We start from the raw sequence: 142,176 nt of genomic DNA, 5'->3' as shown, positions 1-142,176 counted from the left end.
GGGCGTGGGCTCACCTGTCTTGCCACCGTTGTGTCCCCGGAACCTGCTATGTGATGGGGACGCACACAATGAATGAATGAATGAAGGTTCTTATTTAGTTCAAATGCCACACTTTTAGCAGAGAATGTTTTAGTTCTGGTTCAAGAAGATGCTACCACTGGTTTTAAATAAAATTTAAAAAACAAAAAACACTTCGTTTTCGGCTCATAGTTCAACATAGTTTCGAATTTCTGGAATCCTGGTTGGGTCTAGTTTCTGTAAAGAATAAAAACTTCTCAGTCAAATCGATTATTTGTTCATGAAAAAAATAAATCCACACCCAGTGGCTTGGTTACATTGTCTCCCCACCGCATCCCCCACCCCTGCCCTGGCCCCGGATCTGGGGACCCCCAGCGTGATATTCCCGCGGAGCCCAACAGCAGCCAGCCGGGGAGCGCACCGGGAAGCTGCCCGGGCCCCTACACTTTCCGTTCCCATTTTCAGAAGATTTAATGCTCTGGGGAAAATGCTTTGAAAAGAGCCCCTCTCCCCCCAGCCCTTCAGCAGGTTAGTTTAGCTTAGTAATTAGCAATCACAAGATGAGCTGGGATAATTATCCCCAAAAGTCAAAAGAAAAACACAGATGATTTTAAAGCTGCACAGTGGGGATTTTGCCTTTCGACTGTAATAATTTAGCGTACGAAAGGAATTAGATGCTGGCCTTTCCTGGGCCTTAATTTCCAAGGTAGGTTAAGGATAGCCCTGCTGTTTGTGAAAAGAACAGTCTTCGAAGGGGGGCGGCAGGGGGCGGGGGGACCCATACATGCATGACGGTTTTCAAAATCCAGCAAGAAGCAAGAGAGGCCAGATTGAATACATGAATGAGCTTTCCCTTCCTGGGATTTGAGTTAAAGCTTTTGCATAATTGGAAACTTGTGGGATGCTCCTCTGTGCCGGAATACGAAACTACAAGTGTCTGCCGGCGGCTTGGCGTGGCTGTGACGTGCGCACAGAGGTCAAGAGTGAGGTGGGTCTGGACAGGGGCGTCAACACCCCCAGTCAGCTCTGAAAAGGCTTGGGGCTGCTTCCTCTGGGTTCTAGACCTTTCCCAGAGTTGCCTCTCCCATTTACTCGCCGTGATTTCTCCCTAACTATGGGAAGGTATTTATCAGAAAGGCCCTCAGCAAAACCAAAAGCCAATCTTGTTTCTGGAAATGAATGGAAAGATCAGGTCACTGGGGAAGTAGAGATGGCGTGGTTGAATGGGGCCCTGGCCGGGTTGGGTCCCCCCATTTTGCACTGGGTCCTTCCTGCAGGCTCCATCCTAGGCTGCCTTGCCGGCCCTCAGGAAGTTCACTTCTCTGAAGAGACAGAATGACGTCCCAGCCTTGGGTCAGGCCCCTGGGTTTGAGTCTCAGACTTGCTACTGATTCTCTCAGTTTTGTGGGTAGACCCCTTTCAGGGCCTTAGTTCTGATGGTGCTCAGGGAAAGCCACCCCAGGAAGCACCACTCTGGTACTAACCCTCTCCTTTTCAACAAGTCGGGCACAGACCAAACACCCCCTTATGCCAGTTTACCAAGCCCTAGCCACGCTAACTAATCAGTCTGACTGTTGGTTATGTCAACAGCTAGATAGTGCAAAAGAACCTGAACTAGTCTTTGTTCCTGCTGATATGAACATCTGGTGGACTAAGTACGGAAAACAGATGAATAACAGAGTATGGTATCCACAACAAGGGAAACTTCACTCTGCTTCTTCTCCTGTCACCAGCTCAGCTTTTAATATGTGAAACTTCTAGGGAAGTTTCAGAGGAGGGAACTGATGGTGCTCAGGGCAAGCTACCCCAGGAAGCACCACTCTGGTATGTGGATTATTTCGAGCTGAAGACAATAAGGACTCAGAGAACTCAGGAAGGATATTTGAGTCTCCCCTCCCAAACTGCCTAAAGAATTTAAAACAAAAGATCTGTTTCAGGAAGGACTTATTATCATGACTGCTATAAAGATAATGTAGGATAGAGGTTTCAATAGAAAAGGCACCAACAAGCCCATCTTATTGGAAGTTCTGTCTCTCTGGCCACATGCTCTGGATGGCCCTGCGAGGAGTTACCAGACAATCATTTACAAGGGAAGTCTCCATTTGTAAAGGTATCTTCCTCTCTGTATTGGGAAGAGCGGGGATGACCTCATTTCTAGAGACTTATCAATGTGGAAGGTGAGGCCTTAAAACTGCATAATAAACCTTACTCTTGTTTACAGTGCTTTAGTGATAATCTCCTGTAACTGACACCCCCACCCCCAACATCCTCCTTGCCTTTAGTTGGACATGGTATTTAAGATGAGAATTTCTGCTATTGCGTGGAGAAACGCAGTGTCCCTGCTTTCTCCCATGTATACATGTTATTAAACTTGGTATTATTTTCTCCTGCTAACCTGTCTTGTTAATTATTTGGCCAGCCATAAGAACCTTAAGGAAAAGAGCAGAGGGGGATTCTCCTTCTTCCCCCGACAGTTCCCTCAACTATAAAACGGAAGTTGATTTTGACAGATGTTTTCCAGACTGTTCTGGAGAATTCTGGTTCCAAGAGACTTCAAAAAACAAAACAAAAGGACCTAGTGGACACTTTCCCCGGGGCACTGTTTCTCAATCTGGCTGATTTTGCCCCCCAGGGGACATCTGGCAACGTCTGGAGACATTTTTTGGTTGCCATAATTGGGGGCGTGTAGCTACTGGAATCTAGCAGGTCGTGGCCAGGGATGCTGCTAACATCCTGCAAGCCCAGGACAGCCCCATGACAAAGATTTATCTAGCCCCAAATGTGCATAGTGCTGAGGTTGAGAAATGCTGCCTAGGGTCCCAGAGCCTATTTGAATATTAAAGGCTAGGAGCAATAAAGAGATCCTGTTAAGTTTTAAGACAGAATTCCTTAAATTTACATGCAGGGAGAATTCCTTTTGTTTTCCCACCCAGTGATGGGATTGATACTCCTTAGAACACACCCTGGGAGATACTGGACTAGGTGTTGACTGACCACCTCAGACAACATACTCCGAGAACAGAAGTTCCAGGAACGGTGGCGGGACTCCTGACTACCTGTATGTGGTGCTGGGCATCGTTGAGAGGAAGTGTTCAGGAATTGCCGGGGAACTTGGGGGAGTTAAATCAAAGCCGGTCTTAGTATATGTTTTCTGAAGCAGAGCCTGAAATAGAGATGCTTGTTCGAGTGGTTTATTGGAAAAGAGCTCTCGGGAGCAGAGTGAGGGAAGCGGATGGGGCAGGGGCAGGAGCTCAGCAAGGATTTGGTCTCTGCTGGAGACTTGCTTCCGTCTGATCCCGCAGCCCCGGGCCATGAATTGTATCACAGTGTCAGTATCTGGAGTGACCTTGAAGCAGGAGGCCAGTCTATTGTTCCCTTCGTGAAGCCTGTCCAACATTGGCCTTGGTCCTGGGGAGGGCATTGCCTCCCAGGCCAAGGTCAGTTCTCTGGAGAAGAGGGGGCTGTGAGTTATCAGCCATCCGTCACAGCTTCCGGGGTCTGACTGCATGGGCGGGGAGAGGGGATCTAGGGGGGGCGGGCACCAACAGCATCTACTACTATGTAGCCTAGCGTGCAAGTGCTCAGGACTCTCAAGGCGGGGAGCCCCACAGGCTGGAGGGAAAGCGTGGTCTGTGCTTGAATGGCCTGCCTCTGCTGCTCTGCTAGAACTGCGGAGGGATCTGGGGCTTAGCCACACTGTCGCGGCCCAGGGGCAGCCGTAGGAAGGAAGAGGGGTGTCTGGGGCAGACTTGAGAGGCCTGCTCCGCTGGTGGGAGGACACCGGACTTGGGGGCAAAGATTCTGCTGTCGGGTAATTTCTAATAGGGGCATTACGTCCCTTCATATGGATTTACTCTAATTTTCATGAGCAGTAATTTATTGTTGGACATTTGGGGTATTTTTTCCAGATTTTTTAATATTAAAAGTAACAACACAATGAATATCTTTGTATATTCAGCTCTGCCTACATCTTGAATAATTCCCTTGGGATAAAGTCTTAAAATAATTACCTGGTCAAATTCACCCACATCTTAAAAGGCCTCTTCTACACGCTGCCAGATTGCCCTTCAGAAAGACGGCGCCCATGGAAGCGCCCAGCGCCGGTGTAGGGTGGACCCAGTTCTCTGCTTCTGCAACTAGGTATTACCGTTGCCAATCGATTAGGAGACAAAGAGCATCCTAGTGTTTTAATTTGCTTTGAGTGCTTAGTGGTGAGACAACATTTTTCCCCTACGCTTTTGGCCACTTTTATCTCTTCTCTTGTGACTTGCCAACTCACAACGCTGTTCACTGTGCTCTGTGTATTAAGCACTTTTATGTATGAGAATATTAACTCTGTGTGGTGAATGTCCTACCCACTCTTCCCATTCTTTGTTTGCCTTGTTTTCATTTTGTTGGAATCCAGCTTTGAGACTTCAACAATCCAGGGAGAGACGGTTTCCCAGAAAACGTCAACTGATGGAACTTTCCCGTTAAGGAATTATCTCCCACCCCACCCCAAAAAAAGAAAGCTCAGCTAGAACCAGCGAGCTGAGTGGGGAGGAAGTTCAAGGGTCAAAGCACATCCTGCTCCCCGTTTCACAAACCAGGCTGCTAATTGCCCAACATAGAGGGATTTGGTGGCAGCTCTTGGCGGCAGGCTGTGCATTGCCTCACGCACAAGGACAGCTGAGGGTGTTTTCGTTTTGTTGAGTGGTGTGTCTGGAAGTCCGGTGGTGACCTCTGGGGCCCGGGGACGAGAGCCTCCGTCTTGGAGTCAGACAGACCTAACTGAGCTCCAGGTGACCATGAGGAGTCATTCAACCCCCCTCTGGGCTTCCTGTGTCACAGGCTCTGACATGTAGCCTGCAGCATGGCTGGGGCAATCCAGTGGCTGGCCAATGTGAACCCTGCCTGTGAGTGGTGATCTGAGACATTTGAAAAGACTCGCTTTTGACCCCTCCGAGTTAGGAAATGCAGAGTGAGAGAGCTTGATTGATGCCCTCACTCTGTGCAGGGTGATTCAATGTCCTCTCCCAGTCTATAAAATATAATTATTTTTCCCAGTGTTGAATGGACTCTGGCCACCACGTCCCGGGGCTGTCTGGGTTCACTGTGAACGGAACTCCTGGTCGCACACTTCACAGGAATCCCTGCTGGCTGCACAGCGTCAGGAAAGGGCTGGCTTCGTCCATCCAGGCTGCTCTAACAAAATACCACCCACTTGGGGGCTTATAAACAACAGAAATTTATTGTTCACAGTCCTGGAGGCTGGAAGTCTGAGATTGGGGGCCAGCGTGGTCTGGCGAGGGCTCTCTTCCTGATTAACAGCCTCGTCTTTTCACTGCGTCCTTAGCTGGTGGAAGGGGCCTAGGACCTCTGTGGGGTCTCTTTTACAAGAGCACTGACCCCATCACGGGGGCTCCACCCCCATGACCTAATCACCTCCTGAAGGTCCTAGTAGGAATATCACCTTTGGGGGTTAGAATTTCTACCTATGAATTTGGGGGGACACAAACATTCAGCCCAGAGAAGGGACCCTCCAAGGCCCCATTTTGCAATCTCACTCCCTATAGGAAATGGGTAATCCAATAGGGGGACCTTTGTCACCCCAAATCTCAAGTTGGCCCATGATAACAGTAATGGCTGAGTAATGCTGAGCACTTCCTGGGCGCCAGGCCCTGTGCTCAGTGCTTCTGAGGCAAAGTCTCTACACACGTGAGACTGTCACTGTGGAGGCCACACCCAGCTCTCCCTCTGAGAAGTCTGGGAGAGGACTTGGAGACCCACACACAGACACGTGTGTTCACACAATGCACACACACACTCACACAGACACACAAATATACACACAGACACTCATACTCTCTCACACACTCACAGAGACACACGCCACACAGACACTCTCCCTCACACAGACACACTCACACACAGACACTGTCACACTCACACAGACACTCACAACACTTACACACAGATGCTTTCACAGACACACTCAGACACACCCGCACAAAAGCATCAGAGCCCATTCTGTGCCCATGGACACGCCCAAAGTGCTGGGCTGGTTCCTGAGCATCGCACGTGAAGAAGGACAAACACAGACGGAGGCCTGTTCAGAAGAGGGCGGGCAGGTGGGCTCCTTGTGCCTGTGAGGGAACCAAGAAGAAACGAGAGGTGTCCAGCTGAGAGAAGAGAAAACTCAGGGGCTAGCGAGCGCTCTTCCAATAGTTCATGAACCTCCCCGGGGAAGACAGTTGTTCTGCGACCATTGCCTTGGCCAAAAAAAAAGGAACGATATCCTTCAGCAGATGATCTTTTCATGTGGGGAAGGCCAAGGGGGCAGAACAGCAAAGGAGAAAGAGCAAAGAGCATGGAACGGGAGGCAGGAAGCCTGGGTTCAATCCTCTGCTCTGCAATTTACTTACTGTGTGCCCACTTGCCCTCTCTGGACCTCTCCTCTAATTTGAGGGAGTTGAACTGGTTGATTTTACGGTCACTCCAGCCCTGAAGGGCTGCAAATAATCCTGTACTTACTGAGCCCACGACAGGCACCCACAAAGGGTGGGATGTGGGTGGGCTGGCCCATCCTGCAGCCGCTGCCAGGCTGAGATCCAACATCAGCAGAGCGAGTTTTGGAGTGATGCTATTTACGCCTTTCTGGGTTTCAGAACAAAACCCCAGAAGCAGAAACCACTTACCTCTCAGCCCCCAGAGGTTTCTTTCCAAGGATGGTACGTGTTCACCAAAGACAGCTGCATCAAAACCGAGGGTTTTTCTTAAACTCCCCCTGGAAACCTCCATGCTGGACACGCCGTTTGTCTGCTGCAACACTTGGACTGTAGCTTTAAATAGACATCCTCAGGGCTCAGATTTCAGCTGAGGCAAAATCCACACACAGCCACAGGCAGATGGGAAAATTTAAAGTTTCAGAATCTTACATTTTAAAACTTACAGTGAGCGTGCAGCAAGTTTATGAAAAGACTCAGCGGTCTGACTGGTCTCTCGCCCTCCTGATCCTTGGACTAAATCGGTGCCAATAGTACGCCCGCCTATTGGCACGACCTTTGAAGGACTTCTCCAAAGGTTGTGATGTGGGTTGATGTCCACTCCCTCAAGCTGCCTCCGCCCCAGGTGACCCAGCAGGCCTGGCTTCAGGGGTGGGTACAAGGCCTGTGCTCAGAAGGGCCCAAGGCTTGGTTTAATGTTCGACTGTCACCGTCTTAAAAGTATTAATAATTTTTGAACAAGGGGCTCTGCATTTTCATTTTGCACTGGGCCCTGCAAATTATGCAGCCTGTCTGAACCCAAGAACCCATTTCCCAGGCAGTCAGTGACCCGATGGCAGTGTGCTAATTTCTAGTCTAAAGCCATTTAGCTTTCAGAAGAACTAAATGTTCAATTTTGGTCTTATGAGCACACAACTTGGCCTACTGACCTGTCCAGAACAGGTGTTCAGCACCAAGGAAAGATGGGTCTTTTGGCTCAAAAAGAGAAATAAAATCAGGTCTTTCTCATGTATAATTGTTCTCATATAAAAGTCCAAATACAATTGCCCAAACTTGTACAAACTTGGTGGGGCACCTACAAAGACCATAAGGAATTCCCAACTTTCCAACACCTGAATTAGATGAGCTAGATCAGGGGTGAGCACACTATGGCCCATGGGCCAAATCTGGCTTGCCACCTGTTTTTGTGAATAAAGTTTTATGGAAACACAGCCACCCCATTCATTTACCAATTGTCTATGGCTGCTTTCAGGCTACAATGCAGAGCTGAGAAGTTGCAAGAGACTGTAGGACCAGCAAAGCCTAAAATGTTTACCATCTGACCCTTTACAGAAAAAGTTTGCCAATCCTAGTCTAACTATTAGAATTGCTAAATTTCCATAATACAGTAATGAACTTCTGAAAGCATAGCTTTTAAGAATAATGTTGTACCATTGGGATAGAGAATGATTACTTAGATATAAAAATTTATAAACATAATTAAGTTAAAATAAAAATTTTGCATGGCAAAAGCCACCATGAACAAGGTTAAAACAAGCGGCTGTCTGGGAGAAAATGTTTTCAAAACACCAAATAGAAGGCAATTCAGATTATATGAAGAAATCCTGCAAATCCAAGAAGAGTAGAAAAAATTGGGCAAAGGCTATGTGCAGAAAATTCACAGAAGAACTACAAATGGCCAAAAGCATATTAAAAGATGCTTCCCCCATTTAATAATTGCGAATATGCAAATTAAAATGAGATGCTGTTTTTCACCCATCAGATGGGCAAAAAATGTGAAAATCTGATAGTTTCACATAAACAAGGATGTAGGAAAATAGTGGGCATACACACTGCTAGTGGAAGAATAAATTGTTACAACTGCTTTGGAAAGCCATCTGGCATTGTCTAGAAATCTCTGCTTCCAACCTGTGGGCCCAGCAATCCTCTTCTGGATACATAAACCCTTGAGAAACTTTCAAAGATGTGCCAAGAAAGCATATATGTGGATGTTCACTGCAGCACTGTTTATAGTGGAGGAAAATGAACCAAAGGGAGCACATATGGAGAACGGACAATTTTGGCTACTTCATTTCCTCTCTTTGACATTTCTTAGCCCATTGCTTAGCCAAAGAGGCAATATTTGGCAGAATGTAATGCCTTCCCCTGGGCATCCTTGCCTCTCTGTGGCTTCTTCACCAGAGCTGATTCACAGGTCACAGCAGACCTGGGCCTATGCACTTTGCTCACATGGATGAGTGCAGAGATTCACATATGGATGAGCACAGAGGACCCTTCCACTAAGTGGTCGGCATGGTCTATTACTGTGCCTGTCTGAATGGTAGAGACCCAGAGTGCTCTCACCGGGCTCCACGGTGAATTTGGCCCTACACAGTCAGAGCAAAGTAGTTGATCAGAAGTGCACAGATTTTGTTACCCAGCCTTGAGTTTGAATTTCTACCCCATCATTTACTGCCTGCGTGGCCCTGAGCCCCAGAGCTTACCCATTGTAAGCTGTATTTAGAAGCTCCGGTGTAAATTATAAGAGTTCCAGAAGAATAGAACAGAGAATAAATATTTGAATAGATAATAGCAGATAATTTTCCAAAAATGCACAAAGCTACAAATCCTCAGATCAAAGTGAACCGTGAGAACTAGGTGAAATAAAAGTAAATCTCCATCTAAACACATTATAGAAAATAACAGAATGTTAATGCTCAACAGAAAATTGAAAAATCTCCCCCAAAAGATAGGGCAGGTTAACTAAAAGGACCATCATTGGACTGACAGAAGAATTTTCATCAGTAACCATAACTGTTAGAGGACAGTGGAATAATACATTAAGACTACTGAGAGAAAATAATCACAAACTTAGAATTCTATACCTAGCTAAGTGATCATTTAAGAGGGAGGGGAAAATAAAGACATTCAAAGACATAAAGACTAAAACAAACACCACCGACCCTTACAAGACAATTTCAAATGGTGTAATTAGGCAAGAAGAGAGTAAATATAAGGGGGAAGATACAGGAGACAACATATAAGAAAAAAAGTCAGTGGAAACAGAAATAGATTAAAATGTTTGTAAATTTGGTTAACTATTTAACTGTAAAGAAAACAAAAACCTACTTTTGTGTTTAAAAAATAAGGTAAAACTAAAGCTTTAATAAATGAAAACAGAGTAGAGTGGTTTTCAGTAATAGTTAAAGCAGCCTAATATTTGCAATGTGCTCTGAGTCGGTGGAGGGTGGCAGAAATATACATATATTTTTAATTTTTTAGAAAAATTTATAGTTGAATATGTTTGTTTAAGATTTAATGATAGGCACTAAAAAATGAAAATAATTTGTTATCAAATAATCACAGCAAAAAGGAAGAACTATAGACTACTTTAACAGAAGGCAGAGAAGAGGAGGAAAAAAGAGAAAGAAAGGTGAACATACAAAAATAGTAGAAATTAGTCTAACCACATTAGTAATCAGTATAAATTAAATGGATTAAACTCACTTATTAAAAGAAATATTGTCACGTTAGATAAAAATACAAAATCTAGTTAATATATTGTTCACTAGGGGAAAAAAGCAAAATAATTGCAAACTTAGAAAGGTCAAAAGTAAAAAAATGGAAAAATGCATACCCTAAAAACGTCAACCCCAGGAAAGCTGATCAGCCATAATGATGTCTGATCAAAGAGAACTGAAGGTGAAAAACTTATTAGGAATAATGTGAAAGTCTACATAATAAAAAAGGAATAATGCATCAGGCAGATGCTACAATACGATGCATATTAAACTTTAAAACCAAAATAGTCTTGAAATAAATAAGATAAAAGCTAAAAACAGAGAGAACTTGAGAAATCCACATTCACAATCTATTAATCAAGCAGATTAGTAAAAGTACAAAAAAATTAGTACAGATATTGAGTTTGATTTTATGAAAGAATATATAAATAACCCTGCAACCAATATATATTTATAACTTATTTTAAGTATGTACGAATGGTTATAAAAGTTTGTCATGTGGTAAATCTTGAATAAAATCTCAACAAATACCAGAGAATTAACATCATACTGATTCTGTCTCTGAGCACAAGCTACTAAGTTAAAAATCAACAGAATAAAGATAAAAGTATGTTCAGAAGGTTTAAAATATTCTGCCAAGTAACTCATGTGTTAAGGAGGAAATCACCATGGAACTACAAAATATTTAGAACTGACCAAGAATAAAAGAATGATGTATCACAACTGGTGGGGTGTAGCAAAAGCAGCACTCAGAGGAAAATTTATAGCCTTAGCTATAAATGAGTTCAGTGTTCAACTCAAGTATCTAGAAAAAACTTTGAAATAAACCTAAAAATATAAAGGAAAAAGAAAATGGTAAATATAAGAGCAGAAATTCACAAAATAGAAAACCAAAAGAATCAATTGTTATACTTGAGAAATACACATGCAGGATTCTAGACTTTATTATGCTTTTTTTGGCATAAATAATTTCTTCAGTAAATGTATCATAAACACAAGTATTTAGTAATTGTGTGGTTATTTGTTTAATATCTGTCTCCCTATCACATTATGTATTTTATGCTTGTTTTGTTCACTATTTTATCCCCACAATCTGGCACTTAATAGATGTTCCTTAAATCTTTGCAAATTGAATGAGTGAAAGGGATCCCAGCCCAGCCATGGACTATGTGACTTTGACCAAGTTAGCTAACTAATCTGAGCCTCTCCTTTCTCATCTGTCAAATGTGGGAACAAAGGCCCCCTCGCAGGGCTGTTGTAAGAAACAAATGATGTAATGTACTTGGGGTTCTTGCACAGTTCCTGGTACAGGGTGAATAGCCCATAAGTGTAGGGAGGTACAATTGTGAGTCAAGGGCTTGGCTCAGCCACTGGAGTGTAACCTGCCCGCCCAGCAGCCCCCATCTGTCATGTTCCCCCAGCTTTCTGAAGGGCAGCGCCACACTCTGCTGGAAGGCACCAAAGGGCCCAGCTTGAGTGGAAAGGGGAAATCTGGCAAATGAGAATCATGAGGAGGGTCAACCAGATGAACGAGCCTGGACTGCAACGAGGAGGCCAGTGCACCGGTCCCTGCCTTGCCTGCTTTGTATGCCTTTTGCTGGAATTCTCTTCCCCCAGGTCTTTGCATGACTCCCTCCTTTCAACATACGGGTCTTGACTCAATGTTACCTCCTGTTCTGACCATTTGCATGTTTGCTCTAGGATCCACATCCCTCCTCCTCATTTCCCTGCCCTGCTATATATCATGGGGCTCTGGGGGGAAAATGCATTTTCCAGGCTTGCCTGCCCATTGGCTCTTGGTTAGGTTCAGCCATTGGGAGGTACTGGCAGCAGATTAGAGGGCAGGAGGAAGGGAGAGCCAGGGTATTTCTAGTCCCCACTCCCCCTCTGCTCAGGGACCATCTCCAGCAGCTGCTCCATCTCTCTGTAGTCCAGATTCTACTGAATAGCCCTCCCCTCTATGGTGCCACCTCCTGGGCTCTGGGACTCCTTCCTTTGGTCTCTCCGCTAGGGTTGGTAGCAGCTGCCCGTTACTGCTCATCTCTGGGAGACTCGCCATCCCGTTTGTCATTTCTGCCCTTCTCTATATTCGTAACTAGTTCTCTATATAAAATCCTTCTATTGAACTACTTGGTGTGAGGTCTGCTTTCTCGATGGGCTCGATGTTAAATATCCAGTGTTAAATATTTGGGATTCTGTGACTTTGCAATTACTATTATAATTCAGCCAGTTTGGAAATAACTCAAAATTTCGAATTTCCTTGTCCAGAGGCATCAGCCCGGTTAATAAAAGTCAGAAATCATTAATTCCTTAGAGTGCTTTGTTCCGCTGAAAGGCCATTTGTCCTGGGGAGCTGCTGCTCTCTATTAAGTGCTCAAGTGTGTGCTCTCATTAGGAAGAAATGGAACAGACAGGCCATCACTCAGATCCAGCAATGACCTGACAACGTGGGCAGCTCACAGAATCCGTTCCAAATACCAGCAAACACGTAATTACAGTGTCGGAGGCCAGCAGAACCCAGCCAAGTTCATGGGAACCTGCCATTCTAAGCTGTCTCTAGCAACACATGGGAGGGCTGGAGCCTTTGTGCTTTGAGCTTTAAGGCAGCCACATACCGAGCAGTCATTTCCCTGTGGGCGCACCACAAGCACTAGGATTCTTTAGAAATATGCATTGGACACCTAGGATTTAGACAGCTTCTCTCACCCCACTGCCTGCAGCTCAAAGCCCCCTCACTGCTGGTCTAGACCACTCCCCGGCTTCCTACCAGGTCTCCTGCCGCCACAACACCCCATCCTCTATCCCACCCCCCTCCAATCCCTCCTCCACTCTGCCATGAGAACGGGCTTTCCAAAACGCTTAGAGGACTGAATCACTCACCCACTTATTACCCTTAAATAACTCCCCGTTGCTTTCGGGATAATTTCCTGGCTCCTTAGCTTCGCGCTCAAGATCACTGCCTGATCTGCCCCCGACAACATCTTCAGCCTTGACTTGAACCATCCCATCTCGATGTGCCTTTACATACCACGGTTCTTGAGGTTTCCCCACTTACCTGCTGGATTACCCCTGCTCATGCTCTTCCTGCTCCCAGGATATCCTTTCCTTCCTTCCTCGTCTGACACTAACTTATTCTTCTTTTTCTTCAATTTTTAAATAAAATATTTGGCGTCCAAGAGATATAAAGAATATCCTACCAAGCTTAAGAAATAAAGTATGTCAATACAGTCAAAGCTCTCTGTGCCCCTTCCCAATCCCATCTCTCTTCCTCCCTTCCCCCAGGTAACCACCACTCTGAATTCGCTGTTTTATCATTTCTATAAAGATCGTCACATGTTTACAATGAATGTATGTCTGCATCCCTAAGCGAGAGGCACTGTTGCTTAGAATGTTTTATAACTGTATATGAATTATATCACATTCTACGTATGCTCCTACAATTTGCAATTTTTGCCCAATGTCATGTTTTTGAGATGTTCCATGTTTATGCATGTAGCCTTAGTCCACTCATTTTCAGGACTGTATAATATTCCATCATGTGTTTGTGCCCCTGCATGTGTGTCTCCACATCTGTTCTCTTGTTGAGGGACATTTAGCTTGTTTCTATTCTTTCTTTCTTTTTTTTCCTTTGTGAGGAAGATTAGCCTTGAGCTAACATCTGTTGCCAATACTCCTCTTTGTACGGAGGAAGACTGGCCCTGGGCTAACATCTGTGCCCATCTTCCTCTACTTTATATGGGATGCTGCCACAGCACGGCTTGACAAATGGTGCATCAGTCCTTGCCTGGGATCTGAACCCGAGAACCCCAGGCCACTGAAGCGGAGCGTGAGAACCTAACTGATACTCCACTGGGCTGGCCCCTCTTTTCTTTTTTTTGCTGTTACAAACCTTCCTGCTGTGAACACTATAAGCACATCTGCTTGTACACATAGGAAGAGAGCCCCTCAAGGGCATCATGCAGAAGTGGGATTACATCACAGGGCAAGTGCATCTCCAATTTTACTAGACATTCTTGCCAAGTAATTTGCCAACATGTTCGGAGCAGTTTATGTGCTCATCAGTGGTACGTGAAGAAAATTCCTTCAGTCTACATGATTGCTAAACTTTTTTTTTTTTTTGAGGAAGATTAACCCTGAGCCAACATCCATTGCCAGTCCTCCTCTTTTGTTGCTTGAAGAAGGTTAGCCTTGAGCTGACATCTGTACCAGTCTTCCTCTATTTTGTGTGTGGGTTGCTGCCATAGCATGGCTGATGAGTGGTGTGTGTCCATGTCCGGGATCTGAACCCCTGAACCTGGGCCGCCGAAGCAGAGCATGCGGAACTTTAACCACTTGGCCAGGAGGTCGGCCCCACTAAACTTTTTAATGACACATTTTTAAGAATTTTGACAGCAAATGGGTGTGAAATGGAATCCCTTGTAGTCAGCATTTGGCGTTTCCCTGACTGTAAGTGAACTGCTGAATTTCCCCTTCTGTGAAATGCCTGTTGGTAACTTTTGATAATATTTCTTTTTTTCTTCTAATGATTTTTTTAATGATTTGAAGAAATTTAAAAATACATTTTGGATAACAATCTTTTTTTGGTTATATATATTGCAAATGTCTTTGCCTTGTTTGTGGTTTGCGTTTTTCTGTTTATGGTGTCTTTGATTAACAGAAGTGTTTTCTTTTTTTAATTTAGTCAAATTGTTTTATTTTTGCTTTTGTTGTTTATGCTTATTGTCTTTTTTCCTCCATAAGATCTGAGGCAGGGATCTAACTTTTTTCCGTATGGATAACAATTTTCCCAGAACCACTTATTTAATAGTCAATCCTCTACTCTTAGAGTCAACATTTTCTTTCTTTTTTTTTTTTTAAAATTTTATTTATTTATTTTTTCCCCCAAAGCCCCAGTAGATAGTTGTATGTCATAGCTGCACATCCTTCTAGTTGCTGTACGTGGGACGTGGCCCCAGCATGGCCGGAGAAGCGGTGCGTCGGTGCACTCCTGGGATCCGAACCCGGGCCGCCAGCAGCGGAGCGCGCGCTCTTAACTGCTAAGCCAGGGGGCCGGCCCGAGAGTCAACATTTTCTGTTGAATAAAAGTAGCGATCTTAGACATCCTTGCCTCAGTCACCATTTTGAAAGGAATGCTTTTAAATGTGTTACCGCCAAATGTGATGTTTATGTAGATTCTTAATTTATTCTCTTTATCCGGTTAAGTAAGTTACTATCTTTTTCTAGATTGCTAAGAATTTTTATCATGAATCAGTGTTAAATTTTACCTCATGCCTTTTGCTGCTGTTAATAAGATGCTAATATAATTTTTCTTTAATCTCTTAATATAGTGAAATTATCAATAATTTGCTAGTAAACCATCTTCACATTCCTAGGATAAACCCAACTTGATGATTATGCATTATTATTTTATAGGCATTGGTAGATTTGGATTGCTAATATGCTGTTAGGACTTTGCATGTAAACTTGTGAGAAAAGTCAGCCAGTGATTGTCCTTCTCATACTGTCCTTCCCTGGCTTTATTATCCAGGTTATACCAGCCTCACAAAATGGTCTCTCCTTTCCTAGTCTCCGGAAGAGTTCTTGTAAGATTGGAATTAGGAGTTTGGTAGAATTCTCCTGTAAAACCATCTGGGCCTAGCAAATGATTTTCCAGTGGGTACTAACCCGATTTACTTAGTGATCATAGAACTACTCAGATTTTCTATTTCCTCTTGGGTCAGTTTTGGTGAGTTAATTCGTTAGGACTTAAGACTAAGCTCAGGTGTCATATCCTGCAGGAAGCCTCTGTGACCACCTCCTGCCCACATGGACTAAATTATCCTCCTATTAACTCCTATGTAGCACTGACATTCATTCACTCAAAAGATATTTATTGAGTGTGTACAGTATGTACTTTTCTAGATGCTAGAGAAACAACAATGGATAAAACAGGCAAAAATCCCTGTTCTCATAGAATGTACATCCCAGCAGGGGCAGGCAATAAAAAAAATAAAGGAATGAATTATATGATATACTGGAGAGAAAAACCCAAAACATCAAAGAAGGGGTTCCAGGGGCACCAAGGCAGGAAGGCCCACAGTTGTAATACAGTTATATCAGAGATGCCATCGTGTACATTCTTCCCTGTAAGAAATATTTACTGAGTATCTACTAGGTGCTAGGTACTAGGATTATAGTGCAGAACTAAACAGACAATGTTTTTGCTTTTGTGTTTATATTTTAGTGGGGAGACAAGTGATAAATAAGTAAAAATCAAATAAATAAAAGTTATAGCTATTGACGAAGGAAATCAACAGGTGCTTTGATAGAGAGAGTCGGGGAAGCCTGCACTGAGTGGGATGTTCAGAGAAGACCCTTTCAAAGGGTGGCCTTGAAGATGAGACTTAAAAAATGAGGAGACGGTTGTGCAGAGCACCATACTGAAATGATCTGTCCTGTCTTGTCCTGTTTTTTCCACTAGACTATGAGCTCTTTGAGAGAAGACGTCATGAATTATTCATTTGGGTGTCCCTGACCTGGCACAAGGCCTGGCACATTGTAGGTGCCCAAGAAGTGTGCGTTTAACTGTTAGGAACAGGAAATCGAAGGTAAGAGTTGAAAGACATTTGAAGACTTATATTGGCTGGCTGGAAGGATCAAAGTTTATAAAGCAAAGAGCTGACATCTATTCAACAAATACTGACACTGCCTGCCACTGGGTTAAGGCTGTGTGGGAGACTTCCTCTTGAGGTGTCACAATCTAGAAGGGGAGGTGTACTGGGTTTTTTCGCATTCAAGACAGAGTCCAGGCCCCACGCAGCCCCAGCACAGAGAGGCTGAAGTGTGGGGTGGCAGTAGGCCAGGAGCTGTGCCCCCAAGCAGTCAGTGTTGCACAGGCGGTATGCTGTGCCCCCTGGGATGGAAAAGTGGGCATGGTGTGGGAGCTGCTCTGAATCCTCTTTGGCCCAGGGCCTTGGAGACAGATTTGAGCAGCGACCAGACTCCACTGGAGGGTGAGCCCACAGCGCTCATCAGCGGGGTTCCTTGCCGACGGCAGGACAGGAGCCAACCGTGTTGAGAAGGCAGCCTCTGTGGACGGTGCCCGAGCATCCAAACCCTGCTTTCCATGTTCAAAGTCACTGGGGATGTTCCCAGGCCATCCAGCCACATAAGTTGCATAAGCATGTACTACCTTGTCTCGGGGAGTTTGATAGGACTAATGGGTTGATTTGCCCTCTGAGAAGGGAGGAAGATGCCCTCTGAGATGCATCATCAAAACAGTGGCAGCATTTGGAATTAACTGGGCAGGTCCATGTTTCTTCATTTCCTAGCAGTGTCCCAGTGGCCTTTTCTGCCAGTTTGCCACAGGCAGCCCTTCTCAGACTGGTCAGAAATGTTTTTATGTGCTTGGGTGTCTGTATCATTTGGCTGACACTTTTTGAGGGAAGCCGACATTTGGAAGAATCAGAAAAACTAGCTTTTCAAATACATAAATAATAACAACACCTTGTTTCTGTATTTACCTACACTTTGTAAGCATGGATTTCTGAGATCTTAGAACCTGCTAATTTCTTCGAGATGCTATTCAGTAGGTACTACATATATTGAAAATAACAGAACTCTCTTCTACTGAGACAAAAATTAAAGAGGAATCTCCAGCTACTATAAGCAAAGAAAGTAATTGACAACTTAGGACAGAACCTAAAGAATTACAAATGTAGAGGGTCAAGCAGGTACCTCCTCAAATACTCCAGTTACTAACTGTCACTGCTCAGTCAAAACCTCACCTTTGTGCACAAGCCTTCTCCTGATTGCTGCCGGAACCATTTGGGGTCACCCAAATGACCTGGAATGCTGGGATGAAACCCATCTGGATCCTCTCGCAGGAGGGACCTTCACTGCCCGTCTTGTGCAGGTCACTGTAGCCCTCTGTACTGGCTCTCGGGAGGCCCCGGGGCTCTGGCACTCTCCTGGCTTGGCTGGTAGAGCAGCAAGTGAACAGCAATGCTATAACAAGAGGCAGGCTTCATACAAACTTTCAAAAGAGAGACTATGATGCTTTTCTTACTTTTTCCAAATTTTCTCCATTTTTCCTTGCAACCACCAACACCTGATCTCTTTAGGAAGCTCATCACCTGTCTTTTCTTCTACCTAAACTTAGCTGGACTCCTTAAAGAGCTTTATAAAATAGGCTTTATACACGAAAATTAAACCAACAAAACTGTCCTTCCATGCAGAGTCAGGATTTTGTCTTCACTTCTTCCCTGGGCCTGCCATTGCTGTGCCCTTGCTAGTTTTCAAATCAGTCTTTGATCTTCGCCATTCTCCAGCTAGTTGTCTCCGTCAGGGCTTGTCGAATACTATTACCCCATTGCTCTGATGGGGAAATCAAGGCCTCAAGAATTTGGTTACTCATCTGGCCCTGCTCCCTCTTTCTCCAACCCCACTGCCATTGCCATAGATCAGACATCGCCATCTTGCCATCTCACACTTGGAGTCTACAGCAGTCCCATCCCTGGCCTCGTGCCTCCAGCTTCAACTATCTCAGTTCCTCTGTGGCCCAGGACAGCTAAGGAGTTGTCCTCAGAGCTGCTGCCCCAGCCCACGCTCCCTCCACGGGAGCAGAGAGAACTCTGTGCTGTACTCAACCCAGGACGGGAGGGCGGGGGCTGGGTCTCGGTCACAACTGTTGCCTCAGTTGTCTGCACCGGCCAGACATCAAGAAAGGGGCTCAGTGAATGGTTTGAACTTACATGTAAGCAAACGCTAAAGAAAAATCTAAGGATGGAATGAGGTTCTCAAGCTTCCTTGGCTAGTTGGGAGCAGAGCTGAGGGGAAAGGCCAGGCCCCCAACTCCTGGTTTAGGGCCCTTCTTGTCCCATTGTGACCCCTCTTCAAGTTCCCCTGGATCTGTGTTCCGACATCTTGCTTTACTTTTCATGAAGCAGTATTTGTCAAATATGTGCTTTCTTTATGTTGCTTTTAGAACCCAGGAGTAGAATAAAAATGTTTTTTGCAGTCATCAGTTTATAAAAGAGCGTTTAAAAAGTGATTACTGGTGAGATTATGACGCTCTTGGTGATGGGAAAGCCCACTGAGTGCCTGCCTCAGGACTTGCCTTTACCTGCGACTGGCCCTAGGAGATGCCGAGGGGGCAAGGCCTCTCTCCTCTTGCAGAAAAGCCCCCCACTCTGCTTTTGGGAGGGTAACTCACTCAGTGCTCACCTGCCCTAGGGGCCAGACCCTCCCTGGGACACCTGGCGCCCCGTCCCTTAGCCGGCATGACTCTGGCAGTCTCGGCAGGCCTGCAGTGCTGTTTGCTGTGGGGTCACCAGATTGCCCTCTCGCCACACCAGCCCCTGCCCCACAGCCCTGGGATCCAGCGTTGGTACCGAAGGTAACCACAGCCCCATCCTCTCCTTCTTCCCAGGCTAGCTCTGTCCAGATATTTCATATTGCAACAATGCTTTTGTTTTTCTTTCTGAGATGACAAACTGGGAGATTAAACTGACTGGTGGCTTGGAAAGTGTACAAATGTTTAAAATATGTAAAAAATACTCCAGCAGGTTTAAATGGTGTCATTACCTTCAAAACCAAACCGGGAAGGTAATTGGCGCTCCATAAACATTTGTGCGGTGAGTAAGTGAAAATGTCAAACCCTTGAACCATGGGCAGGAAAAATGATCACACTAGCTGAATTTTGAATTCTCTGTTTTAGCTTGTTCTGGCTTTAAGAAAAGTGCACATGCCAATGTTAGTGTTTAATATCTAGGAACTTCCAAGTTTCAGCCTGAGGCTAACTAGAAATATCAGTGACTCTTGAGAGATTTGGCGAAGTGACAGCAGAAATGGGTAGGAATGTCTTCCGCCCGAGGGGCTGCAGGGAAATCCCAGGACGCTGAGTGAAGTGCTGTCAGTGATGGTATTTCAAAAGCCTTTTTCCTAATTTAATTTTTTGTGCTATTTTGTTTCCTTCATTATCTTCTCATTCCACTGCTCATGACTTCCCGGCTCCCATCACGCCTCCTTATTTCCTATTTTCTGGGTTCATTTCAGTCCTCCAGAGACTAAACTGCCCAGCGCATTTCCAGCTGTGGTCCAGGGGGCACAGGGGCTTGGGAGAGGAGTGAAAGAGAAAGCAGAAAGCCAAAGACAGGAAGGGGATAGGAAGAAGAGCTTTCTACCCGCTCACCCCCCTCCTCCGAGAGGTCGCCGGGGCCTCCCCGGCAGCAGCTTCAGCCCCACAGACAGGGGGCAGCAGCTGGGACAGTGTTACTGGCCTGGCACCTGATGTGCTGGCTGTGGGCCCTGGGTAACTGTGCACAGAGTCACACCCTTTCCGTACCCTAAGGCCTTGGTATGCTGCATTCCTGGGTGGCTGCCTCAGTTTCCCTGCTCAGCACTCCAGGTCTTAGCTCCGTCCCAAAACCTGTCCTGAGCTGCAGCCTTCTCGGCTGGAACCTAACCTGTGTCTTGACGTCCCTTAGGTTATTCTCCACTCCCCCTGGCCAGCCCAGCCCCGGCCTAGGCCTTGCTCCAGCCGAGACAAAGCAGCTTCCTTCACGGCAGAGTTATTTTCCAAAGTCCCTTTAAATGTTCCTCTGGCCCCAGGAGGCTAGCCTAGGGTTCTGAGGTCCCTGTGCATCTCAAACCCAGGCCCATATTGTGTGTGCGTGCACGTGTGTGTGAGGCTGTCAAGAACTCCTTTTCTCCATCCTTCCACTTCCAGAGAAGTGGTGCCCCCAGCATCCCCCCAGAGTGTGGAGAGACCTATCACCTCTCTCAAGTGTCCTGGAGATAAGGGGGTGCTTGGCACACAACGGCTGTGCTCACAGCACTCTGGGTCAGGGGCAGAGAACGGCATCCAGAGAACTTGAGTCCTGGTCCTGCTATTCTTGTGTGTGTGACACTGTGCAAGGCTCCTAACCTCTCTCGGGATCAGGTAGCACACCTGTAAACCACAGCGCTGCTGACGACCTGCTTCTCGAGGCTGCTGTGAGACGAGACGCCCTGGCTGGGGATGGCGCTGGGTCAGTGTCTGCATCCCAGCAGAGCTCCTGGACAGCGATACAGAACCCTCAGCTCCCCCAGCCTCAGAAACTGCTTCCCCTCTGGAGACCACAAATGGCTGTTTATAAACAGAGAGCGGAGAAACGGTGGCCCGGCGCGCTGAGAGAGCAGAGGCGAGGCCTTCGAGTGGGGTCTGTTGCTGGGCCTGGCTGTCTCCTTCACTCCCTGTGCCCTGGCACACAGGCCTGGACCCCAGCGGTGTGGGCCTCTTTATTCAACAATGGAAGGGACCAGTGCAGGCGGAACTCCTTCGAGGAAACACATCCTAAAGGCCTGGGTGCTTCTGGAAACATCTCAGGAGGATTTGTAGGGAAATCAAAGTTGCAGCAAGAATCATAATTGGAAACTCCTTTATTACATTAATTACCCTCTTGGAGACGAGATCAGCGACTTCCCAGGAAGCTTTTAACATCCTACATTATGGGCTGGATGTCTCAGGGCTCCACACGAGAGCAGGAGGCTCGTCAATTATACATGGCCGGCGTGGGGCGGAGGAGGCCGCTCTACCCTGAGTGGTCGGGATTGACGGCGGAGCCTCGGACCATGATGTGCTGGGAGAGGGAGGAATGTGGCTCATCTCCAGGCTGACCCTCCCAGCTTCGCCCCACCTAGGCTGTGCCTCCCCTGGGGAGTGAAAAAAACCATTTGAGTAGTGAAGGTTAAAAAGGAAAATAATTGTTAGGAGATCTGTGCAAAATGGGGCTAGTTAACGTGTGAAACGGAACAGGAAGATCTTGTTTCCCCTGGTTTGCTCGGCCTCCAACTCACACATGCTGGACCCTGGAGTTTGGATGGTCTGTGCTGGAAAAGCCGTCTAATCCACGCCCTCAACTTACAGATGAGAATGCACGGAAGGAGAATGAGACCCACGCAAGGTCACACAGCGGGTAGGGAGAGAGTAAGATGTGATGGAATAGAGCAGGTGCACAGAGGGGCTGCTTGTGGGGAGCCTGGGAGGTTGGGTGGGGGGAGAAAACAGTTTGCCCCTTCTAGGTTTTGTGGCATCACAAATCTGGGGAGCTGAATCCCTGCTGCTGCCACCCAGACAGGCCTTTAATGGCAGCTGAGACCCCCAGCCTTGCCTCTTGCTCCCACCAAGCCTGCCTCGAGGGTTTGGGGAGGGAACGAGGAGACAAGAAGAATGAGGAAGGAGATGGGCGGGTTGGGGGCAGCAGGGAGAGGAGACAGACAAGGGATGGGATAGGCAGGCCTGGGCAGAGGAGGCCCACCTGTGCCCACTGCAAGGGGCAGTTGCCGCATAAGCATCTCCTTCATTCATTGAGCATTTTGCCCTCTCTGGGCAACAACGGGTGTTGTACCTCCTGGCACCCAGACGTCTCCTGGGCAGGCATTCACAGATTCCATCTTCTCTGGGGGATTCCAGATGGTTCTCAGCCCCCCCAATCCCACCCAGGCCCCCAGGAACTGGGGAGCTCATTCGTGACCCCATCTCCCCCCGACAATGCCCCCAACCCCACGAGGAGGAGAGGGGGCCCTGTATCAGCCCTCGGGGTCAGAGTCAGAAGTGTTGGTGCACTTTCTGTCCACCCTGGGATTGGCCTCAGTTTTAAACACACATTGTTTAGAAATTTTCTGGGTGTGTTTTTAACCCTCTCCGAGCAGTCGTAATAGCTGAGCATCCTGCACTGCGGGAAACACCCCAGGGTGGTGGGGAGGGTGCAAGACCAGGGCAGGCCACCTGGGCACAGCCTGCTGGTGCCCTCGGGCCTCCTCAGCCACCTTGAGGTCTGCTTTGTCATCTCTGTCCCCAGTGGAGGAAACTGAGCCCCGGAGATGGCAGCAACTGGCCACAGTCACGGGGTAGTGGGGCCAGGGCTAGAACTGCAGCCCAGGCCCTCGGGTCCCAAGCCTTTCCCTACACCTGACAAACACGGGGCCTAGGCCCTCCCAGAGCCTCTGGCTGAAGTCTGCAGACACCGTCCTCGGTCTTGTCACAACAAATGACCCTCAGTCCCACCGGCTGCCTCCTGCTGTTCTAGGTCCCGGGCTTATGCAGCCCCACTGGGCTCGTGGGGTGGGCGAGGCTGGCCATCCTATTGCCTGGCCATGGAGGCCGCATGTTGGGGCTTTGGAAGGCAGGGGGCTGGGCTTGGCGCTGTCCTGGGAGGGGAAGATGGCAGCAGAGGATGTGCATGTGAGAGCTGCTTCTGGACCAGGGACTCGGGCCTTCCTGAAGAAATATAGCCACTTGGTCCTGGTGATCATCTGAACAAGTGACTCTCTTGCCTAAAGCCTCCAGAAGCCTTTCATTTCCCATTGTCCTTAGGATCCAGGACTGAGTCCTCAGCACGGCCTGGGGGCCGCCATTAGGGCTGGAGCCTCCCCTGTGCCCACACCCACCTGGCCCCACACCTACCTGGCCCAGCCCTGCCACCCCCTTTCTCTGCCTCTGCCAACCCCTCCTCTCCTTTCTGACCCAGCCCTCTGCACCTTGCCTGGGGAGGGACAGAGCCCAGCAAGGTGCTGCAGCCCCTGCCCTGCAGCCGTGACACTGAGGCTGGTTCTGCAGTGGTTTCCTCTCTGCCCTTGGTGAGGCCAGTGTCCAGCCTGGAATTCTGGCATCAGGGAGCCCATGAGCGCCCTGAACCATATCTGGCCAAGGCCATGGCTAAATGCCCAGACACGAGAGCCCCTTCAGGCGAGGAAGCAGTAATGGCGGCTGGGGCCATGCAGGGAAGAGGACAAGACGAGGGCCTGGGGAGGGCTGACGGCCAGTCAGTGCTGGAGGAAGAGAGGCCGGAGGGCTGAGTGTCTGGGAATCTTTCAGGGAGTCACACAGGGGCTGGGGACATTGAGGCAGATGACCGTTTCAGGGCTGGAGCTGCTGGCGGGGAAGTGCCCTCTGGGGTCTGCTGAATATGCACCATGCAGACTGGATAAATCACTCAACGTTATTTCTGCAAGTGGCTCCGCTGCTGCGTGGGCCTCCTGGGGTGAGCTCAGGGTAGAGTGAGGCTAGCCCAGCCCTGACTCACTGACTCACTTCAGGGGCTGGTCACTTACGTGAAAGTCCTGATGGCCTGGGGGGTCCAAGGAGACAGAGTTCCCTGGGGCCAGGGTGCCTTGGGCTTCTCTGTCAGGGCCCCAGGGCTTGCTCTGAAGGGAATGCCTGGTGGGCGTCACAGATGGTGGGGCTGGGAGATCCATCTGGTTGCGCAGTGAGCACCCATGCCACATTGTATGGCCTTCGGTGATCTCTGAACCTTTCTGAATCTTAGGTAACTTACTTTAGAGAGAAAAATACAGTGTACATTGATGTTTGCGTCTGCTCAGAACAGAACACCACACCCCCTTTCTCTTGGGGAATCTTCTCTCCGGTTACTGGCTCTGGGGGTACAGTTGAAGAGAAATTCCATTCTTAGCAGAATCTGTGACATCTGAAAACACTTGGCACAGCGTCGCCCATGGAGAAGGACTTGGTGAACACAGCAAATGCTAGCAGAGTTGTCCTTTTCTCTCCACTGCCCCCTCCCCTGTCCACAAGGGGTCTGGGGCCCGGAGGCAGTGCTCGCCCCTGCACCCGGTGGGGCCAGGGGCGACTGTGCCCAGCGAGCATCGGATGGAGGACAATGTGATGGAGGGGGGCAGCTCTGAGTCCAGTCTGGGCTTTTCATCCAGTTCACCTTCCAAGGCTGCCTCTGGACCTCCTGTGCGTTATCCTTCACCAGAGGGTGAGCAAGGAGGTCTCTCAGGCCGTGTCTGGTATCTTCTCCATAAGCATCTTTGCTGTAGACATCTTTGCTGAAAGCATTTTCCCCACAAACACTTGTGCCGCTAATTGGCCGTGAGGCAATTGTGCCGTAAAAGAGAAACTAACGGTTGACAGATGGGTTTCATTTCTCCATTGACTGCAGTGCTCCATTTTTATGTTATATAAATCTTAGCTCCACATTCCCACAGAACTTTGGAACGTCTATCAACAGACATGTGACAATACGCCAAGAACAAACAACAGTGTAGAAGGCTTCTCATGACGCAATGCAAAACTCAGTTACAAATATGCATCCTTATATTGGAAACCAATGCCTCTCCCAATGAAGGAAGAAATTCTAGCGAGAAAGAAAAAGTGCGATGCGTGCCAAATGAGGAGACGATCAGGAGGTAAAAAAAAAGAAAGAAAATGTGTTAACACTGAGAAAGAAAGACTTTGAAGACAAGTGCCTGGGTACAGACCACAAAACGAAATTAGTTCTTTACACAGTATTGCCTGAATCTACACACGTTTTAAATGTATTCAAATATTTTGTATTTATTTTGCAAGAGAATCTTTTTAATTTTGTTATTCATTTTTCATGTTTCGGTATGTCTTTTTTAATGTCCCTTTTTTATTTTTCTTTATTTTATCTTCTAGGGCAAAATTATCTTAGGGTCAGTTAGTTATACGGTGAAAATGTTTGCAGCAAAGATGTCTACGGCACAGATGCTGATGGTGAAAGTACCTGGAACCCTCTTAGGCACCTTCCCGAGGCTCTAACCCTGATGGCGGGCATCTGCTACCATCCCAGAGTCTTGACTGGATGTGTGTGTGGGTGACGGAGGAGGCAGCCTCGGGGACCTTGGTGGGAGGGCTGGGGCACGGGCATCGCCTGATTAGCTCCCTGTGGGGAGGAAGCCTTCTGTGAATGTGCTCAGCTCAGAGGCCAAAGGAAGACCAGGGCTCTGTAGCTAAGAGGCCACACAGGCAAACTCAAAATGGGAATAAATTTGGTGCCTGACAAGAATACCATATTAAGGGGTAATTTTTCTCCTGTTATAAATCCGTTAGGAAATTAAAAATCTAGGCTGTGACTTTAAAATATGGAATGGAATTTTCTTCATAGCCCCCTAGGTAATTTTTTTCCTCAGTAAATGCTGAAATCTAATGAATCTAAATCTCCTCATTGAGGATAATGTTCCCAGGGGTGGCTGCTGCTCCTTAGCTGTTCACTGACTTGCAGCTAGGATCTTACCTTCAGAAACGTTAACATAAAATCTGACAGTGTTTGCCCGTGGCTGGAACTGAGAGCTGCCTTACGAGTGTTAAGAAAGACCTACTGCACGCCAGGACCCTCTGGGCCTGAGCCAGGGGCATGCAGGGGGAGGGAGGAGAGTCAGGCTACTCGCAGATGGGTGAGGTCCGCTCAGATCCTACATCCTCCCCACAGGGAGAGAGATGGGAGAGAAACACTACAGAGATGGTTTGACAGAGGTGCATGTCAACAGGGCCAGTTAGGGTTCACCCAGGACTAGTTAGTCTCCAACTAGGGAATTTAGTGTACAACCAGAAGTTAGTGTACAACTAGGACTAGTTAGTGTACAACCAGGAAAGTTACTATATAACTTAACCAGTTGTATAACCAGGGAAGTTAGTGTACAATTAGGTCTAGGTAGTTTACAACAAGGATAAGTTAGTATAACCAGAATAAGTTAGTGTACAGTGAGTGTGCAATGAAGACAAGTTAGTGTATAACCAGGGAAGTTAGTGTATAACCAGAGAAATTAGTGTACAACCAGGTCAAGTTAGCGTCCAACCCAGGAAGTCAGCATACACCAGGAGAAGTTAGTGTCCCACAAAGACTAGTTAGTGTACCACACGCAAAGGTTCTAGTACTCCAGCAACCCGGACATCAGGCTTTCAGCACAGCCGGGTCTGGAACGAACGTGAGCTCTGGAGCTGGAGCACAGAGCTGAGCCGGGTAAGGCTCTGCAAAGCCGGGCACTGTGCTCCGTGGCTCTTCCAGAGACATCCGCGCTTCCAGCGAGGCCCGGGTGGGAGGCAGGAGCGCCTCTGCCGTCAGGAGCTGGGCCGTCAGAGAGCAGCCCGGCGACCAGAGAAAAGACCCACGTGGAGGCCTGCAGCCAGGGGGCTGCGAGCCCTCAGACCCCCAGGCATGAAGAGACGTCTCCGTGTGAACTCAGGCTCAGAGTGACGATCTTAGAGCAAGAAAATGGAGTCATCTACTGATGTCGGAATGCAAGAAGGACATAAAAATTTTATCGAGCTTTTTCACCAAAGTGGTTGAAATTTTAAAAACTCATGTCCTGAGGGTGAATATCACCAACCTACAATATTGATTTAATATGATGGGCATTCTCCAACCATGCTGGATGAGTGTGAGTGTGCATGTGGGGTGTGCGTGTGTATGTGTGGGAGGTGTGTGGTATGTGTGTGTGTGGTGTGATGTGTGTTGTGGTTATTGAGTATTGAATAAGTGCAAAGAGGATGCCAACCAGGGAAGTAAATGGGTAGGGTGTTTAGGAGAAGGGGAAACTGGGCTGACCTCAAAGGTGGCCAAGGGTGTTGGAAGTGGGAAAGCCAGAGCAAAAGAACATACTGTTTTGATTCCCAAATCAGATAACCATTTTCTCAAAGTATTTTTACACAACTTGGTTGCATTTAAACCCTATCAAAAAGGAGACATCTCCTGGGCAAGTATCCCAACTGCGGCATCGGGGATTTAGGAACATTACAAGGAACAGGTAGATGTGGTTCCTGAACACGGAGACCCGTCATAGAATCAAAAGCCATTAGGAGACTGAAGTCATGGTCCCAGCTCTGCCCCTGACTAGCTGTGTGACCTGGTACAATGACCTCTCTGGGCCTCATTTTCTGTAAACTCTGTAAAATGAGGGATTCTGTCTAGACACCAGTGGATCATAACCAGAGTCTACATCAGAATCACCTAGGATGCTTTGTCACAATGTGCGTGGCCGGGTCACACACCAGATTTGCTGACTCAGAATATCCAGTGTGGAGCCCAAGGAGCTGGATGTCAGAGAAGCTTCACAGCTGATTTTAGACGCAAGACCAAGTTGGGAAACAGTTACGTCAGATTAGGCCAGCGCCTATAACAAACAGCCCCGCAAACGTCACTGGTTCAACACGATTACAGTTTGTTCTCAGCCACATAACAATCCACACAAATGTACCAGCAGCAGTCCTCCAAGTGATGAAGCTGCCATCCTGACTCCTTCTGTCTTTCCCTCTGTCATCTTCAATGTTCTCTTTAACCGCGTGTGCGGTCTCATTGGAGGTCGTCTCCGTCCAGTGAGCTGGAAGGGGAAAGAGCGTGGAGGATCCAGGGAGTGTGGAAGGCTTTGATGGGCCAGGCCTGGAGTAGTGCACATCACTGCCACTCACATCCCTCTGATGGCAACCAGTTTCCGCAGCCACATGGCCACACCTAGTGCAAGGCACCCTGGGAAATGTAGTCCATAGGAAGACGAGAATTGAGTTTGGTAAACAGGATAGTCTTGGTCATAGTACTGGTAGGAACAATTGTTAAGATTCTTTTTTTTTTTTTTTTGGTGAGGAAGATTGGCCCTGAGCTAACATCCATGCCTATCTTCCTCTACTTCATATGTGGGATGCCCACCTCATCATGGCTTGATGAGTGGCGTGTAGGTCTGCTCCCAGGATCCGAACCTGTGAACCCTGGGCCGCTAAAGTGGAGTGCACGAGCTTAACCACTATGCCACTGGGCCAGCTCCACTAAGATTCTTTTCAGCAGCAAAGTTCCTGAATGTTTGTCCATTTTGCTGCCACAGCCCTGGGTGAGAACCTCAGTTCTAGTTCAGAGCTGGTTTCATTCTGCGTCTGGTTTCATCTGTGTCAGTATCCACCCCAGATGGTATGCTCCCCAAAGCAAATACTGTACCTTACCCATCATTCTTTCTGTTCCCCGAAGTACCCAGCACACTATTTTGCACAGATTATGCACTCAATATTAACTGAGTGGGTGACTTAAATGTATGATTTCTAACAAACTCGTTAGCTCTGGGAGGGAGGGCAGGAGCCCTGGTGTCTGCAGACCCAGGTTCTATCCAGCTCTGTCTTTCGCTAAACTGAGGGGCCCTCCCCCAGGCTTGGTTTCAGTAAAATTTGGCAACAACAGGACTGACCTCATAAAGCTCTTGGGAGGATTAGTGAGATAATGGTTATGAGGTGCTGAGCACATCTGGTGAGCAATTGTACCTCCTTTTGTCTTTGCGTGGGTTCGTGCCATCTTGAGACAGTCTCAGCAGAGGTCACCTCCACGAGCAGCAGAACCTGGACAGATCAGCTCCATCTTGTATTTGCAAATGGCCTGGAAGTTTAGCACCATGGAAAATAATATCTAGAATGTTCCATACTTTATCCTAGGGGTCCAGGTGACTCTTGCAGTCCTGGCAGGATGAAGGACAACATAATCGTCACTATAATTCGTTACATTTCTACAGTACATTCTGGTACTCTAGTCTTTTACAACTATTGTCCTAGATCAGGGTTCAGCAAACTTTTTCTATAAATAGCCAGATACAAGTATTTTAGGCTTTGCAGGCCATGTAGTCTCTGTCACAACTACTCCACTCTGCCAGTTTGGTGTGAAAGCAGCCACAGACAATATGTAAACGAATGCGTATGGCCGTGTTCCAATAAAACTTTATTTACAAAGACAGGGAGCAGGCTGGATTTGGTCTGCTCATAGCTACACTGCAGGTTCAAGCTTAGTCATTTGGGTATCACGTGACTCTTCTTGTTGTAGTTGCTTGGACCAGAGATGACAGTAACCCAAGGCCAGCCAGTCTTTTGATTGGCCAAATTATTTCCCTAGAGAATTGGAATGATAATGTCAGCCCATGAGGGTCAATCTGCCTTTCTCATCCTGTGTCCCAGCGCTTACAGTGCTTGGCAGATGGTGGGCACCGCACAGATATTGATTAAACCAAGGGCTAGACCAAGCAACCTAGAGCCTAGTCAATGTGTGGTGGACGTCGAAGCTGTAAGATCCTGTACACTTGTCGCAGATCAAAAAAGAGAACTGGAGAGGAGAGAGACCAGTGGTCCAGAGAAGAGAGACAGAGAGATAGAGATAGAGAGAGACAGAGACAGAGAGACAGAGATAGAGAGAGACAGAGATAGAGGTAGAAAGACAGAGACAGAGATAGAGAGACAAAGACAGAGAGACACACAGAGAGAAAGACAGAGTGAGACAGAGACAGAGAGACTTGGAGTCCTAATGACTTCCCAGCTCCACCTGAATTCCGCTGACCCTGAAAATAAACTCCCCTTTCTGAGCAATCTTGTGTGGGTTTCTGTCCCTGACCAAGGCAATGGTGTGACAAGGGCCAGGATTCAGGCCTTCTGAGCTCTGTCCCAGGACTTTTTCTACTAGTCACCGGTTCTCAACCCTTTGTATCTTTTTTTCCATCAGAGACCATATCAAAAAAGCTGGGCTTCTCCAGGATACAAATGGAAGCCAGCTTTTCTGAGAGAGCGGTAAGCCCAGGGCATTCTGTGTCTTCTACAGAATTCCTAACACTCTTCATCTCACCTGGGTTCCGTCTTCCCGCCCCTGGGGGTTACCCCTTCTGCCTGCAGAACTCCTGGGGGTCAGAAAGCACCCCAGGCTGCAATCGCCTTGGTTCCGTCCGCATCCGTGAATGGAGCTCATTCCGCAGGCCATACACATACACACACACACACACACACACACACACACGCACGCGCGCGCGCACACACACGCACACCCTGTTTCCTGTTTTCCTTCCCCGTCAAGGCAACCCCTCCCGGGTCTCCTCTTCACACTAGCAGCATCTTAAATGCGACGCTTCTGAACAGTTCCACAGTGTTCAGGCAGTGTTCCCAGTTCCCCCTCATTTCCTCCTATTGTTTGAAGGGAATGTGTTTGATGCTATGGGGGGGGGGGGCAGGGTGCGTGCGTGCGTGTGCGTGTGCGTTTGTAGCCGAGGAAATGGCTACAAGATGGTCTGTTTATCAGTGAGGGGAAGGCAGTTTTAAATTCTAATTCCTGGGGAAGAAACCAGGAGGGGAGGCAATCCCACGCCCTCTCCTTCTGGGTATTTTTAATGCATTGAACACCTATTTGCAGAATGCCCACCATGCTCAGCCCTTTGCCAGGCACTAAAGAATGCTGGGGAGACAACAAAGGAAAATAAGACCTGGACCCAGGTCTGGGGGAAGCTGGCACTTGGCAGATGGTGAGGGAAACAGCTGACATTTGTCAAGCACTTGCTGGGTACCTGGGATTGTGCTAACCAGCCTTTTCCTCCCTGCCATCCCGGAATGGGGGTTCCATTTTATACATGAAGAATTTGAAGCTCAGATAGGATGTGACACAGCTACTAAGAGGGGAAACCAAGATCTGAGCCCAGGTCTCCCACGGCTGGGTCCCCAGGCCAGGCTGACTTTGAGAGTAAACAAAACTAGCAAAAGATACATTCACCTCCCATTGGGCGTGAGTTGGGTGTGAGTCTGCTTCTAGACCTGCAGGTGTATGGAAGGATCCGGGGAGGAACTAGGGCGAAGGCAAGGCTCCTGGGCCGAGGAAGCCCCCAGTGAGATGGGGAAGCGGCCAGTTCTGTTCCAGAAGGGAAACTGGGATCTGAGTTGGCTGAGAATGTACATCCCAACCAAGTGCCCTGCAGGAAGAGGCCCCTGCCCAGGGGTCTGTCGGGCTGAGCAGAACCAGTCCTACACTGGGGCCCTTCCTTATGGCCAGAAGGGGGCCTTGACCCAGCGCACTCTGTTCCCCTCCCCCTCCCTTCCCCTTACCTTCTCTTCACCTTCCCACTCTAGCCTCACCCTCCTCCCTCCCTTCAGGCAAAGCTGGTGGGGTGCAGTGTGATGCTGAGTCTCTCCATGTCTGGAATGAGCTTTACGTGAATCTGTTTTCTTAGGACCAGAAAATTGCTTATTTTACAACGTGATGAAAAGAGAGTTATCTTTCTCAGGTTTATGGGGCCCAGTCTTAAAAACACACCCCAACGGGAAAGGAGATTGCTTTATGCCACCTTCAGAGTGTCAGTGTGCACCAGTGGACTCACCCCCTGCTGGGAAATTGAAAAGACACAGGTAGACCGAGTCCCAGTGTGGGCTGCAGCTCAGTTACTGGGAGGAGCGAGGAGGTAGGCTCTCCCTGTGGGTGTTGTATGCTGATCCCATATCCCATCAGCCCTGCATGAGACCTGCCTGGCCTGGAGAGTTTGGGGAGCTGGGGTCCAGCTCAGGCTCTGAGACAAACTCCCTGTGTGAGCTGGACAAACTGCCCTCTCCTCTTGACCTCAGTTTCCCCATCAGATCAGCGAGGCCGTTGCACAAGATAGTGGCTGCACATTAGAATCACAGGGGAGCTTTAAAACCAGGACAATGCCCAGCTCCAGGCCCAGAGATTCTGGCTTAATTTGTTTGAGGTGGGACCTGGTTATTAGCACTTCAGAAAATCTGCGCCAGCAGATCCCAGTGCCCGGCCAGCGTGGAGAACCATGGGACCAGATGACGACTAGGATCCTCTTCCCCGTCTCATCTGGGGTGTGGGGTCTCTGCCTTTGGAAGAAGAAACCAACCTATTTGAAAATCAGAGTTGTCTTCACTTCTGACTGTCCTGTTTTTTTATTTTGCAGGTACCTTTATTGAGACAATGGCTAGTGCTTTCACGTGACTATAGAAGACCTGAGAGGGAGGGCGAGGGCAGCTAGAGCTGGGCTGTCGTACGGTAGCCACTAGCCACATGTGCCAATTGAAATGTAAACTGATAAAAATTAAAGTTAAAAATTCAGTTCCTTCAGTGTTCAATACCCCCATGTGACTAGTGACAGTGCAACTGGACAGCACAGATATAGGGTGTGTCTGTTATCACAAAAAACTCTACTGAGTAGGGCTGAAATAGAGACTGGATTGTAGTCCAACCTTGTCATTTTATAGATGGGGAAACTGAGGCCCAATGAGGCTAAGAAGCTTCCTCACGGTCTCAGAGCTGAGTGAGGCTGGGGGCCTGGACTCCCGATGTTCATACTGGATCCTCCACTTTAGGAGAATTGGGGCAAGAGCTTGGACTTTCGGTTCCCTGATCCACATGTTTTCTTTCTTCCTGTCTGCCTCCCCCACTGTGATGTAAGGCTCCTGTCTGGTCACCTGTGTCAGAGCCTGGCACATGCTGGGAGCTCAAATGGCTGCTGGCTGGATAAACGAAGATCAGGAAGGTGGATGGAGCCGTGCAGGCAGCAAGTGGAGAAGGGGCTCAGCAGACACCTTTTGAAAAGCAGGATGAGGAGTGGCTGGAGCTGCAGGAGGCAACCTGAGGCAGAGGGAGAAGAGAGTTCCAGAAGGAGGGCGACCACTGGTGCCTAATGCTGCCCAGAGGCCAAAATGGGGACCAAAGTGTAGGGGGCTTTGGGGGCCAGTCAGTGGCACCGAGGCTGAGGGCTGGTGGGGCCGAGGCTACTGGCTGCGTTTGGGCGGGCTGTGTTTGCTCAGACTCCGGCTCAGTGCCTGGCCGCGTCCTGTCCTTCAGGACCTTCTGCGCCAGGGTGTGTCCCAAAGGACTTCCGCCCCTTGCCCTTCCGTTCACAGAGGCCGGCACGGCAGCTGGCCCCTGAGGGAACCCTGACCACGCTAGTTATCCGAACAGGTGCGCCTCCTGCGGCTTCTTTCCCGGCTGAGCCTGGGGTCTCACACAGGTGAGGGCGCAGCCTCCTCCCCAAGCCTGGGTCTCTCCTGGACCCACGTTCTGGGGGCTGCTTCTGAAGCTGCCACGGCCAGGCATGGAGGAAAATGGATTTTCCTCTGTGGTTCCCCACCTCTCAGCCACAGAACGTTGGAGCTCTGAAGCATCTTTACAAAAGAGGGTTGATTTTATCAAGCGTGGCTCAGAGCCAAGTCTGTTATCTGAAGAGACGCCTGAGCTGGGCTGCTCAAAAGCAAAACGCCCCTCCTTCTCAGCATCCTTCTCCTCCAGGCCCCGCCCAGCCCTCCTTCCGGAGCCCCCATGTCCTGCTCTTCAGATTGAAGGGAAATTTCAAATGGAAGGTGTTTTTAGGATAACATCGAGTGGTTTTTAAAAACTGCTATTTTGTTTTCTTTTCTTTTTTTCAAATTCTCAGTGGAACATATGACTATGAGGGTTTTTTTAGTATTCAGGGAGCTGAGCTGGGGCAATTAGAGTAGTCACTTAAAATATTCCACCCCAGTGCTCTGAAAGTGGTGTGCTAACGGCGATCGAGTTATCAATGCTAGCAGGGTTCCCACTAGAGGGAGAAAGAAGGGTGCAGCTTTGCAGGGCTGAGCTCCAGTCTGCAAGTTGGGACAGGAGAAATAATGGTGGCAGGAAGGTGCCCTCACCCCTGCAACACGGTTGAGACGTTATAAAACACAGTGGCATCCTTTATGTTCCTAGGTGTAGGTGGGAAGGGAGTCATGATTGCTCTCTGAGGGGCAAGCCCTCTGCTTCCTTAGGAAAACTGCCCAAAGGCTCAGCTCATGGGCTGAGGGTCAGATGGCCACCCGTCGCCTCTCTCTGCCGACCGCCTTGCACCTGCTTCAGTGAGAAAATTAGAGCAACCTCAGAGACGCCCACAAGCTCCCCCACCTGCCCACCTGTTTGCCTTCACGATTGGCCTTCTCTCCTCACACTGTGGATGGAGCACCTCGGTGTCCAGCTAAGGCCAACCCCCGGGCACCAGATCCCATCTTACCCTGCCTGCTCTAAAGACGCTGCTGGAGCAAATTCCCCCTCTGCTCCTGCGTCAGTCTCCTTTCTCTACCGGTTCACTCCCATAACACCCAGACATGCTGTACTTTCTCCCTGTAAACCAGACTCCTCCCGTGACCCACTCACCCTCCATCTGCCACCCAGCCGCTCCTTCCCTTCACAGCTAAACTCCTGGAGAATGTTGTCTCTACTCGCTGTCTCCCATTTCTCTCTGCCCATCCTTTGACTTGGCCCTGCCCTGATTTGTTTTTTCTCCTTACATCTGTCACTACCGAGCTACACATCTTCTATGTTTCTCTCTTTGTCACCTGCTTCCCCACCCCACACCCCTGAATTAGTGTCCCTGAGTGCAGGAATTCAGTCTGCTTTATTCATAGCTGTCACCTTAGTGCCTAGAACAGCGCTGGTATGGAACAGGGGCTAAATAAATATTTTTTAAATGAATGAATGGATGAATTCATAGATGACAAAATGCTTCCACACACATCAGTGAGTTATTTCACTGGATTTTCACAAACCCCCCTGAGGTTGGTCTCGGACGGTCTCATTTTGCAGAAGAGGAGACAGAAACAGAGGAGGTTAGTTAACCTCCCCAAGGTTGCTGGTGAGGATGGTGGTGGGTCCAGCTCATGTCTCTGACTCCTAGTTCAGTGCTCCATCCTTTACCCCACAGCCACCTCCAGCAAAGGGCCCCCATTTCTGCTTCTCTAGGGCCCCGATGGGAGGGGCTTCCTGTCCACCAGCTTTGCGGATGGGCCCAGAACTAATGAGAACGAAGCCAGGACTCAAGTAGCAGGCGACCTGCACTAACCCCGTAGCCTAACGCCTTAGAGCTCCCCTCCTATATCCAGGGCTGACCTTCCATCGCCTCCGGAACCTTCCTGGTTCAGCAAAACATCGATTGCGTGATGCGTTGCTTAAGATATTACATTTGGGGGTGTAATTATTTCAAAGGCAATTAGGTATTCAATATCTCTTATTCCGCCTGCCAGCAGGAATTAATAGAAAACCTTTCAATCAGGAACAACTGCAAAACAATTTCTGGCCCCAAAGATAATCAATATCACCCAGCAGAGCATTCTTCTGTCTTCAGGAGGCTATTCATTTCTGGTACTTTCAAAACCAGAGGGGAATGTTCTATTTCCATCCTCATCAGAAGCCCCTGCCCCCATTCTTTACATACAGGCTTTAAAAAGACATAGAAATCTATATGGCTTTTTCTGACTATGCGTCTCCATGTCACGTTCCAGGGTGCTGGGAGTAGTCCTAGAAAATCCTGCCCCAGCGGGAGGGTGAGAGACAGTCATGTTATTAGGAATGCTAATTGCTACTTTGCCCTGAGCCTCAAGGCCAGATTTTCTGGGGCCTGCGATGGCAACACGAGACCCTTAACTGTGCCACTAGATGGTGTGTCCGAGAGGCCCATGGACCTGGCATCTCCTAGGAGAACCCGGAATAGCTGGTAGCATCTTCCCTCCCCTCTGCTCTGCAGGCCCAGTTCCAGGGCTGGCCCTTGCCTCAGTTTCCCTGCTATCACAAGAACTGGTGACCTTCCTGCTTGGCGAGGTCCCTGACATCCTGTCCAGCTCTTGCCAGGCCCCTTCCCAGGGTGGGGACTATGTGTGTAAGGGGAGGAGGGTACGTGGAACATAGGTTTATTGTTGGATCCTGCTCTCTCTAACCCTCCCACATCCCCCAGTTTTCTGTGTTCACACCATGTTCTGTTCTTAAGTCTGCAGGAATTATGGTGGGGGGGAGGGTTGGGGTGGGGGGGGGCGTCTCAAACAATGGCAATCAATGGAATGGGAAGATATTTCATATGCTAATAGGGACAGCTGGTCTCAGACCATCATTTACGTACAACAGGGTGAGGGAGACTATAGGGCAATAGGTCAGAGGGGAAATGCAGAGAATGTTCTGGAACAAAAGGCTTTTTGCATTGGCTTCCTAGATATGAGGGTCTGGTTTCCACTGGAACCAATGTAATTTCTGCACTTCCAGGCTTCACCATCCAGGAGAGTGTGAACGTCCCAGGCCTCGGGTTCATCTGTGATGCTGGCCGCATAGGCTGCTGTCTGGGAGACGCTGTGGGACTTCGGACAGCTGATGGGAAAATCACCACACAAGGGCCTCTCCAGAAGGGAGAAGAGGGACCGATGAGCCTTAAAGGTTTGAAGTCAGAGGTAAATGGCAAGGGTGTCTCTCTGGCCAGCTGAGCACGAGGGTGCTGGAGAAATCGGAGAAGCCTTGGGCTTCCATTGGAGCCCTCCCATTTTCACTTCGTGATAATGTGGACTCAGGAGAGTGCAGCTCAGCTGGGCCAATACAGAAAGCGTTTGTGAAACAACCTATTTAAACAGAACACAAGGGTGTAATAGTTAATCTATGGGAGAGAATAAAATTTTAGGAGGCTAAAAATCAGGGTGTGAAAACGTTCATTTCTAATTATAGACCAGCTCCTCCAGCCCTGCTCTTCCTCTCACGTCTCCCTCCCTCCACCCCACTTGAATTCTCGGCTTTCAATTCCTCCAAAGAGCCATGCTCCTCCCCTCTACCTGACACGGATCTAACCCTTGAAAAAAGAGCGCCCGCCATGTTACAGTTGGGGAAAATGAGGTGCAGAGAAGGAAATTGACTGCCTCAAGGTCACCAGTCAGGAAATGGTAGGGCCGCCATATAAACCCAGGGATGTGGGATAATGTCCTGCGAGTGCCCTGAGCATCCCATGGTCCATTGACCAGACATTTAATGAGCATTTAGGACACAGTAGGCACTGCCCCAGGCTGTGTGGCTCATCTGAGTGGCACACACGTGACCAAGTGCCCTAATTTTGTGATCTGTTCTGTTCTCTGAAGACCCCACACTGGCACCTCCTGGGCTCTGGTCTGAGATTTCCCCCTTGGTTTACTGTGAAGGAACAAGGAGGTGATGGCTGTGGTTATGTGGTTGTGTTTTCAATTAAACACACTCTCCAGTGACAGTGTGTTGAGTCAGGCACAGCGCTGACTCGAGGGGCAGAGAGGTGATGGGTTTTGTGCCCCTGGTGGGTGCCCTATTGCGGTGGGTGTCTTCTAGGCCATGGTACACCCTCAGTGGCTGGTGGGCAGACTGCTCCAGGTATGCTTCTCATGTGTGGTGAAGTTTCTTTGCCAGGGTGGGGGCAGCATGGACTGCTGCCCTTGACATGGGCCCCCAACTCCTACCACATTCCTGTCCTTCCTGCTCCTGACTCCCAAAGCCCCCTCTGAAGAGCCCTTTACAGCAGTCTGTACTTTTTTGACTAGGCAGTGGTTATCTGTCCATCTGTCTGCATATCCATCCACCCATCCATCCATCCACAGCGCACTGTCCATCTGTTCTCCATTGCCTCTGGGATAAGGCCCAGACTCCTGAGGCATTGATTTAGGATGATGTTGCTCTAAGCAATAGAAAGCTTCAACTCAAACTGGTTTAAACCATAAGGACATTTGTCATCTCACCACCCAGAAGTCCAGAGCGGTGCATGCTCTTAACAGGATGCCAAGGCTCTGACCTCATTTCTCCCTGATCCCATCAGCTCTGCCCCATCCTGAGTGTTGGCTTTGCCCTCAGGCTGGAGGTGAGATGGCTTTAGCCACTCTGGGCATCACGGCCAGACACAGACACGGCACTCTCCCAAGGAAGAAGAGGGGCCTTCTCTTCCTCTGTCTCTTTCAATGGCCTTTGTTTGTGGATTTTCTCATCCCTAGGAGAAGCCATGAGCCAATCATGAAGAGTGAATTCAAACCCAACTGGATGGCTCAGTGGGTCTCAAATCAAGCCAGGCTGGTGGAAAAGGACCACCACCTTCAGCCGATTCCTGGAGGCCGAGCGACGGTCAGCTGACACAGTCATTGCAACAAGTGCCTGCCTGGTGGACAGCCCTGAGTCACTCTCTCTTCTCCCCAGAGCCTGGCATCATGCAGCAGGCCATTAAAGGACAAAATCCAAGCTGTCCGTCCCCTGGCAGCTCTCCTCCATGAACCCCGCCCCCTCCCGGAACTGGTCTCCCTGCGGTCTTTCCAACAGTCTTCTCACTCGTTACCTTGGGTTCGATTTTCTTTTTGCCCAGGAAGGAGGACAATCAGCATAATGGCTCCCTTGTGCTCAGTGTGACACCAGAGACGAGGCTACCAGCACTGCCTGCAAGCTCCTCTCTCCACCCCGGCTCCCAGGCCCATGACGAACAGCCTCAGGCTCCAGCCCAGCACGCCTCCTCTGTCCCCCAGCACAGAGGCACCGTGGGGCGGCGGAGAGCCCATGGGCTCTGATGCCGGAGGACCCTATATAAAAGGAAGGTCAGAAAGCAAGCATCTTTCATATATTCATTCAACCAACTTTGCAGAGCACCTACTGTGTGCTAGAACCTGTGCTAAGTGCTGGAAGCGGATAGGGAGGGCTCCAGGGCTGGTGAGACGCACAGACAGACAGACTGCCCCTTGGTGATTAAACAAGTCACGTAACCTCTCTGAGCCTCAGTTTCCTGGTTTGAAAATGGGAACAATAAATAGCACATACCTCAGAGTGTAACCAAGTGAAAAGGGGCTTGTTCTGCTCGCCACAATCCGATGCCAATCAATTGCAAACAAGCTGGTGGTTGAGAAAGGAAAATTTATACGATTAGCTAGCAAAATGGAAGATGGTGGAACAGTGTACTAAAGAACCATCTTAAAGTCATACAGAACCTTCAGGCAGTTATATAGGGGAAAGGGGCATGGAAGGAGGGGGTTTAGGGATGTTGATCATCTGGTGTGACGAAGTTCAAGGAGCCACAGCATCTCTTTCTTCTGTCATTTGTGATAGGTACCAACACAGAGTTTTTCTTTCTGGAGGTGATCGTGTTCCTCGGGAACTCAGAAAACAAAGTTATTGTCTTATCACAGCTGGGAGATATATGTAAGCAAGAGTCGTAGAACTAGCAGATCATGTATTTTGCAGAAGTGAGAAGTGCTTAATCATCTGGGCTATGTGCAGGCTAGAATATTCTCAGAGACTAGTGAGTCAGGGTCATACTTACAATATTGCTTTCTTTCTCTAAGATGGCTTCCCTCATGCGAACTTAAGATCTAGCTGTTACAAGAGGATGATTATCAGGATTAGATGAGACACGTACATGCAGAAAGCATTTAGACAGTAGTCAAGAAATGATAGACAATAGTGAGGAGGAGGAGAAGGATGACGAAGTTCCTCCCCTCACGGAAATCACCACACACTGAAGAAGCACAGGCTGGGACCTGAGTTTCACTGGTGGTCCAGGTAGGGGATTCTGGAAGGGGCGACTCTTGAGTTGTGTGAAAGAGGGAAGGGAGTTCACCAGGTCATCAGTCCGGATGGGCGAGGCCTCTGCCACCGTCACTACAACCCTCAAATCTCCGGAGTTTGACACATAGGATTCATTTCATGTTCCTGCACGGGCCAGGAATGTTGAGACACTCGACATCCAGGTGATGGAGGCTGCCTTGTTGTGGAGGATCCGCCATCTCACCAGACAGCACACGGAGAGCTCTCGCCTGCTCTTCTATGCTTCAGCCAGAAGTGACACCTGCCAGCCTGTCAGTCCACTGGCCAGAACTCATCACAAGGCCCCACCTAACTGCAAGGAGGGCCGTGCAGGGGAGTGCATGGATACTCAGTGAACAACAAATGTTCACAAGGAGGGTGAGGGTGGGGGGTGCCTCCCAGGCTGAGAGAGCAACATATTGGAAGGCCCAGGGACAAGAAGGAGAAGGGTGTTTGGGAAACCAGGAGCAACTTGGGGTCCGTGCAGTAATGAGAGCAAGGAAGGTGGGGCTGAGGGCTGGAGTGGGCATGCACTAGTGAGCTCTGGCTACAGTGGATTGGAGGGCATGGCTGGAGGCAAGGAGACCCCTCAGGAGGCTGTTGAAGGAATCTGGGCAAGGGGAGTGGAGGCCTGAGTTGGGGCCATGGCAATGGGGGAAGAGAGGAGGGGACAGGCCCTTGAGCTGTCAACAGTGGATCAAGAGACCAGCTGGGAGTCAGGGAGTGGGGAGCCCTTCAGGGCAATTCCCAGCCTCCTCACTTGGGTGACTGCCATTCCCTGAGATGGGGATCAGGGAGGCGGGGGCAGCTTTGGGGGACCAGGAAGAGCTCAGTGGTACATCTGCCCAGGAGGCCACAGGGCACAACATTTCAAGGCTTGGGGGAGAGACCTGGGCTAAAGAGTTGTCAACCTACTGCACACAGCCCTCCTGCCCACCTCTGGGGACACCATACTGAGTGCCACCCTCCAGGCTTAGCCGCCCTCCTTCTGCAGACCCCTGCTGGGCTCCACTTAGCAGAGGCGGGGAAAGCAGCCAGGCCCGGAAGAACAAGGGGAGGCTGACTGATGACAAAGCACACTGTGTTATCATCTCAGCAACTGGAGTTCTGAGGCTGGTGATCAATTCCCAGTCTGAACACACCCAATCCCAGGGCGGGCCGGGAGGAGGTGGGGGACAAAAATCGACAAAAATGTCAATTATGGCACGTGGAAGTACACTTTTAACACAGAGGATGGCCAGACACATCACTCAATATCATGCTTTGCCACTGTTGAGGTAATTGAAACATGATTAACCCCCCTGGGCTTTGGCCTTTGGGCTCTGGAATCCAATAGATTGTAAAGAGCTCCCTTCCAACACTGGCTGTCTCAGCCCATCCTCCGCAGACAGGAGCTAGTCATATAAGCATCACGAAAAGCCTCCTGCCTTATTTAAGAGCAGAGGTAGTTTTCCTGTGCCCCAAAGTCCTTTGCTGTTTTCTCTGTTACACTCTGGCTTTTCAAAGTCTCCTTTCAAGTCAACATAGACCCACAGTTCAGCCTCCTGGGAGGAGTCCTGTGACCCTGAACATGGGGGTTATTTGAAGATGAATCAGAGGCGAGCTCTTTGAAAATTAATCAATACTTGCATTTGATTCTAGCCATTTCGCAGATGGTTAAACAGAGGGGCAGAGGGGTTAAGTCATTTGCCTGGCTCACCGAACAAAACCATATTAGGGGGAAAAATAGGAACCAGAAGTCCTGCTCTGGCTCATGAAATCCGGGCTGCACTGTCCTCTGCAGAGAGAAGACAAAAGCCCGGCTAGAAAAATAGAGGAAGAAGCTAGCTCCCCTTGAATAAGTCTGCTCGAGAGTGGCAGGCTTGGAAAATACAGCCACACTTGTTGCAGCCTCTCTGCACCATAGGAAGGCCCAAGAGCCTTTCATTTAAACAGAGGACTATTCAACAATAAATATTTCTCACACATGGCTAGGGAAGTTACCACAATTGGCTCTTGCCCAGCCTGGCTGAGTCAGCAGGAAATTAGCCAAGGTGCAGAAAACCTTGTGTTCTGTGGCTTTGGTGTGTTGATATTTTTTAAATACCAGGCTGGGAAGCAACAAGGACTGAAAAACACAAGGGAACGTCACCACCACCCTTGTGAGTCCCCCATCCCAGGAAAAATGGGTCAGGATCCTAGGAAGCTGGGAACCTGCTGCGGGTGGGAGGATGCGGGATGAAGGTTACATGAGATTTGGGCAGGTATTAAGGCAATGCTCTCTCCACTGCTGTTTCCTTATCTACAAAATGGGTCGAGTAATGTCCACTCCTCAGGGCTGCAGTGATATGGAGGTTTTCTGCTGAGTGAAGGGGGTTCTATAGGGACAGCATTAGCCTTGGAGTAAATCCTCCCCACAAGATGTAGGACTTCTTAGGTGAGTCATTGGGCGAGACCCTCTCTCTGAGCCTGCTGCTTCATTTGTAAGCTGGTGCATTAATATCTCCCATATGGATCTTTAAGAGACAGATATGGAGGCCCAAGGGACTGATCAAATAGGAAAGTGTCTAAATCGTGAGGCCCTAGACACATGCAAAGTATGATGTTTTTTGGTGCTGTTGTCCCATGGCGCTTCGCCTGGGCCGGCCCTGACTGAGGTCGTTCAGCGGCACATGGGACCTTGTCTGTGTTTAGCTTTTAGTCGAGACTGGGACAGCTCCTTCGTTGGAGCTCAGCAGAAAAGGACTGGTTCTGTGGGTCCCCTCACATAATTAATATTCCAAATAAGGATTGTGCAGTTGCTTCTATGAATATTTGATTCTTTGACTCTTCAAACACCAGCTCAGTTCTCCAGCTGAATTGAAAGAAGCAATAATTGTTTTTACGACGATCCCCCCGGGGAGGCTGCCGTGGGCCCGGATCACAGCCTGAGAAGGAATGACTTAGTTTGGTTGACAAGATGCGTGCTGCAAATGTGATGGTTCTTGAAGGGAGAGAGAAGCGCAGCTCAGCTCCTTATGAGGCAAATATTGGAGAGACTGAAGTCCCCAGCCCTGTGAGGCGGGAGGGAAGCCCTGGGCAAAGGCTGGTTTCAGAGGAGCGCCTGACAGGAAGACTCGTCTGGACACCCAGGACTCAGAGGCCCAGTCTCGGGGAGATCATCAGCAGAGGGTGGAGAAGGAGACTCTAGTTTCATCTCCAGCGCAGCCCTCGTGGGCACCTGCCTCGTGGGAGGCAGGCAAGGACCAGGACTCAGGATGAATAGGTCCCCCCCATCTTGGTGTGAAGACCATGGGTTCCCCTGACTCTGGAAAGAAGACACCAGGCCTGCATGCGCTGCAGAGCCCAGAAGCCTCATGGTCCAGGAGATGACCTTCTCACTTCTTGGCTTCTTGGGTCCCATCTGACTCCTCCCTCCCAGAATTCTCCCTCCCCCAGGGCCAACCAGAGGCCAGATACATGACATCTACTGGGACACAGCCCGGCCTGGGCTAGGAGTAAACAAGAAATGACAAACTGTCTGAGGATTGTAATGTAACACTGTCATCTGAAAATGCTCACAGTCCTTGCTGGCATGTGCTACTGGTGCATAAATACGCAAATCAAGGGCCGGGTGACTGCTGGCTCTGGAGGAGACCCCTGACCAAGTGCCCTGTTTAGGTGCTGACCTGCTGGGGTGGGACTCTCAGGGGTATCTGGCCCATTTCTGGGTTGGGGGGTAACCCGAACAGAGCACTGATTCCAGGGGCAATGGGCCCCACTCCATTGCCTGTTCTGCTGTTTGCAAAACTGTGTGCCTTTGGCCAACTGCGTGAGCCTCAGTTTTCTTTCCTGTAAATGGGGCAATATCCTCTTAGCCCTACCCCGGCCCTTATAGGAACAGCTTAACTGAAGCATCTGGAAGCCACTGGTACAGAGCTACAGAAGTGGTAGCCTGTGGACATCTCTCCTGCAATCTGACTGGGTTGGCTCTCATAGTATTTACAATTTTTTTTTTATTTAGTCGCCAATTAAACATTTCTTTTAAAATTTTGGGCTATTTTATACTAAAAGGTTTCTGGCTCCCATGCCCCATCTAGCAGGAGCTGAGACCCAGCCGCTTCCTTGGACGGGTGTGTATGTTCACGGTATCTCAGACTCCACCATTCCCCACTGGCCACCTCTGGTCCCCTTCAACAGTGTCTCAGCTGAGTAATGGGCAAGGCCCCCAGCACAGCGCCTGGCATAAGGCTGGTGTGGGACAAACACCCTTTTCCCCTGTCTCTATGCAGTGGCGAGGCCGGGAGAGCACCCTGTGCTCCTGGGGAGGGACTGGCCCTTCTTCCTTCCCTCCCCTCCCTTGCGGCCTCAGTACAGCCAGGTGGTGGACCCATCTCCTTGCTCTGCCCATGTCTTTGGGAAGCTGGAGCAGGTTGAAGACCAAGACTCTGAAAGGCGCCAGGGAGACAGGAGCCCTGATCTCACCATTGACGAAAAGGGCCCATAGCTCCATTGTGGATAGATGGACCAGCCATGAAGCCAGCCTCCTCCTCACTCCACTGATGCGGCAGTCTTGGGGTTAGGCCCCCAAGTGGTGCTTTAGCTGAGTACCCACCATCTCAACCTCCTCAAACGGTTAGGATGCCTGAGGATGACTCAGGAGGTGACAAAGCCACCTGCAGTCTCCTCTTAGACTGGGGAGGGGAGGTGGAGGGACTGGAGGAGAAGGGCTTTCACTGGACACTCAATTACGGTATGGAAGGCTACCACATTCTTCCCCAGGGACAGCTTGGGGAGGGTGGGGGTGTGAGCAGTGCTTCGGGGTCTTGAGTCTTTGAGGGGGGTGGGAGTGGAATTTAGAGAAGAGGGTCAGGGGCCCAGGTAGGGGGAGAGGCAGACTAGGAGCCCCAGCTTTCTTCACCTGGGGGCCTCTCCCCAGCTGCTCGGGCTGTTCCTCTCCACTCTCTGGCCCCTCCCCCATCCGCAACCTCTCTTTGCCCTGAGACCCACATACAGCACACTCACAGTCACAGACTGGGACACTGCAGGGTCGGAAGGGCCTCAGAGCTCCTCCAGACCACAGGGGCTCTTGGGGATGCTGGACGGGGCGTTAGATACAATGGAGCTGCTTCCTGGGAAAGTTGTCATAAGGACTTAAAAACTGATAAGTCTTCTTAAAAACTCTCCCAGTGAGAAAGCCCACTGGGTCCTAGTCCTTTGACTCTGACACTTGATAGTCTCCCTGTGAACAAGGAGACAGCACCCATCAGGACCTGGCTGGAATTTAATCACTTCGTTTTAATTATATTTACTTTTTGATAATATTTTATGGCAAATGATAGTGGTTTTTCCATTTATGATGAAAATAAATCATCTGTTAAAAATACATTTTAAAAAACTCTTTTTGTTGTGGACACTTCCCAACTCAGACGAGAAATAGAGATGGGTGCCCAACATCCCACGCTCTAGCTCCAACCATCATCGGCCCACGCTGGCATCATTTCTCTACACGCCCACTCTCCCCACACTCTGTTACTGAAGCAACTCCCAGCCCTCTTACAACTTCGTCTGCACATATTTCAGCGTGTAAATCGCTTCCACATGAGTGTATTGAAAGAACATAGTAAGTAAATCATTGTACAGGGAGTTCCAGATAAAAGGAAATCTTAGGGTGGCCTGGATGACTGGGGACCCTCACCCACGCCAGCTGCTTACTGAGTGCATGAGAAACCTACGCCCAAAGAGGAGGCAAGGACCTGCCCCCAGCCAGGCCGCTGCCCCAGCCCTGGCACAGCACGGCACTCAGTTCTTCCTGTGTCCTTCCAGACTGTGGGCCTCCAGAGGGCAGGGCTGCGGTCCTGGAGGCTCGTGTGTGGTGTCCCTGGACACATACAGGAAATGTTTGCTGAAGATGTGATGGCAGGCGGGAGGAGCCAGCCTGCTGGACTTCCTAACACGGATGTACGGTAGGCCGAATTTTACATGACCCCCATCACCTTTGCCCCCAGTGTCATGCCTATGAATATGTAGGCTACGTGGCACAAGGGACTTTGCAGATGTAGTTAAGTTAGTAATCAGTCAACTTTAAGATAGGGAGATTATCCTGGATTATTACTATCCTGGGTGCTCCTTGCTGGACTCAGTGTAATCACAGGAACCTTTAAAAGCAGGCAGAAGAGAAAGACAGAGGGGTTCCAAGAGCGAGAGGGACTTGAAACGTGGTTGCTGTCGTGAAGGTGGAGGAGGCCCCGTGAGAAGAGAGGCAGGTGGCCTCTAAGAGTAGAGAGAGAACCCAAGCTGACACCCCTCGAGGAAACGGTGCCCTCTGAAACCACAAAGAAGTGAATTCTGCCAACTGCCTGAATGAGCTGGGAAGCGATTTCTCCCACAGGACTTACAGATGAGAGCCCAGCCTGGCTGACACCTTGATTTTATTCTTGTGAGACCTGCAACAGAGAACCCACCAGACTTCCGGCCTACAGAACTCTAGGGTAATAAATGGATGTTGTTTTCAGTCACTAAATTTGAGGTTATTTGTTGCGCAGGAATAGAGGACTGATACAGATAGTAAGCAAATCACTTTCCGTCACTTCTCATGATGGGTAATAAAGATTCTAACAACACTTTGGAAGGGACGTAGTCCCAAGGGATATAATCCAGTTCCACCCTTCATGTCATGAGCAGGGACGTGAGGCCCAGAGAGGGGAAGGGGTCCATCCAAAGTCCCATAGCAAACAAAGAGAGGAGCTGAGGTCAGAACCCAAGCCTGGGGACTGGCAGCCCATTCACCAGGTGCCCTAGCAGCTGAGCAGGGCTCCACTGGGTGGGGGGATGGCCCTTGAACGGGGTGATCAACCCTCCTATCACCACCACCCCACAGCCACAGCCCCACTCACACTGGATTTTGGTTTTTGTTTTTGTTTTTTTGTTTTGGCTTAAACAACAGAAGTTTATTTTCTCACAGTTCCGGAGGCTGGGAAATCCAAGATCAAGGTGCCACAAGGTGGGTTTCATTCTGAGGCCTCTTCTCGTGGCTTGTAGGCGGCTGCCTTCTCACTGTGGGCTCACGTGACTCTTTTTTTTTGAGAGAGAGAGGTCTCTCTCTTTTCTTCTTCTTTTAAGGCCACCAATCCTATAGGATTAAGGCCCCACCCCAACAACAACAAAAGTAAATCTAATTGGTCACCGTTGGAGGGGGCTGGGGAACTAAGCTCTTATTTTGAAAACTGTAAGTAAAGGGAAAGAACTAAGCATTTATCTGGCCTCTTCTTTACTAACTGTACCGCAAGGTAAAACAAAGTAGACAAGGAAAAGTTTACTCTTATAGCAGTCTTCCAGCTAAAAAAGAAAGAGAGAATAGTGGATTTTGGATCTAGGAGCACTGTCAGCTATGAATATCCCCAAAAGAAAGACCACCAACCATTAACGTGCTCCTGACAGAAGCACACACCACCATCCAGCAAGGATTCTCACCCCAAATATCTAGCCTGAATCTGATCAAGCCTTATAGATTTAATGACCAAGACAGAAAACGGAGGAGCATGTGAAACAACACCCATGGGATGCAATCAGCAAAACCCAGACTTGGGAAATTATAGAACAAATGATCTGTTTTTTTCAACAAATTAATTGTAAGGAAAAAATAAAAAGATGGAAGGGAAACCTATAGATTAAAAGAGATTGTAAACAAGTATTGATCAATGGCAACGTGTGGACTTTATTTGGATTCCAACTCAAATAAGCTGTAGAAAAAAGAAAAAATTAATGACATGTATGAGACTATTGGAATTCTGGATATTTACTAGATATTTGATGATATTATTAATCAGTTCTTAAATGTGATACTGACATAGGAGTTATGTATAAAAAAGGAGTCCTTATACCTTTTTGAGATAGATGTTGAATAACTTACAGATTTTCATCGGTATGAAATATGATATCTGGGATATGCTTCAAAATAATATGAAAGGAGCAAGTGAATGGGGAGAGAGATGAAACAAGATTGGCCATGAGCTGGTACATTCTCCTCATATTAAGCTAGTGAAGTGTACAGAGGAATTCATTATACTCTTTGGTCAACTCTTGTCTGTATCGAAATTCTCCATAATAAACATTTTTAAAAGAAGAGAATGGGACAAAATTTTGATAACAATATTACCCTGTTTGAGTATGGGTGTTATGAATGCTGGTTAATTCTTAACATTGATAGAAAGAAATATGCTTAAATCTCTTTGTCAAAATGTAAGTGTAAAATCAGATAAATAGAAATAAAATATATAATTTTTACATGACAAAGGGAAAGAAAAGATATAAGATCCTTGAGAGTCTAGTAAAAGGCAGAAGGGAAATAAAAGAACACAATGAGAAAGCTTTCTTGTGCTTAGTTAGTTCCAAGTGATTCTATTTGTGTAAAGACCCTGTATGTTTGTAAATGCAAGAAAAATGGAAGCCCAGACACTTAACTCCAAGGAGAAGAGCAGGATTTCAGTGGGAATAAAGGCAGACTTTCATCTTAAAAAAAAAAGGTCCCATCCTTATGACCTCATTTAACCTTTTTGTAAAATTACAAAGTATAATTGACATATAACATTATATTAGTTTCAGGTGTACAACATAATGATTTGATATTTGTATACACTGCAAAATGATCACTACAATGAGTCTAGTTAACATCTGTCACCAGACATAGTTAACAAAATTTTTTTTTCTTGTGGTGAGGACTTTTAAGATCTATCCTCTTAGCAAATTTCAAATATGCAATACAGTGCTATTAACTATATGCACATCATGCTGTGCATTACATCCCCAGGACTTATTCATTTTATAGCTGGAAGTTTGTACCTTTTGACCTCCTTCACCCATTTCGCCCCCCCACCCCCACCCGGCAACCACCAATCTGTTCTCTGTATCTATGAGCTTGGGTTTTTATTTGTTTGTTTGTTTCCTTTTTTAGACTCCACATATAAGTGAGATCATACAGTATTTGTCTTTCTCTGTCTGACTTATTTTACTTAGCATCTTGCCCTCAAGGTCCATCCATGTTGTTGCAAATGTCAAGATTGTATTCTTTTTTATGGCTGAATAATATTCCATTGTGTATATATATATATATATATATATATATATATATATATATATATACACCACAATTTCTTTATCCATTCATCCATCAATGGACACTTAGGTAGTTTCCACGTCTTGGCTATTATAAATAATGCTGCAATGAACACAGGGGTGCATATATCTTTTTGAACTAGTGTTTTCATTTCCTTTGAATAAATATGCAGAAGTGGAATTGCTGTATCACATGGTAGTTCTATTTTTAATTTTTTTTTTGGTGAGGAAGATTGGTCCTGAGCTAACATCTGCCAATCCTCCTCTTTTTGCTGAGGAAGACTGGCCCTGGGCTAAAATCCATGCCCATCTTCCTCCATTTTATATGGGATGGCACCACAGCACGGCTTGACAAGCGGTGCGTCAGTGTGCACCCGAGATCTGAACCGGGGAGCCCCAGAACCCGGGGAGCCCCGGGCCGCCACAGCGAAGCGCGTGCACTTAACCGCTTGCGCCACCGGGCCGGCCCCTATTTTTAATTTTTTGAGGAACCTTCTTACCGTTTTCCATAGTGGCTGCACCAATTTACATTCCCACCAACAGTGCACAAGTGTTCCCTTTCCTGCACATCCTTGCCAATACTTGTTATTTCTTGTCTTTTTGATAACCATCCTAACAGGTGTGAGGTGATATCTCATTTGGTTTTGATTTGCATTTCCCTGATGACTAGTAATGTTGAGCATCTTTTCATGTGCCTGTTAGCCATTGGTACGTCTTCTTTGGAAAAATGTCTATTCAGATCTTTTGCCCATTTTTTAACCAGATTGTTTGTTTGTTTGTTTTTTGCTATTGAGTTCTTTATATATTTAGGATATTAACCCCTTATCAGATATATGATTTGCAAATATTTCCTCCCATTCAGTGGGTTGCCTTTTCATTTTGTTGATGATTTCCTTTGCTGTGTAGAAGCTTTTTAGTTTGATGTAGTCCCATCTGTTTATTTTTGCTTTTGTTGCCTTTGTTTTTGGAATCAGATTCAAGAAACCATCACCAAGACTGATGTCAAGGAGCTTACCGCCTATGTTTTCTTCTAGGAGTTTTATGGTATCAGGTCTTACATTCAAATTTTTAATCCATTTTGAGCTAATTTTTGCGTATTGTAAGATAGTGGTCTCGTTTTATTCTTTTGCATGTTGGCTGTACAGTTTTCCAACACCATTTATTGAAGAGACACATTGGGTTTTAATGTCATCAAAACAACTTCTACGGAGGCAACTTTTGTCTAGTTACCCTCCATCCAAGAGCAGATAGTCCCTGGAAATGGACACCAATGTTTCGTGATGCTGTTGTCACAGAACTCATCTTTTCAGAACCACCATATGTGTTGTCCCTGAACCACTTTGGGAAGCAGTGTGAATGGAGCAGATGAGTTTTTGAGAGCCAGGGAGGGAGATGGGCCTGGAGAAGAGGCAGGACGGCACCTGCAGGGCCTGGGACTCTGCCTGACTCACTTTGTAGGTGCAATGAGGCATCACAGGTGTTTAATTATGAGGCTGACCCAATCAGATTCGTGTGGTGGAAGGATCCTGGCTGTGTGTGTAGAAAGAACCAGTTAGTGGAGGTCAAGGAGAGGAGACAGGGAGAGTAGCTAGAGGCACTGCAGGTCCCAAGGGAGAGATGAGACGGGTCCAAACTAGCAGTTCTCAAACTTCCATGGGGAGCTTGTTAAATATACAGATTCCCAGGCACCATACCAACAGATTCAGATTCTTGGGCCCTACCCCAGACCTACTGAAATGGAATCTCGTACTGAGGCCCGGGAATCTGCATTTTTAAAACCTCCCAGGCTTCTAAGATGACCCAAGATTGGGAAGAGGATGCTGGCTAATTGGACCTGGCAGCAAAGTGGGGCAGGGAAGGGGTGCAAATCACGCACAGCCACTCGGAGCCTCTGCATGTAGGTTTGTCATTCCCATTATCCTCCCAAGCACCGCTTTGTAACATTTAACTGCATTAAACGCTCAACCAGGAAAACGAAATTTATTTAGAAGGCTCAGGTATTTCACATCCAGTGTGGGTGATGCCGCTGTAAATTTACCAAGTCAACAGCTCATCTTTGCTGTTGGGTGGGTTGTAGATCTTATGGCATAAGCAAGCGAGAACACTGCCCGGCCATAAACTTTATCTTATTGGTGCAATGTCTATTATGCAGCTAAAAACTTCCAGTTAATAGGCGCTGCTCTTCAACAATTGGTAGTAACAGAGTCTTAGCCGGTGATAACAACGACATTATGTCTCTTTTATCACCCGTAGGTTCCTTGTATCGCCAATTACTGGCCAGATGTTCACTCCTGGCCTCAGACACTGCAGGATGAAGAGGTGTGCCATTCTGACGGTGCTGTCATTACTAAAATCACTTGGGGTCCTCATGTGATTTTCCTCCAGAGGTTTCTGCCTGTGCTTTTAGGATCCCCAGTCTTCATTAGTGGGGAGGACATCTCATTTTAGGAAATAGTGAAAATCACAGGAAGTTAAGTCTGGTGGACAAGTCACTAATCAAGCCAGGAGATTCCAACTGGACCATTCACTGGACATGTGCTGGGCGTGTCCTCTGTGCCAGGCTCTGAGCCAGGGCTGGGAATGCAGAGATACACGGCCCCGTTCCTGCCCTCCAAGGGCTCTGGTCCCTCAGACTTCTCAGGAGGGGACTCCGGGATAGAGTTCTAAAACTTCAAGCCAGGGAGGCATCTGTGGAGCAAGTGACTCGCCCTCTGGGGGATCCCAGCAGAGTAGACAGCTCTCATGTGAACATTCAAGTTTGGATCTTTGTTTAAAACTGGCCCCACTCCTTTCTTCACTGAAGTTGAGATGCAGAGCTGAAGTCTTCAGCTTTAAGGAATTTGTTATTATCCGAAATCCGGTTGAGGTTTTTGATCGGGTGTAGGAAATAGTCACAAGAACCTAAATTTCACTTCGATTTGTGATGGATTAGCATACCAAAATTGGCTTAAAGTGCACTTAATGGATGCATTACTGTAGAAGAGATCTGTCTAACCAGAGTATTTCTAAATTTATGAAATTGAAATGCATTCAGGTTACCGAGCAGTCTAAATTTGTCAAAGTCACAGGGCTTGAGGCAGGTTGTTGCCAGAGACAGAGGTGGCAGACATCTGAAGCCAGCTCCACCAAAATGAATTTGAGACCCTGCTCACTGATTCCCCAAGGGCCCCCTTGCACCCAGGGGCAGCCCTTTCCAGCATGGGGAACTCCGACTCCAGCTCTCCATCCCTCATGCTGTCCCCTTGAGAACAAAAATTGAAACCTCATTCCAATCTCTGCTAAAGTGTTAACTAAATTAAGGAGTTAGCTGATAACTAAGGTCTTTGGCATCCAAAATGGTTTTTCCTTCGGGGTATTGCGTTCTGATAGGAGGCTCTTGGAAGACCCCTAATGCTCCGATCTCAATGCTCCTATGGTGGAATGACCAAGGGCAGGGTTGTTGCTATTGAGCTGGGGCCTATAATGAGTAGTGCCCAAGGCCTGGCCTTGTCTCTTTTTCTCCTAAGTTGTCTGTTGTACCCACTTTCAAATTATCAGGCCAGTTCCTAGACCTGCGCTTCCCATCCCCTAACCTCTAAAATTGATTTCCTCCAGCAATTCCTCTTGAATTCACAGCTCTACAGAATGCCAGAGCTGCAGCTTTCGAGGTCCTTTCCCCCTCCAGTTGGGGAAACTGAGGGCCAGAGAGGGGCTCAAGGCCTCAGAGACAGCTGGCAGCAGAAGCAGATACTGGGTCTTCTGAGCCTCAATATTTCCTGAGCACCTACTGTGTGCACCCCTTTACTCCATTCTAACTGCACTTACCTAATGGGTGTGCCCACCATTAACTTGAATTCATTGGCACCGGCACACACTCATGCTATAGGAGTGGCCTTTGGTCTTTTCCTGTGTTGTTTGGTTTCTGAGCCTCAGTCTCCTTGCCTGAAAAATGGGGACAAAGAATATTGGCTTACAAGGCTGTTGTGAGGGTCAAATGATGTAGCACCAGAATGTGCTTAGCAGAGTGCTTGTCACATGGTGGGGCTCTGTAGGTCCCCATCCTTAGGAGGTACAGAGATTTAATCATCTTAGTGGCTCCAACATTCACTCCGGTGTGTGGCACAGAGCAGGTGTTCAGAGAATGTCTGCTGAATGAGTGAGTGAGTGAATGAACGTGATTTAGGGATCATGGCAGGTCCCTGGTCTTCCAGTTCTCTGATGTCCTTGCACTGTCTCTGTAGAATCTTTATTCAAGTAATACTTGTTCACTAATTCAATGAATCAGTTAACAAAGTCATTATGTGACTGTTATGTGCAAAACTACTTTCAGTAATGTTGATTACTAATAACACATAATATTTCTGAGCTCTTACTATGTCCCAAGAATTGTGCTTAGTATTTTTCAAACATTTTGTCATTAGTCTTCACACCAGCCCACTGAGGGAATGTATCAGTCAGTAACGCTGTGTGACAAAACTCCCACATTCAGTGGCTTACAACAAGCATTTTTCTCCCCTTGCTCAGGTGTCTGTAGTTCAGCTGAGGCAGCTCTGAGTTAGGCTGTAAGTGGGGTGACTTGGCTCCAGTCTGCAAGTCAAGCTCAGGTCTGCTCCATGTGTGTTCATTCTGGAGCCTCGCTGAAGGAGGCAGCAGCTGCTTGGGATGCGTTCTTCTCATGGTGGACCCCCAGGGCACAAGAGAGCAGACCTGGCCCTGTAATACATTTCAAATCTCTGTCACATTCCCTGAAATCTCATTGTCGAAAGCAAGTCATATGGCCAAGCTCAAAGTCAAGGAATGGGGAAGTATATTTCATGCACTATGAGGAGGTGACAAGAGTGTAGAAGTGTCATATACCCATGGGATCAATGATTCAATCTACCACAGTAGGTGCTATCATAAGCCCCAAACTGAGGCACAGACAGGAGAAGTGACTTGCCCAAGGTCACTCAGCTGGTAGGTGTCAGAAGTAGGATCTGAACCCAGGCAATTTAACTCCAGAATTATGGAGGCCTAAGAGTGCACACATGGGGAGCGGATATTTGTTTTCTTACATTATCTGCATTTTTTTCACCCATTAGTGGCCAATGTCATGTTGGCACCATGTCTCTCCCAGCTAACATCCATCTGTCCATCCCTCCGCTCTTGCACACACGTCTGCCTTGGGTGTTGTCTCCACTCTCCAGAATAACAGGCTGAAGCACAATTCTTGGGTAATTTTTTGAAATGAATGTTGAGAGGAAACATCGCCCTCCAGTTCATCTCAGGCACCTGTATAAATATCTTTGGAAAGTCCCTGGTGGAATTCTTATCAAAGCAGCACCATGATCTGACTTAAAAACAATTGCTCCACGTCAACCGTGATTTCTGACACCTGAATTTGAAAGTGATCTGGGTGGGCCCAGTGCCATCTCCATGGTGAGTCATGTGTTTACGTGGAGGGAGGAGAGGAGAGACCGAGGTATGTGTGGCCGTAGAATAATGTTCCGCACACCCTTACAGGAGGGGATTTCCTACTCTGTGTTTCCATAGAACCTTCCCTATGTTTGTTTAAACCCGCTGCACACACTGGTCTGACAGCTGCCTGGCCCAGGGCCTTCCTTGTGGCCGCATGTACAACGAACCCTCTTTAACAGCACCCTGCACTGTGTCCCCTGATGCAATTACTTGAATATATAAACCTCACTGAAAGGCAGGCTTTTCTTGGGAGCTAATAAATAAGCCCCAAAGCCACAGCATGTGTAAGACCTTGAAAAATGGCATCATCATCTATTGGGAATTGTGAACCCTGCAAAAAGCAGCTCATTGTATTTTCAGAAAAAGGTTTTTGTTTCAAAAAAAAAAAATAATGAACAAAAATCACCAAGTGGAGTTTACATGGAAAAAGCAATCTAGTCTGAGATTCTAAGGCTGGTCTCTTTGCTGCATTAATCTTTCTTCATAGATTTTATGTAAGAGGCATTATTTGCAGGAAAATAAGATACAGTTTTGAAGAATTCCCCTCTCATCCCAGCTTCGCATATGCAGTTATAATCCTCTGATTGTGACCTCTGCACTAGTTTCCATGGATGCTGAGCAGAAGTTGACCACCTCGCTGGTTGTAGTTTCTGGGGGGGTGAGATGAAACCTCAGGCCATAAAGATCAGGGTTTTCAGAAAAAGAGGAAAGGGGGAAAGGCACTGTCAGGAAGTGAGCATTGTCCTTTAGGAAGCACTTTCGGCTCCACGTCTGGTTGCTTTGAGGACGAGGATGCTGGACTGTGGCCACGGGGACATGGGCAGGCGAGAGGTTGTGTGACTGAAGACAAGGAATTTTATCTGTTCTTTGGACCTGTTACCTGAGAGGCTGGGCTTGGTGCTCCAAGCGCCCCTTGAGTCGAGCTTCCAGAATTCAGTGTCTTTTCTTTAACTGATGGCATCTTCAGTCCACAGTCGGGGGAGTCGACCCCTGGTGCCGCTTCCTTGACCTCTGGCAGCCTGGAGGTTTCCTGGAGCAGCCGCCTCCGGGCCACTGCGGCAGGGCTCCGGGTCCCGCGGAGCCTTCCCTCTCCATAGAAGCAAAAAGGCTGGCCCAAGAGCCCGGGAAGGCCTTCGCGGGATGCAAAAATACAACAGAGGGCGCAGAACGCACCAGCGCCGTGGCCTTGACTATCAATGTACAGGCTGGCTCCAGACCGCCGAGTTCCTTAAAAATGTCTCTGGCGGGGTGTCACTGGCAGACTTTGGGGTTTCGGTTTGTTTTCTATTTAGAATCACCGTATCACTCACACAAACCGTGTTTACTTGGAAGGGCAGGGGGCGGGGTCCAAACCCACCGCTCGGCGCACACGCCTTGATCTCACATTCCAGACTTGAACTGATGTGTCAGCGTGACATGGGGCGGGGGGAGGGTTCTCTTCGGATGTTTCATTCGCCATCTGCACGTCACTCCCAAACTTTTCCTCCCTGTGCTCGGGGAGTCAGGTTGACGCGCCCTGGATGCGGGGCCCGAGGCGCGGGGCTGGGCGCGCTCCCGCGGAGCCGGAGCCGCAGAGGCTCCCGGACTGGACTCCGGCTTCTCAGGTACAAGTTGGGTGCCAGGCGCGAGTGGGGGCGGCGAGGAGCGGCGGGTGGGGGTCTGGCTCCGGGCTCCGGCGTCGCTCCGCGTTCCGGCCGAGCAGCGCCGGCGGCGGTCGGGGCTGGGCGTAGGGAGTCCGTGCCGGCGGAGGCTGCGCGCAGCCTCACTCCCCGCGGCGCTCCCGGCGCGGCTGCGGCGGCCCACGCAGACAATGAACTTGCGAGCGCGCCGAGCCGAGGCAGGTTAGGGCCCTGAGCCCCTCGGCCCAGTCTCCCCAAGGCTACCGCGGCCCCCAGCGGGGAGGCCGTCTCCTCGCCGCCGGTCCTGGCCGCGCTCCGGGCTCCCCGCGCGCCGGGGACCCCGCGAGAAGGGCTGCCTGGCGGCGGCGCCCGGACTCACACGCCCCTTCCCTGCCTCGAGAGAATGCAGCCGGAGCTCGGGGACAGAGGACCGGGCGACGGAATGGTGGCGCTGCGGACAGCCGGAGGCCGGCGGGGGGCGCACGCCCCGGGGCACGCGCGGGCCGGCTGTCCAGAAGAACAGCCCCAGGGGTCTGAATCCGGGCGCCCCTGCGCCGCCCCGCTCTGGAAGCATCAGGCGGAGGACGGACGGACCGACAGACCAGTGCTTTCACCGTGTGAGCGCGCCTCGGGGGACGGGGGCGGGGGGAGAAAATCCCCCAGCTATGCGCTCTGCTCCCCCCGCACTTGGGGGAAGTTTTCAGGCGCGGCCCGGGGCAGGTAGGTGAGCACCCACTATTCTCGCCCTGACTCTGGCTCGGAGCTGCCTCCCGACCCCCGGCTCCAGTCCCGCGGCCGCTCTGGGCAGAGGAGGCGGGGTGGCAGGGGTTCCCAGGCGCCAACGCCTGTGGGACCGGGTTCCGGGATGGGGGACCGCGGGGGCGGGCCTGGGAGGAGACGGGGGCGCGGCCGGGCCGGAGCGGCCTGAACTTTTGCTCCCCGCCTCCTCCTCCATCCTCCCCGCCTTCCGCCCCCTGCCCCCTCCCAGCGCCCGGGCACGGCTCCGGAGGCGGCTTGACTCGAGAGCTGCCGGCGCGTCCCGGCGGCGGCATCCCTGGCCGGCCTGAGCGTGGCAGGTCTGAGCGGCGCGGGGGCGGGAAGCAGGGGCTGCGGGGCGGCGAAGCTGTGGGGAGCCGGGGTGGCAGCGTCCCCTGCGCGGGGGCGACGCTGGGGATCCCGATGGAGGGCGAGTCTGTTGGGGGTGTGCGTGCGGGTGGAGAGGATGCGGTGGCTGTGGGCGGATTGGAGGCGGGTCGTGGCGCAATTGGCCCCCTTGGAGCCCCCTGGGATCGCGGGATGGAGGCGCCCGTGCGAAAGGAACCTCGCCTTTGGAGGAATGAATGAAGAGCTGTGGAAGCGCCTTCCGACTCCTCCGGCGAAGAGATTGGCCGGCGTGCGCGCGTGTGTGTTTAGGATTCGGAGCCTCCTGGGTCCTGGGCGCGGCTGCTTGACCGCCCCGTCGCGGTCCTGGTGCCCACGTTGTCCACCCGCCCTGCGCCCCGGGTATGCCCGCGCGGCTGGAGCGGCCGGTGTAGACACTGAAGAGAGGGGCTCGGTTGCCGGCTGCTGGTGGCTGGACGTCCGCGCCTCGCGCGGTGAGTTTCGAGAAGGAGGCGGCAAGGCTGGGGCTGAGACCCGCTCCCCGGGCCTCCATTTTCCCCTCTCCTGGGGCCGGGCCCTTCGCCGTGTTCACTTGGGGTGAGTTACTGCACGGATTTTCAGGTTGAAGTTCTATCTCCAGAAAGCCGCGGGACGCCCAGCGAAGGGATGTGGCGCGCGGGTCAGTGAGGCTGAGCAGAGGGTTTCGCTCCGGTTCCGGGCTCCCTCGCAGTGCCGCCAGCCGCTCCTTGTCAGCTGCGGTTCCTGTGAGGGCAGCCAGCCGGCATTGGAGCGAAGACACAGCCTGAGGGCATCTGTACCCCCTGAGGGGCCCAGGGGGAAACTGAGGCCCGCAGATTTGCCCAGAGTTCCTCTAGGACCCTCTCACACCGTTCTCCATCCCCGGCTTTCCTACCTTCCCTTCCTCCTCCAGCCCCCAACGTTGCAAAATCAGGAACCCTCCCTTTGAGAACATGGCACTTATTAATTTTACAAACTGTATGTTGAATCAGGATGTCTTAATTGGTACATAAATCTTTACAGATCGCATAAGATTTTGTTTAAAATAGCATGGGTATAAAAATGCGTCTTAGGTAGTTTTTATCAAATAAGTTTGTCTCTCCAATACTCCTGAAAGGTTGGCAAGAAAAGGTTCTTCTTGCCTCCTCCTGGATGGGGAAACTGAGCCAGCAAGGTGAGGCGGCCTCCGTCGGCTCCCTCTCAGTGCATAGTTGAGCCTGAAGTGAAGCTGCAGGCCTGGCCTTCCCTCCAAGGTTTGGCTCCCCAGGAGAACCGTCTCCAGGGCCCTCAGAAGAAGAGTCAAGGATGTCCGTGTGTCTTTTCTCCCCTGGACATTGCATGACTGCAGTGAGCTGGCTGGCGGGTGAAGTGGGCAGGGTTAATTCATCCAGGATATTGTGTGGGGGCTGGGAGGCAGGTCTGCCCACAGTGGGTCCCCCCTGTGCTTTGTTTTTCTTTGATGGTTAGAGCCTGTGATGCCTGAACCACTGTCTGGCTGGGCATCCAGCATGGTCACTGGCTGCTGTGAGGGCTGATGTTTCCCCAACTTTCTCAGCCTCTGTTGCTGCTGTTCCTGGCCAGGAGAAGCAAGGCATTTGGTTTTCCACATGCCTGAAAGAGAGAAGATTAATCCCTACATCTGGAAGAGGTAGTGTTTGCGGGAAAGGTTGGAAGAGATTGGGAAGTGGACTCTGCTTATTTGGTGTCTGGAGAAGAGCAGAAAAGTAACTCCAAGTTAACCAGCTGGGCTGCAAGAGCCCCAGGGCCTTTGAACCTGCACTAGTGAAAGCTTTAGATTAGTGCTGGGTTGTGATTGGATTGTGGTTGTCCAAGGCCATCTAGTACAGGGGGATGGGAAGAGGAGAGAGACTCTGGGGCTGCCCTGAACAGGTGAGGGCGTGCCCTACCTATAGGGGGCAGCTTTGACTCAGCTGCAGCCAGTTGGGGGAAAAACAGACTTGACAGGTCTTGTTAATTTTTAAGAGAATTCTCAAGTCTGGATATTTAAGTGTGGACTCAAATTTTAGAAGGAGAGTAGAGGTTTAGAGTTGAGTGTGCTGCTAGGAGTTCTGAAGCTTGACATCTGGCCCTGTGTTTGTATACTGGGAAGGTTGTCTCACTACCAAAGATGTGACACATGACAGGACATGGGGATCACACCCCCGATGGCCAAGGGACGAGGAATTGACAGGTGCCCATAGTGCCTGCAGCCGTGTGCCAGTCTCCTTCAGATGCTTGTGTGTCATGCGTTCATTCAGTAGCGCTTTGATAAATTCCCATGACGTGGAAAGTGACGCTCTGTATGAAACTTTTCATATAATTTCATTTACCAAGTAGATTTCACAGTTGAGCATCTGAGGGTGTTGCAATGATAACACAGACATAGTCCCAGCCCTCCTGGGAGTGGACAGAGAAAAACGCCTGCCCCAGACGGACAAATGAAGGTAAGCTGCGTTAAGAGCTGGGAAGGACTAAGACAGGGACAAGAGCTGGAGGCGCGCGGTCGTGGGCAAGGAGTCTCCTTTTGCAGATATGGAAACTGACACTCGGGGCAGTGGGGTGACTTGCCCAAGGTCACACAGCCCGTAAGTGGAAAGTCAGCCCAGGTTTCTGATCGCCAGCTCCTGGGCCTGCTCTCTCATCCTGCCATGTTGGGCTGGAGCCTCTTGGAAACTGCCAGATGCATGGACACTCGCTGTGGTTGGCAGCTTTCGCTTTTGCATCCACGTGTCCAGACCCCGTCCCCTTCCCCATGCCTCGGCAGGCCCAGGATTGCAGAGATGCCATTTGGAACCCATTTATCTGAGAGAGGAGTTTCCTTCAATTCTAAAAGCAGGAACTATTTTTAAAAGTCGTAGCTGGCACGGGGGTGTCATTTATGGAGCAATCAGTCAGCATCTCCTCAGCCGCATGTGATTGAGAAGTGGCGCGCTCAGTGCCTGGTGAGAGCAGTGCAGCCTGCCTTCCCCTCTGGTCTGTACGTTGGGATGCTCAGGAGCGACGTTCACTGCCTTCTGCAGGGGACTTGGTTCTCTCCTGTGAATGAAGAGGTGTGTGCTCACTTAGCTGAGCAGGTGCTGGAGACAGGCTGCTTTGACTTGCACAATATATTTCTTCATTGTTCTCGAGTGCTGGGGTCTGCCTTCCTTCCTGAGATGCCCCTCCTTTAGAATAAAGCACGGGGACAAGAGGACGTATGTGTTTTCACAGCATGAAATGGAGCAGAAAGGTGGCAGTTATCTAGTTAGTGTATTCGGTCTAGATATCCAGGAAGAAAAGGAAAGGTTTTGTGTTGACTTGGGCCAATATAGAATTCTTTTTTTAAGTACCAGGGTTGGGGAGGAAGACATTTGGTCATAACAGCTGTCATTTGCTGGGTCCCTACTGGTTCCCAGCCAGCCCAGTGCCAGGCAGGTCAGACAGGTGTCTCCCTTTGTCTCAATTAGAGGGCAAGGAGGCTGACTGAGTTCACACAGACCAAACTTTTAGCCATCTGGATGTACAGGAGGGATCAAGGATGACAGAGGAGGAAGGAGGGAAATGGGGGGGAGGGGGGTGGAGAATAGCGATCTTGGCTCCAGAAGGGGAAGGCGGGCGTGAATCAGCAAGTGGTAAGTTGTGGGGAGGTGGCAGTGGAAAGCAGGTTCTCAGTCTGCTGATTTCGAAAGCGGTGTGGAGGAAACTTGGGCAGCATCTCTTTCATCATCAGCAGCTATATGCAGCATTTATGCGTTCCCCCAGGTGCAGGCGGGCCAGGTGCGTGGGGGCGGGGTGGAGGGCAGCACTCAGGGCCCAGGGCAACGCTCAGATTAGTGGGCGAGGCAAAACTTGCACGAGTCAGTTACATAGAGTCAGTTACATAACGGTGCTGAGGGTGCAGCAGCAGCAGCTGGGTTAGCGGCTCTGAGATTGGAGCAGTCTGGGCCGACTACACTCCTGGCCTGGGAGCTGGTGTCCTGTACGCGAGCTGACACCTGCCAGGTGCTTGGAGACCGCCTGGCCCACAGTGAGTACCCAGTAAACATCGGCTCTTGTGGTCTTTAGCCCTAGAGCTCGTAACCAGGCTCGGGGGATGTCTCTGAACTCCCCGAAGTTGCGTGTACAGTTTTTTATGTAGGTGTGTATATTTCTTGGGGGGCATAACTTCTCGTGTATTGTATGTCAAAGGGCTTCTCTGACACCCATAAGGCCAGGAGCCCCAGGACACCTTGGATTCTAGTCAGATTTCCTTAGGCTGGTTGCTTCACCTCTCTGGGCTGTTTCTTCATCTGTGCAGAGGGGCCGCCCTCTGAGACCCTCTCAGCTGACATGGGGGACAGGCTGTGCAACAGTTTGGCTGTGCTCCTGCTTGACATGATTAAGCAGAGGGCAGACCAGGCAGCTCTCGTTGGAAATGTGCTAGGGTAGCTTGCTTTGGAATGTTACATCTTGAGCACCACTCTAAGCCTAAAAGAGTTCTGAGCAGGCGTGCGGGGGTCTCCTTGCTGGGGCAGGCTCTCCCTGACACCTGTTTTAATTTCTAGAACTCATCCTGGTCCAGGCCTTTTGGGTCTCTGAAGAAAACAAGGCTGGCAGATCCTCAAAAGCAGAGGGTGTTATTATAATGGAAACGTGGACACTTTCCAGAATTGTGTTTGTGATGAAAATATTCAAACAGGCAGCCTCGTCACTCAGGTGCCTGGAAAGTACCCCAACGTGGGCAAATAATTAGATACAGGCCGGGCACAATTATTTTTTCCTACAATATGCTGGAACCTGGTGGTTTCACATTTTCTCTTAAAATAGAATATGCACCTGCTGGTCCATTTTGCTCCCTGTGGTCAAAAAGATAGTGGTGTGGCCTCTGAGGGGGAGGAAAAGCCACGAGAAGTGGCGATTCCATCCCACCCAGGGCAGCCCGGGATCCTGGGGAAGTTCTGCCCTGCTCTTCCTGTGCCCAAGGGCCTGGGCCTGTGGCACCTTTGCTAGGAGGTTGGAACCTGCATTTCAGAATCTAAGAGGTCTGCGAAGGTGCATTCTTGTCTCACCGCTTGTTGAAAGGGGTCTGGGCTGCTCTGCCTGCCTGTTTGATACCTGCTAACTCACTCACGCTGATGGAAGTAAGTTCACTCAGCACCTTCACATTTCCCGTCAACCAAGTGTTTGGTGCCCACCATACTGATGTTCTTGTAGCCTGGATGTTGAATCCTGTAGATCCTTGGAGGGGTGACATAGGGATGGACTGAGCTGAGGTACCACACGAACCTGGCTTTGAGTCCCTCCTGTGTTTCTTTGTTCCATTACTGGGACCTTGGGCAAGTGGCTTAATTTCCTTGTGCCTTCGTTTCCTCATCTGTAAAATGGGGTTAATAATTTCTACCTTGTAGTGTGGTTTGCAAATTAGAAATAGTATAATGTAGGGTTCAAGGGAGCTCCCCACGTTGAAGCCCTCTTTCCTGCCTGAGTTCTGAACCTATGGAGAGAGACGGGAGGAGGAAGATGGGTGGAGATAAAGAGGTGACATTTGTTCCTGGTGGAGGCTGATGTTAGAGAATGTGGCTGAACCGTGGGCATTGTAATCCTGAACTGAGGATTGGACAGTTAGGGCGACTCACCTCCCCCAGTCACAGGTAGAATTGGAAAGCTGCGGCCTCTCCTGGGGGCAGCCCCCATCCTCCAAGGGGCAGCCAGCAGGGTGAAATGATGACTCTGTGTGGGAAAAGGCGAGGCCGGGCTATGCATGTCCAAGTACTCCTCCACTCCTGGGTGGTATAGACACCACCAGGTGTAGACACCAGCAGAGTTACATAGGTGGAGCTCCCTCCATGGATGGTAACATCAGGAGTGGGCTAGAGGAGTCCCCCACTGACAGTGAATAATAAGTGCTGAGCCCAGGGCCTGGCCTGTGGTGGGGGGTTGACAAATGGCACCTATTGGTATGCAGTTGATAAGGACAGCAGGGCATTGAGGTTAGGCAGTGAGGCCTGTCAACTCTGTGTTGTTCTCTTCGAGCATGGGAGTGATTAGCCAGATTGAGATAATGATTAGCGGTGGACCTCAAGGCTGTGTTCTAACTATAACGGAATTGCAGTTCACAAGGAGCAGAGGTACTGCCTGCCTAATGGCCTGAGCTGGGAGAACCTTTTCCGCCTCCTCCTGGTTCCCCGTACGGCCCCTCATCTCCCCTTCCCATCACCACCTTTAGGAAGCCTTTGCCAGGAACTCTTACCATCTCTCCCATGTCTCCCTGCCCCCATCCAAGTGTTACCTTCTTCTTCTGAGCTTCTGCAATTCTATTCTGTTGAACTCAACCTCGAACCCATCCTACTTTATACCACGTTCTAGTTTCCTGGGGGTGGTCTGCTTGTCTTGGCCTAGGGAGCCTCTCAAGGGTGAGGAGAGCATCTGGGGGTCCACTCATAGCTAGACCCACACACAGCTGCGAGAGACTGCCATTTGTTGAATTAATGCATTAGTGAAACGTTATTCTTTCAAAAGCCCGCTTTTCCTGGAGAAAGGACTATTACGGATTTCGTGTGGGGCTCTGGGTGTGCACCCAGAAGACAGAAAAGAATCCCTAATTTGGTGGCACAGTACAGGAGAGTTAAAGCTTGTCACCAAATTTCCAAAGGAGTCAAGAGCCTAATGTAATAACCTTGGACTTCCCGGTGGTAGGTTTTTGGGCTCTTTAAAGGTAGTAACCACAGTTTTTTGTGTCTTGAGAGTCTTGGGGAAACTTGGTTGGTGTTGCAGGAATATAAGCAGGAACACCTACTCAGGCAAGAACTGTGGGGGCCGTGAGTGTTTCTTATAGCTGGTATAAATAGCTCGTCTTTAAGTTCCCTGCTCATTTGTTTGGAATGTAAATATTTGCATTAAAAACATAAAATATGTTCTGGCGTGTATTTATAGGGACCATAATTTCCAAACCCAAAATCAGACTATTGGTCTACAGAGGATTGTTTCCTCTGATTTGTGAACCTGTTTATATAAAGAGTCTTCCAAATGTACACACACAGAAAGGTATGTGCTTTGCGCACCTCAGGGATCTCAGGATTACGAGAAAGCAGGGCAGCCCCAGGGAATCCGGGCCAAGCGGTGGTGTTTCCCAGCCTGCACTTCTGATCGTGGCATCTGTTAAGTTGCAGACACGCCGGAAGGGCAGAGTTTTGGCTGAGGTCCCGTGGGATTGTCTGGCTCCTCTGTCCTCAGTTTCCTGGACATCCAGGTTGGGGGTTGGCCGAAGCTGGCTCATCTCTGGGTCATGTAACCAGATGCTTGATTTCAGAATTGCTGTTGCTTTAGGAAGATGTTGAGAAGAATGGGGGAACTGTGTCCTCTCTATGGTCTGGTGGTGGGAGCAGGAAGTTCTCGTTTCTGGTTCAAGGTTGAACCCTGAGGGCTTTTGTAGGATTTCTTCCTCCATCAGATTCTTGGGGGCAGTTTAGCTTTTTAATTTTCCTATGAAGAACAGCCCAGATTTGTCAGACACTTGCTGGAGGCAGAATATCACCACTTCTCTGGTCTCCGCCCTCTTCTCTGGAGTGAGAGACTGGGGGCTGCGTCAGGCTGGGCCAGGGCCTCTGCTCCTGGCATTGTGTGTGTGTTTGTGTGTAGGGGGGAGTAGTTCTCAAAACTCTCCGTGGCAGCCCTCAGTGGGCCCAGAGTCTCTGTCTCCCAGAGTCTCAGCAAATGGAGAGTGGAGATCATCTGGTCTGTTGGAGACGGCCAATCTGGTCGAACAGCCTGCCCCAAATCCAGGCTCGACCCCACCTGGCAACCCTGTCTGTCATCACTGGGTGAAAGGCAAATGACAGTAGAGCCAGTAGGGTCCTGGCAGGGCCTGGGCCCCCCAGCTCTGGCCTCTGCTTGGCTGGGACCAGGGCCTCCACTGTCCTCGCTTCGAAGCCAGGCCAGGGCCCTTCCCTCGGGCGGGGCCCGCTCCTCCTCTGCCCACTACGCACTGTTGCCTCAGGACAGGGACTCAGTGGAGGTAGCAGGAATCCTTCCTTCTTGCCTTCTCCATCTCCATCTTGCAAAGGGCGTGGCCTCCTGGCTCTGGGAGAGTCAGGCATGTCTGCTTGGGAAGCTTTCCTTCCTTGGGGTCCTGGGATGCTGAGCCCCACCCAGGAGAGGAAGTGAAGGTGGTCCGAGGGGAGAGGAGTGGAGAGCCGTGTTCTGGCTCCCACGCTGCCCCTGAGGTGCCATCCAGTATTAAGCATGGAACTTCCCCTGTTTGGTCCTTCCTGTGACCCATCAGTGAACCTTCCTTGTCTGAAAGAAACATTGTCTGGGCTTAGAAATGAATTGAGGAAGGACCGCTTTCCTGTGTGCCTTGGTGCTCTTGAACTGTGGGAAACTCACGATTGCTTTTTCTGTGGTCATCTTCAGCCTGACTCTCCCTTATTCTCTGTCCCAATTCTTAAAGATAGTATGTTCCAGAAAGGCCCCGTCCAACCCCACATCAGGCCAGTAATCCAAGAGCACTGTTTTGAAAGTCGGAGGAAGTGGCTGTGTTCAGGACATGCTGAACTTGCCTAAGAAAGTTCTCAGTTGGAATAAATGAGAGGATGAAAGGATGCTCCGATTAATGAGAGCAGGATCAGCCTGCCATTTGTGTCCTAAGTTTGAAAAGCTATTTATACTTGCTCTATAGCCGTTTCTGTGAGAAATTAGATATGGAAAGATGTACAAAAGAGAAGAATCGGAGCTTGGCAAATGTGACCTCCTCATCAGAAATACCTTCCTGGGCAAAAAAAAAAAAGAAACTCATGTGCCCACAGGTCGACAATTGAAAATCCACGGATCCTTTGCATTGTACACAATTTGGCTCAGGGAATAAAATGATGTATTAAAAAGTAGATGAAACTCTGGTTGCCATTTGGGTGGTAGAAAATAAATTTGCCTTTGGTTGTTAAAACTGAAAACAAATCGATAGAAAAATGCAGGCCTGCCCACTTTTGAGTCAGGAGTTTTTTTGGTTTATGGAAGAAGGAAAAGATTTGCCCACTTGAAAATCAGCTTTGTACCTTTGGACCAGTTATGAAGCTGCACAACTGTTTAGGGAGATGTGCGTGTATGTGTGTTTGTATTGATATATATACATTTATTTTACAAAGTTCTCACCTGGTTTGTTTTTACAAATCATCTGCGGGGGAAGAGGGAGAATCCCCCTCTGCCCCTTCCCTTAACGTTCTTATGGCTGGCCAAATAATTAACAAGACAGGTTAGCAGGAGAAAATAATATTTAGTTTAATAACATGCATACATGGGAGAAAGCAGGGACACTGCGTTTCTCAACACAATAGCAGAAATTCTCGTCTTAAATACCATGTTCAGCCAATGACAAAGGAGGATGTTGGGGGTGGGGGGAGTCAGTTACAGGAGATTGCCACTAAAGCACAGTAAACAAGAGTAAGGTTATTATGCAGATTTAAGGCCTCACCTTCCACATTGATAAGTTTCTAGAAATGAGGTCATATTCCCCCCCCCCCCCCCCCCCCCGGGAGATACCTTTACAAATGGAGATTTCCTTTATAAATGTAAATGTTTGTCTGGCAACTCCTCACAGAGAGAATGTGGCCAGAGAGACAGAATTTCTGATAAGATGGGCTTGTTGGTGCCTTTCCTATTGTAACATCTATTTTACATTATATTATAGCCATCAGATGGAAGATCTGTTCCAGGAAGAAGTTACTGTGTCAAATTCTTTAAGCAGTTAGTGGGGGAGGTCAAATGTCCATCAGAGAAAACAATCAAGGTAAAGAGATATATTTCAGGGTGGCCAAATCTTGATCTCCCACACATCCAACAGACATTTTTTTTGCCCATTCAATGTATTCTTTTTTTAAACAGCTCTGTTGAGATATAATTCACATACCATACCATTCACTCATTTAAAGTATACAATTCAGTAGTTTTTAGTATATTCACAGATATGTGCAACCAGCACAGCATTCAATTTTAGAACATTTCATTATATCAAAAAGAAGTCCTGTACCCTTTAGCTATCAGCCCCCTATCTCCCCATTTACCCGCTTCCCTCTAGCCCTAAGCGACCAGGAATCTACTTTCTATCTCTATTGATTTCTCTATTCTTGACTTGCATATGAATGGAATCATATAATATGTGGTTTTGTGTGACTGCCTTCTTTCACTTGGCATGATGTTTTCACGGTTCATCCATGTTGTAGCAGGTGTCAGTATTTCATTGCTTTTTATGGCTGAATAACGTTGTATTGTATGGATGGACCACATTTCATTTATCCATTCATCTGTTGATGGACATTTGGGTTGTCTCCATCTTTTGGCTCTTAGGCATAATGCTGCTGTAGACATTCATGTACAAGTTTTTGTGTGGATGCATGTTTGCATTTCTAAGGTTATATTTTATGAGATATTTTTACTTGCTCTTAATAATTAAAATTCATTTATTTTTTTACATGAGCTGTTCTCGGCCCTGGAGAAGGCTTGATTCTCAGATGGGGTTCTGATCCCCCTCTGAATTGTCTGAATTTTAGAGCTTGGAAAGGCCTTCAGGGAAACATAGTGCAGCCCCATTTTGTAGACGGGGAAGCTGAGGCCCAGAGAGGCCTCAGAGAGTCACGATTGAATCTGGGTTTTCGGAGTCAGTCCAGTTACCCTGAACGTTCTCTCTAAGCTCTTAGTAAAACCCCAGGTCGCCCTATTGACTGGCTCGGGGCAGTAAATGAAGACTGGTTGGGTGGACAGATGGTGACCGCCTTGGCCGCGCCCACTGTGCTGACCCCCTTTATCTAACAAAGGCTGGAGAACGTCTCATCCTCCCCCAGCTGCCAAACAGGAATTGCAACTTGTGGCGCCAGCGCCTTTCTAGCTCTTTCTCCCCTGCGGCAATGGGAGGCCAACGCTTATCCGGGGAATAATTAAATTAGGAACCGATTCAAAGAATGAAATTTTATCTGATGTGGCCGAGACCATAAACAAGGGGCTGTGATTGTGACTCCAGGATACATTATGAAGTTGTTTTTTAAAGAATTATGCTCGACAAAAGCATCGAAGGAAACGTGCAGGTGCCGGCAGGGAGATCTCCTGGGGTGGGCGTCCTGCATGGGCGGGGCGAGCATCCCAGAGTGTTTAGCTGTGTCCCCAGACTAGCTTCTCAACCACTTTGTTTCTAGGTATCATCTGAGTTCTGATAGAAGTGTTTTGTGGTCGGAATGTTCTCGATGCTTAGGAAAGTTCATCTGTTAAATCCTCATGGGTACATTTCATGTTGTTATCACTGACATCATAATGCACCTCTACAACTGTAATAAGAAGTCAACTTTGCCGGGATCTCCTTGACTATAAGTGCAGGGTGCCGCACCAGAACCCCTAAGGAGCTTTTAGAAGGAAATACGCATACTCCAGGGCTACATCAGTTCTTCATGGTGTGCCTTGGGCTTGTGGGTGTGTGTGCGTGCATGTGCATGCGTGGGCACTGGTGTGTTAAGCTCCTTAGCTGGGAACCACTGATGGAACTTAGCAGTGATTATAACCATTCTCCTGAGGGGAGTTCCCAGTTCCTCCATGGCAAAGATGGGGGACAGACAATCTCACAGTGGTCTCAGGAATGAGCCTCTTTCGTCCTCAATCTGTGTTGGGATTTCGACTATGACTCTGGGTTTCTTGACCAATTTCCCTGGATGTAACTAACATACATTTTCCATCACTTTGCAGCATCTGTGGGAATTTAGGTCTGTTTTTCTTCTCTCCATGAATGGCCCACCCTCGTCTCCACAGGGGCCCAGCCAGAGGCCCAGGAGTCTCCTTTGGCACTTAGCTGGTCAGGGCAGAAATTACGTCCTTTCCATCTCTGCCACTAGAAGGTTGTTTGTCCTTTTAGGACAGGGAGTGTGTCTTATTCAAGGTTATATCCCTAGGGCCTAGCCCTTGGGAAAGAATGATTGGATGGATGGATGGATGGATGGACAGATAGATGGGCGTGGACAAGTGGATGAAGGGAAGAAAGGCAGGAGCAGGCACGTGTACACTGGATAATTGAAAACCTTGACCCATAGTGCAGGGATAGCAAGGGTCTTACTGGTCTTCTGGTTAATTTTCCTATCCTGCTCGCCCCTCTTTTTGAGCTGGGGAGACGGGCACTGCAAAGGTGAAGTGACTTGCCCCTGATCCTTCCGTTTCATTAATGAAGAACATTTGGGAGCCTGACCCTTCAACTTCTCCAGCTCTTCTTACTCAGGCTCTGTACCTCCCTTAAGAGTCACCCTCCAGTGGTTGAGGACCTGCCATGAGCCTGATGCTGTCCTAGGAGCTGGAATTCCATCAGTAACTAGACGGACAGGGTCCCTGTGCTCAGAGTGTGTATGCTCACAGGGAGAGACAGACAGTGCACAAGTTCACAAATATCAGAGAACAGATAGTAATTAGAGCCGTGCGATCAGGAGTGACTGGCTGTGTGATCGGGGAAGGCCTTTCCAAGGAGGTGACATCCAAGCTGATCCTTGAATGACAGGGAGGCACTGCTGCCTGAAGCTCAGGAAGAGCATCCCAGGCAGAGGGAACAGCCAGTGCCAAGGACCCAAGAGGGGACCAGTTGATGAGATGGGATCAGTCATCCTTGGGAGAGCCGGTCAGAGGACTTGGTTTATGGCACACTTGGGTTGACGTCCATTCTTTTCTGTTTTACATCCTCCAAACGATCATTTCCATCTCCACCTTCTCACTGTCTTGTCTGTGGGTGAAGGACACTTGTCCAGTGCGGGCTGGCCCGCAGCTGCTGCAGTTTCAGAAAACAGGGCTGGAGAGAACAAAAACCCCATCCTCCTTGTCCGTTCACTTTGGTTTGGCTTGTGAGCAGGAGTTATTTTTATGTAAGCATGTACTTGAGGGGGGAAGTCTTGGGGTGGGCAGCTGAAGCCACACTCCTAAAAACAAGACTGAAATAGTGCTGTGAAATCCCAAGGGTGAGCATGCAGCTGACAAACTTGAATTCGGTGACAATTCCAAGCAGTCAGGTTCTGGGAAAGGGGACCTTTTGGAGAGGGACTAGGGCATAGCAAACATATGCTGGTGTGGCCCCTTCCTTGAGCTTTGCTCTCCTGCTCTGGCCTTGACCAAGCCCTCCCTAAGGACTTGACTTCTTCCTGAGCCCTCAGGTGGAGATTCCTCCTCCCTCCCCATTGCTACCCCCAGATGTTTCTCCCCCATCATCTGCGAGAACCTCAGCTCTTTGAGGGCCCTGCCATTCATTGTCCCTTTCTTGCAATCATCTTCCTACCACCTAGGTAGTGGACCCCAGAGTGCCTCCCCACCCCAGGTCCTGCCATCACTCAGGTACCCGTGGTCCCTGTGGGAACAGCCCATTGGGCGCTTTGGCTTCCGGGGTCCTCTACCTTCTCTCTCCTTCAGGATACTCTGGACCTTGTCTGCACCTGGACTGCTCCATACAACATATAGTCAGTCCATGCTAATAACATGGTAATGACAGCCTTTCCTTCATGGGGACCATGCCCAAGGACCAACTGGTCGACCTGACACATAGTAGGGCCTCAACAGATCACTTCCATCAATTATTTTCATAAACTTTAAATCTCTCGCTGTTCCTCCCTGGAAATCCTTAAAGGTGTAACATTGTGAAGTTTTCCTAATAAATGTTTATCAGTAGTTGTAGCAATGTATATCTCTTTTTTATGATGTTTATGATTGATTTTTTTTTTTTTTTTTTTTTTGGTGAGGAAGATTAGCCCTGAGCTAACATCTGTTGCCAATCTTCCTCTTCTTGCTGAGAAAGATTGGCCCTGGGCTAACATCTGTGACCCTCTTCTTCTGCTTTATATGTGGGATGCCTGCCACAGCATGGCTTGATGAGTGGTGCATAGGTCCACGCCTGGGATCTGAACCCGCCAACTGGAGCACGTGAGCCAAACTGGAGCACGTGAACTTAACCACTGCACCACCGGGCCGGCCCCTATGATTGATTTTTAAACTGTGGACAAAATATAAATTTCTCTGTTTTAATAAATGGAGAAATAAGAGAAACAATTTTTTTTTTCTGAATTGCTTGATTTAGAATCATTCCAGATGTTCACTCAGCATCTCTTCCCAAGTCTGTATGGGACCACGCCACCTGGAAACTGTGACTGTACTGACATGTTGAAAACTTGCCAAGAGGAGAGTCCCCTTAATCTTTTGGCACTCTTAGATGCTGCCTCATAATTTTATTTCAGCTTTTTATTTTCAAATAATTTTAGAATCACAAGAAGTTGCAAAAATAGTACAGAGTTCCTGTGTACTCTTTAACCGGCTTCCCACAATGATAACATCTTACAAAACCATAGAACATTATCAAAACCAGGAAACTGACACTAGTACCATACCATTTACTAAGCTACAGACCTTATTCCACTTAATTTTATTAAACGTAGGAATCGGCAGCACTTTGGAAATATTTTAGAATTTCATAAACTTCAGTGTTGTGATTTATCTTTTAGATCCCTTCCAACTGGCCATCATTTAAAATTAGTTTCCATGGGGTCGGCAAATACTGGAAGACCCGTGATTTATGCATTTCACGTCTTCAATGTGCCCACGTGGTGCTTAGTGGGTGCTTTGTCCCTGGTGTGTGCACACAGATAACCTTCTTCCCCAGATCTGAGAGCTTCTTGGAGGAACTGCAGAGAACAATTTGGTGTAACAGAACAGAGGACAGGAAATTGGGAAACCTGAGTTCTGATAATAGTAACCAACATTTGAGTACTTGCACTAGCCTTTATCTACGTTATTTCATTTATTCTCAGCATCCTGATTGACATCCCTATTTTACAGAGGTGAAAACTGAGGCTAGAGAGGGTCACCCTACCCAAGTTCTGGCAGCTCATGAGTGGTGGAGTTGGGACTTGAATCCAGGCAGTCTGACTTCAGAGGCTGCTGGCTCAGACCTTTTAGGGCTGCCCTTCTTGGTTCAGGCTGGTACCCTTCTGGTCCCAGTTCTTACTAACTGCTCTGTGTCCTGGGGCTGCTCACTTGACTCCTCTGAGCCTCTTTCCTCACCTCAACACAAGGGGCTTGGCTGAGAAGGTCTGTCACGTCCCTCCCTTTTCTGAGTGCCGTCGGCTTTACTGGTGAAAACAGTTACACCACTAGCGGCAGAAACGCTCAAAGATCCAAGTGAAATTTCTACCCCATCCTTTGAAGGTGCTTTTAAGGTTGGGAAAAGTTTTGCTGCCTACTTTGGTTTGATGGGAGCCTCACTTCCAATTGAATTATGCTCTGGTGTATTTTAATTAAACCATCTACAAACTGATTTCTTAAAGATGCAAAATCCCCATGCAGCGGGCTGTGTCTGAACCCCCACGCTCAGCTCTGGTCGGAATGCTGCTCTCATAATAACCAGGCGGTGTTGTGAGTCTGCTCGCTGTCAGCCTCATGGGCATCATTAATTGTGCCATGCCACCAGAACGAGATGCGAGGGCATTATTGGCAGATACTTAATTGATTTTTGCGTTCTCCACAAAGGATGGTTAGGATTAAGCTTGTTTGTAAATGGTGTTTAAATTGCGCAGTCCTGGGGGTGGGTTGCAAAAACCGAGCAGGGCACTCGTCAATGGTCTGAATTTTCTTTTCAGGTTGTGGAATGAGCCCATCATTCAACTCAGGTAAAGATGTTCCCATTAAAGGGCTGGGAGAGGGTGAGCTTCAGATCGTAAATTTCACCACCGGGGCCTCCGCTTGAGCTCTTATGAGATGGCTGGACTCTGGATGAACGTGTAATCACATTAGCGTGATAAATTAAAGGGCCCCATATTTTTTAAATCGTCAGGCAGAGCTGCATTAGAGAAGATACTGTTGTGGATCAGAGTTGTGATAAACGGACTCATGGAAACTGCCTTTGGTAACTTCACTCCTGGTATAGAATGCGTGATGCTGATTCGAAGATGCACCTGGAAAGGTCCCTCCTCAAACCTGTGATGAGCTTAAACTCGAGGCGTAATGCTGTTTTCTAAGTATTTGTTCTTTGGCTGTTACATATACCAGGAATAAGAGAAGCTCTCTGGATATAATTTCTCTCCTTTTAATCCTGTTTATGTAAGTCTTTAGGTATCTCCAGAACCAGCTATGTAATTTTCAGGGCCTAGTGCAACATGAAAATGTGAGCCCCTTATTAAAAACTTATTAAGAATTTTAAAACGGGGACAGCAGAGCATTAGACCAAGTGCAGGGCCCTTCTGAGTGCCGGGCCCTGTGTGACTGCTCGGGTCAGAGCCCGTGGAGCCGGCCCTGGGTAACTTGTATGATGCTCATCCTAGACCAGCTTGATTGATGGCACCTTGTGTGAACAATGGAGGGCAGGGCTGCAGCTGCGACGCTGATGTGCTCTGAGGGGTCTGGCAGGGTGCTTGGCCCCATACGTGCTTAGGAGAGACATGCAGAGCTGAACTGGCTCCTGGATCGTCCTGGGCTGCTGGCTTTCTCAGGTTCCAAGCATCAGGAATCTGGAAAAATCTACCTCTGTGCTCTTTAGAATGGACAGGCACAAGGACCGAAATTCTCTAATGAAACTCACTGTCTGATAGCTCAGCTTAGAGAAGAGAAAAACTCAAGACAGAACCTGTCTAGATTGTGTATGTGTGTGTGTGTGCGCTTGTGTGTGTGTAAACCTCAAGTCCTGGTGGTTTTTCACTGCAGAATATAAAAGGCTGACACACGGTGATTATCCAGCACCTCTCAATGGTTAGCTTGTATTTCTCTTTGTGGCTCCGTGTCTCAGTCCCTAGAGCGGCTGCCCCTCCTCTCTCAGCTTTTCATCTCTGGGGTCCACTGCTTGCCTACTCCTCTGCCCTCCCCACTGAGTGAGGCCCCTGGAGAGAGTCCAGGATTTCAGGGCCACTATAGGTCACGCTAGGCGTTTCCCAATCACAGAATAGCCAGTGTGCAAAGTCAGAGGGGTGGCACGGTGCATCTTGGCGAGGAAACAGACTCCAGCTCCTGGAGTGTCCCTCCTCTGGAGCAAGTGGCTGCAGGGCTTGGAGGGGCTGGTTCGCCTTTGTGTAAAGTCTTTGTTCTCTCCCAGCACGGTCAGCCGGGACTTGTGCAGGCTCAGTGGGTGCCTTTTTCTCTTAGGAGCCAGTGGAGAAGCAGAAACTAGCCTCTGAGGCTGGCCGCCAGAGAGGGGAGCTTCCAGTGAAGGAGGGCCCGGCCTTTTGAGGTTTTAAATTGGAGCTGGAGATCTTGAATGAGGATTAAAGTTATTTTTTATTGGGAGGGTGTGCGGGGGTTGATGCTCTGCTCAGAATCCATAAGGCAAGCTGCCCAAGTCAGATCTCTTCAGAGCTTCGTCTCTGGGGAGTTACTGAGTACCGTCGCTGAATTTTCCTCCTTTTGTCCTCAGTTTGTACAGAGGTCCTTGGAGATGTGAGCTCAAAGGGAACCGGGTCGCTGTGCTCTCTTTTCATTGTTGCAAGTTGATGGGTCTGAATGGGGCTGTGAGCTTGAAGAACGCAAGCAAGCTTCTTTATGCCTCCTGGCTGGGGAGAGAGAGCAAGTCGGGAATCCGGCCGTCCTGGAGGCCACAGCTGCCCCGCTGGAGTCGAGACCATGAAGGGAAGCCTGTGTGGTACCTGGCTGTCTGGAATTAGATGCTCCCTTTCAAGGGCATGCTCAGCCAGCACTTCACTTATCCAGTAAATAACGAGTATGGCACCTTCACGTGCAAGCACGAGCTGGTTTTATCTATTTTCCCTGTTAAGACATCCACAATCATTGTTTTTATTTTGGAACGAAAAAATAATAGGAAAAAACCCCACAATATTTTTATTCCCTGGTGTGGGAGTCTGAGATAAATAATACATCTGGTTTAAAGCTACGGGGGGAAAATGTCGATGCATAAACAAAAAAAGAGAGAGAGAGAGAAACATGACGAGTGTGCCAGGACAGTCTTTCCCTCTGCAAAGCCTCATCAGCTCCAAAGGGGCAGGGGGCTTGTCAGTCTTGTCTGCCCACTGTGCCGTGTGCCTAGCACAACCACAGCTAGCGGGATCTGTTAATGGGTGAATCAGTCAGGTCCTAGAGTCCTATTAGAGCCTGTGAGTTGGCATTCTTGGACAATGGCCTCAAATGGAAGGAAACTATAAAGATATAAGAAAATAATACTATCGTCTTTGTGATGTTGTGGTCAGTACTTCACATAACTTGGTCAATCTCCCCTCCAGCCCTGAGAGGTAGATGACATGATACCTGGTTATAGAGGGGCAGATCAAGCACAGAGAGGTTCGGTGCTTGCCCAGGGTCAACCAGCTGGCAGTGGCTGGGCTGAGATTTGATTCAAGACTTGCCCCATGGCTGTCCTCCACTCTTTCTACACGAGATGTCAGGGAGAGAGAGAAATAACATTTATGGACAGCCAGGTGTTTGAGATACCTTGGTGTCCCCACTCAGTGAGCCCTGGCCCCAGAGGACACAGAGAAGGAAATCAGCACTGGTTGCTGGGGAGTCAGTGGTGGCTGAGACATGCCCAGGCCCCCTGGAGGGGCAGAGTCTTTAGTGTCGGGGAAGCGACACTGGTGGTCGTGGTGAGCACGAAGGTGGGGCTGCACCAACCCCAGTGAGGTGCTGGGACCTGGGATTCTCTCTCTTTCAGTTTCAGAATGTCTGGAATCCTTCTTCTTGGAGACTGGATTGATTCCACAGCCGCCCACTCCCACCACGCCAACCCCCAGCATTGTGCCCCTGCGGTCGGGGTGGCCCACACTGTTAAGTGCCTCCTGCCCCCTGCCTGGAGGGGAGCTGGGCTTCCTCAGGGGACATTTAGGGTTCCTGAGATTTATTTATTTGCTTTCTCTATTGGGAGATTTGAGAAACTGAGGAAACTTTCTAAGGCTGCAGTGTGAGTATTCAGTGTCTTTCCCTCCCTGGGGGTCCTGGCCCCCTTAGATGGGAAGTGAGAAGAACCTGGGATCCAATAGCCAGTTACCTTCCCTGGGGGTGCAGCAGGAAGGCCTGGACTTGCTGTGGATCAAGCAGCTTCTGCCGCAGAAAGTCTTCTATGGAAAGAGGCTAAAAGAATACGTAACACAGCCCTGGTAAAGCCCCTGCCTCGGACCTCCCCCCTGCCCAGTGTACCTGGCCTGTAGGTGGCCGCCAGGCTGAGCAGGCTCCCTCATGCGGCCAGGGAGGGCCTGGGGCTTGCAGCCTCCTGGCCAAGTCCACCCCGGGAGACGCCATTTTAGACCCTGGAAACCCATCGAACCTGGCAACTGGAGGTTATTAGCTGTCTGTCTGTGAGCTGGGTCGTAAAATAAGCCCTAAGTGGTATGAGCCCTGTTAACCATTCTAAAATGCACGAACAGGGCCGGCTCCGTGGCTTGGCGGTTAAGTGCGCGCGCTCTGATGCTGGCGGCCCGGGTTCGGATCCCGGGCACGCCCCAAGGCACCACTTCTCCGTCCAACCCGGGGCTGAGTCCCACGTATAGCAACTAGAAGGAGGCGAACCTATGGCATACAACTATCTACTGGGGCTTTGGGGGGAAAAAAATGAATAAATAAAATCTTTAAAATGCACGAACAGAGGAGGCTTTGGTTTGGCACCTCTGAAAGGAAACGGGTGTGGATCTGATGGAAGAACATTCACCTTCGTGGTCCAGGCGAGAGGGCTGGATTGCATTGGTGCATTCGTGCTGTATCAAATTGCCCGCATGCCCTTTGCTTCTCTCTGGTTTCTTACAGGGCAGAAACTTAACACCACTGCTTCTAGCTTTCTTTTATTAGGAACTTTTTTTTCTTAGAGTATAACATACGTACATTAGAGAGCACCTACCTTACATGTACAGCTCAATGGATTTGCACAAACAGAACTCACCTGTGCAGCCAGCACCTAGGTCAAGTATACGGAAAGCATCCCAGAAACCCCCGGTTCCGTTCCGCTCATTAACCACCCCCAACCCCAGCTGGGGGAAACCACCATCCGGACCTCCACAGCCTCCGCTGGTTTTGCCGGTTCTTTGTACTTTGTGTAAATGGAACTATATAGTACGTTCTCTTTGTGTCTGGTTTCTTGTGCTCGATGCTGTGTTTGTGAGCTTCTTCCCTGGTGTTGCTTGTAGCTGTAGTTTATTCATTTTCATAGCTGCATTGTAGTCAGCCATCCGGCTGTGGAGAGACACTGCAATTTCCAGGTTTTGGCTTCACAGAGCTCCGAGCAGCCTTGTGCATAAGCCTGTGGATGCGTTTGTGTTGAGCACAAACCTGGGAGCAGAATTGCTGGTCTCTGGGAATGAGTGTGCTCAGCTGCACTAGATGCTGCCCGTTTTCCAAGCAATCGTACCAAATACAGTTCCCACCAGCAGTGTTATGAGTCACCTGGAAAAACCGTGCCATGGTACTGACCCCCCTGTGCCCCCTGCCCAAAAAAGGAAAGACCCCAGGGGATAACAGCTGACCCTTTTACAGGTTTATGTTGAATGGATGAGCTGGGAACCGAGCAGAGAGAAGGTCCTTATGATACTCCAGAAAGATGCCCCAGTCCCTGCTGGGGTTCTGCACCGCATGGTCACGCTTCACTGGAAACCAGTCTTTGTGCCTCAACTTGGGGATGGGGATTTGTTGGTCTCTGGGAAGAGCCCAGAATCCAGCATTTTAGTCACCACCCTTGGGGTGTCTGCTTGCACTGAAGTAAAGCCTCCAGGCTGGGCAGTGAGATGAAAGTGGCTGGCCGGGGTTCCTCTCTCTTGGAGGTGGGGGTGAAGGTGGCTGCCACCATTATGGCTTGGTCTGGAAAGATTTTATTTACAAATCAGTCCAGTCTCAGAACCAGCTGCTTCTGCACACTCCCTTCTTTTGTGCAGCCTGACCAGCCAGTCCCTTCCATCCTGTGTGCGAGGTGAGGAAGGAGCTTTTCCTTCCTCCAGGGCTGACGTTCAGTGTGAGTGGGGCTCCAAAGCAGCGGCAGCAGGCGGCTGGCATTTCCTGAGCGTCCCTGTGTGTTGACAGGAACGCTGAGCGCAGGCGTGCTGGTCTCTCTCTTACAGACAGGAAACTCAGGGGAGAGGGCACTGTCCCCGAGTGCAGAGCCCCTTGGGGCCAGCCCTGGCTGAGTTTCAAGGCCTACTCTCTGCTTTGGCTCCGTCAAATTCCTAACTCACAATAGTGGCGGTGGCTGGATAAGGCGACGTGGAAGGAAGGCAAAGCTGTGGCCATTAGCCTGAGCCTTAAAAGTCACCTGGATGGCTGCCCACTGCCTCGCTGGCTGTCAGAAGATCCGCTAGCTCTGGAGCAGGGCCTGGAGCTGTGTTTTATCTGGTGTCCACGGAGTCTTACATCAATTTTGGGCAACAGTGAGTTCCCAGTGCCTTTTGTTGGGAGGCCGGGTAAGAAGAGGAATGAAGGAAATAAGAAACAGACCTTGCCCTCAAGGAGCTCACGGCCCAAGCGGCCCTGTGTGGTGGAACTTTCTGCCGCGATGGAAATGCTCCGAGTCTGTGCTGGCTGTGTGGGAACACCAGCCACACGTGGGCAGTGAGCTCTTGAAATGGGACCAGTATGACTGAGCAACGGAAATTTTAAATTGCGTTTCCTTTTAATTAATTTAATTTAAAACAGATACTCAGTTCAGTGAGTGGAAGACTTTTAAGAATGTTTGGAGCAACTTGGGCATGTAACCCTCTGTGTTCAACTGTGCATTTTATGAAATCTAAATACAGATCAGGTACTTCTGATGAAAATTTAGCATCCAAATTGAGATGTGCTGTAAGTCTAAAATACACGATGGATTTTAAGACTTAGTGTGAAAAAAATAATGCAAACGATTTCATTAATAACTTTTATACTGGATACATATTGAAATGATAATATTTTGGATATATCAGTTGAATAAAATATATGAAATGAACTTCATCAGGAACATTTAAACTTGGGTATGTGGCTCACTTTCTCTCTCTGTTGGACACCACTGCTCTGAGGAATCTCCCTTTCTTGCTGGAATTTGACCCAGAGTGCCAGGGACTTGGAGGAGATGAGAGATGCCCCTGCTGTCCTCCATTGTTTCCTTCACCTGGGAGAAGGGTTTCTGGCTGATTACACACCGGGCCCTGCGCGTGGCCTCAAGGGAACCTTGTGCAATGAGGGGAAGTCCTCAGTGAGCTGTTCTAGGGCCCTGCCCTTCCTGTACCTTCTCTCCAGGTGATGCTTTTAGAAATGAGTGTCTGCTCTGATGCTCCAGGCTAGGAAGAAAGTACTAGAACATGCATGAGCATGTCTCACTCTGGGCTGCACCGCAGGCACACATGAGTGGGACATGAGCAGCCACCGGTCAGAGCGAGAACTCGCCTTGAAACTTAGATTTAATTTAAATCTGTACCCCGATGGGTAGAGAGCCACTCCAAACACTATGCTACAGAAATGTGGTTCAGAAGGTGAAATGGATTTCATTTCTGCCAGACGTTGGCCCCCACCGCTGTTTCTGGAGGGCCAGTGGGAGTGGGGGGAGGCCCGCGGAGGTGTGGTGGGTGGTGACTCAGGTGAGCACATTCATCTCTCAGCAGGTACTCTGGTTCAGCAGCTTGTCAGTTGTCCCCCTGCAGCACCTAGTCTGTCTGACACATTGTCTCCTCCTCTGTGGGACTCTGGATACCTCCCCCACTGGTCCCCCAGCCCTGCCAGGCAGGGGCCTTGTCTAGTTCACTGCGTGTCCCTAGCTCTACACTCGGGCCCGGCACATGGTAGGGGTTTAATGAACTTAGTTGAATGTTGGAGCATGCCTCCTTAATCTGAGGGTCAAATGTGGCCCTTGGGGGTAGGGGTCAAATATTGGCCTCCCTGAAATTATACTCCCGTTGGGTGGGCACTGAGGGCCTTGACGGGGGTGGTTAGGAGCCTCCCGTCTACGTTGTGCTTTATTCTAAAACTCTGTGTGCAGGTTTCTCCTCTTCTTCTAAAACCTGTTTCTTAGACGACACCATAACTGTTACATATTGAAAAGAGAAACCTTCCATCGGTGCAGAGCATTTCTCTCTCCGGGGCATTCCCTCGGCCGTCCTCTGTCCTCTGTCGTTTGCTCCTGACAGCACCCCAGGCGACGTTGCCCCAGAACACAGGTGGGGCCAGTGTCCAAAGTCGGAACAGCTGATGGAGGCACAGCAGGAACTCAGATTCAGGGGAACTCCCATCTTGGGGTGACTTATCCATGCTTATTATATCTCATATTTAAGGCACCCTAATGCGTAGATCCTGGTTGGTCGGTCCGGGGAAACAGGAAATGTCAAAGTCAAAGTGGGGAGAGAGAAGTCTGTGCCCTTCATCCGGGAGGATTGGGGCATGGCGGGCAGGATGGTCCTCTGTGCTCCGTGTCCTCAGCAGGAGCTCATGGAGGGGCACTGGGCCTGGTGTATCTGTCCTTTGCTCTGCCTCATCCATTGAAAGTCAGTGGCTGAAATGTCTACAGCATGAAACCATAAACTCTCGAGTCCTGTGGACCCACCATCTTTGGTCGTCTGGGAAATACTCGACTCCCCAGCCCGTTCAGCCTCCCCAGGCCATCGGCCCTGCCTACCGCTTGTGCACGTTTCTCCTTCCATAATCCCTGACCTTGATGTCGACATCAGCGTGGGGTGGTGGCACCCTGTGGCTTGCCAGAGGTCCTGGACTCCACCACCCCACATCCTCGAGGACCAGCCTGACCACCCTGCAGTGTTACACCGTTCATGCCACCCTAGCCCATTTTCATCCCTTCCGTGCACCGATGGGGTCCACAAACAGCAAGGATTAACTTGAACTTTGCCAGACTCTTACGTTTCCAGGATGTCTTTATGGTCTGTGTGGCCTTAATTTGTACTAGAGCTGAACTTGCAGAATTCAGTCGACCCCAGTTCTCCCTTTATTTAGGAGTGCCACGGGATATGGGAACTCAGATGGGATGTTGGTGTGTGGGAGTTTGCACTTTCACCTGGTGGAGCCAGAAGCTCAGACTTGCCACCTCCTTGGGCGGGGCCCTTGGGGCACGATGCTGGGCCGGATGTGTGTGCAGGGATGGGGGATGTCTCCCCACCTCTGAGGCAGAGTCCCGCCCTGACGGGTCGTGTCCCACTCTGCGCTGACTGCAGCTTAGCGCAGAAAGGGACGTGCTCAGACCTGTTCAGATACTTTCTTCCGAGCTGGGATTATCTCCTTGCTATGCCTTCTTTCTGTGCTTGGGGCCCCAAATACCATCAGCCCTAACGTTCTAGAAGAAAAATGATCCTGTTTTTATTGTTTGAATTTGTGTTTCTTATTAAAATGGAATGCTTTGCAGTTACAAGACACGACCTTATTTTAGAAATAACTGTTTTTCCTCTTTCCGATTTTTTTTTTTGTGTGTGTATAAGAGTAGGGATATCCAGGCAGGTAATAGGAAAGCAGAATTTTTTATAAGAGCATAGCGATTCTTTTCACAACAAACAGAAGACCTTAAAATGTATGTGTTTTGATCTTCTTTTTCTGGATTAGAATATGAAAGATCAGTTGTTGCCACAGACAGCGAAGTAATTCATTTCTGATGCATTTCAGTGAGCCATCCTTCTAGAAGAGGCCAGAATGAGACACGGAACTCGTGACACAGACCAGACCAGAGACATACCCGACGTGTTCTCCAGACACAGAGAACAGGTGGTGGTAGGAAGAATAGTTATGACGGTGATGAACATAGTGAGGACGGCTGCGACTGCTCAGGCACTCACGGGGCCGAGCTCCTTGCTCAGCGCTTTCTGTAGATTATTCCAGTTCCCTCAGCTGTCCAGTAGACTAGACATTTTCAGCATCATCCCGTTTTTCAGATGAGGAGCTGAGGCGGGCTTGGGGTCAGGCCGTGGAGCCAGGACGAGAACCGGGACCATCTAGATGACCATGTGCCCGGAGCCACCACCCTGCTCCTGGGGGTCAGCACGTGGACCCGCTCATGAGTGGAGACAGGTCCCCAGCACCCCTTGGCTCTGCTCTGACCCAGAGAAGGTGAGAACTGGAGGCAGCTGTTCCTGGAATGAGCCATATGCTCATTTTTTGCTTCAGTTATTTCACTAATTGAGGCAAAGGTTCTGGGAGTTTTGACATTAAGTATCTGGATAATTGCCTCAATGCATCATTTTCATTTTACTTGTTTAGACACAACCTTTAATGAAATTTGAAAACCCGACTCTACTTGGGGAAATGATATTAACTTATATTTCTAACTTTGTTTGCCCAAAGTGCTTGATGGCTTAGGCTTCCAGTTATAAGCTTAACTGCCCAACACAACATCCTCCAGCCGCCCTGTTGACAGTCGACCTTGGAGGACTTGAAAGTCAACCTTGATTTGGGGCAGATTGACCGTTCCTTACCTGGGAAATGAGGGCTTTAAACAAGATGGTCTCGCAGGTGCCTAGTTTTGGTTCAGAGGTTCTGTTCTGGTTCCTTGCATGCCCATCTGGATTGCAGGTCTTAGGAGGGCGGGACAGAAATTTGCCCTCTTCCACCTCCCTGAAGGCCTAGCATGATGACTGAACAGATCGGTCTGAACAAGTGGGGAAGATGTCAGCGTTTTCATCGAATGATGTGAATGTAAATTACTGGCCAGAAAATATCTGTAGAAGATAAATATCTAAGAGCTTCATGCTACCTTTGAAAAACGTTTCTAATTTCTTCTTTGAGATCCCCAAAGAGGATTTTAAAGAGGCTTGAAGTATGCTGCTTGTTATCGTCTGGGCTCATTGGCAGATCCTCCGGTGTAAGTACAGAATGTGGTGTTTGCGGTGCTGTTGTCATGTCACTTGGTATTGGGGCCTGCACGCCCAGCGATGCTCTGGAAGCCCAGCCAGTTACTCTGGGATGTGCAGACAGCTCCTCTGTTCCAGCTGCAAAGCCCCCTTTGGGTGGGTCAGATCCTAGCGGGGATGGGTGTGAATGGAGCAAAAGCAGGAGGCTGAACCGGTGGTATGTGCTCATACAAGTCCTGCTGTTCCCTGCGTGGTCTCAGAAAGCTGTGGGGAGAGCAGCAGGGGAACAAGGAGAGCAGCCTAGAGAAAGAGCTGCCCCCCCCCACCCTCCTGTGCTGACCCGCCCCTCAGGGACTGAAGTGATTAGCAGCCCAGGTAGGGGTGCCCCCCCAAATTGAAATGACTGACTCCCTCTCTTTTTTTAAACTATAAAGTGAACACGTTTGGCTATTCCTAGGAAAAAGCATCTCTGGAATTTGTTCATAATCATTCACTTTTGCTGCAGGTTTTACAACTGCAAAAACGACGTGAGAACCTCAGAAAAACTGAGTCAACCAGAGACGGTCCAGTGATGTCATAAACTGATTTGTCATCAGAAGGTGAACATAATCCGAGTGTGTGAACGTTTAGAAAAAAGATCAGCCCAGACTGCTTTCTGACGGCGTAGGCTTGATTCTTTCAGCCACTTTCAGAAGAGGAGGAGGAGTGTGTGAGGCCCGGAAATAGATGCAGAGGCGGTGACAGGACTGTCCTGGTGGCAGTGGTCCGAGTCCCAGAGCGGTGGTGTTAGCTAGGGAGGCCTGGAAAACATCAGCTCCTTTCTTCCCATTTCTGCTCCCCTCGCCTCCTCTGCTGGAACAGAGCTGGTTGACACTCAGAACTCTCCCTGCCCCAGCACTCTACAATGCCGTGAATAATTTTCTTAACCCCAAAATCTAGTTTTCCTCACCCATAAAAACCAGTAAATCCTCAAATTAATTAAATGGAGGAGCTCATCAAATTACACGGGGTGATTGGTATTTTATCTCTTAAGAAGTATAGGAGAGGGGAAAGTCACTGACGGGACTGAAAAAGAAAAAGGGAAAGAAAGAAACAGAAAGAGAGGGAGAGAAAGGTAATTTGGATTTCTAGTTGACTCTGAATACTTGATGTTTTTGCAACATTTCCAAATTTCCTTTGCAGGAAAGGAATGAAAAGGATCCAAAGGGAGGAGAGATTTTTTTTTTTCCTTTTCTTTTGTCCTGAACTCAGTCCTGGGATTTTGTGGCATGTGCTGAAAAATTGTGTTGCCCGCGTGCATTCTGAAATTTGCCTGAAAGGAAAAAAGAACTGAAAATGGGCAAAAACAAAACAGAAATAACGAAACTTCTGGCCACAGATAAGAATCATATAATTTACCAAGACATATCATTTCGGTGTTTTCTTAAGTATGAAAGCTAACTTAGAAAGGCAGAGAGGTGCACTCGAGGTTGGTGGGAATGAGACCAGTCACGGGCCCCCGGAGCCCCTTGTTTCTGCCCCAGCAGAACTAGGGGGCGGGCGGCTGTCTGTGGGTGTCAGGAAGCTAAGGCCAGTGAAGCTGGGGCCAGCCCACCTCAGCCCCACAGGGGAAGCCAGTGCTGGTGCAGCCCCGACAGACACCGGGGAATGGGTTTCCAGTGACAGAGGGACGAATCCTAGAGAGGCAGAATTTAAAACCCTGCAGAATTTTAAATTCTGTTTTAAATACCAAAAAAACCCCCGTTTTGGGGGAATTCTCTGTTTATGGCTGTGCTATATTTTTATATGGATTGCCTGCTTCCTGCCTTTCTTTCTAATTTTCTTCCTTTGGGAAATATTTGTAGAAGGGAACAGAGGACGTTCGTGGAGCTTCTAGTCCAGTGGTCGAGGCAGATGCCAGCCCAACAAGCACACACATGGATGAGAAATGGAAGAGGTTGATGGATGACTTGGTCTGGGGTTCAGGGGGCGCCCTTGGCTGCCATCTGAAGGGTGACAGGAGCTCATGGGTCAAGCAGGCCGGTGGTGGTGTGGGGAGGCAGGAGGAGACAGAGACAGACACAGGCGGTGGGATAAAGACGGCGAGAGGGGCCGAGGCAGGCAGTGGGCGCAGTGCCGCTCCTCCTGTCCTCCCTGTAGTGCAGCGAGGGAGTGGCCAGTGTCCCGTTACAGCCAGCGGCTGACAAGGGGCTCAGTGGTTGGGTGGCCTGCCCGGTCACATTGTTGGTGTGGTTGTTTCAGGATATTGTGTCCCTGGCTGTAAGTGACACCAAGTCAGGCCGTTCCTGCTCTGCTCACCATGCATCCTGTGGACTCTGAGTCCAGTGCTCATGTCTCGGCTCCACAGCCTCTGCTGGGCCTTTGGAAGGATGGGGAAGACATCACGTAGGCACTCTGGTGGAGAGAAATTCTTACGGACTCTGAGCTGACTTTAGGTCCGAACAACTGTGCGCTTCGGCCAAATATTTATTTTTCTGAAACAGACCAGAGCCGTTCTTGATAGGAAGTCAGCTACAAGGACTTTTTTAAAATCAATTTTTTTTTTTTTTTTAAGTTTGACATCTTTTTTAGGCCATGAGGAAGTCTGCTCTTGGCAAACAAGTCCTGACCTCCATAATGAGGCCTGAACGCTTTCCAGATCTTTATGAAAAAGATCCCACTCTTCCTTAGTTAATTGGAAGAGGTTACTTGTTTACTTGTTTACATAGAACTGAGGACAGAGAGCAGCTCTTGCGGCTCTGCTGTCTGATTTTATACCCTGTATCGCTTCCTCTCCTGTCCCCACTCTGCCTCACCTCCCTGCAGAAGGAGGCTGGCAGCCATCCCTGTGCACTGACCAGGTCGGCATAGATGGCGGCAGTGTAATCGCGTCTTAGCTGGGCCGCAGAGAAACGGAGGTGTTGTTGGAGAAGGTACCTTTGTTATAACATTTATTGAATGTTTACCTCTCCAGCGTCAAGTATTGAAACTTGGCAAGATTTTTTGAAAAAAAGTCATATGCCACCAAACACTTTCAGAGTGTCTCTACTTAATGGAGAGGAGAAAAGAAAAAAATTCCTGTTTGATAGACCAGGCATAGCCATGTTCTGCGTCTTGGGTAATAAATCTATAAATAACTACTTGCTTGACCTATTTATTTTACAGAAGTTGGGACTCTGAATTCCAGATTTGAGTGGGGTTATCAGAAACTGGGTCTGTTTTGTAAAAGTCGAAGGGAAGTTAGAAGGAGGCTTTGAAACTACTATTTTTTAAATTAGTTTCTTCTCTGGGTTTCTCCCTCCATTTGAAAAGCAGCTCTTGGCTCCAGGTGTCCTGGTGGGACCAGCATCCTCATCGCCATGTCACTGACAACATTTATTGTTTGTGTTCACCATTTATCCTTTCGGTCAGTCTTGTTCAGACATTGCTGATACGCAGCCTTTGTAACTTCCCTTCTTCCTGCCGTATACCCAGACTTGGCTGGCTCTTCATACACCAGGCCACAGTCCCTCCTGCTGAGCTGAGATCCTGGTGGCAGAGATGGGAGGGAGAGAAGGAAGAGACGTGAGGATGGTGGTGGTGGTGGTTATGGTTGCTGTTGATGGAGCACTTGGGGTTGGCAGGGGCACCCTGCAAGCATTTTGCAGTGATTATCCCATTTAATCTTCATAGCTCTCTACGTGGTAGGTACTGCCATTGTCTCCATTCTAGAGATGAGCAAACCGAGGCACAGAAGTGTAAAGCAATTTGCCCCAGGGAACACAGCAGCCAGATGGGCGTGTGTGTACGTTTACATACTTCTGGGGTTTGGTTTTTCTTCTTCGTCCTCCGCCACCACATTTCTTTTTCTGCAAGGCGATGTGTCCATTCCCACACACGTATAACCATACAGAACCAGATCCTGGGCCATCGCTGTCAAAGGCTCGTTTGGCACAGGTGAACAGTCATGAGATATTGTCCTCCAGGGTCCCACTCCCCCTTTTGCTCGTTGTCCCTCGGTGCTCTTTTGGACTGTGCGTGTTTATAAATGTGTATGCTCAGTCCGGGAATTCTGTGGCTGCTCCGGGATTTCTGTGGTGGTGGCAGAGAAGGCAAGGGCTCTCTCCCAGGCATGTCATTTTTAGTTAATGGGAATTGGATTTTTTTTATGACAATTGAGCATTATAGTATGTCTGGTGGGAAAATGTTATTAATTCAAGATAACTTGGGAAATGCGGGGATGAAGTGAGGCTTAGGTGTAACTACCGTTCGGCACTTGGCGCGAAGCCCTTTGGTGCAGTCCTGCCTTGCCTGGGTAGCCCTGCGGCCTCAGAGCGTCCCCGTGCTGCCTGACCTGGGGCGGATGCTAGAGTGCACGTGTCTTCAGCAGACGAAACTGAGGCTTACAGATGGGAAATTGTGTCCCGGGGGCCTGAACCAGTCCATTTTCTGTTTGCCACACTTTTGTAGTCAACAGTTATTGTGATTATCTCATCTTTATTGTCTTTGTGGTTAGAAAAGTAATCCTTGCTCCATGGAAGTAAGATTGGAAGCAAGGTGGAAACGTGTAAGTGGAGAGCAAATCTCTCTCCCACCCCACCCCACAGGTAACGAGTGGAGACAGTGGGCGTGCAGGTTCCCACCCTCCCTGCAGAGGGGAGTTGGGGCTTCAGCTTATGTGAAATTCAGCTCTGCCACTTACTCGCTGTGTGATTGACGACAAACCACTTTGCTACCCATAGCCTCAGTTTTCATACCCCCAAAATGGAGCAATAACATCTGCCTTAACCGTTGTCTCAAAGTTGGGGGTGGATGAGATGTAGCACAGAGCCGCCACAGAACAAAGGGTTCAGTTCCTGCTAGTTCTTCCCCCCTCTGCCCTACGTCAGCGCCTCTCAGGCTCACCTCCTGGGTACCCTGAAGGCACAAGAAGAGAAATTCTCACTGCAGTGCCCAGGGCTGGCCCCAAGCAGCGAGTAGACAGCAAGACAAGTTGGAACTGCAGATTTTGTATCTCTTGGTAATGTATCCAAAAATAACTTAATTTAAAAACCATGTTTTCAATTTTTAATATTTTACACATGGAAGCTTCAAATTGTCTTGTAGCTTCCTGCAGCCTCTGACACACCTCTTCAGACCCCTGGGGGGATGGCACAACTCCGCACACCCTTGGGGGGGGCTGGCACCCCTCCCCACACCCCTGGTGAGATGGCACACCTCCCTACACCCCTGGTGAGATGGCACACCTCCCTACACCCCTGGTGAGATGGCACACCTCCCTACATCCCTGGGGGGGGCTGGCACACCTCCCTACACCCCTGGGGGGGCTGGCACACCTCCGCACACCCCTGGGGGTCCTGGCACACCTCCGCACACCCCTGGGGTCCTGGCACACCTCCACACACTCCTGGGGGGGACTGGCACACCTCCCCACACCCCTGGGGGCCCGGCACACCTCCACACACCCCTGGGGGGCCTGGCACACCTCCACACACCCCTGGGGGCCCTGGCACACCTCCTCACACCACTGGGGGGCCCCGGCACACCTCCACACACCCCTGGGGGCCCGGCACACCTCCACACACCCCTGGGGGGGCTGGCACACCTCCCCACACCCATGGGGGGGCTGGCACACCTCCCCACACCCCTGGGGGGCTGGCACACCTCCGCACAACCCTGGGGGGCTTGACACACCTCCCCACACCCCTGGGGGGCTGGCACACCTCCGTACACCCCTGGGGGGCTTGACACACCTCAGCACACCCCTGGGGGGCCTGACACACCTCCCCACACCCCTGGGGGGCTGGCACACCTCCGTACACCCCTGGGGGGCTTGACACACCTCAGCACACCCCTGGGGGGCCTGACACACCTCCCCACACCCCTGGGGGGCTGGCACACCTCCGTACACCCCTGGGGGGCTTGACACACCTCAGCACACCCCTGGGGGCCCTGGCATACCTCCCCACACACCTGGGGGCCTGGCACACCTGCACACACCCCCTGGAGTCTACACCCAAGCTGGGGTCTGAGCTGGAGGTGTTGCTCTTGCCTCCTGGCACACCAAGTAAGGGCCAGGCCTGTCTGGGAGCAGGCGGTGAGTGTTCGCTGGCTGCGGGTGACACCCTGGAGAAATCCCATGTCACCTGTTCCAACACCCTCCAGAGGATATTGTCATTCCGTCAGATTGCTCACTGTTTCCGTCAAAAAGAAGTAAATTCTACAGAAGGTTTCAGGCGGTTCTTGTTCAGGGGTTAACCAGATTCTTATTTTGCTTATCTTTGGAAATAAAACAACGTTTAAAACTGTTCAGACCAGCAAGGCCAGCTGGTGGGGAGTAGGCAGCTGCTCCCATTCACTGTGCCACCTCTCATTTGTTCGTTGTAGGGTGCCGTGGTCCATCTGCAGAATCATTATTCGCAGTTGGTTTTGAACGTGTGAGCTGTGTGTCCATGCAAGACGCCTCTTCTCCGCACGTCCTGCAGGACGTCTGGATCGGGCATCTTCTGCATTCACGTCAGAGCAGGTGGGAGGGTTCTGGCAACCCAATCTACCTTTCATCTTTGTGGTCTAGCTGCGCAAGAGCCAAAGTGACCTCGAGTCTGAATACGTGCCACTTTTTCCTGGTAGTTAATGTTTGTTGTTGCAGATCTTTGAACTTGAAAGTGTGCAAAAAGAATAATCACAGAATTTATCACGTACCGTGGTTTCTGAGATCGTTGGACCACGTGATGATGTGTCTACTTTGAGAAGACGAGGATGAGGGTCTGAGTGGTGACAGTTTGCCTACAGTCTCGAGGCTGGTTAAGGGGCGTGGCAGGTGCTCCGCCCAGGCCGTTTCATCCCAGGCCCACTCTCTCTCCTGTACTCTAAGTCGTATGGGGGAGGAGGTGTATAACATTCAGTTCTCTGGGCCACAGTTTCCCCATCTGTAAAATGGGAATTCTAACTGTGCTTTCCTCTTAGATTATCGTGATGTATAAACTAGATAATCCATATAAACCCCAGCCTGGTGTCTGGACACAAGGAAGCCCTTAGTAAAATGTCACTTTTCTTGGCGTTGTCACTAAGTGGCAAGAGCCCTGTTCTGGATATCTGCTGAGAGTTTGCTCCCTCACTCGTTAATTTAAAAACTGTTTGGTGAGCGCCCACCCTGTGCCAGGCACAGTAGGTACACAAGCTTGAGTGGGAAATCTAGTGTCTACACTGATTTGAATTCGGGGTGGAGCATCGCTGACCTGCCATTGGAGAGCTTACAGTCAATGGGAGAGTCACTGAACTCCAGCCACACCTCCTTGCCTGGGGGACAGGGTGGCCGGTGGGCTGGGTGAAGGCTGCCCATGGTGCTCTTTGAGCCTTGAGTTCTGAGCAGGTGTCTCCCAGAGCTGCATCTTACATGATGACCTGCTGCGGGAGAAAGGTCACGGGCTTTGCAGCCAAACAGACCTGCCCTTGGATTCTGGCCCTGCCACTGGCTAGCCACGGGGCTCTGGTATGGTTTTAACCCTGCTGGGCCTCAGTTTCCCCCATATAACTTGGGGATCCCAGTGCTGGCCTCAGAGGGCTGCCATCAAGAAGGGCCCTCTCGTGGTGCTCTGCACAATTTGTTCCTTTCTTTTACCGTCTCTGGGGTCACTGAAAACTCTAAACTGGGTCCATGTTTTGAAGTATACATCCCAGTCTGCGCAAAGAGTGATATTTAATTTTTAATTTCGAATGTCTTAAAACAGGTTGAACACTGCTTCCTTGAAATGCTTTAGGTTACAAACTGTCGTTGCTTTCTTGCCGCGGGCCATTTAGGTGGGTGGGTGTCACAGCAAACTGTAAGCTTATCTGGAGTGGGTTCTGCCTTAATGGGAAAACAATCTTCTGTGGATATACAAGCTTGAGAGGAAAATCTAGTACCTAAATCTAGGACAGATTTGAATTGCTTCTGGAAATAATAAAATGAGTATTCAGAAATAGATGTTCCCCCCAATTGATTTCAGAAAAAGAAAATTGTTGGTTGTGTCACAAAGACCTGTAGAGTCTTGTGCACATTGAAATCATTGGGTGACAACTGCAGCCTGAGTGTATTTGAATTCTCGTGTCGCTGCTGCCCCTTTGCTGAGAAAACCTGATCGCTCTGTGCATTTTAGAGAGACTGGGGCATCTGGCTGTTTCGTCTGTATGTCGGGCAGTCGTGCCAGGGAGCTGGAGCAGATTACTCTGTTGGAGAGTGACCGTGCAGAGAATGTTAAAAAGCTCCCCTCCGCCCTCCCGCCTTCAGCTATTGGAGATCCTGTGGGTCAGTGAGGCCCCGTTGTTGTCAGGATGCGTTTTCAGCTCCGAGAACCAGCGCTGGTTCTTCTGGTGTCTGCAGATTCTCAGGGGCTGGTGGGCTTTGGGGCTGGTCCTTGAAGTGGGATATATAATTCAAATCATACGCCCATGAGTGTTAGAGCTGAAAGAGATGGTCCCAAAGTCATGTTTTACTTAGAGAAACAGGTCCAGAGTTGCAGTGACTTGCCCAGGGTTACTGAGTGATCAAGTCTGGATTGAGACCACACTGGGGAATCTCAGCTCAGGGACCACACGCAGTAGCTTGCTGCCTTGTGGGGAGGGTGCTACCTTGTGGCTCTGAAGTTTCAAAGCGCATATGCTCTTGGGTACTACCACCTCAGTCATTCAGCCCAGGCTTGACCCTTTAAGCACAAAAGAGGGGCTGGGGGCTGCCTCCCGCGCATGGGGCTGCTGCCATTCCTCTCTGCTGATGGTAACTGACAAGTGAACCAGCCCTCCCTCCTCCCGACCGCTGCCCCTCCATCCCTCCAGGCTTTCTGCCCTCCTCCTCCCTCCCCACGCTTGGTGCCAGGCCAGCCTCTGCGACCCTCGGCCCTGACCTGGTGCTGTCCCTGTCGCCCGTTTGACTTCACAGCTGGAGGAGACGCCTGAGTGATGAGCAGAGTCTGAATTAGACAGCTGAAGACGCAGTGCCCCAGGCCGACAAGGTGACTGAAGGAGGCCCCTGCATTTCCTCCCATGTCCTCCTCCTGCGCTTCCCGGGGCTCCCTGTCCTGAGCCCTGTGTCAGACTGCAAATCTGGTCCTCAGGAAGGGCTTCCTGACGGGGCGGGAAGGCGCTGGCATGAATGGCTGGACTGTCCGAGGCCAGGCCGGGGCGGATGGGGTCGAGGTCAGGACGGGCTCCCCCTGTGGATGAGGAGCCGGGGAGACTGGGATCAGGACCTGGCTGTTTTCCCCCTCCTCCTATAATGAGCTTCGCGTCCTTGGGGAGGTACAGAACTGCATTGAGCCTCAGTTTGCTCGTCTGTAAAATGCTGGCCTGGATACCTGCAGCTTTGATTCACTGCGCCCCACCCGGCTGTTGGCCTGGGCCCCCACTGCCCACCACCATTTCCACGGTGTTCCAGGTTTTTCACAGTGTGAATCCCCAGGGATCCGCATGAGTTTCCTTCTGCTGTCTCGCACCTCCCATCTGTAAAGAAGTGGCTCTCTTAGCCCGGACCTTTCGACCTTTGGGGTCATGCGTTTCTGGAAAATTGACCCTCCCCGTTAGAACTGAAACAAGTTATGGACAGTTGATCGTTCTGAAGAGGCGGAGCTTTTGTTGAGTTGTTCCCACAGCTGACCGAGGCTCTCCAGGGCTCCCACACTGGTCATTGAGGCCCCCGAATGATCCCGGCCGGCTCTGCTTTGTAATATCTTGTTTTTACTGTAAAACTTGGCTGTTGCTTCCTGTGTCTGTGTGCCTGCCTCTAGCTGCCGCCTGCCTCTTCTCAGTCGTTACTTCAGATTAGCTGCAGACAGGAAAATTGGACACTGATGCCTGGTGTTATATATACATTGAAGCCAGTTGGTCTGGAGTGAGGGCCCCAGGGCCTCTCCTGTACTAATGCGAAGAATACCTGTCATTTATTGAGGCTTGCTATGTGCCAGATGCCGGGTAAAGCATTTTATATATATTATCTCATTTCCTCTTCACACCCACCCTGGGAGGTGAAGGTAGTTTTATTCCCATTTTACAGATGAGGAAATAAGGTTACAGAATGGTTGGTTAGTTCCCTGAGATCATAAAGCTGGCACAGCGTTGAGTCAGATTGAAATGCAGGTCTGCTTGATTCCAAACCTGTAAGGCTTTGACTGCTCAGAAAACATTTTTTCCTACATCCCAACTTTCTACCAAGTTTCGAATCATTTGGTTCCCTAGGCAAGATGCAAGGGAGGAGCTGGCTGCATATTTTGGAGATTTGATCTTAGTGAAAAATTCCTCTTTTTTATGGAATGAAATAATAGTTTAGAATGTACTTTCTATGCTGTAAAGCATGTAAGGTAGTTATTAACAAATATAATGTCAATGATGAACTTAATATAGAGTCAAGTATGCTTTAATAACTTTAAAAAACTGCCTGTGTTTCGTATGACACACATTTTGGGCCAGCCATGAAGATCCTGCAGGTCACAGTTTGCGAATCCCTGTTTTAGACAAAGCACTGATGAGGTGTCACAGTCACCAGGAAAGGTGAAATCCAGCAAGGAAACCGTAAGGATCAGGTTACAGGAAGAGCTTGCTCTAGGAGAGGAAGCAAGGAAGAAATTATAGTAACTCTAAACAGAGGCAAAGAGGAAGGCATCTTTATCAGGAAGTGGGGAGAATAGGGTCAGTTGTCCAGATAACTAAGACGTGACAGTTGTGGTTGTTGTAAACACACATTTTGCCAGAAAATAACCTGTGTGACATTGGGGCAGTTATGTCTTGACTTGGGAACAGCTGCCATCTGGGTTTCCAGCGTTGCTTTGGCATATCTGCTTCTGGTGTTAATTAGCAAGGGGTTCTTTAAGGCAAAAGCATTAATTCACTTGATTCACTGGGTGTTTGGATGAATTGGTTTGGCCTGAATTGCTCATGATTCACTTTACTCATATAAACACACTTTTTGGAACTCATAAACATACAATTATACTGGTTTAACTTAGTTGCATCTATTGTTTATAACCTGTAGAAGGGCATATCAGTTAGCTTTTACCACATAACAAAACACTTCAAAACTCATTGACTTAGAACAGCAACCGTTTATTATCTCTCATGTGTCTGTAGGGATTGGCTGGAGTCAGCAGGGTATTGGCTGCTCCAGGTTGGGCTCAGCCAGGTGGCTCTGCTTCACAGGTCTCTCATCCTCCTCCTGGCCAAGCCGCCATGTGCTTCCCGTGGCTATGGCGGAAGTGCGGAGGGCAAGTGGACTCACGCGACCTGTCCTAAGGCCTGGCCTTGGAACTGGCATGTTGTCACTTCTGCCTCATTCTGTTGGCCAAAGTAAGTCTCCAAACTCAAACTGAAGGGTAGAGAAATGTATTCCACTCCTTTAGTTGGAGGAACCGCCAAGTTGTTCATGTGGTGAAGGGTGTGAATACAGGGAGTGATAATAAATTGGAACCAATAATGCAGTCTACCAAAATAGTAATAAACTGATACTTATCAAATACTTAATGTGGACAAGGACTATGTATATAGAATAATAGCTAACATTTATTTAGCACTTGCTATGGGCCAGTCTTGTAAGCACTTGCCATGAGTTGGTTCACCTAATGCCCACAGCCGTGCTGTGATATAGGTCCTAGGATTATTTCCAGTTTACACCTGCGGAAACGGGAGGAGAGAGGTCTAGCGACTTGCTCAAAGTCAAAGCCGGGTAACTGGCTCCAGCACCTGGGCTCCAATGCTGTATGTGATCTGCTATCGTCAAGGACTTCTCTTGTGAATACAGAGGCCCAGATCACTTAAGTGACTTCCCTGAAGTCACAAGGTGGATGTGACTTTAGCCTCCTGGCCTGCGTGACTGCTGACTGTATTCTTCCCACTATGCCATAGGCCGGGGAGTGTTAATCAAGGGGTGTAGCTTTATTCTGTTTATCGACTGCGTTGTGATCAAAAGCATAGAGCTGTAGGTGTGAGACTGAAACTGATAATCTGTTGTCTGTACAGAATTGTCCAGTCTTGTTAGCTTTCTCCTCAATCTCAGTGACAATCTTATGATGTCTTTGAGCTAAATGTGAAAAATCTTCCCTCTTCCACTTGTTGATAAATATTCCTTGAAAAAGTGTATTTCCATATACATAGCCCAAAGAGAAATGTCAGCAGTTTAGACATACTAATCAGAAGAAGGCTTTGTGTTTTAGTAAAGGTTAATTAAGACGCATTGAATTTTTTTCTTTAAAACATAAAAGTAAAATAATGTAATTAGCTATTTTTCCTGTCTCCTCCCAGAGGGCAGACGTAAATGTTGTACCTAAATGAAGCTATTTATTTAAATCCATCCAGATTTCTTTTGAAGTTTCATACATCTTTCTTCTGCTATATCAGCTTATAGCTACAATAATTTAATAAGTTTTTCCTAGGATGAAATTGGATGCCCTTTATCGATCTTACACTGAGGGGGCATTCAATTACTTAATCTAAAGTGGTATTTCTGGGTCTCTTGATTACAATTTTGTTATAAATGGCTTGCTAATGATGCTTGGGGTACATAGGTTAATAGGGGGCATCCTAGCCAGGGCTGGGTAATTGAGTGCTTTCTATTTTGGGAACAGTTATCTGATCTCTCACAGGGGTGCCGGGTTCCCACAATTACAGTCTGCATCTATAGGGCACAGTGTTGAGCCTGGGCTGGGAAGCAATCTCACTGAAACCTAAACCTGAGTGCTCTGGTTTAATACCTGAATGGGAGTGCCAGGAGTCCTGTCTAATCCGAGTCCACTGGCACCAAGGTGTAGACATACCAGACAGCTGAAGTGCAAGGGACGTGCATTGCTTACTTTTTAAGGAAGAACAACCTGAGTGTTAGGTTTCTGAAGGACTGTTCTGGGGACGATATGTGGCATAAGAAAAAGGCCAATTCAGGAACAGAGCTGCAATCCTTTTTCCTTTCAGTGCAGTCACATTGATTTGATTTTTCTTTACTGAGTTGTGTTAGTTAATAGTTATATGTATTGTAAAGATCCTTTGGAAAGAATATGTAGCGTGCATCCCTTTTTGCACTTGGACAAATCCCAGCTCTGACTCCAGCTCTTCAAGGCCCTTCAGAGTGGTCCCTGTCCCCCACCTGCCCCACAGCCCAGGGGTCTGCCCTCCTGGGTCCCCATGGGCTTTGATCCCCAGCTTCTCTCCTTTAGGGGGGTCTTTACTTCCCTTGATCCCCATGTAGCTGGCTTCCTTCTTGTCATTCAGATATCCCCTCCTAAACCAGGTCTTCCCTGGCCGTCCTGTCTGCTGGGGCTCCCCTTTCTCCAAGGCAGCTGTTCTCACCAGGGGTAGAGGTCAGGGATGCTGCTAAACATCCCACAGTGCACAGAACAGCCCTGACAACAAAGAATTATCCAGCCCCCCTTCTAATTGTTTCATTGTATTCTCCCTTTTTATTTTCTTGTTAGCCTTCATTGGTGTCTGTGGTGATGATCTTCTTCGTTTGTGATTTTTTGTTGTCTGTTGCCCTGCAGCCCCCCGTGAGGGTTGGTCTGGAAGCCTTGAAGCTTCAGGCTCTGTACTTAGAAGCCTCCCCAGCCGTGCATTCACCCGGTCATATGACTCTTGTTTTAAATCAGTGTTATCAAGGTGTATTTTACTTACGATACTCTGGCCATATGTTTTGGTAAAACTTGTAACTGTAAGATAGTTTTATATTTTTTCTCAAAGAGGGTCCCCCCTGGTGTTTCCCCACACCAACAAATTCTCTAGCTCTCCAGACACCGGCTGGGCCTCCTACAATTCAATTCGATTCTAACAGTGACTACCCGGAGTTAGCATAGACCCCACAGGTTAAGAGCTCAGTCCCCGAAGACTGCCCCCACTCAGACGCCAGTCACAAGTGTTGGGTCCTCAGGTACCCACACTTCTGTCCAACTTGGCTACAAATTCAGAGGTTCCCACAACGCCCTCCTCTGGTTGGAAAATTGGCTAGAATGATGCGCAGAACTCAAGAAAGCGCCTTACTTACTATGACCAGCTTGTTACAAAGGATGTGGCTCAGGAGCAGCCAACTGGAAGAGATGCCGAGGGCCAGGGAAGGAGGGGGCTCAGAACTTCCGTGCGGGCTCTGGGGGAGCCGCCCTCCCAGCACCTCCACGTGTCCACCAACTAGAAAGCTCTCTGAATCCTGTCTTTTAGGGGTTTTTGTGGAGGTTCCATTACGTAGGTGTGATGGATTAAATCATTGGCCTTTGGTGATTGACTCAATCTGCAGCCCCTCTCTCCTCCCTGGAGGTTGGTAGACTGGGCTGAAAGTTCCAGCCCTCTATTCAAGGCTTGATCTTTCTGGTGACCAGCCCCATCCTGAAGCTACCTGACGGCCCATCAAGAGTCACTTCCTTAGCATAAACTCTGGTGTAGTTGAAAGGAGCTCGTTATGAATAACAAAAGATGCTCTATCACCCCTATCACTCAAGAAATTCCCAGGGTTTTAGAAGCTGTGTGCCAGGAACTGGGGACAAAAACCAAATATTTATTTTTTATATATCACCACCTCCTCTTGTCTTGGCTTCAGGCCCCCACATCTGACTTGCATCTTCAGCTGTGCCCAGTAAACAGTTGGCCTTCAGAAGGGATCTGCTGAGCCAAAGAACAAATGAATGATGGATTATAGGAGATGATAACACTGTATCTGAGTGGTTTTTTAGGGCCCTTAAGGCATCTGGAATTGTCTCCCCAGTTCTTGGCTCCTCGTTTTACGTTTAAAAATCTAGAAGGAGTGAGAGGCCTGGCTGGAGGGTGCAGCCTGCCTGGGGAACAAATGCTTTGGCCACCACGTCCGAGAGCCTCTCTTGAGATTGTCAGCTTCTCTATCTACCCAGGTCCATTTATTTACATTGCTTATAATAAGAAACCTTTGTTCTTGTTTAGGAATATTTTGCTCATTCTGTTGGGTCCAGATTTTGTACATTCTTGTCTTGGAGCTTCAAAGACCCATGTTTTAAAAAAATCTAATTAGACCTTCTGCAGCCAGAGAGACAGAAGAGTGAGAACTCGCTCCCGCTGAGATCCTGGTTGGAGTCTCATTTTAACCCCGTGTGGCCTTGTCTTCACCATGTAAACAGTGTTTTCTTGGCTTAGTGATGGGCTTTCCAAGTAGAGGATCTTGCCCTTTTGTTTCTTTGGTTTGGAAGAATTGTTTGTACCAAGCGATGGGTCAGGGGTGGTTGAGCAACTGGGAGGCAGAGATTTGAGCCTTGAGGTTCCTGACACGTCCCTCCAATGGCTCTCAGGGATGAGGGGGCCGTGGAGCCCAGAATGTTGGCCTGGTTCCTGAGTAGTTTGCTCCCACAACCCCAACTCCTCTGCTCTTCTCAGAACTGCCCTGACCCGGATCTCGGCCTTTACTGACTAGCATTTCTCAAACTGCTTCCTTGGGACTTTAGTGAGAATTCCGTGACCAACTATGTTTTGGAAATTTTGTGTATTATATTTCTCTCCTGTGGATTCACAGGGCTTATTAGCATTTTAAAGGCCCTGAAAAGTCCTGTTGTAAAGAAATCTGTGTAATTTTGTCCATCTTTTCTCCAAGTAATTTAAGCACAGAACACATCAACAACATGCAGAACATTGTGTGGAAGACATTTTAGGAGACACGGCTTGGCTGTTTCTTGGTCAACATATTTTGATAAAACGTGGGCCTTTTGGTCCAAGGGAAGGGAATGCTTCTACTGGTGAGTTCTGATCATTCAGGTTGTCAGCCAATATGGGGAGGCTTTAATGCGGGGTTAGTTAATATACCTTCTCTGGGGACAATAACGATTGCTTGAAGGGTGTGTGTGTGCAGAGTCGGAGGGGAGTCTATCGCCTGTGGGTAATTCTCAGGTTCTAAGGAAAAGTAATGTGATATAGGATCTCCCATCTTTGGTTCCACTTTAGATGTTCTCGGCGTTCACTGACAATTAAAAATCATAATAGTTAAGAGTCATTGATGATGCTAGTATTATTAATGTTATCTATATTTTATGAGATGCTAAATATGTTTAGGCATTTTGCAAACTCTTTACATGCATTAACTGGGTTAGTACTTGTTACAAACCCATAAGGGAGGTGAGGAAACACAGCTAGTTAGCAGTGGTCTACCACTGCTAGGAACTAAGTAAGTCTGCTTTTTTGCTCTTTTTACAACAACTACAAAGAAGTGTCGTTTGGGCAACAATACATTTTATAACCACAAGATTCTATTAACGGATTTTTAAGAATCATGTTTTCCCCACGACGATGAAAGTGAAAAATTATTTCAGGGTCTGAAGTGTTATGTTACTGAGGGGAATACTGCACATTGGATTTAATTGCTTAATAACTTAAAGTCAAATGATTTTTTATATGATACACTCACTTCAATGCTTCTAAATTTTCATTAACTTTTGCTTCCTAAACTGATAATAAAGGTTAGCTCTGGATAAGAGACTATTGGTGCTACTGGGAGAGAAAAAGCATTTCTCTGCCTACTCCCATCCTAACCATCCTCCTTCTTGGATTTTTTGTTGCCTTACAAACACTGATATTTCAATTCATCCTTCAAGTTTGTAGTCACTGACTGTGCTTGAATCTGAAAACGACTGCAAAGTCCTGGGATTGGAGATCCAGTAACTTAGATGTGTCAAGGCAGAGGCATTCGAGGGTATGTGGGTTGTGCAAAATATGAGGTGTTGGATGTGGTGCTGGTGTTGGGGCCATGTTGGTGGCAGAGATTGAACCCTAAAGCCAAGCACTAAGGATCTAAAACCTCTCCCTTAACCCTATAGGACCCTCTATGACCTGCTTGTGACCCAGCAGGCTCGGCTGAAACTTAGAAGTAGAAAAGAGATGTTAACATCTCTCCTTGGAAGATGACCCCTGGGTTATGTTATCACATAATGTAATAAAACTTTTTTCCTTGTTGTTTAGGTAATCTGACATTTTAAAGATTTTGCTCCCCATGAAGAGGAAACATTTCAAGGGAACCCGGGATGTAAAAGAAGAAACCTTCCCGGGCATCTCCATGGATGGCATGCTGGTCCATCCCTCACTGAGAAGACCATGATGTCTTCTAATCTCTTGGGTGTTTCCACGTTCTCCAGCAAGAATTCTTCCTCTTCATTTTGTGCCATGGGAAAAACCTGAAGGACAGGCACCCCTGAACTCTTGGCTTTTTCCACTGTTGCAGTGGCTCTTAGAGAACATGACAATTGGAGATCACTTCCGTTTGCTGTCGTTCAGGGTAGAACCAAAGACTGTGCTTCCTCATTCTCTAGTGCTTTGGCACCCGCTCGTTTTTATATTTATTTCTGTTGCTTGTGCCTTCCAACCGCCTTATATAATCACAAGACGTCCTTAAAGTTTCCAGCGTGACTTGCATGCATCCGGACTCCTCGGGGGCTCGCCCATGGCTCGTTGGGCCAGCAGTCCAAGGGCATTACCATGAGGCACTGCATTAATTGCTGCATACAGTTGTCACCCGACGACTCGCACAAACAGCGGGTCGGCTGCCGAGGAGGCCCGCATCACAGTTGCCAAGAGTGCCCTGCATGCAAAGGAGAAAACAAAATTGTGTTTCGCGTGGACGGTAAGCAGATGAACTTGCTTGCTGTTCTCGAAGTGAGGGCTGACGGGAACGAGAGCTGGGGTGGGTTTTTGCGCTTCAAGAAGGGGAAACGATGTAGTCTCATTTTTGGATTGATAATAATGACCTTGGTGATGGCGTCTTACATCCTTTCTGGGGCCCACCAAGAGCTTCTGATCTCATCGCCTTTCCACTACGGAGCCTTCCCCAGCAATCCCAGCTTGATGGACGGTGAAAACCCGAGTGACATGAAAGAGCATCATCACCAACCCTCTGTAAATAATATTTCATACGTGAAGGACTATCCCAGCATTAAATTAATTATCAACAGCATCACAGCCAGGATAGAGTTCACGACCAGACAGCTCCCAGACGTAGAAGATCTCAAGAAGCAGGAGCCGCATGTGAGTAGCCTTGTGCTAGCCTCTGTTGATTGATTTTAGAAATGGATGCTGCCTTCCTTTCCTGTCACCATCTTTGGGAACACAGGAAGAAAATGACAGAAAAATTTCTCAAGTGTAACAAGGATAATTTGACAGCCTTTTGGATCAGGGCACACTGGAGGAGTGCTGTCTGTTGACGCTGTTTACATCAAGATGGGAATTCACAGGGCTGAATGGCACAGCTGAAATGTCGGAGGACCACCCTTCTCCTAATTCCATCCCTGGACTTCGTGCCTGAAATGTGGTCGTGGCTGTTAAAGTTGCTTTTGTCAATCACCATCATCCTGTTTCTGTCCTTTTCTAATTAGTATTTTTGTCTCTAATGGCCATTTAAATATACAACCAGTAAAAAGATTCCAACTGTTTAACTTAGACTGCCGTGTGTGTGTCTGTGCGCGCGCACGTGCACGTGTGTGTGTGTGTGAAGGATAAGTCATGGTAGAATCGATTTTGATTAAACTTTCATCTTCATTCTCTCCAAATTTTATTTTTATTTTGGCATAAGGAAAACATGATCATTGTCTATTTACCAAGTTTGGCTTTATTAGAGTATTTAATCGTTGTCAAATAATACTTTAGATTTGAGCATCACAATAAGTATTACAGCAGGATCATATTGTGGTTAGAATGTGTTTTTGCTAATTTTTGCCCCCTCGGTGTGTCTCTCCCTTTTTTCCTTTTCGTTGCAGATGTTTTCGGTAATCCCCAGTAAATTTCTCCCAAGTAGTAAGAGCCCCTGTTGGTACGAGGAGTTCACGGGGAGGAACACCACCGACCCCTACCTGACCAACTCCTACGTGCTCTACTCCAAGCGCTTCCGCTCCACCTTTGACGCCCTGCGCAAGGCCTTCTGGGGCCACCTGTCCCACGCCAACGGGAAGCACTTCCGCCTCCGCTGCCTGCCCCACTTCTACATCATCGGGCAGCCCAAGTGCGGCACCACCGACCTCTACGACCGCCTCCGGCTGCACCCCGAGGTGAAGTTCTCGGCCATCAAGGAGCCGCACTGGTGGACTCGGAAGCGGTTTGGTGAGTGACGGGTCTGGTTGCAAGGGGAGGGCCTCAGCGTGCGTGTGTGGTGCCCTTTACTGTGGCCCAGAGCCCTCTCTCATTCATTCACCCTTCCTTTCCTCAGGGTCGGGTGGGAGTGGAGAGAGCCCGATGTGAGCCCGGCGCTGTGCGGGGCTCCATGAGGGAGGCAGCGCAGAGGAGATGGGAAAACACTCGGGGACACAGAGATTAGACAGTTAACTTGTCTGAGGTCCCGCAGGCAAACATCTGACGGGGGCTGGAACCCAGCTCCAATCACCCAGTAAACATTTATTGAGTGCCAGCTGTGTGCAAGGCAAGGGGAAAGGTGCAGAATCGGCAGCTCATCTTGTCCCAGAGAGCTTTGGTCTGTGTGCCAGCCGTGAGTGCTGGGTGCCGGGTGCATGTTTGTCTGGGGCTGTTTACCCCCAGCTCTGTGCCCCCTGGCTGGAGCCCCCACACCAGAAGGAGACGGTAGAAAGAAAGGCTGCTGCTCGGGGTGTGGTCCCACCTTCCTGCTCGCTCAGCCAAGGGCCCTGAGCACGTCACTGAGCTGCTCTCGGCCTTGTTTTCTCTGACCTGCTCCGTCTGCTTCATGGGGTCAAAATGGAAACACACAGAGAGAGTTCTGGTGACCCTGCTGGCAGCACCTTTTTCCCACGGGCTTGACCGTGGACGCTGCCCGTCCCTCCCACGCCCAGCCCCAGCCACCCTGTGGCCCTTGGGTCACTGTTTCCTCTCCTTAACCTTTCCTCTTCTGCCAGGAGACGTTTGGTCACTGGAGCTCGGGGGTGACTAATGCCACAGGCCAGGCGGGCCTCGAGGGCGTTTTCCGAGTAAAGGACGCAGGTTGCTTAGAAGGGATTCTTACAAGTTTTCCTTTGTAGAACCTAAGTTTAGACCAACACTTAATGTGTTTCCTGACAAACGTTTGACCTAATCCTTCTGATGTGCCTCCTGGAGTGAACGATAGAAGTGTAATGGGTCTCTGTGGTTTGGCAGTGGCGGCTGTGGGAGCCAGAGTTTCACGTTTCTGTCATTTGTTGGGTGCTCTTCCTACATGGCACACCATTTTCCCTGATGAAAACCAGGTTCCCACCAGCAGGGAGAAGGACAACACAGGGCATGCCTCTGGAATCTGGTGTCCGTGTCACCTTGAACCTCTTGCTGTTTGGCCCATTGATGTTCTCGGTCCACTTTCCACTTTAACCTTGGTAGCTGTGGTTTGGGAGAGTGTTGTTGGTACATTTGCAGGGGAAATGTACCCACTTTTAAGGTAAGGGGCAAATTTAGACTGCATGTGGCTAACGCTAGAACAACTAGTGAGTTCAACCCAAGCATCTGTGCAACATTAATTTCCCTTGTTGTTTGGGCATACAAACCAGCTGCTTGATCAAATAGGCCGGGAGATAGAACCTCAGATAAAACCTGTCTTTTCTGTACTATAGTGTGTGCATCCCGGATGCCAGTGCTGCCACTTCAGGGTCTCACCTGGTACACATGTTAGCCAGCCCTAAACTCTCCGGCCCTCCAAGCAGACACATTTATAGTTCTTGAACGGGTGTGCTGTCCTCGAAGCTGCCATTGTGCAGCTGAATGGTGGTGTCTTCCACGCCTTGAAGTGCACATGGGCTAAAAGGGGCAGCCGGTTCACAGACGCCCCTCCCACTGTTGCCCCCTTCTGCAGCTGACTGAGGGGAGCCGTGGCTGCTGCCGGTGGGCCCCTGGGCCTCTCCATCCCTCTCTGGTCACTCCCCAGGAGGCCACCACCCCAGCAGTGGCAGCTTTGTCCTCAGTAACGCCTGCTTCTTGGTTCTCATAGGAATCGTCCGCCTGAGAGATGGGCTGAGGGACCGCTACCCTGTGGAAGATTATCTGGACCTGTTTGACCTGGCCGCACACCAGATTCATCAAGGCCTGCAGGCTGGCTCTGCAAAGGAGCAGAGCAAGATGAATAGAATCGTTATTGGTACGGCTTCTGTGTAGCTCCCGAGAGGGCCCCGCTCCTGCCCTGGGCCACACCCCGCTTTGCTCTAGCTGTGGAACAGTTCTGTGATGCCTGCCCTCAGCTGTTGAGCAAGCACGTCCCCCTGGCCGTCACTCTTACCCCTACGTAAAACGTTCGTATTGCTTGTACAATTTCTGTAAAGCAGAAATGTTTAGTAGACTTTCTAGTTCCATGGAGACTCCAGCACAGCTGAAGTGGCTTTTTTAAAAAGTTGCCATTTCTTTGTTTTTATTTAAATTAAGTTCGCCTGCTTGACTTCTTTTCGTGATATACCAATCTAAGTTTGGATGGGGATCATAAATGCAATTAACCGGCTAGTCATCGATGTAACACATGGGGCTTTTGTAATCCTGGGCCACTGGGACCCTGTGAAGATGGAGGCGGCTTCTCCTGAAATAGGTACCCTGACACATCGTTGGTGACTAATTGCTGTTGAAAAAGCCTAACCCTTGTCAACCTAATGCCTTTAGATATTCAAAATGAAGTGGTTTGATTAGTAATCACTTCTTTTTAATTCACAAGAATGTTTTATAAAAAGCATATCTATTTGCTCTTTGTATTGGATTCAGTTTAGGAGAAGGCGTTGATCCACATACACCTTCTGAAAGAGAGAAGCCTAATCACATATTTTACTTAAATTAGTTACCCGAGGCAGCGATCTATTTTTTTATTTTCCTAAATCTATTAGATTTTGATTCTCCAAATTCAATGAATCTATTAGTGACTAAGAGGAGTTGTAATCAACCATTTGAAAGAACATGTCCCTCATGTTCAAGGGGACAGGCTTACATGCCTAACCCCTGATTTATTTCTTCTTTTTTTTTTTTACCTCAAAGAAATCAAGTCCTGGGAGCCAGATGAGATCATATCCCCCTTCCAGTGTGAATTGGCTACTAGCTATTTTCTTGCAGCCTTGGGCCCAAACACCTCAAATCACGAGTCTAATTAATATTTGACTGTGACTCCCACACCGTGTGCCGCTGGGAATATCTCATGTTCTTATGAAAGAGCTAAAAACATGCATCTTAGGGCCAGGAAATGGAGCCTAAGATAATGAATAGAAAAGGAAAGCCTTAGTTTGGTTTCCTGATTTTACTTACTTTTAGATTTAAAAAGGAAAAACAAAGAATACATTTACTGCTCTGACATTTACCTAGAGCGGAGTTTGGTGAGTTTTGTGGAAGCAGAGAGGCAGGTGGAGAACTGGCATCTAGTCCTGCCCACCTGGCTCTGTGCCAAGCGACAAGGCAGTCTTGGTGATCCTGAACTCAGTCTGCACATCTGTAAAATGAGCTTGTGGAACCAGCTCCGTTCCCGGCTCCTCTCAGCCCTGAAATGTGCTTTTGCTCTGCTTTACCTTCCTCCAGTCAGATCCATGGTAGAAGGATAAGGGTCTCTCTTCATCTCAGCCAACGGGTCCAAGAGGGCCTTTCCTCAGTGGTCTGGGCTAACGGCTGGAGTCACTCGGGACTCCAGTGGCTGGGTTCTCTGGGGCTGGGGCTCTAGACATGCTGACAGGTCCCTGCCTCTGCTTTCTTGGCCCCCTGCTCTGCCAGTCAAAGTGCTCACGTGGGGCTCTGACTGTTTATTGAACTGTTGGTCTTCCCCTAGATTGTAAGGTCTGAGAGGGGAGTGGATGGTCCGTCTTGTTTCCTTCATCTATCCCTAAGGCCAAGCACAATGCCATGCACATGTTAGACGCCAAATGAATGCTTTCTGGATGGATGGATGATGGATGAAGGATGATTGAAGGAAGGATGGATGGATTGATGGGTAGATGGACAAGTGCTTCTGTTTTTTAGAATGAGTTCATTTATGAGATTTGACAGAATTTGTGCCAGTTTGGTTTTAGATACTTCCCTTGTCCTAACATTCCCTTATTCATTGTGTATAGAATTTTTAAAGGATTTCTGATTGACTTGTCTTTTCTGTATTCTATGGTATTATCTCTTAATAAAAAAAAGAAAGAAAGAAAGTCCGGCACAGAAATGCTCACCTGGGCATGATTGTGCATTCAACAGAGTAAGTAGGGCCCTGCCACCTCACTGCATTAGTGTGCTGCGCCCATCACTGATCAAAGAGACTTGGTCTTTCGGCTCATATTTTCCCCGAATAAGTGACTTTGAGATGTATTATATACTCCCGTGTAAAATGTCGAGAAATCGATTGTATAATTGATTGATTTGCCTTTTTGTCTAAATCTCTGAAGACTGTCTTAAAAAAAAAAGAAAGAGAATTAGTTCAGTTATCTGAGAAAGAAATGTTGAAGTGTCTGTGTCTTGGCCTTACCCCTGTCCTAGATGTATGTGTAACATTTTCATCCTTCGTTCATGCAGACTGTGATGAAACAGGGGCTAGAACCAACGTCCTGGTCCCCATCAGTACTGAGTGGACACCAGATGTGTGCAGGGCAGTGGGGTGGGTGGGAGTCCAGGACACAGAACCTGAGGCTGAGGTCCTGTGAGCCTTCCCGCAAAACCTTCCTGTCGTTCGGACTAACCCTTGTGATTTCAAGGAAAGACTGGTGCAGACTGCATCTAGGTTCTTAATGAGGATCACCTTCCTCAAGCTATTCCTTTATCCCTGATGCTTTTTGGAGGAGACTATCTAGTACGTTCTCAGTGGGCCCTTAAAATGCCACAGAGCTATGTGTCATGAGCAAAGTTAAATATTATGAAATTGGGAGGCCAGATGCTGAGAGAGCTTTTTTTGCACGTCCTGGAGAGGGGCGCCGGGAGGAAGAGGGATGCTCAGTGTTGTATGGACTGCCTTGATTTCCAGATGGAGGTCCTTTTGTATGGGGTGTCAGTGCAGCAGAGGGTGGTTGCCAGACTCCTCTTCCTGGAGTCCCGTCTGCCAGTGTGGTGGATCAGCTCGCTCACTGACAGCTCTGTAAGGGGAAGGCATCAGAGCCAAGTGTGGCCCCTACCACAGGCCGCTCTGCGTGAGCCCTAACTCAGCTCTGCTCATTTACAGTGTTTTCCGTTTCCAGGGGAGGCCAGTGCCTCCACCATGTGGGATAACAACGCCTGGGCGTTCTTCTATGACAATAGCACTGATGGCGAGCCACCGTTTCTGACCCAGGACTTCATCCACGCCTTCCAGCCAGACGCAAAACTGATTGTCATGCTCAGGGACCCTGTGGAAAGGTGAGTGGTTTAGACTTTTGTTTTGGGCAGGGGGAGAAAAGGCGGTTTTGAAGAACAGTCTTCGCATCACAAGCAAGATTTTGCCTTTTAAATAAACAAGCTTAACTTGCAATGTTACTGCTATTTCTTATGTAAATGTTATCGTTGGGGCAATCTTCACTGTGTCTAAACAAATTGTGGATTGTTTTCTTTGCCATTCTGACCCTGTGGGCCTTCAGCCTCTGACCAGTTTGACCTGGGGACATGGGACTGCTCTTTGGGGTCTGTCAGGGCACAAGAGACCCCCCTGGAATTAGGGGTGTTGAGTTTCTCCGCGGGGTTTAACTCCTAGAATTCTTTGTCTCCTGACTTGATTGATGCTTTTATATTGTGAATTCTAAATGTGCAGGCTCCAGCTTTCCCTGAGAGACCAAAAGGAAGAAAAATGACGGACACAGCCGCTTTGTCGTAAAGAGCAGGGGTGTTGCCCAGCATGGATGGGGCAGAGCTAGCGTGATATTGAACAGTGTGGGGGTGGCTGGGCCAGCGCTGGGCGATGCTTACACCATTGATGGTGTCTGTGTGGGTGACAGAATCTCAGAGCTGCCAGGATCTTAAAGTCATTTAGTCCAGTGGGCCCCCCTGACCAGTACCACCACATCAGAGATACGAGGCCTCCAGTCTGGTCCAGGACCCTTGGGTGGGAGTTTCCCACTCAGGTTGGCCAGTCCAGCTCAGGACAGCTCTTTGAGAGCATTCTTCCTGTTTTGAGACCAAGTCTGTCCTTTGGGACCGTCCACGCTTTGCACCTGTTTCTTCCCCATGGAGCTCCGCAGACCAAGTCTATCCCTTCTGAAATGGGAGAGCCTACTAGATATTGAAGGCAGCAGCCACGGCCTTCTGTGTCTTATTTTCCTCTGGGCTAACTGCCTCTTGTTATGGGTTGAATTAAGACCCCCAAAAAGATATGTTGAAGTTCTAATACCCCCGCCCTACATGTGAATGTGACCTTGTTTGGAAATAGGGTCTTTGCAGATGGACTCAGGTTAAGATGAGGTCATATTGGAGTAGGGTGGGCCCTAATCCAATGGCTGGTGTCCTTATGAGAAGAGGAAGTTTGGACACAGAGACACGCAGACACAGGGAGAACACCATGTGCTGATGGAGGCAGAGGCTGGAGTGATGCTGCCAAAAACCAGGCAACAACGCCTGGGATGGCCAGCGACCGCCAGCGGCTGGGAGAGGCAGGGGACAGGTCCTCCCTCAGGACCCCCAGTGGGAACCGACCCTGATGACACCTGGATTCAGGTGTCTAGCTCTCAGAACTGCGAGAGAGTAAATTCCGGTTGTCATATGCCCCCAGTTTGTGGTGATTCGTTACAGCAGCCCTAGGACCCTCATACACCCCGATTTCTTCCTGGGCTGGCGTGCATTCCTGGCCCCCTTGCCAGTGATAACAATAAGACATGGTTATTGTGGAAATTTTGGAAAATACATTAGAAAACTTTTTAAAGAATACCTATAATTTCCACCCAGATAACTATTATTTATATTTTGGTGTATTTTCTTCCAGACTGGTTATCTATGCAGATAAGTGTAGTGCGCGCGCACGCGCGCGTACACAGCCGTGTGAGTACATCTTGCTTCTTACACTTTGCATTGTGCCCCCAGAAGGACATGCCTTATAGTCCTGCCCAGAATGTGTCTCCACGTCCCTCTTGGAGGTTCTCAGAATGGCCCCTGCTGCTCTAACTGTGACCTGGTTGGAGGAGGACTGGATGCTCCTCGCTGCCTCTCCACCCCTGGCAGCACCATCTGGCATGTCTATATGCCTCAGATCGTTTTATTCTGCCCTTTGTACATCCTCCGTGCTCAGGGGTCTGTCCACTCAGGTGCTGGGAAGCCCCTGACCTCGGAGCAGCTCGCCATGTCCTACCTGCTCCTTCCTACCCTTCGGAGGCAGGAACTTGGCCCTCCTGCTCATGGAGTGGGCTGGTCCCCTGCGTTCGAGAACAGTTGACACAAATCAGTGGTTCTCTTGTGTAGACATGATTACATAACCGCTAGCCTTGAAAGGAAAGGCCTGGTGACTAAATGACCCCTTGCCGCCCACTCAGGTGTTTTCACAGCTGCTCTGCCTCCCTCCCCTGGCTTCCCCCAGCTGCAGTTCACAGAGTCGGAACTCTCTCAGGGGTGTGCTTTCTGCTCACTGTCTGTCTTCCTGTCGCATCGCCCTAGTTCCTCATTCTGAGGAAAGTCACATGCACCTCAACTTCAGAGGGCCAAGAGTGTCAAAACTGCTGCCTTTTGTCACCCTGGGCACAGAGAGCCGGGGACAGTCTGTATCTGGCTCCCTGTGTGCCAGCCTTGTTCTAGGCCGTGGGGGAGCAGGAGCTCATGGTTGGTCCGGGCGACAGGCATGGCTGTGGTTGTTCTGGTCTGCAGATTCAGCAACAGCGGAGAGGGAGGGTGAGATGTGGCACAGAAGAGGGAGAGGGCTCCTAGTGGGGGCGTCCAGAAAGGCTGTTCTGGAGGAGCTGAGGCTGGGCTGGGTTTTGAAGGATGAGTAAAAGTTGGCCAAGTAAACAAAGAGGGAAGGTAGTCAAGGGGCAGAAGCATTCTGAGCAGGGAGAACGGAGAGCACAAAGGTAAAGACTGTGTGTTCTCTTGTTGGAGAGCAGAGCCAGCTTCCCTGGCTGTGACCCCTTCTCCCTGCAGTTCTGATTTCACCTCTGAGGACGTGAGCTCCAGAAAGGGGAGCCTTTGAACAGGGAGGATCGTCGTGCTGTCCAGGTTCAGACAGCTGAGCCAGAAGAAGGACCTGCCCAACTCACCTCTCAGACTCAGCCCGAAGTGCGCCTTCCTTAAGAAGACCCCCAGGCCACAAGATGGCCAGCCCGAGGAGTCATCATGTTTTCTTTTCGTTTAAGAACAAATACTCTATTTATACTAGGAGCTGAAAGTGAAGGTTTCTTGCCTTCCTGGTCCTCAACTTAACAAAAATGGTTCATGAATTGAAATGTTTATTGAGCCCTGACCACATGTCAGGCACTGTGCTGGGTGCTGAGCATACACACATCAGTGGACAATGAAGGGGACCCGGTGCCTGCCCTCTGGGAGTTGGGACTTCATCAGAGGAGCGAAGCATTGACTCTGTCATGAAGAATATAATGGTGCCGAGGAGGAGAGGGGCAGGTTGCCATGGCCCAGCCTGCATCAGGAAGCTAACCCAGTGGTGGGGTTGCCTACTGCATTAGTCGTCCACAGCTGCATAACAAATCACCCAGAAACTTAGCAGCTTAGAAAAGCACACTAACTATCTCACAGTTTCTGTGCGTCAGAACCTGGCACAGCTGTACTGGGTCCTCTGCTTCAGGGTCTCTTCCAAGGCTGCAGTCAAGGTGTCACCAGGGCGGGGCCTCATCTGAAAGCTTGACTGGGGAAGGATCTGTGTCCAAGCTCAGGTGGTCATTGGCAGAATTCAGTTCCTCAAGGGCTGTTGGAAGGAGGGCCTCTGTTTGCTGCGGGCCATTGGCTAGAGGCCGTCCTCAGTACCTGACCGCTGGGCCTCACCAACATGGCTGCTTGTTTCATCAAAACCAGCAAAGGAGAGAGTCTGCTACTGAGTCGGAAGTCTCGATCTTTTGTAATCTGATCATGAAAGTGACAGCCCGTCACCTTTGCCATATTTTATCGGTTAGAAGCAAGTCACAAGGCTAGGCCACACTCAAGGGGAGGAGATTAGAAGGCGTGAATACCAAGGAGCGGGGATCATGGGGACCATCTTAGAAGTTACCTACCATACCTGCTCTCTGTTCCAGTTGCTAGTGCTCTGGGAAACCGGGGCCTTATAGTCAGAAGAGGAGTAACTGCCTGTGTGGTACCGTGTCTGCTGGCAGAGCCTCCACACGCACAGTGGAGTGTGTTTCTGTGCGTATTTTCTGTGTGGGTTACTGACAGCAGCAGCTGTTTCATCACTTTTTAAACATTTATAAAAATATGTAACAATAGGAATTTCTTCTTTTTTGAAACCCGTGACTCATGGCCTATCTGAAGTGGCTGGCTCGTTCCCCATCCCAGCAGAAAGAATGATAAATATTGGGTGTTTAGGTCACTGTTGAAGAAACAAACACTCAGAGCACAACTGGATCCTGGGCCATTAGCCCACTTTAGTCATTCCGTGACCTTGCACTTCTGCAAGTGGGAGAGTCCCTGGGTTGCTTGCTGCCAATGGGATTCCACTGAAGCATTCTTTTCCTTCTGCAAATTGGCTTGGAGAGGAGCAGGGAGAAACTTTTGTTTCTAGTTTTAGATTCATATTTAGCCTTTATTTCTGTAATTGATCAAAAGTAGAGATTTGAAAATGCTGGAGTTGTAAGCAAAACCAAATCCATCACTAGAAAGATGTGAAGATGTCCATTTATTTTTCTGGAGAAGAGAGGAACAGCGGAAAGTGGATGGGAGGGTTCTTGCGGCCAAAAGGGCCAGCCAAGAATTCTTGTTGCCAGTTTCTCTACGTAAGAGATAATGACAATTTAAAACTCAAGTGAAGCATTCCTAGGCTGAATTGCCCCAGTTAATTAAAAAGAATCCACCAATTGCAAGCAGAATTTTTCTTCATTTAATTAGATTTTTAAGTGGAAAAGACTGTTCTTTTCAATGTGTCTCACATTAGCCTCCTGCCTCCTCATTTGTGAGATGGTTGATGGAGTTTGGCTCTTAATTCAGAGGCAGTTATGTCCCCCATGAATGTGAAAAATGGCTGGAAGGTGCTGACCCCTCCATCAGGGGCCATTTGGAGAGGGGTCATGCACCATCTGTTAAGGATTTTATCCTCTCTGAATTTTGGTTTTAATTCTGCACGTAGACTTAATGCAATGTGCAGAAACTACCACCACAGGAGTGATTGGTTTTCACGTTTATGATGATGAGTCAAAAGGGAAGGAGAACTCAGCTCAGTTAAGAGTGAGAATTTGATTTTGACCCAAACACCTTGAGCCTGGGAACCTGAGGAATTTTCTTCATCTGCTTGTATAAACTGATTTAACAACCCAGTGGACTGGTTAAATAATTGATCTATTTATGACAATAAACCAGGAATGGCAGGAACGAAGCTCTTAATGAAATGTGTCTATATGTATGCAGTTGGTCATTCCAACAGAGAGTTATCAGCGGGGCCAACCCTTTGGACAGGAGTCCGGTTTCCTGGATTTCACTCCATCTGTAGAGTGGGTGGTGGGCTGTATGGGTGGTGAGCAGTGAACCAGGAAGGTGGTGATAGAGACACAGCCTTGGGGGACCAGACGGTATGCATTTGAACCCCAGCTCTGCCAGTCACTTGCTGTGTGACCTTGGGCAAGTTACTTAACTTCTCTGCCTCATGTCCTCATCAGTGAAATGGAGGAAAATAGTCCTACCTTGGGGTTGTGAGAATTAAATGACTAAATATGTAACGTACTTCAACGGTGCTGGACAGATGGAAAATGTTATGTAATTGTTAGCCATTATTATTAGGTTGCAGTAGTAGCAAATAATAATGGTAACCAAACTGAGCACTCATTTGCTCACTCACTAAATATTTATTGAGCACCATTGATGTGCCAGATGCGGTACAGACATTGGAGAGTAAAATCCTTCCCATCTGCCCTCCTGGAGTCGAGGGGGTGGGGACAGCCCTCAGTTAAGTGACCTAGCATTAACCAAGCACATACTCAGCCTGGCTCTGTGCTAAGCCCTTTCCAGGCCTTGCTTCCTTTGAGCTTTGTGAGCAGGTGAGACGGTGTGGAGATGGGTTCATAGGTGAGGCGTGTGGGCTTGGTGGGGTTACGTCACCTTCCGCAGTCACCTGGTTTGTAAGTGGCCAGACTGGGATTCGATCCCATGTCAGTCTGACTGAGGAGCCAAGCTTCCACCTCGTCATAGGTCAGTTATCGAGATGCAGACTCTGAGACGGTGGGTTGTGGGCAGGATTTATAGGGAGTGCCCTGGGACAGCCCTGTGAGGGGCATGGGCAGGGCAGCAGAGGGAGGGCTTGGGCTGTGATGCAGTCACAACAGAGGTCTCAGCTGACTCCACAGGGGGCTCTGGAGCTGGGACAGCCCTTCAGTGAGGCGTCTCCCACCCCCCAGCCATTGGCTGTGGTCTCTCCTGGGGAGGCTTAACTTGGGTGGGGAGGTCTTTTCAGCCGAAGGGAGTTTCCGGGAGAGACTAGTCTGTGAGCCATCAGCAGGATGACTCCCCACTTTTGCAAGCTGTAAGTATTAGCGACCCCAGTCTTTGTGGGGTCCTCTAGGTCTGAACTCAGCTCATCACTTATCTCCACATCAGCAAGAGAAAGATGCCGACCCCGCCCAGAGCAGGGAGCTGAGGCGGCCTGATGCTTTTGGATTGCTGCAGACCTCCTACCTGAGACGAGCGTGTCTTGCTACTCAGCCTGCCCTGGCACCTTCTCCAAACAGGCCGACCTCTCAAGGCCACTCGCAGCACCGATTTGGTGCCATAGGCATGTTCTCGGGTAGAGGAGGAGAGCTGGCACTCCAGTGTCGTGCAGTGTTTTCTCTGTGAGAGATTTGCATGAGCATTAGAAGCAGGCTGTTCCTCAGCACGGATGCATTAATTATTAATATAAACTATCTCAAAGGGAAGTTAGGAGAACTCCCCTCTGGGCAAGAGATGGAGTGGGGAGAAAGGCCGTTGGAGTATAAAGGCCATGACAACAGCCACAAGTCGATTTCGCATCCACCCTCCATCCCTCCAGTTCCCACTCTTCCTTTTCTCTCTTGAAGACTCTGGAGGATTAAGAATTACAAGCAGTAGCCCTGAGGAAGACTGTAGTGGAATGTCTCAAAGCTGCCTATTAATTTCCTGGTGAATTCAGGCATTTTACTGCTCAGAAGCTGCCTGTCTAGGTGTCATTGACACACCTTTTTATGGGCCCTAAAGGTGGCATGGAGTCCCTTTCATGGGGCTGAACTGTGAGCCACCCAAGGGCAAGGGTTTGGCCTCAGACCTTCCAGCAGGAGGAGAGCTGGCCGTGCCCAGGCCGGGACAGCTCGGGCCTTGTGAGGGGTTCTGTGAAGGCCGTTCGGTAGTAACCACCTGGTGAGGGACACATCTTGTTATTGGTGGGAGGAAACCGTCATGCTGAAAATTCCCAAGTGTTTCACAGTTTATTTTTTTGGGACATGTTTACAAAGCCATTGGCAGTCCTGCGTATTCCCACATGGATTGTTTGCAAAGGGCGGTTCTGTGTGGCAAGGCTCTCTGGGGAGAAGAGCCCGTTGTTTCTCAGTCTGCAGACATCGTAAGGGGGCCTGTGGGTCGCCGGGCCCAGATCGGGAGGACACTCAGAGTGGACTGGGGGCCGCCAGGTGGAGTTCAGGAGCCTCTCCCAACAAGGGTGCTAGGCTGGTGAGTGAGGTCGGTGAGTTGAAAGGAGGGGGCAGCACATGTCACCTTGCGGCCAGCTGTGGTGGGCAGTGGCCATCGCTCTGCAGGGAGGTCCCGCACACTGGGACCTAGGCCTGGCTTTGCTGCTGCCTTAACCAGGGTAGCCTACTGATCCTCTGTGCGCCTTCCTTATCTCACCTGTAGGGACATCTGCTAGCCGGATCACTGGGGAATCGTGAGAAAGTGCTTTGTAGACCGTACTGGGCTCGTAGATAAGAGGGATCTTTGGCATTGCCTCTGAGGGTTCTACCTTCGTTCCATGAACATTTACCAAGATCCATGATCGGATGTTCTGGAAGAAACAAAGGTGGACCCAGAACCCCGCCCGTGCTCAAGGGGAAGAGAAGACCCCACCCCAATGGCCCCAGCAAACGGAAGCTTTGCATCCAGTGGACATTTTTAGGCCCAAACCTGGATGTTCCCATCTGGCAGAAGATGAGCCTCATCAGTGTCACCCAGGTGTACAGCCTAAGGTGACTTTAGACGCTTCTTCCACACGAGGTGGCCTGGCCTGGCCTACTTCGTTGCTCTCCGTGATGAAATATTCATTTCGTGATTCAGGCAGACAAAGGGCCTCCTTCCCAGCTGTGTTAAATGGGCTTTGTTTCTTTGTAGGAAATATGTGTATAATCGTTATCAATGGCACCGTAATCAGAGGATGGGAAGTTGTTGATCAGCAATTCGAATCTGGGTGCCGGCAGATGGAGAGTAACGAGGGGCTCTCTGGCTTCCGTATCTGTATTCACACATATTATGACCCTGCAGATGGCTGCAGAACCTTGTGCTGTCGTGGGAGGGGGTGACTTGGAAGACGTGAATGTGCCCACCTCCTGGGGTCTCCTGATTGAGGAAATGTGACTGTTCACATGTGTGTCATTGAGAAGCCAGCTGGCGGGTGCTCTAGGACCACAGGGAAATCGGGGCCGCGCTGCCTGGGTGAGCAGCCCGGGAGTGTGGTCAGCTGCTCCCAGCCATCCCCTCGCTCTTGCATCTGCCCTGGCTCTCTTCTCAGAGCGCGGCTCTCTGAGATGTCCGACGCATGCAGCAGTAACTGGGAGAGATGGCACAGCTCACGGCTTCCCAGACTGCGTTGACTGGGTTGAACCTGACCCTGAAGCTTGTGCTCTCGTGTGCCTTTTGGGCTCGGGGCTCTTAGTGACTTCTGACGTGCGCCCCTCTGGGAACTGACGGGTCAAAACCAACAGTCACTTTTGCGTTGATGAAGTGTCCTGGAATTAGATAGTGGTGGTGGTTGCTCAGCTTTGTGCATACTAAAACCTACTGAATTGTTCGCTTTAAAAGAGTGCATTTTATGGTATATGGATTACATCTCAATTTAAAAACAGGGTGAACAAAAACATCACAAAGGAGGAGAAAATAGTTACAGGGAGTGGTCTCACCGAACTAGTGACGTTTGAGCTAGAGTTTGTAGACGCTCCATGTAGAAGGACGGCCAGTAAACAAGCAAATCCTCATTTAAGAACTAAAACTCTTAAAATCGAATGAGCTATCACAAGAACCAATGAATATTAGCGTATCCAAGCAACAGAGGATCACGCAGCGAGTACTGGCATTACGACAAATACCTGGACACTTGTTGGTGTGGCTGTAGTTTTCTAGATGCCCAACGCCATGCTCCATGGACACGTTTGCGTTTCCTGATTGTGACAATGAAGTTCCTCCTGTTTATCCTGAATGTTTGTTTACTGTGCTATTACACGTCTTAATTGCTTTTCAGTCTCCTGTGACTTATTAAGTAGTTCTGTGATGGAATTGACTTTTGCTTCCAAATCACTCTACACCTAAAACAATAAAAACTTCAAAACAAACAAAACCCAAAAACCGTCAACTCAGATGGCTCACACTCTGTTCTAGTCAGACGTTGGTTTGCCTCCATCCCTAAACTCTGAGGTCAGGGGCCATGTCCTGCTGGGTCAGTGGGCTTTGGGGTCAGGCTGACCTGAGTGTGTTTGGGCCCCAGCCCTGAAGCCTCCTGGGCCTCAAGACCTTGAGAAGCTCTGTAAGGCAGAGTGACGACAATCAGCGTGTATCTCGTAGGTTGGCTGTGAGCACGGAAGGAGGATATTCACACAGTCCCTAGCACAGGGCCTGGGGAGAGGCAGCCCTCTGTGACCATGAGTGGTCTTGTCAGGGAGGGACCCCAAGAGGATTCCAGGAGCTGGGCGCCTACCGCACTCACTCGAGCCTGGCCTGAAGGAGGGGCCCACGGGGTCATGGTCACCCCTGTTTCCATGGTGATCAGTGCACCCACCTCTGCTCACGTAGGCTCAGAGCGTGCCTCATCAATGTCACTGAATGAAGTCAGCGGTGGCCCTGGGTTAGCCGTCCGGATTTACATGGTGGGGCCTTGAAGCTCACTGATGGCCACTCCTCTGTCCCCGTGGGGAGAGGCGTGGTCCCAGAGGCACCAGGTTGAGGGAGCCCCCGCAACGCACACATCCATCCCGCTCCCACTCCCAGCAGTGCTGGGGTCTTGGTACCCCTGCACCTCACAGGAGAGGAGCCAAGGAGCCCTTCCGTGAGGCAGGCCCACTGTCACAGGGCCGCCCCAGCAGCTTCTAAAAGAAGCACAGCACAGAAGGCCCAAAATGTATTTGGACTTATATTTGGAAATGCTGTTGGAAACAGTCCTGGCCAAATGTAACACCCATCTGTTCGGGATGGTTTACAATAATGACATGAGGTGGTTCTGCAGGAGGGGGCCTGGCCGCTTCAAAACTCCGGGATGGCTGGGTGTCAGGGTCAGCTGGCCCTCACCTAGCCTGGGAGTCCTCATCCCTTCCAGCCTTGGCCGCTCCTGTTGCTGGTGCCACTCACAGCATGCTGGACTGCCCCAGCCAGAGACATTTCCCCTTGTTTCAAACCAGTCTTTCTTTCTGAACCTTCTCCCCACTGATCAGTCCTTCAGGAGTATGGGACAGGTCTTCTCCTGGTTCTGGACAGCCTTTTAGCCATTGAAGCCGGTGTCCTTCCAGCTGAGTCTTGCTTCTTCAGATGGAACAGCTCCTTCTCACTCATCGTTTAGCTCCCAATACCAAAGGCAAGCATACTTTTGGGCCTTGACCTGCCAGGTTGGAGCAGAGCAACATCCTCCCACATTCTCAATGCCATACCTCTATTAATGCATCCTGAGGTTGCATCATTGTCCCTGCAGTTCTGTGATGATTCACTATGGGCTTATGTCAACTGAACCTCTATGTATTTTCCATGTTGGTGTCTCCCCCCTATGTCTTCCTTGTACAGTTGATTTTATTTTTTTATGTATTTATTTTTTTTGTGAGGAAGATCAGCTGTTAGCTAACATCTGATGCCAATCCTCCTCTTTTTGCTGAGGAAGACTGGCCCTGGACTAACATCCGTGCCCATCTTCCTCTGCTTTATATGGGACGCTGCCACAGCGTGCCTCGAGAAGCAGTGCGTCGGTGCGTGCCCGGGATCGGAACCGGCGAACCCCGGGCCGCCGCAGCGGAGTGTGCTCACTTAACCGCTTGTGCCACCGGGCTGGCCCCGTACGGTTGACTTTAAAGGCTAAGATGTGGACGTTTAGGTGTCTCTCTGTGCTCTTCAGCTGGTTACCCGAGTGTGCCTGCTCCAGCTTTTTGAGATCCGTTTGAATACTTATTCTTCATACATTTGCTTTCCTTCTCAACCTTTTCTGAATGGTTTAACTCATCCACGTGGCTCCAGTCATCCAAGGTCCTTCGCTGATTCTTTTCCCTGGAGAGTAGTTGTGGGGGAAGCATAGCGTCGGGTATGAAGACGTTCTTGTGAAGCACTAGCCTAATTCTTCTGGGGACCCGAACAGTTCCCCCGGCAGCAGGAGTCCTGTTTGCTTCCTTCTTGTTTCCCCCTGGGCGAGCTGTCCACATGGCCGTCATCCTCCTGCACGCTCAGGTCACTCTTCCAGAGTCTCAGGCCGGGGAGAAATAACTCCTCAGTCTTCCTGGGAATTGGGGTTTAGAATCTGTGGTAGGTTCCTAGGGCTGTAGTAACAAATTACCACATACTTGATGCCTACAAACAACAGAAATTTATTCTCTCACAGTTCAGGCGGCCAGAAGTCCAAAATCAAGGTGTCAGCAAGGTCAGTTCCTTCCGATGGCTCTGAGGGAGAATCTGTTCCGTGCGTCTCTCCTGGCTCCCGGTGGCTCCTGCGACCCTTGGTGTCCCTTGGTCTGTAGACATCCCTCCAGTCTCTGCCTCTGTCTGCACGTGGCCTTCTCCCGTGTCCCCTCCTCTTCTTATGAGGACAGCAGTCATTGGATTCACCCCAAATCCAGGATGATCTCATCTGAAGATCTTCAACATAATTGCATCTGCAAAGACCCTATTTCCAGATGAGACCTGATTCACGGGCACCAGGCGGAGGTCAGGACATATCTTTCGGGGAAGGTACAGCATCCACCTGGGAGGGGGTGACCATTCTTATGATGCATGAAGTCTCTGCTCAGGTGTTTGCCGACAGAGCAGGGTGTGAAGGACTTGTTGTCACAGACCCCTCTCCCAGCATGCATGTGGACTCGAGGGAAGCCCGAAGCCCACTGCCCATTCTGTGGCAGGTCCAGGGTCCCTGGGGGGGACTGAGGGGCTGAGGACACTTCCCCTCACCCTGCTGAGGAAGTGGGCCTGGCCTGGCTCTAAAAGGTTGTGACCTGAGTCAGAAGGTGGGGTCCTCAGTTGATTTCATTGCACCACAAACAGATGAAAATCAATATTCTCACCTGAGCGGGGCTGGGCTGGCTGGGCCACTGGACACGTCCCAGTTTTTCCCCAGGATTACTTCTTGATCTCTAAAGAATTGTGTGGAATCAGCACAAACTTCACGAAGTTTGTATTTAAAACTGAGGCAGGTTTAGGGGCTCTTGTTTGTTTATGAGCCAAATGTCTACAAGAGATGTTATTACCACAAAATGAGCTCTCGGTATGGAAAGCTTGAGCCGATGGTTGGGTTTATAGGCAGTGATTTATGTGATGGAATTCCAGTTCCACCAAAGAATTTGGATAGTTCTGTGGGAGTCCTTGGTAAGAACTCTGGACTTGGACTTCCTGTTAAATACCGGTTTTGATGACGGTTTCAGAGGCATCGGTGACTTCTCGTGGACATGGCTTCTTGGGCAGAGCCATAGTACAGACAGGACTGGTAGGAAATGTGTGAGCCAGAGGGGCACCCCGTCAGACCCATTGCCACGTGGTCCCCTTGACACACACGGCTCAACTGCACGTTGAGGTCCTTGCAGATCTAATTTGGGCATTTATCAATCAGCTTTTTAGGTTGTACTAACTGACTGACCCTGTGATGACAGGTGCTGGGTTTCGGTTTTGATGGATGTTCTACTTTCCAAGAAAATAGCACGGCTGGTGTTGGGGGACATCAGTAGTAGGTGGATGTAGTGTCGTCCCAGGTCCTGTACTCAGGTGAGCCTGGACCTGAGGGAGAATCGACTCCCCAGTCACAGAGCATCTTTAATGACTAGTTTCGGAGCAAGTCCTTTTGGGGAGTTTGGCTGACCAGGCCGAGATGTACAAAACACTACCATCCCAGTGTGTGTTTGGATTCTGGGCCATCTGTGAGCAGATCCCAAACGTCTCAGGTCTTCTCAGAGGTGTCCTCTGTGGACACTGGCGGTAGGTGAATTCCAGAGAGCCATGTTGAAGACACTGTGCCAAGTGCCAGAGGAGGAGAAGATCTGGTCCCTAGGAAGCCATGCTCGTGTTATTTGTGTAAATCTTTGTGTCCTACTACGACCATAATTAGAGGTGAGGGGCTGGAGAAGGAGCATTTGCAGCTGACCAGTGTGACAAGGGCTCTGCGATTTCTGCAGGAGTGCCTGGGGATGGGCAGAACCGCTGGAAGCAATTGGCAGGTCAGATGTAAGTCCCTAGACAGACGGGTACTTCATAAGATTGGCTGAATTGTCTTCACCAGAATGAGTGAAGCCAAGTTAGAGAAGCTAGGGGAACAGAAAGTATGAAGCTGAGAGGAGAAATGTGACGCCAGGGCGCCGGGGTCCAGTCCGCAGCAGCCCTGTTTCCCCTTGGCAGGTGGCGGTTGTGTGTGAGTGGAGTGTGTTGGGCACAGCAGTAGGGGTCCCTGGGGGCGTGCGTTGAAAAGGCACAAGACAGAAACAATGGGTAGATCTTTGAAACCAAAAAAAAAAGGTGCAGACTTATCCTCTCTGTAAGAGGAAAAAAAGATGCAGGAAACTCGCAACTCAGAAGTTCTGTTAAAGAAAAACATTGTGGGTGACGATGGAATAATGTTTATGTTAGGCCACAGTATACTATCTTATACTTTTATGGATGTTCAAAATTCCCCAAAATTAAATCACTATAGAAGTGCCATGATAATAGATATATTATCTGATCCCATCTGATATAGTCTGGTACATCTGTGTTTTAAAAAATATAGAATATGCAGATATGTGCTTGGGGATGCACAGAAAATTTCTGGAAGGATATGTAAGAAACTGATTACAAGGGTCATCTGTGGGGAGTTGTGCTGTAAGTTAGGACCATTGGAGAAATCAGGGGCAGAGACGTTAAATAAAAGATGTGCTTAGTACGTTGTTGTAATGTGTTTTGTTTTACTTTTTGTTTATCTGATATAAGAAAAGAAATATCCCATGGTTAAAAAAAACTATCTGTAATGTTGAAAGTCCAATAAATTATTTGCAGGTTTGTAAAAAAAAAAATGGAAAGAAAAAATTATTCTGACACTTGTTGAAGAACGGGAAGGCAGACTTTATTCAGGACTGTCACAAGAGGTATAGGTCCCACTGTGAGGAGGTCTTGCAGTAGGGGAGAGAGATTGGGGGGTGTCAGTGGATGGAAAATTGCTACGAGGAAATGCCAAGGGTGAGGGGAGATTCTGGCTAAGCCGACATCACAGGATTCTTGCTGAAGGCAGGCTGGGTGGTCAGACATGGGAGTGGGGGATTCTGGCTAAAATTGGGCAATGCACAGACAGACTTTGAAGTCCAAAAGTTGAGGCCTAGTTGGGTTCTGAAGGAGCCTGAGTCAAGTTTGGTCAAGGAGAGACACTGTCAGTTCCCATATGAAAACGTTGCTACACGCATGTGGTGGGGTCCATATGAACAGATCGGTGTGTATCGACAAACGTAGGTCTACAGCTGTCTGCATGTGTGTGTGGCATGTTTTCACACTATGTTAAAAAATAGGTCCTGATTGGGGCCGGCCCCATGGCTTAGCAGTTAAATGTGTGTGCTCCGCTACTGGCAGCCCGGGTTCAGATCCCAGGCACTCACCAACACACTGCTTGTCCAGCCATGCTGAGGTGGCGTCCCCCACACAGCAACTAGAAGGATGTGCAACTATGACATACAACTATCTAGTAGAGCTTTGGGAAGAAAAAGGGAAAAAAAGGAGGAGGATTGGCAATAGATGTTAGCTCAGGGCTGGTCTTCCTCACAAAAAAAAAAAAACAGGTCCTGATTAAGTAAAGAAAAAGCAATAGTATATATTGGGGTACATGAGGAAGCCATTTGGTTTAAAACTAATTTGGCCTGACCTTGTTTTTCCAAAAGGGCCTGACGTGGCCTGTTGAGCATGCATTGTACATCTGCTTTAAACATTTACTATGTCCCAAAGGTGAAAATGATGCCCTCAAAGATAGGGATGTAGCTTCCCCCCATATCAGCATTTCCTTAAGGATAAGCATCTCTTCCTGGGAACTAAGGATTAATTACCAACCTGCTGTGCTCACCTTGTGACCACTTACCTGCTGACCACTGAGCTACTGTGCCAGCTAATCATCTCAAGACAATTGTAAAAGGGACATTCCTATCATATGTGATGTAAGCTCTTTGTTCCAAGACAGTATATAACCGTTGTGGGGTGTATATACACCCCACTTCTTTGGCGCCCTTCCCTCCTTGGGGAAGGAAGTCCCCAGACTATAGTCCTCAAACCTGGCTCATAATAAACTCAGCCCAATTGTGATTTATAGATTGATGATGGATTATTTGCATTGACAGTCCCTACCAATCTAGAAAGATATATTTCATATATATATAATTTTAACGTGGAACATCTGTGGAAAGGGCCAGGAATTTTGTGTGGAATTGTAACATTGCAGGAGCGACAGATGTTCTTGTTATTGTTGCCTCCAATAGAGGAGAGAGGAACTGGAAGGAGCATAAAATGTTCATGGCCTCTCTTTGCTCTTGTACAATTTTTGTAATCTGGTGTTGTTTTGAAGTTCACGGTTAACTGTGAAAACAGCTGTGGCTTGGGGTGGCTAGAAAGAGCCACGAAATAACTACCAGTGGTTTGTCTGGGGCTGGTGTAGACACCTCTGAGTCCAGGAGAGCCTGGGTGGCCCTGTGAAGGGTGCGGGGCGTGAAGGGAAGGAGGGAAGTGGCTCATCTGCGAGGTAATGAAGAGAAATGGCAGTGTTTTAATGAACAAGACTGGATAATATAATTGCATGTTGATTTCCATTGTCACCCAAATGGCATGATTTCACATTCACAGGTGGTAAAAATATCCATTTATTTTATTCACAGGTTGTACTCAGACTATCTCTACTTTGCAAGTTCGAATAAATCTGCAGATGACTTCCATGAAAAAGTGACAGAAGCTCTGCAGCTGTTTGAAAATTGCATGCTCGATTATTCCTTGCGCGCCTGTGTCTACAACAACACCCTCAATAATGCCATGCCTGTGCGTATCCTGGGCACCCGCCCCTCATTGAATGGGCTACTTTGCGGTTATTATGCAAGTGGCATTGTGGATTGGGATCTTAGCATATAAACAAACGTTTTGATGTGCAAATGCCTCTCCCTGTGCCTTTGAGTGGTGGCTAATGCAAAAACAAATATTCATGGATGTAAAAACTGTAAAGGCTGATGGGCCTTTCAGCTGGCACCCTGCTTTCTTCCCTGCTGATCTCCCGTTCCAGTCTCTCTCCTCCCTCTGCAGAGACTGAGGGCGAATTTAGGAAGATTACCATTTCGTGAGGCTCTGAGAACGCACTCGGCAATTAGGATGGGCAGACACGAGGACACCCAACTCGCAAATTGTCTTAAGAGTGGTCTCTGCAATGGTGGATTGCTTTCTTGGTTTTAAAAATTACGCACTGGTGACTCGCAGTGCTTCTTCGACAGGGTCTCAAGGGAAAAATATTTTCCATCGAGCCTTCTCTCCTCTTGTTTGCCTTCGGGAATATAGCTGTACATTTCTTGCCTTTTTTTATGCAGAAGAAGCTGTCGGTGTTGAATTCAGCACTGTTTAGCCGAGGGGTGTGTTTCTACCAGGCAGCGCCCTGGGTCGCCCTCAGCGCCTTTTCAGCAGGTTTGGTGCGGCAAGCTGAGGCTGCCACCTGCCCCCAGTGTGGTTCCCAGGCCTTGCTCTGCTGAGCATGTCTCGTGGTAAGGCAGACAGATCTGCTTGAGGTAGAGGCTTGGAATGCCCCAGGGCTGGTGGGGTTCAAGGTCAAGAGGTTTCGCCCCTCTTGTTCTCAAGGCCGCAGTCTCTGGAAGGCAGGGCTCTGGCTCTGGCTCCAGCAGGATGCCTAGAGGCAGCGGGTGGGATTCTTGGCTGGCCTGCCCGAGTTTGTAGTTTGGTGGGCGAGACGCAGCCAGGGTGCAGAGAACCACAGAGGCCAGCTGCTGGTGTGAAGTGGCAGGAGTGGCCTTCGGAGCCAGGCTGTGTGTGGGTTCAGTTCTCAGCTTGGTCATTAACTAGCTGTGTGACTCAGGACAGTTGTCTAAGCTTCTCTGAGACCCAATTGCCGCATCATAAAACGGGGTGATAATACTGCTTTATCAGGCTGTCCTTCGTGTGTAGGGGAGGAAAAGTTAATTCTTTTCCTCCACCCATCTTAGGTTCATTGGCCGGGGCCCTGTAAATTAGACTGACAAAAGACAGATTACAAGAGAAAAACAAAGTTTATTAACAGGTGCGTTACACAGACACTCGGGGAGCGCTCAGGGGTGAGTAACTCAGAGGGGTGGTTAGCACTCTGGGCTTATGTAGCATCTTAACACGCGAACAGTAAATTTGTGGAGAAGTGACAAGACAAAGCAAGAGGACTTTGAGTTTCTAGGGCGGCAGATTGTGGGAAGGCAAACATACGGGGAACTAACGGAAGAGAAGGGCTGGTTTCAGCAAGGTTTCTCATGTCAGATCCGCTGGTGCTGTCTCCAGGCCGACAAGGGTCTAGAGTTGTCTCCAGTGATTAACTTCTGTCTTCCTGGTAGCGAGGGGAGGGGAGATGCCCTTGCAAATTTATGTCCTGCTTTTAGGCAAATAGAGGGAGGACAGAGAGCTTTTCTCGAATCCATTTTTCTCAGTCTCCTTTAACTCAAAACAATCCTTATGCCAACGTGGCATATTTTGGGGCAGCATATTCTGCACCCTTCACAGGCATTCCTGCATTGTGTCTGTGCATGGCACGGTCTCCTGGGCTGCAGCGGTAACCGCACAGGCCTGGGTCTTGCACCTCAGTGCAGCCCCATCCCTAGTAGGGAGAGTGGGATGGGAGGCTGAGGCAGGAGCCCTGGCCCCCACAGAGGCCGCCTGAGAACAGGGTGTCAGGGGCGCTAACTTGAAGAGGTAGTGTCTGTGCTGAGGCCTAAAGGATGAGTCGGCCGGGGACATGGAAGTAGGGCTGTGTCCAGGTGCAGAGAGCAGCATGTGCAGAGGCCAGGAGGTAAGCACTGAGAGCAACTGGCACAGGCAGGCGCAGTGCGCATGGTTGTGTGGGTGGTGGGGGGATGGAGGGAGGGAGGTGCATGGGGTTCCATCACCAGGAACTTGTGAGCCTCAGGAGCCTGGACTTCATCCTGAGGGAGATGGGACCCCATGGGAAGGTTTAAGCAGAGGATAGTTAGGGCAGCTGTGCATTTTAGAAGGATGCCTGGTGCACAGGGCATTTGACTAAGTTGGGATGGGCCTGAGGAAGGGGTTGTCTCCCAGAGACGGGCAGGTGGAAGGTGCTGTAACAGAGGTGATGTCTGAGTCAGAGTAGGAGAGCAGTGGAGGTTTCTAGAAACAATCAGGAGGAAGAGTGGAAAGGATGTGCAGATGGATTGGATCAGGGATGGTGGGATAAAAGGGAAAACCAGATACGCGTGCGTGTTTTCCGGCTTGCGTGCCAAGTAGAGTATTGGCCCATAATGGCCCTCCCTCTTAGCTGTTGCTTATTATTATTATTGTTTATGACTGTGATTGAGGGCCTGCAGGAGAGAAGAGCCGCTTCCAGGAGACGTTTCCGGAAAAAATCATAGGTGTGGCATGAAATGGGGACTGGCCCCTTCACAGTTGAGTCTTGATTTATTTCTCTGGGCATACACTGGGTGCCCACTGTGTGCTGGAAGAAACACAAGCCTGCCTCGAGGCGCTACACCCGTTTTGCTCTCCTCCTCCTGACCCCCTGTCCTCCCCAGCACAGAACAACCTGTAAGGGAGGGAAAGTGGGGGCAAGAATCAGTGTCACTGTTGGCACCCAAGGGCAGTGAGAGGTGAGGTGATGCGTCCAGCTCTTGTGGGTCAGAGAAGGAGCTGGAACCATTCTCTCCCAGGCCTGTTACACTGAGTTCTCTTTTGGGGAGATTATCTGACAAAGACTCAGAAAAGGAGGAGTAGGCCTGGGCTTTACTTTGGGGGCTCCTGAGAGGAAGTGGCTTGCACTGGGTGGGTTTGGGTGCAGGGCGAGGCAGGGCTGGGTGGAATTCCTGACCGGAGGTGCAGTTTATTTCAATAGCTTTAAATTGTGTTTCTCTCGTGGAAAAGTGATGTCTGATGTAAATGCACAGTCTGTGCCACAGGGCACTTTGCATCACCCAGAGCTCACCAGGCCCTCCAGCACCTTCTCTTGTCACAGTCAGTGCCACAGGGACAGAGTGAGCTCGATGCGCATCTCGTCTGTCTTTAGACAAGTTTCCAGGAAGCAGGATGTCCACAGCCTCTTCCCCCAACGGGGAAGAAAGGGCGCCCGCCCCTCGGCTTTCCTGTTGGCACTCCGGCCGTGAACAGAAAAGTGTTGAGGTGAGGTGATGAGTTCATGGGCATCATCATGAGTCTCCACTTTTGTGCGTGGTGGAATTGTTTTCTGATCCAAAGTTTGTAAATGCTCCATCAGTGAGAGAGGGGAAGGGCTCTGTCAGAGACCAAAAATTCAACCGAGTAAATTTAAAGATCTAACTGGCTTTATTCGGTGATTCATGAATCGGGCAGCATCCCATCCAGCAAATAGATAGGAGCTCCGAGGAGCTGTGCAAAATGGAAGGTTTTTGTTGGCAGAAAGAAGCTTATAGGACAAAGAAGTTAAGAGTGGGATATTTCAGGCAGGGTCAGCTTCCCCTAGGGGAAGACAGGGGGTCTTATCAGGCAGATCATCTCCCTAGTGTTGATCAGGAAATTCCAGCCTGATGGGTTTTAAATTCCACTCCTGGGAGAGGCTGACACTGCAGTTAGGTGAGGTGTTAAGTCTCGGTGGGCTTAGCACAAGTGACTCCATTTTGGGCCTGTTGTTTCTTTTTAACATCTCTAACCTTTGTTCATCACTGACTCCGAGCCAGGCACCATCTTAAGCTCTTTCAATGCATCGTCTCGTCCAGTCCTCCCAGTTTCCCTGAAATCCATTCCCATTTTACAGATGAGAACACTGAGGCTCACAGAGGTTAACTCTCACACCCAGAGCCACGTAGCTAGTAACAGGCAGGCTCAGGGTTCAGTCTCTGGTCCCAGGCCTTTGAAACCCATGGCGCTTCCACCTTCTTTAGTTGACTCCTGAAAGCAGAGGTTTGAACTGGCAAGAGGCGTGTGCTTTTTAAATTAAATTTCATGTTTTGCTGAGGATGACGAGACGGTAGCATAGCAGGTGCCTCTGGTCAGAGTGAGATGCCCAGGGACAGGATCAGCAGACGGGAGGGAGGGGCCGTCACAGATTGCAGATCGCCAGGCACACTTCAGTCCTTGGAGAGCTCAGGCACAGCGCTAAGAGCCAGGAGGTGAGGAGCAGTCGGAAAGCCTCCTCTTGGGGTGAATCTTCAATTCTGGGATGAGAGAAGCAAATTTCTCTCCAGCTGTGAATCCCAGCCCCACCACAGCACAGGGAGGGCAACCTTTCTCAAACACACAGAGACTCTGGCACTACCCAGCTTCAGCCATTCACTGCCCGCCTGAGTGCACGAGCCGGCCCTGCCAACCTCTCCTCCCAGCCGCCTTCCTCTCCATCGCTACTCTGCACCACACTCTCCTGTTAGAGCCGCAGATGGGCCAGCCTCCTGCCTCAGAGCAGGGGTTTGCAAGTTGTCCTGGACCGGCAGTGGCAGCTTCTAGGAACTTGTCAGAAATGCAGACACTCAGGCCGCGCCCCAGACCCCAGAATCAGGAACTTTGGGGGTGGGCCCATCAGTCTATTTGACAAGCCCTCCAGGCGGGTGTGTTGTGCACTCAGGTTGGGAAAGCTGGTTCTAGAGCCTTTTCACACTTCCCTCTGCCTCACGTGCTTCTCCTGGTTGTTGTGGGGTGTCTCAGCCTTTGGGTCTGGCTTTAATCGGACCTTCTGTTTTCTCATCCACTTCGTTTCCCCACGCATGTGTCACAGACGTTTGTTTCTTTACCAGCTTCGCTCTGCCTCCTCGACTAGATTACAAGCTGCTCCATGAGGCCGGGGGCCTGTTATATAGCAACACATGTCCGTTGCCTAGCTGGGCACCTGGCCTGCAGCATGCATGAGACTATTTGTGGAATGAATGAATGATGAATGAATAGGGAGTTTGTGAGACTAGTGGGGAGTTCCACCTAAATCCTTAATGGGGAACAGAGAGGCTCAGCGTGGTGCCTGTCTGGGGTGCGCCCTGCACTGGCCCCTCCTTGGCTCTTGCTCTGCGTGGGGGACAAGCCCCGATTTCAGGGCCCTGACTTCAGGTCCATGCTGTGGTGGGTGCCGCCAGCTGACCCTGGGCAGGCCCTGCCCCTCCCATCATTTCCTGCTGTCTTTTCTTTTGACCTTTTTCCATCAAAAGTTGGCTGGAGTTGGGGCTGGCCCGGTGGTGCAAGTGGTTAAGTGCCCGCGCTCCGCTGCGGTGGCCGGGAGTTCGCCGGTTCGGAGCCCGGAGTTCACTGGTTCGGATCCCGGGCGCTCACCGACGCACCGCTTGGCAAGCCATGCTGTGGCGGCATCCCATATAAAGTGGAGGAAGGTAGGCATGGATGTTAGCCCAGGGCCGGTCTTCCTCAGCAAAAAAAAAGATGAGGATTGGCAGATCTTAGCACAGGGCTGATCTTCCTCACACACACACACACACAAAGTTGGCAGGAGCAGATAACTTCAAAGGCTTCTCTTGGCTCTGATGTTTTCTAATTTTAAATATATTCACACCTCCCCTCAACACCCTTTTTATCTTCATTCCATTTTGATTCTCTGGCCTATACTGGGGAGAGGGGAGGAAAACGCCTTCTGAGTGGGCCTGTCTTAGGTTTGTCTTCATGGTGCACGTCTAGTAGTGATGCCGAATGCACCAGAAACTGTCACTCCAGGTGACCAGAACTTTCCTTGGCTGGTAAGGGGGCTGGGCCTGGGGGTGGGCGGTGAGTGGGGCATTGGAGTGGGCTGGAAGAGGTAGTGTCCAGGGGGACTGGGCAGCCCACCCCTGTGGGAACCAGCCTGTGTGCCGAGGAGCCTTCCCCACCCCTCTTCCCTTGCAGAGCACTCACCGGTTTGTTCTCTGCCCCACGGCGCCTCCACTGCCTGGACCAGCCCTGCCTGTGAAGGAGGCCTCGGCCAGTAGGTCTTCGCCCTCCTGGGAACACGGAAGGGGACTCTCCCCACAATGGGCGCAAACATGCTTTTATGCTTTTTTCTTTTTCATGGCAAGTGCAGGGATGGGCTGAAGCTAATTTAAAACACCCCCACCCTGCCACAAATACCCAGCTTTTTTCCTTCTAGAAAGTTCTCGAGTAGCAAAGACAGGTTCTCTGGAAGAGAGAAACCTCGCCAGGCTGGTCCTCCCTGCGAGGGGCTGGCCTGCGAGCCTAACAGACGGAGAGAGAATTGGAAAGCTCTGTGAGGCCGATGACTTAACAAGAAGATGTGCTCATAATGGCTCGTCTGTGTTGGAGGCGACGCGTGTCTTTACTTCTGAGGCTGCACACACTCCTTTTCTCCTGAGCTCTGGCCCAGCTTGAGGTCTTCTCTATGAGTGGTGTAGAAGGTAGCGACAACCTGGGGGCTGGAGGCAACTAATGAATTTTGGAGACAGCTTATCCCCTCTAATTGTTTTTCTTCCTCCACATCCTCCTACATGATTAGAAAAATAATGAAACGGAAGGGGAATAGCGAGAGATGAAACCAGTTAGTGTCTGTACATATTTTGTCAAGCGTTTCATCTCACTGTCACCACCGTGTTGAGCAGTTAGCTAGGGCGCACGGCCGTGTGCAGCCAGCGCTGATGGAAGAGTCGTGGGCCCCGCCCTCGAGGAGCTCAGGGTCGAGCTGGGAAGGAAAAGAAACATGCTGCAGGAGTGTCTGCCTAAAGAAAGGAGACTCGGAGGAGGAGCCTGGGGAGCTGGGGGCCACTCCATGAGCTAAGGTGTGGGCTGGCAGTTCATGCCAGATGAAGGACTTTCCACACCTGGAGAGCCAGGGGGGCTTGGAGTGGGGGCTGGCTGTGGCCAGGCCATTGGTTTGGAAAGCTCACACTGGTAGGGCGAGGGATGGACGGACGTTCAGAGACTGCAGAGGGGAGCACCAGTTAGGAGGCTGTGACAGTGTCCAGGCAGGTGCTGATGGGGCCGGAACACAGGGAGTGGCACTAAGCTAGGGAGAGGTGGGGGATGAGAAGCATTTGGGAGGACCACAGAGAGGCAGACCGGGAGACAGCGCATGGAGCAGGGTCCTTGAAAGAGGGGTGGGTGTCCAGGAGAAGGAGCCCTGGAGAAGGGGCCTCAGAGCGGAAGGAGAAAGGGCCCCATCCTTTTTTTGGAGCTTTGCCAAGAGTTTAGGGCCAGCTGCAAAGTTAGAGGGAACAGTTCCCAAGACCATTCTCACTTCTGACACCATTTTCAGGTTGTGGGGGGTCCCTGAAACCACCCTCGGGTTCAGTAATTCACTGGAAGGAATCGCAGAACACACTGAAGACTATGATACTCATGGTTATGATTTACAAGAGGGAAAGGACACAGATTAAAATCAGCCAAGGGAAGAAGCACGTGGAGACCCAGGAGGTGTCCAAATGCAGAGCTTCCAGTCATCCTGTCCCCGAGAGGCATGTGCAGTGTCAACTCCCCGCCCGCCATGTGTGACAGGACGCACGGAGTATTGCCAACCAGGGAAGACCCCCAAGCCTTTGGTGTTCAGAGTATTTACTGGGGCTCCGTCACATACTACCTGCGTGGCTGACCTTTAGTTTCCAGTCCCTTGGGGAGGTCAGGCTGATACTGTCGGCCCAAAGCCCCCGTCATAACTTGCGCTGTTAGATTGTCCAGTGGCCAGATCCCCCAGGCAAGCAAAGACACTCTTCTCAGGCAGGACATCCCAAGTGGCCTAGAGGTCACCTCCCAGGAGTTGAGGATAAAGGGCAGACCTATCTTTGGGTGAGGATTATTCTTACTACACAAGCTTGCAGTCTGGCATGAGAGAAGACACCAGAGAAGGATTAGGATCTCCAGCATGTATGGGTGGAAAGGAACGGCTTGGCACCACGCTGCTCATATTCGGGTGTACACACATCCTCACGGTCACGGACGTCTGCGTGGCCCCAGGCGTTTGGCAGTTCACTCACCTGGCTCATCTCCAAGATGTTTTCGGGTATTTTTCATGGCTGTTGTGTGCTGGGCATAGGAGCAGAGACAGCCAGGATGTCGTGCAAAGAACATTCACACCATTGGTGGGTGTGCCCTTGGCCTCTCCATCACCTCAGTCCTCACTGAGTGAAATGTGCCGTGGGGCTACCTACCGCGATATCGTGAGGATTAACTTCGACCCTAAGTGTGGGAATCCTTTGTGCGTGTAGCAGAAAACCCTTCACGAGGAAGCAAGAACGCATGGTGTTTAAAATCCAACTTCTGGAGGCGACTGTTTGCTAGGATAACTCTTTGGCCTTGGTTTATGATGCACGCCGTGATACTTTTGGGAAAGTGCCTTCCAACGTGGGGGGGTTACTCCTGAAATAACGCCTGCCTTCTTCTCTGATCCCAGGTGAGGCTCCAGGTCGGGCTGTACGCCGTGTATCTTCTGGACTGGCTCACTGTTTTTAATAAAGAACAGTTCCTCGTTCTTCGCCTGGAGGACCACGCATCCAACGTCAAGTACACCATGCACAGGGTCTTCCAGTTTCTCAACCTTGGTGAGAATGTGGCACTGGAGACCCGTGGAGCAGGGCATGGGCTCCATGGACATGGGTCTGTGAGGGGCTCCCTGAGTCCCATGCAGACGTGGTGAGCCGGGCAGGGACTGGCTGACTGGGGGCCAGCTCGGTCCCTGTTTATCGAGACCAGCTGCACGCGGGGCCTTGTGCACAGTGTGGTGAGGGGTCCCTGGGGAGGAAGAGATGGCGTCTGGTCTGGAGCTTATGGTCCAGGGGAGGGACAGGAGGGAGCCGTGGCTCAAATTACGTGGGGGAAGGTTAGCGTGGTCACACCCCACATCCTACGGATGAGGTGGAGTCCCAGCTGCTAAAGGGGTCATGGAAGACTTCATGGAAGGAATTAGTCTGAGACCTGAGCCCTGAGGATGGGCAGGATGTCAGTAGATGGCTGGGACAGTCCTGCAGGGGATCCGGGGCTTGAAGGAGGGAACAGACAGGTCATGGCATTGCTTCAGGTGGTTGGGGACCCCTAGAGTCAGAGCTGTGTGGCTGGGTTTTGGCTGCTGGGCCTCTGGGGAGGGGGAGCCTGCCCCCAGCCCAAGGATGCCATCGCCTAGAGACCCGAGTGGCATTTTGTGGTAACAGGTCGCGCCACTGGCCATGGTGACGGCTGGTGGAGGTGTGTACATGGGTGCAGAGCGCTGTCCGTGTGGACAGGGTACCCAAGGCCTGCTCCAAAGGCTGGAGCAGAGCTCATGTTCCTTCCCAGCACACCTCCTGTGGCCCTAATTACCTTGCCTGGGAATTTTGTTAATGGAGTACTTCTTGAAATCTCTTTGCCTACCACTGGGTCTTAGGACCTTGTTATCATTTGATTTTCTTTCCCCTTTTCTTGGAGAGCTGGTGATGCGATGGAGTGTGACTACTTTTTCCTTCTAAGGCGTAGAACTGTTTTTCTTTGATTTGGCCTCCTGTAGACTCTCTCACATTAATGAGCTTGTCTTTATCTCTGAGACACGTTGAATGCAGGGCTCTCTAAGATGGATGGTAAGGCCAATTCTGATCCTTCTGTCTCATGTAACCCTGGCACACTGGGAGATGGTTTTTCTGTGTGTGGGCTCAGGACTTTGGCCAGATCCTGAGATCCTGGGGCACAGAGGCCGGGACAGTGATCTGGGGGTTAAGTCAATGAGAGGCTTATGGTCCAGAGGGCTGGGGGTGGCGGTGGCAGCCTCAGGTGGCAGTGCCTGCTGGCTCATTCCTGGGTCTTTCCCCACTGATATCCTTGCTGCAGGTGGGGTCTCTGGGCACAGGTGGCTCCTCTCCTCAGCCTCCCTACGGCCACTTCGTAGCACGACACACAGGGTGAAATATGGCCCAGCTACGGGACCCTTTGCAGCAGCCCGAAGTAGAAACAAGGGAGGCAGAATTCCAACAGGCTGGTTAGCAGGAAACTCTAAGCGCATGGGCCGTGCCTGCAGGTTGCACAGTGATCCAGGGACAGGCTGTCGGCCGTGGGAGCCAGCCCTTTACAGGCAGCTGGAAATGAAGCCAGGAGGTGAGGCTCAGGCAAGCTTCATCCGGCAGTTCCAGCTGCATCTGCGAGGACGGGCATTAAACCCTGGGCCTGGAATCTCTCTGCTATTTCATGATGGTGTTGCTGCCTTCCACCCTCGGCTCCTCCGAAATGGATCCAGCCAAAGAATTTTAATCTCTGAACACATTCTTTAGGGAAACTCCTGTCTCAACACGAAGCATGGCTGGGATTTTTGTAACGTTCCTTTTGCCTCCTGCCTCACAGGATTCTTGTCTTTCTCTTCCAGGGCCCTTAAGTGAGAAGCAAGAGGCCTTGATGACAAAGAGCCCCGCCTCCAACGTGCGGCGTCCCGAGGACCGGAACCTGGGGCCCATGTGGCCGGTCACACAGAGGATCCTGCAGGACTTCTATGGGCCTTTCAACGTGAGGCTGGCACAGGTTCTCGCCGACGAGGCGTTCGCGTGGAAGACGACGTGAGTGCTGGCTTCCTGCTGCCGGCCCGGGGCCCGCGGTTTCATCGTTATCAGGAGTTCAGAAATCTCTGTGGGGAGCCGTTGTACTCATAGCATGGAGAAAACCTGGGATTGGAGTCTTCCTTCCCTCCCTAGGCACTTGTTTCTTATAACCATCTCAGAATTCCCTTTGCGATGGTCAGTAGCCCAGCAATGGACCCTTCTCAGAGCTCCTGCATCAAGGCCACTGGAAACTCCACTTCCGAAAGAATTCCCTGCTGTCCAGGAGGGGCCGGAGCTCCTGGGACGAGGCCGGCGGGCGCTGGGCCGCGTGCGCAGAGGGGAGCTGACTCTAGGGTTGACGATTCTGGGATCCGATTGAGCACGCTAGACGGCGTACCAGAACTTACACTTCACATCCAGTTTTGAAACACTCTGTTTAGATCACTAACCTCATTTGGGCGGAGAACGGAAGCTCTTCCGTTCCTTTTACCAAAGTCAGTGCTTCAGTCTCTTCACGTATAAACACTGTTAACTTCATTCTTTACAAGAGGAAAAACAAGTCCATTTTTGTAGCACGTTCGTCTCTTGGGCTTCCTCCCATTCTGTCTTTGTGGATTTTACTTATGTTTAACATAGAAAATGAATGCATTTAAAACAAACCACTTGCTGCATTTCACTAGCCCTAGCTCTCTTTTCTGCTTTAGATGTTTCCTCAAGACTTCGTTCAGGTTATAATTGGAATCTAAATTCGCTTTAGAATTGGGAGGGAAATTTTTGCTGTTGAAGTTGCCGGACTGAGCAACTTCAAGGAATTAAACACTTCGTGGAAAATTTAGGTCGCTTGGGCTCTCCTCGCACACAAGGTCATCAGAACTGGAGCGTGTTCGAAGTTGTAGTTCTGGCCGCCCGACAGGCTCCGTTGCTCTGCCTTCCCCCTGGAAGGAGCTTATTAGCCACATTCTCCGCCAGGTGTGGCCAGAGGCCCTCGCTCCCTTCACAAACTACAAGATACTGGTGTCCTGATTCAGAAACACAATGCGTAAGCTTTCCTCGGGCCGAACGTGGTGTGCTGGGATTCTTAAAGGAACTTTCTGGGACACTCGGCAGCTTGATTTACTGATGGATGGGCTAAAGGTCTCATCATTTCTTGGAGGTGATGGGGAAAGAGTGAAGAGAACACTGGAGCCCACTCGGCACACGGCCCCAGGTGGGACCCTAACGAAGCTTTACACTCCAGTGTTGTCAAGAGAAGCTTCCTGCAAACCAGAACCAAAGTCAGAAAGTGCAGATGTCGACATACCCGACCGTCCCTCGCAGGCCTGAGGATTTGCCCAGTGGTCCAGCCTGGCGCCATTGTCTCTGCCGTCAGAGATGGGAGGTGCGCCCATTGGAAGGTGTGCGGAGGGCTCTCGGTACTGGCATGGCCGGGCAATTTCGGCTACTGAAAGAGCTGTGTGTCCTGAAGACCCCCTTTCGGGGACAATCCCCCCTTTGTCTCGAAGCCGGCACTCGGAGCAGCAGCCAGTGGGGGGGGTCTGGCCTGAGCACAATGGTGCTTTTGGGAGATGTCACTTCAGTGCGCGTGTGTATTTATTTGCAGTGCGGGGTGTGTGTGTGTGTGTGCGTGTGCACGCGTGCACGCGCGGATGCATTTTCTGAGTGGGTTCCCTTCAGTTCTGTGTCTGCTGTGAGGCTCCTCTGCTCTGGACACACCCCTTTCATGGAGTCATTTCTCTGCCACGTGGCTTGTCATTTTCAGCACGTATTTTGCTATTCCATCCCAACAATAATGACAGCAAGGGATTCTTACGCACTCCTATGCATGTGAATAACATGTAGTGTAATTCTGCTTCTTACAGAAGTACTACTGAAGGTATCGTTTCCAATATTATTTGGTTTATTATACAGATCTTTTTATATACACAGGCCCACCATCCTGTGCCAGTCAGTGCCCTCCGGACACAGTTTCTCTCAAGGGGCTTTTCTCCAAAGGGCGTATCTTCTGGCTTTGCTTTCTCTCGTTCGAGGCCCGGGTCTTGTTGACAGCACAGATGCCGTTTCGAGCGGTGGGCCTAGAGCCTGTCGTCCAAAACCAAAGCGAAATGGAGCATTTCTCACGACCTGGTATTGAAATGACTTTGTGTTCCCCAAAGCTGTATCGGATTGTATTAGATCGTACTCCCTTAGTCGTGTTGGTATGTTAAGTGAACTGCAGTTATGCTGTACTTTCATTAATATTTAACATGATTAAATGTGGACCCCTGTGCCTGGTACCTGAGCGGGTGTGCTCTTCCTCGCCATCATGAGCGCTCGTGGCGGGTTCTCCCCACGGTGTGCACTGTGTGTGAATGAATCTCAGGAATAGTTCAGCATTTTACCTGCATCATGCATGCGTTGTGCACACTCTGTGAAAGGGACCAACTGCATATGGTGACAGGTGAGAGACAGAAGGGTTCAGATGTTATGTTACCGTGGACCCCCGACGTGGGGCCATGGGGGTGAGTCATGGTGACGAGTTCTGGCCCTGCCCACAGACAGGCCTAACATTGCCTTCAGACATTTGGATTTGAAAGTTGCATGACCACAGGCCCTGCTACTCCCAATAGGCTACTCGACGTGGCTGCTTCCCTCATTTCTGTGGCCGGCCTGGCCCCTGGGGGCTGCGAGTTTGAGACCCCTGGTGTTACTGGATGCATTATCACCAGACACTCAGGGTCCCCTGGCTGTGTTCAGGGTGGGGCAAGCCTAAGGGAGGAGATGGGATTGTCTCAAGTTTGGGGTTCTGGAAGCCTGGGCCATTCCGGGGACAGCATGGATGCTGGGTTGGTCCCCGAGTTCTGGAAAGACCCACTCTGGGCCAGCCTCTCTCCCCAGCACTGCCCCCAACAGTGGTGTGTTGGGGGAGTCCAGTTCTAGGCTGGTGAGTCCAGTCCAGACCTAGAAACAAGGAGGACCCCATCTCTTGATGACAAAGCCAGGAACGGCTTTGCTCGGCAGAGAAGACTGTGCCTGTGAGGAGAAGGGGGACAAGTGGGAGACCGGGGCTAGGGGCTGGGGGAGGGGGTGCCGCAGGACACATGGGCAAGTCTTGAGGGTTGATTGCATGACTTCCTCTCCCGGGGGCCTTTCCAAAACCGTCTCTGCTGTGTGGCCACCCATTCCCAGCTCGGGAACCAGCTGTCAGGGAGCATTCTGATGAGGGTCATTTGCATCTTAGTATAAACCTCCCTTTGGAATGACCTCTCTCCAAAAGGAATTTCAGGCCTCGTGCAGCAGGGGGAGAGGTATTGTGTGTGGGTGGGTGTTTTTCTGTTGCTCTAGAAATCTCACCCTCTGGGCAACCGTGGGCGAGGCAGATCCTGTTGAGACATCGCTTTCCCAGCACCTCGCCTGGCAGGGCTCCCTGCAGAGCAGCTGAGAGAGAACGGGTCCCGTGGGGGGAGGCTGCAGCCACAGGAGCACCAGTCGGCCCTGGGGAGCTGCGTTAGTGTCCCACAGCTGCTGCAGCAACTCACCCTGAGCTGAGCGGCTGAAAACAATACAAGTTTATTATCTTAGTTTTGGAGGGCAGAAATCCAAAATCAATCCCACTGGGCTAAAGTGAAGGCCTGGGCAGGGCCATCTTCCTTCTGGAAGCTCTAGGGGAGAATCGTTTCTTAGCCTTTTCCAGCTTCTAGGGGCCACTTGCATTCCTTGGCTTGTGGCCCCTTTCTCCATCTTCAAAGCGTAGCATCTTCAAATCTCTCTCTGACTCTGCTTCCCTCTGCTTCTGTGGTCACGTCACCTTCTCTGACTCCCACCCTCTGGCCTCTTGTAAGGACCCTGTGGTTACTCTGGGCTTACTGGATAATTCAGCGTCATCTCCCCATCTCAAGATCACATCTGCAAAGCCCCTTTTGCCATGTGAGGTAACGTATTTCTAGGTTCTGGGGATTAGGACGTAGACATCTTTGGGGGCCATTATTCAACCAGCCATAGTGGGGTGGTCCAGTGAGCCGGTCGGGCCATGAAGGGATGGAGTGGGTGCCCAGTGGCCTGTCCCTTGTGGCTCTGCCCTGTGGGGCCCAAGCAGGTCTGAGTGGGCAGTGGCTGCCTAGCAGAGGATGGAGCTTCCGCACATGTCGGTTCTGAGATGGTGCGTCTTCCTGTCCAGGCAGGGCCCTGGGACTGGAGTGAGCGGGACAGGGTGGGGCCGAAGACCCACCTTCCTCCCAAGTTCAATGGCAAGTCATTCTTTTGTACGTTTCTCCCACATGAGCCCCCTGACCCGAGAGAGGACCTTTTCTCCAGTTCCAGGTAGAAGTGATTTTTGAGTGCTTACAAGTTTTGTGTCTTTTTTTTTTACGTTTCTTTCTCAGTTCCCCCAGGAGACCCACGAGCCACATGGGCAGTTTTAAGTTTCTGAAGTTCAGCTATTTTTGCATTAGTCATGCTTCAAAGGGACCAGCTTGTGAAAGCCACAAAAATAACTAGAATGTTTTCTGGTCCCTGAGAGAGCCTCGGGCCAGTGACCACTGTGGCCCCAGCCTCATGCTCCAGGGATGGCTTTGGAAGGCTGACCGCCAGCCTCACTTTCATCCGTTGTGCCTGATGGCCCCAAGCTGGACTCTACTCAACAGCCTCTGCTCTGCCCTGCTCCCGAAGCCCCTGTTCCCAGCCTGGCCCCTGTCCCCAGCCTTCCTGCCCTGGCCGGCCCCTGTTCCTCTCCATTCCCCTCCTTTGCAGACCCGCTCCTGCTCAGGTCTTGGGCAGAAGGGCGGAGGACTGTGGGGGTCCTGGGTTCCTTAGGGCTATGCAGATCGCTGTCCCCGGAGATCCTGCACGGGATGAGGACCGAGCACAGAGGTGGAAATGGTGCAATCTCAGGCGCGTGAGGAACAACAGTTCACCCTCAGTCACCACCGGAAGTGGCCGTGTCCTCCTGCCAGGGGCACAAGGCACTGACTCAGGCCTGCCCCTGTGCTCTTCACTGTCGCACTCGGGGCAAAGCAAGGAGTCGACGAGTGCATTGCGTGCTGGGCAGCACTCGCTGACCGCCCTGTGGGGCCCACACCGAGTCTGGGGCACAGAGGAGAACAGGAAGGGGCCTCCTCTCCCACAGTGCTCCTTGCTTGGGGCAGCAGCGTGGGGAGCACGGAGGCCCCCGGGATCCTAGGGGCTTTTTGCTGGGCACCCGCAACTCTGCCCGCGCGGAGGCTCAGGCACTGGTCAGTGTTCTTCCACCGCAAGGGATGCTCTGACTTGCACCCACCAAACTTTGCCACCCGAGAGGGACAGTGTGGGGAGAGGGCCTGGAGCTGGAGGAGCTGGATTCAAGGCCTGGGTCCCCCAGTGGACGGCCTGGGATGCACCCGTCCCTAACCTGGGGACACCACTGGTCCTTTCCACATCCACAGGTCTGTGGGCCTCACGAGTGGGTGTCAGAGTTAATGAGGCAATGGTACACAAAAGTACAAACTGAGGATCAGAGAGGCTGCACACCTGCCTGAGGTCACACAGCTCTGATCCCCAGAAAGAAAGTGCAGAATGCCAACTCAGATTTTTTACTTTTTTTTTCCCTTCCTGAGGAAGATTAGCCCTGAGCTAACATCTGTGCCAATCTTCCTTTACTTATATGTGGGTTGCTGCCACAGCATGGCTGACGAGTGGTGTAGGTCCACGCCTGGGATCCGAACCAGCAAACTGTGGGCTGCAGAAGCAGAGTGCACCAAACTCAACCACTACCCCTCCGGGCTGGCCCCAGATTTTTTGCTTTTTAACTTCAAAGTCAATGCTTTTAACTATGGTGCTACACTGTACTCCCCCACCACCCCTGCACAGCCCCCCAGTCTCCCCGCAGCAGCCTGTCTGCATATCATGTGTCAGGACTCCTTCCCCTCCCTCCAGCCCCCATTTTGAAGGCCCGCAGGGACGGGGCGGTGGTTCCTGGGTCTTCTGGGCCAGGGCTTTCTGCGGACCTACCCACCTAGGGCTCTGGGTGGAGACGGGAGCTTCTGGGGGGAAACAAAGGGAAATAACAGGACTTTGTTCGGCCCAAACTCTCTCAGCTGAGACTCCTGCTGGCAGAAGCGTCCTCTCCACCCTGGGCTGGCTGGGGGGAGTCATCTAAGTCTCCCAACCACAGGAGGGGCAGGCCTCGGGGGCTGGCTGTAGGGGACTGGCAGTCTCATCAGAAGAGGACTGCTGGTCCCTGGGCTCAGCCCCGCCTGACTGCCGCAGAGGCACCAAGGGGACACACTCCAGCTAGAAAGTGTGCAAAGAGTCAAAATTTAATTTTTTAACACATATTTTCTGAACATCTACTTTGCACAAGGCGCCGGGCCAGGCATTGGGGTGGGCAGGGTGGGGGCTGTTCACTTTCTCCTTCTCTGATTCCTCCACTTGTTCTCCCATCAGATATTCATGGAGTCCCGACTGGGTGCCGGGCACTGGAGGTTCCCGGGAGAGCAGACCCGGTCCCTGCCCACATGGAGCTGGGGTCTAGTGCAGCAGACGGGTATCGATCAGAAATTGACAGATACTGATCAGAGCTTCATCCAAAGTAATGCAGAACTGCAACAGCCATGAGTGCCCCTGGGGAGGTCTGGGGACAGTGACGTATTCCTGGTGAGACCTCCACCCCTCCCCAGGCCACTGCATTCCCTGTGTCACCTCCCCATCTGCCTCAGTGACCGCGCTGGACCTGATGACCCAGCTTCTCCCCAGTAGCCTGGGGACCAATGCCAGCATGCTTGGGCCTGTCAGGGGACTCTAAGGCCCTGGACTCCTGCTCCGAGCCCCATGCCCTGAGCCTTACAGAAGCTACCCCTGGGCCTCACGGCCCTCATCCCTCCTCGGAATGGTTCCTTCACCTTCTTGCTGTAGCTCAGATGGCTATCTGTAAAGGGCCAGATAGCAAATGTGATAGACTTTGTGGGCCCAAGAGGCAAAATAGGAGATATGTAATTTCTCATATAACAGGAGAGAAAACAAATTTCCACAAACATTTACTGACAAAATTTTAAATATAATAATTCAGTACAATTTTTTGGTAGTACAGGTCTGCTTATGAGAAGATGGAATTCTTTTTGGGGGTGGGTAACATTTCGCTTCCTTGAGGTTCAAAGTTACCAAATTGATTGCAGAAGTTCCTCTGTAAAGACCATCCTTAGCTCCATCTCCCGGCCCCGCTAACCTCCTTCTGAACGCCCTTACCGGGTTTCCAGGACACTAGACTCCAACCTCCATAGCTGCTCCTCCCTGGTACGGCCTCTTCTTTCTGACCTTGAAATGTTGGGGTGCCCCACAGCTCAGTCCTCAGCCCTCTGATCTAGCTGTCCTCTCCCATGACCAGTCTTAGCCAGTCCATGGCCTCAACCGCCACGTCTGTGCTGATGACACCCAGACCTCAGCCCTGAGCTGCCAGCTGGTGCATGTCGCCACTGGCGTTAGGGCATCTCCAAACTAACTAAGCAAACCAGAGCCCTTGGGGTCTGCCCCTGCCCCACTGGGCCCCTCCCCCACCGGGGCCCTTCTCAGTCACAGCGGCCAGCCTGTGTAGACCAAGTCTTGAAGCTCCCACCAGGTCACTGCTCTCTCTCCCACTGACCCTGGAACCCACTTCACCTGCTCTCCTGCCCTTACTATCTCTTCTGCATGGGTGGCTCTGCCCCTTGGCTACTTCCTTCAGGTCCCCTTAAGTGTCCCATCCTCCGAGACCAGCATGACCACACAGTCACCCTCCACCCCTTCCCAGGTCACTCTCTCACGTTCCTCTCTTCTCCCACCTCGCAGAAGCCACCGCTCTGCTGCCTCCGCCCCCTGACCCTGACCGCTCCTCACCGTCGCCCCTGTATGATCATGTGTTCTATTCTCTGGATTTTATGATGCTTTGACTTCTTGGGAACTTGCTGACCTGGGAGGGACCGCCCCTCCAGGCCAGCTATTTCCTAGAGACAGCGAACAACTGCCCCGAGACTGAGCCTTTGATACGCAAACCACCCGATCCAGAACCCATGCTCCAGACCACCTCCTTTATTGGTCACTTATGCTCCGGCCGCTGTCCACCTCCCTGATCTCCCCAGGGCCAGATAGCAGACAGCTAGCACAGCACCTAGCCTGGAGCCCCGAAGTCACTCAAACCAGCCAGTCCTCACCCTGTGCAGCCTGATCAGCCTCTGCGCCCATTCCTGCCCTGAAACCACGATAAAGGCCCTTGACCAAATTCCCTACCCTCTGCCTCCTGCCCCACCCTGGTGCTTCCCCATGCGGCCCTGTGGTGTGGTGTGGCATGCCCCCTTCTCTTGGGAACTGTGAGTGACAAACTGTCTTTTCAATGGCAGTCGTCTCCTGCTCTGTTGGCGTCACCATGCCTGAATCATAAGAAAACCTACACTTTAGAACATCCTCCCTCCTCCTCCACCTGCCCTGCAGTGGCGAGAGCCCGGCCAAGGCCCTCCTGGCCCCCAACTGCCGCTCTTTCCCTGCAATCTCCAGCCAGGGCGATCTTTTAAAACATCCCTCAAACCATGTCACTCTCTTCCTTGAAACCCTCCCCAACCTCCC

At 49.8% G+C, this 142,176-nt stretch overlaps 1 protein-coding gene and 1 long non-coding RNA gene across 22 annotated transcripts; one reads left to right on the top strand and one right to left on the bottom strand.

The window, feature by feature from the left end:
- Positions 1-38,756: 38,756 nt before the first annotated feature.
- Positions 38,757-39,334, bottom strand: LOC147916921 (uncharacterized). The gene is made up of 3 exons (XR_015552527.1): positions 39,246-39,334; positions 39,079-39,150; positions 38,757-38,843 (listed from the first exon to the last, which is right to left on the bottom strand). It is a non-coding gene; the product is annotated as an uncharacterized LOC147916921 (long non-coding RNA).
- Positions 39,335-55,844: 16,510 nt separating this feature from the next.
- On the top strand, positions 55,845-135,905 carry CHST15 (carbohydrate sulfotransferase 15). 21 transcript variants are annotated; one of them, XM_087432776.1, is made up of 15 exons: positions 57,059-57,562; positions 57,690-59,530; positions 81,582-82,773; positions 83,268-83,361; positions 83,945-89,246; positions 91,535-91,710; positions 93,887-94,033; positions 98,274-98,415; positions 99,632-100,690; positions 101,419-101,758; positions 103,581-103,727; positions 106,759-106,915; positions 122,890-123,046; positions 131,532-131,679; positions 133,464-135,905. In XM_087432776.1, exons 9-15 carry the CDS (start codon positions 100,145-100,147, stop codon positions 133,652-133,654), a joined length of 1,686 nt encoding a protein of 561 aa, XP_087288902.1. In that variant the 5' UTR covers positions 57,059-57,562; positions 57,690-59,530; positions 81,582-82,773; positions 83,268-83,361; positions 83,945-89,246; positions 91,535-91,710; positions 93,887-94,033; positions 98,274-98,415; positions 99,632-100,144; the 3' UTR covers positions 133,655-135,905. The 21 variants fall into 21 exon arrangements, with proteins under 21 accessions (XP_004438945.2, XP_087288910.1, XP_087288912.1 ...); XM_087432772.1 differs by lacking the exons at positions 57,059-57,562; positions 57,690-59,530 and having other exon boundaries at positions 72,868-82,022; positions 82,698-82,773; XM_087432771.1 differs by lacking the exons at positions 57,059-57,562; positions 57,690-59,530 and having other exon boundaries at positions 72,868-82,773; positions 83,945-84,698; positions 85,004-89,246.
- Positions 135,906-142,176: the final 6,271 nt, after the last annotated feature.

Source organism: Ceratotherium simum, chromosome 6 (assembly GCF_057802395.1).
Source record: "Ceratotherium simum simum isolate JZ-2026a chromosome 6, ASM5780239v1, whole genome shotgun sequence".
Lineage (NCBI taxonomy): Eukaryota > Metazoa > Chordata > Mammalia > Perissodactyla > Rhinocerotidae > Ceratotherium > Ceratotherium simum.
The sequence above is the reverse complement of the archived record's forward strand: the minus strand, read 5'-3'. Positions and strand labels throughout refer to the sequence as shown.

Excerpts from the sequence above, each read along its gene's own strand:
- CHST15 (XM_004438888.3), top strand. The coding sequence starts at position 100,145 with ATGAGGCACTGCATTAATTGCTGCATACAGTTGTCACCCGACGACTCG. Across the intron at positions 100,691-101,418 it reads TCAAGAAGCAGGAGCCGCAT|ATGTTTTCGGTAATCCCCAG; the intron begins GTGAGTAGCCTT and ends TTTTCGTTGCAG. Across the intron at positions 101,759-103,580 it reads GTGGACTCGGAAGCGGTTTG|GAATCGTCCGCCTGAGAGAT; the intron begins GTGAGTGACGGG and ends TGGTTCTCATAG.